The sequence below is a fragment of the Peromyscus maniculatus genome, chromosome X, assembly GCF_049852395.1.
Source record: "Peromyscus maniculatus bairdii isolate BWxNUB_F1_BW_parent chromosome X, HU_Pman_BW_mat_3.1, whole genome shotgun sequence".
NCBI classification, from domain to species: Eukaryota; Metazoa; Chordata; class Mammalia; order Rodentia; family Cricetidae; genus Peromyscus; species Peromyscus maniculatus.
The window spans coordinates 14,214,031-14,358,209 of NC_134875.1; the positions used below are offsets into that span (position 1 = coordinate 14,214,031).

Genomic DNA, 144,179 nt, shown 5'->3' on the forward strand with positions numbered 1-144,179 from the left:
GAAAGATCAGGAATACAAGGAACATTTCTAAACATAATAAAAGCAATTTATAGCAAACAGCAAACATCAAATTAAATGGAGAGAAACTCAAAGCAATTCTGCTAAAATCAGGAACGAGGCAAGGCTGTCCACTCTCCCCATATCTATTCAATATAGTACTAGGAGTTCTAGCTAGAGCAATAAGACAACAAAAGGAGATCAAAAGGATACAAATTGGCAAGGAAGAAGTCAAACTTTCACTACTTGCAGATGATATGATAGTATACATAAGTGACCCCAAAAACTCTACCAGGGAACTCCTTCAGCTGATAAACTCCTTCAGTAAAGTGGCAGGATACAAGATCAACTCAAAAAAATCAGTAGCCCTCCTATACACAAATGATAAAAGGGCTGAGAAAGAAGTCAGAGAAACATCACCCTTTACAATAGTCACAAATAATATAAAATACCTTGGGATAACACTAACTAAACAAGTGAAGGACCTTTTTGATAAGAACTTTAAATCTCTAAAGAAAGAAATTGAAGAAGATATCAGAAAATGGAAGGATCTCCCATGCTCATGGATAGGTAGGATTAACATAGTAAAAATGGCAATCTTACCAAAAGCAATATACAAATTCAATGCAATCCCCATCAAAATCCCAACACAATTCTTCACAGACTTGGAAAGAAAAATACTCAACTTCATATGGAAAAACAAAAGACCCAGGATAGCTAAAAGAATCCTATATGATAAAGCAACCTTTGGAGGCATCACCATCCCTGACCTCAAACTCTACTATAGAGCTATAGTAATAAAAACAGCTTGGTACTGGTATAAAAACCGACATACGGACCAATGGAATCGAATTGAAGACCCTGACATTAATCCATGCACATATGAACACCTGGTTTTTGACAAAGGAGCCAAAACTATACAATGGAAAAAAAGAAAGTATCTTCAACAAATGGTGCTGGCATAACTGGATGTCAATATGTAAAAGATTACAAATAGATCCATATCTGTCACCATGCACAAAACTCAAGTCCAAGTGGATCAAAGACCTGAACATAAATCCAGCTACACTAAACTTAATAGAAAAGAAAGTAGGAAGCACTCTTGAATGCATTGGCACCGGAGACCATTTCCTAAATAAAACACCAACACCACAGACCCTGAGCACAACAATTAATAAATGGGACCTCTCAAAATTGAGAAGCTTTTGCAGGGCAAAAGACACAGTCAAAAAGACAGCCAGCAGAATGGGAAAAGATCTTCACCAACCCCACATCTGACAGAGGATTGATCTCCACAGTATATAAAGAACTCAAGAAACTAGACATCAAAATACTGAACAGTCCAATTAAAAAATAGGCTAAAGAACTAAACAGAGAATTCACAAAACAAGAATCACAAATGGCTGAAAGACATTTAAAGAAATGCTCAACATCCTTAATCATCAGAGAAATGCAAATCAAAACGACTCTGAGATACCACCTTACACCTGTCAGAATGACTATGATCCAAAACACCAATGACAGTCAATGTTGGAAAGGATGTGGAGCAAAGGGAACACTACTCCACTGTTGGTGGGAATCTAAACTTGTACAACCACTGTGGAAATCAGTATGGCGGTTTCTCAGAAAATTAGGAATCAAACTACCTCAAGACCCAGCCATCCCACTCTTGGGCATATACCCAAGGAATGCTGATTCATACCATAAAGTTACATGCTCAGCTATGTTCATAGCAGCACTATTTGTAATAGCCAGAACCTGGAAACAACCTAGACGCCTATCAACGGAAGAATGAATGAAAAAAATGTGGTACATATACCCAATGGAGTACTACTCAGCAGAGAAAAACAATGAAAGCATGAAATTTGCAGGCAAATGGATGGAACTAGAAAAAAATCATCCTGAGTGAGGTAACCCAAACCCAGAAAGACAGTCATGGTATGTACTCACTCATAAGTGGATTCTAGATATAAAATAAAGAACAATCAGACCACAACCCATAGAACCATGGAGGCTATATATATAGCATGGAGGTCCCTAGGATGACTGTGGCTTATAATAAATTTCGGTTTTACTCAATTATTGAAAAAAAAATAGCCAAATGAATGGAAACACATGAACTATGAACCAAAGGCTGAGGGGCCCCCAGCTGGATCAGGCACTCTGAATAGGTGAGACAGTTGATTGGCTTGATCAGTTTGGGAGGCAACTAGGCAGTGGGACCAAGTCCTGTGCTCATTGCATGAGTTGGCTGTTTGAAACCTGGAGCTTATGCAGGGACACTTGGCTCAGTCTGGGAGGAAGGGAATGGACCTGCCTGGACTGAGTCTACCAGGTTGATCGCAGTCCTTGGGGGAGGATTTGCCCTGGAGGAGGTGGGATTGGGGGTAAGGGGAGGGGTGGGAGGGGGGAGAATAGGGGAACCCGTGGCTGATATGTAGAACTGAATGGAATTGTAAAATAAATAAATAAAAATCTAGGTTTGTGAGAAATATGCATTTTTAGATTATCTAAAGCAATAATATTTTTAGGTGAATATTAAAAATTGACATGGGTGAACTACATAGCTTTCCTTCATAGACAGTTGTGAGAAAATGATGAAATGTCATTCAGATATTTATAGCAGGAATCTTAAAAGTTCTTATTAATAAAATCAAACCCGAGGCAAGTTATTGGGGTCCATGCTGGTAGATCAGAGAGACAGAACAAGCCACAGCTATCTCACCTCGCCGATTCCTCAGCTGGTCTTGTCTCCTCAGACTGGAGGCCTCTGAGTCCTCATCCGGAATGGGTCTCAGCTGAATTACTGCTCCAAAGCCTGAATGCTTAATCAGCCACATGCTTAACCAGCCAAATGCCTCTAGTTTCTGGTCCTCACGCCTTATATATCTTTCTGTTTTCTACCACCACTCCCTGGGATTAAAGGCGTGTCACCATGCTTGGCTATTTCCAATGTGGCCTTGAACTCACAGAGATCCAGAGGGATTTCTATCTCTGAAATGCTAGGATTAAAGGTGTGAGTGCCACCATTTTCTAGCCTTTGTATCTAGTGGCTGTCTGTTCTCTGATCCCAGATTAATTTATTAGAGTACACAATATTTTGGGGAACACAATACCACCACAGATATTCTTAAAAATTCTTAAACTTTTTTCAAATTCTGAAACTCTTTATATTTGGTAAATGGTATTATATACATTATATACACATTAATATATAATATATTACATTGGAAAATATAGATAATATATTATATTGGAAAATATAGGTAATTACTAGTCAGTTGGTTATTAATACATCAGCACCAGCTCCTGGTTTAATGGGCCAGGAAACCAAACTGAGATATCATTGAAAGAACTTGACTGAAAGAATAGAAAGGCTCAGGAGTGGTTTTTGTTAATTATACAGGCAAGAAATAAACTCAAAACAGTGTTGATGTCTTTATTATCATAAGTGGAGGAAGAAATTTGAGTAACTAAATGATTGACTAAAATTAGGTGCGTAGATATTAGTTAAGCATGGTTTTATTTTTATTTTAAATCTCCCCACAAAAGGACCTGTTTAATTTATCTATTACTCCTCATGTTTAAATGTTCCTTCTGTAAAATTAATCTCTTAAATAATTTTGATATACATCTTATTATTTAATACTTAATATTATTAACTATATAAAGGAAAAAAACTGTGTGGAAGATAGCTGAGATACAAAATTTCCTTTTGAACACACAAACGGGAATATCAAGAGGATTTCCTTAACATTAATAGGATATCACTTCTGCTTTTTATCTTATTATGCTGATGGAATAAATTGCAGATGGGGAAGGTAAAATGAACAATTTGACTTGGAAGAACTCATCAATAAATGTCCAGTTGTCATATCAGAAAATCCATAGGGACAAGAATAAGAGCAGGATATGCAACATGCCCTGTCTTACATCACTCTTTCTCAACAACACACTACTTTATATTTTTCTTAGTAAGATGAAAAGGAAGGTTCAACAAAAATCTGTGCACAGATATTTATAGTTTCTTTTATCTGTAATTGTCAATACTTAACAAAGGATCCAAGATGTTCTTCAGTAGATGAATGATAAACAATCCATGACACATTCATGCAATGGAGTATTATTCAGAGCTAAAAAGAAATAAGCTATCCAAGAATAGAAAAGGAACATTGCTAAAAGCCTGTTGCTAAGTTTCAAAAGTCAGTTTGAAAAGTTACAAATAACTATGTGGCATTCCCAAAAGTGCAAGGATGTGCAAATAACAAGTCTCACTGACTGACATATATATCTAGGCAAGTGTGGATCACTTAGGAGAAATGAGGAGGATTAGTGAACAGGAAGAATACATTTTGACAGTAATGAAATTATTCTGCATGATACCTTAATTGTGTATCCATGTCTCAATTGAAATCCACAGAAAACATTACCTTGAGAATGTATTGATATGGTTTTATGAATTGAAATAAGTATATCACAGTAAACCAAGCTATCAGAAAGAACCTTTTCCACATCTTTTCCAACAAGCTGTACTTACATACTAAATTTCTTCAAATGGAAGTCAATAATGTTATTATAGACACCACTCCTAGAAATCAAGTATGAGAAGTGGAGAACCTGGCAGCAAAAGTAGATACCACAGTTAATTAATCTTTCATTTTATTGGGCATTATAAATTTAATTCAATAGTTATATGCTTTTCAATTGGCTTTTAAAATTATAAATTTATAAACTCAAGTTCCATTTGCCTTTGGGATACCATCTTACAAGGACTCCAATTTGCAGTAAGGCTTGTTAAGGAAGGGAATGGCTCAATTGCCTTTAGCCTACTGAGCCATGGGTGGGTTAGGACTTCTGTTGGTCTTTTCTATGTCGAATACACAGATTGCAAGCCCAGCGCCACTTTGAGATCTTTGGCAGCAGTTAACTCTGCAGCTCACACACAATTGAGCCTGTATGATAATGAGTATTCAGAGATGGGTAATGTCTGGGGGGCGCTCACCAACTTAAGACAGAGTGCTGTGTGCCCTGGGCAGGCGTCTCCATGACAGGTAAAGTGACCTGCCGACTTCCCATGCAACCTAAGTCAGAAGCTCATTTTATTAGTAAAAGGGGGACCTGTAGGGCCCTGTCCCCCGTTTTGGATAACTGTTGCCTTGCTTGCTGACCTTGACCTTGATATCCTCTCTATGCTAATTCCCTCCCAGGTTTCATCCTCCAGAATGCTTAAGGGAAGTTCCTTGTCTATGTATCCTGCATAATGGGCGTTAACATGTTAGATGCAAGATTGTAAAACATCTGTAGCAAACTTCTGCCCTCTGGGGTTCTCCCTGTAAGTCGCTATAAGCCTGTATTCAAGACCTCCTCCTCCCTCCATCAATAAACCGCATTCATTTGGCATTGAAAAAAAAAAAAAACAGGGCTGGGAGATGGCTCAATGGTTAAGAGCACTGACTGCTCTTCCAGAGTTCCTGAGTTCAATTCCCAGTACCCACATGGTGGCTCACAACCATCTGTAATGAGATCTGGCACCCTCCTCTGTGTACGTAATAAATAAATAAAATCTATTTTTTTTTAAAAAAGAAAGAGATCTAAGATAAGACAATGCAAAAGTGAGAAGTGTTGAAGTGCTCATGTGTTAAAATTCTTATACTCAGTATAATATGTACAAAAGAAGGATTTTTTTAATGGTGATTCAGTCATGAAGGCTCTTATCTTAATAATAGTCCATTCACAAATTCATAGCCTAATTAGTTTAGGGGAAAGAACTTTCTTTTTATTTTTTGGGGAAGAACTTCCTTAAGACAACTCTACCTCTTGGCTGCCTGGCTGCCACTAGGTAAGTAGCTTTTCTTTACTACAAGCTCTGCCATCAATCTCTATCTGGCCACAGTCTTTAACTAATGGAGATAACTAACTATAGGTCATATCTCTAAAAATATGAAGCAAAATAATTTCTTTCTCATTTAAATCAAGTTTTCCAGATATTTTTGTTACAATAACTGAAAACTGGCTAATGAAAATAGTGAATAATAATAGGATAGTGGAAAATGATTGATATAAGTGTACTAGAAATTAAAGAGATCTTTTCAGAATTCATGATGGAGCCGTGAGCCAAAGGGGCTGTCTCATTTAAAGCAGTATAATGAAAAGACAGACCTATTCTGGTTTTTTATTCTGTTTTTTTTTTTTTTATCTGAACAGCTGGTTTTTATACTGTTGTAAATTTTACAAATTTACATGATACCTGTTGTCATTCAAATGAGATGTCTGCCACAAGTATCAGGCATTTGAAGACATGTAGGGTCTTTTGGAAGGGTTGGAATATGTAGCCTTTTCAGAGGAGTGGGTTTAAGATTTTTAATGATGTCCCACATACCTAACTTCCTGCCACCACCATTAACAGTGTACTCTTTGCTTCCTCTTTGTGGATCTGGATCTCAGTGGCTGCTTCAGCGACATGCCTGGCTACTTACTGCCACACTCACTGTCATGATGGTGATAAATTTCTATCCCTCTGGAACTGTGAACCCCAAATAAACCCTTCCTTATCTAAGTTCCTTTGGTCATGGTGCTTATTCACAGCAATAGAAAAGTAACTGAAACAGTGCCATATGACTATAAAATATCAGAACGTGTTATTTGATTTCCAATTCTTGGGTTATTCCTATGGTAAGAATACTTTCCTGAATAGGACAAAGTGCAAAATGACAATGTGAAACCCTTCCCTCTCCAAAATTATTACCAATTACGTGATGGTTGCAACAGAGTTGAATTAAGTTCAGGGCTCCTCTAAATAACACCAGTCATAAATACAGGAAGTCAGTAGTATTGTCCCTTCTTTCTTAACCATTTATAAATGTTTAGCTCTGAAAACCAATATTTTTATTTAAAACAGGTTGATTATAAATGTGATCTCTTTCTAAAAAAGAAAAGGGATATGATATAGATATATAGGAGGATATGGAGATGATAAGATAAAAGGGTAGATTAATGAACCTACTTTTAAAGAACAACTTGTTTAAAATGTTTTACATTGGTATAGATTTTAGTTTATGTTTAAAATGTTTTACATTGGCATAAATTTTAGTTTATTGATACAAACTTGAAGTTAATTTTGTTATACTGTATATATATATATATATATATACATATGTATACAATATGTATATATATTTCTATTCTTGTTTGAGGTATTATCTTTATGTAACTCATTTAAAATTGTAATGGATAATTTAAAAATAGATTAATAATTAGTCATCTATGATAATCATATCTGTAGCCATGTTAGTTAAGTCTTCTAGGTATACATAGATATATTTCAGATAGATAGGTAATCTTCAAACACTTCATAGACTTAGAGAATATGGCATTTAAATAACTTAAAATTCTGTTGACATGAGACACAATTGCTCCTGGCTTCACCAATTGATCCCGAGAGAATGTTGGGCTTCTAAGACATTTCCATTTGGAAGTTTGTCTTTTTGGCACAAAATGGCCTACTGGGCAAAGAACTGCTCTTGCCTTGATGGCTGACAGTACAAATATAATGCTGTCCTTTCTGGACAAGCAGGAAACAAGGAAAGCGACCACTGTACTCTGCCAAGACAGGGTAAGATGGTCTCTCAGAATTCCTGCTTCTAAAATGGTCTGTCAGATACTCTAGGCCTGTAGCCAATTTAAATGAACCAACAACGCTGAGAAACATTAGGTGACTGTCCAGGCTGCCAGCTGTCTTGGTCTACTTTTGCAAGATTCCCGAAAGTTGCTTGCATCCATCTACCATTTCTCAGGTACCATTATGTTCCTTCTCAGGTCTTTAATGTGGTTGAAAACTAGATAGTTGTAATTTCCTCAGTTATGATAAAAGATAAGTTAGATATAAAACCTTAAACTCACAAATACAAGATAGATAGGACATCTTCTTTAATATTGTAACTATAATTCTTGCTCGGTAATTGTTTTGTTATATGTAATTTTACCATGTTAAAGTTAAAACCTTCCTTTTTAAAAAAAGAAAAAAAAGGGGAAGTTCTGTGGATATTGGTCTATATAAATAAAACACTGATGGCCAGTGACCAGGCAGGAAGTAGGTTGCCAGGCAGGAAGTAGGTGGGACAAGGAGAGAGGAGAATTCTGGGAAGCTGAAGGCTGAGGGGAGACACTGCAGCCACCGCCAGGAGAAGCAGCATGTAAAGACTCTGGTAAGCCACCAGCCACGTGGCAAGGTATAGATTTATAAAAATGGGTTAATTTAAGATAAAAGAACAGTTAGCAAGAAGCCTGCCATGGCCATACAGTTTATAAGTGATATAAGCGTCTGTGATTATTTTATAAGTGGATTGTGGGACGGCAGGGCTTGGGGAACCTGGAGTGAAGCCCTCCAGCAACACATGTAGGGTCTTTTGGAAGGGTTGGGATATCTAGCCTTTTCAGAGGAGTGGGTTTAAGATTTTTAATGATGTCCCACATACCTAACCTCCTGCCACCACCATTAACAGTGTACTCTTTGCTTCCTCTTTGTGGATCTGGATCTCAGTGGCTGCTTCAGCGACATGCCTGGCTACTTACTGCCACACTCACTGTCATGATGGTGATAAATTTCTATCCCTCTGGAACTGTGAACCCCAAATAAACCCTTCCTTATCTAAGTTCCTTTGGTCATGGTGCTTATTCACAGCAATAGAAAAGTAACTGAAACAGTGCCATATGACTATAAAATATCAGAACGTGTTATTTGATTTCCAATTCTTGGGTTATTCCTATGGTAAGAATACTTTCCTGAATAGGACAAAGTGCAAAATGAAAATGTGAAACCCTTCTCTCTCCAAAAGTATTACCAATTATGTGATGGTTGCAACAGAGTTGAATTAAGTTCAGGGCTCCTCTAAATAACACCAGTCATAAATACAGGAAGTCAGTAGTATTGTCCCTTCTTCCTTAACCATTTATAAATGTTTAGCTCTGCCTTTACCATTTAGCAGCCTTCAGACCTTGTCACAATGAGAGAGGACTCAAAGTACAATTAATCTGGATTTCAAATATTCTTTCCCCACATATTGAGAATGAAAGAGAATATTTTAAGCATGCAGTTGAAATATATTGCTGAATGTATAGAATTGCCGTATATTATTAACTCTACATCATTAGGTCCAAAATTGTAATTACTAAATTTAATTTTTAAGAAAACAGGTCAAGATGTGTTGAGTGGCTCTCATTTGTAATCAAATAATTCAGACAACTGAGGCAGAAGGATTTTTGTGTGTTTAATGTCATCCTGGAATATGTAAAAAAAACAGCCCATCTTGGCTCCACATGGTATAAGACTAGTCAAAAACCGAAAATCAGAAAGAAAATAAATTAAAATGAATACTAACTTTTGTATATGAAGATATTTATTTATTTATAATTATACAAATTTGGCAACAATCCAAAATTGTTCTATATTTAAATAGCATGAGAACTGATTTGATTCACATTAACTACAAGCAAAAAGATACAAAACTAAATTTTGGAAAAATATAAAAGGTAAATATTATGATCTATACAAAGAAAATAGACAAACATGATAACTCTGTATGTCCCCAAATGGTAAATTATACTCCCCTTCCCAGAATGTTTATATGTTACTATATATAGAAAGAGATTTAACACATGAGTATGGCATTATTTTCTCTATATGTCTATTTTTATTTTCTCTAAGCAAGCACCTCAGTGTTTTGTAACTCATAGCTTTAAGATTTCTTTAAGGGCTCAGTGTCAAAGTAATTTCTAGTTATTGATGTTTCTTGTTAAAGACATCAAAACATACTGAAAATCTCTGACCAGGTTTACCTAAGGGGAGTCAGTGAGAAAAGAAAGAAAAGAATTTTAGAAGTATATATTGTTCAAGAATTTTATAATGTTTATGTATTCAATTATCACCAGAAACACTGTGATCAGAATATATTGCATGAAAATATTATTTTCAATAATAATTATAAAACCAAATGAAATACATCTGCATTAGTGTTTGAAAAGAAGAAGAGGATCAAAGGAAAAGTGTTTGGGTTCACATTGCTTGTCAGCTCCTGTTTCTTCTTACAAGGGAGGATAATAGTAGGGCATGAGTATTATAAAAGTATGTTAAGTGAGTACGTGAAAAGTTACAATGAAATCCATTATCTTGTATAATTAATATATGCTAATAGAAAGACATATAATGAGAGACAGACATCCACAGTAACCTCAACTTTTGAACTAGGGTTAGGTCCCTTAACCAACCAAGATCAAGATCATATTACAGAAATCAAAGTACAAGAACTCAAAAATTGTTGATGTTCATGAATATCTGTGCACATAACAGCTCAAATTTGGAAGAGATTCTAGTAATATCACTGACTTCCAGATGACAAAAGTAAGTCACAGACTAGGTATGGTGATATTTTAATTGTACTGAAATGTGATTTAATTTGTATGTTAATAAATAAAGTTGCCTGGGGGTCAGAGCTAATAGCAAGCCATAGCAGAAGCTGGGTGGTGGTGGTGCACGCCTTTAATCCCAGCTCTTGGGAGGCAGAGCTAAGCGGATCTCTGTGTGTTCAAGGATACAGCCAGCATGGAGACACATGCCTTTAATCTCAGTACCAACCATAGAAGACCTGGAAGTCTGTACAGACAGGCAGTGACGAGGAGGTCATGTGGTTGGGTTTACAATCAATGAGAAGGCAGAATAGAAAGTCTATAAAAAAGACAAACAGACAGGAAGTAGGTCTCTTGCTGAGAAGGACAGAAGCGACAGTGAAGGGTAAGGTTTTTAGCTCTTAGCTATTGCTCTGACCTCTTGGGCTTTCATCTTTGCATTGACTCTGTGTTTCTTATTTAATAAGACGGTTACACCTACAACTAGGCGTTTTTTCATAGCTACAGAACGATTTTTTTCTCTTATAATATATCCTTGATTATAGTTTCTCCTCCCTCCGTTGCTCCCAGTTCCTCCTTACCTCCCCTCTCCCCCAGGTTCACTCCCTTTCTATCTCTCATTAGATAAGAACAAGCATCTAAGAGATAACATTCAAACATGACAAAATAAAAAATAAGATGAAGAAAACGCTATCACATTGAAGTTGGACAAGGTAACACAACAGGGAAGAAACAAGAGTCCCAAGAGCAGGCACAAGAATGAGAAAAACACTCATTCTCACATTCAGGAGTCCAATAAAATACTAAGCTAATAGACATACTGAGTTCAAAAAGGAACTGATGCAGACCCATGTAGACCCTGTATTTGCTGCCTCAGTCTCTTTAGCCTTGCTTAGTTGATTCAGAGGGCCTTGTTCTCTTAGTCTCTCCCCCAATCCATCGGCCTTTTAGGATCTTTCCACCTCCTCTTCAACAGCATTTACTGAACTCTGAGGGGAGGGGTTTGATGTAAACCTCGAATTTAGACTCTCTTCACATAATATTTAGCTGTGGTTCTCTGCATCTGTTCTCATCTGCTCTGAGAGGAAAGCTTCTCTGATGATGGCTGGATAAATCATTAATCTATGAATATAGTAAATATCATTATAAATCATTTTGTTGATTTTTTAGATGAATTGGTGATAATTTTTAATCTTGGAGCCTGCCCCAGTGATAGACTTCCTCTAGCAAGGGTGCACAACCTAAATCATCAACTGGAGACTACGTGTTCAAATGCCCAAGAATATGGGGGATATTTCTCATTCAAACAATACTACTACCCAATCTGGAATAATTTTAAAATCTCAAAAACATACACATTTCTACATTCAACTAATCCTTTTTGATGTGAACCAGTCCATTTTCTATCTCAATGTCCCTTTTTCTATGTATTTATTTAAATGTACAAATGCAGTATGAGTCTTTTCTATCTGGCTTAGCATATTTCTTTCAAGCTTAATCCATGATGTAGAATGTCACAGCATTTCTTGTTATGACTAAGTAAAGCATATCTGTGTGTCTATATTTTAGTTTATGGATATTTTGGTAGTTTCATGTTTCAGAAATTATGAATACTGTAATGAGAATTTGTGACCATGTTACTGTGAGTACATGTGTTTTTAAATGTCTTGTATATATACCTGAGATCTAAGTTACTAACACGTGGTAATTATGTGTTGAGTAAATGAGTAATTGGAAAACGTTATTTCTGAAGCAATTTTTTGTACATCCTTGTCAACACCTATTATTATGCTATTTTCTACTTTTCTTTAATCCAACAGTATGGGAAATTTCCATTTCATTTTATGCTTGATTATAATTTTTTATGTCTGTTCCTACAATTAGTACAACTTATGAAAACTGAATTATTGATTTTTTTGGTCGACATTTAGCAGTTATTTGTACATAGAGAGGAGCCTTCTCATATAAATGATTCACATGTGTTTTCTTTATATTTGGTTATTGTTTTACATTTCACTATAATGTTCATTGAAACAAAAAATATTTATATGAAATGAAACTTTAAAATTGTTTACTCTCTAATAGTAAGGGGGAAAATTCCAAAAAGCCATTGCCTAATCCAAAGCCAAGATGACTTATAGTTATTTCCTTTGAATTTGTAGGTGTATATGTGTTTGTGTGCATGTGTATGTGCTCAAATACACACATTCACAAGTATGAGCATATGTACATATGTTTTTGCTTATGTAGTTGACCTTGTATGTATAGAGACCATAGGAACATTTTGGGTGTTGTTCATCAGGAGCAGTACAACTTTGTAAAATTTTAAGGTTTTTTTGTGTGTTTATACAGGTGCCTATGGAGACCAGAAGATCCAGGGCCTCTCAGTGGCCTGGAATTCAACCAGTAAGCTAAGTTGGCTTGTCAATGAACCTCAGGTATTTGTTATTCTCTGCCTCCCTAGAGCTGAGTTACAATTTCCCATCACTATGCCTGGATCAAACTCAGATCTTCATGTTTGTATGGTAGTCATTTTTGCTACAGCATTATCTTATGAGTTCCCAGATTTTCTTATGAAATGTTTATAAGTTTGCTCTTTGATCCACTTTCACTTTCACTGAATTTTTGTACATACTATAAAATATGTTTACATTTATATCCATTGCTTATAGCACTATTTGATGCAAAGACTAGACTTTCTCTACTCAATAGTCTTGACATCCTTGTTAAAAATGTGACTGGTCACAAAATAATGGTTATTTCTTTAGTCACAGATACATAGCTGAGGTTACTGGTTATTTTAGTTTCTGAAAAGAGAATCATTTGATTTTTCTTATAGATCAAAATTATCTTGTTCCCGCAAAGCCAAATCCATGTAAATATAAATATTAGGATTAGCTTTCCAATTTCTAACTACTGCTAAAGATTGCATTGGATTTTTAGACCAATATACAAGTATTAATTACCTTAAAAACAATTTTAATTATCCTGTACCATATATTTCAATATTTATGACATTTTTTGTTCTTTTGGTTTTTCTTTTTTTTTTTTTTTTTAATTTCTTGACTTTATTCATTCACTAGAAAGATGCTGTTCTCATATTGATACATATGCAGAGAGAACAGAAAGAGGCAAGAAGTACACAGAGAACTTCTGGCAATTGAGGAAACCTGGGAGTGGGAGAGGTGGCCCTCCCCAGGGAAAATCACACCAATTGGTTGTCCAGTGCCGAACGGTTTCTCTATGTAACAGCCCTGGTTGTCCTGGAACTCACTCTGTAGATGAAGCTGGATTCCAACTCACAAGAGATCTACTTTCCTTTGCCTCTCGATTGCTGGGATTAAAGGCATGCACCACAATGTCCAATTTTGTAGGTTTTCATTAATAATTTATATATATATATATATAATATAAAACTCAATCTTGATATTATATTAACTAATTATGATTTTATTGTTTTGTTCATAAAATTATTTTCTTAATTTTGTCTCTCATTTGCTCTTAGTTTGTAGATCACAATTTCATCATTGAATTTTCATTCCATATTGTTTGCTCTTTCACCAATGGATTTTGTTATCCATTTTGCTGATGTTTTCTGTTATGTTACTGACTTTCCTCTTCAAGCTCAGCATTGCATTTATCTACTTGTAGTCTCTGAAATTACTGCTCATTTTTACACCTGAACTTTTGAAATCTTTATCCACATTTTTTTTATATTTTACTTTTGGACTCAGTAGTTGAGGAGCTAGGGTTGTCATTTCATTTTTTTTTCAGGTTTGTTTGTTTGTTTGTTTGATTTTGTCTTTTTGAAGGAGACATGTTGCCTATTTTTTAACACCTGTTGTACTTCCTTGATATACTTTGATCATCTATTTCATCAGATATCTCTCCCTGCTTTATCTGTAGCTCCTCCTTTTGAGCAGATAATTCTTGAGAGCTTCATCTCCAATAGCAACAACATCAAACTGTACAAGATGTATAAAGACACTCAAAATTGAATTAAAGCCTATATCACCAATGATCCTAAACCAGCAAAGGAGAAAGTTTTTCTTTTCACAGAAATCTATGCAACTTTTCCTAAACCAAAATAGGTTATCAATTTCACATACAAATTTTTTACATCTAATGAGACCACAATAAATTACAACCAAAAGTTAATAATAAGGAAAATTAAAGAAGTTATGTAAGTACTTGGAGAATTAAAAAATATACTGAGGAAATTAGAGAAGAAATTTTAAAGTCTCCTTGGGATAAATCTCAAAAACAATGAATGTGAAAAATTCAGAAGACAGAGAAAAGGTAAACATGAAAGAAGCAAGTTTACATAAATGAAATAAAGAGAGGACAGGTAGAGAAGGATGTTAGAGAGGGAAGTAAAATGAGAAAGAAATTACAAAAGACAAAAAAAGAACATGAAAGATTAAATAAGTGCATTTGGGGTAATAGGAAGCATTATTTTTTAAGAACAACAAAATAATATGAAAATTATTGTAGAGAGAAAAATGGGAAAACATGGAAGACATAAGCCAAAAAGAATAGTAAAGAAAGGAAAAAAAGATTGTTAGATAATGACTAAAGGTAAAAACAGAATTAGACAAATGTTTCAAAGAAGATAAGGAGCAAAACATGCTTGTAAAAATAGTAAAATATAAAAATATTGCTAAGTTAGGAAGGATACCAGGAGGTGCCTCCCAATTGTGTTAGGACATTGAAAAGAAGCCATAGCAATGAAATCTGTATAGGTGGAAAATCTATCCTTATAATTCCATGATCTTCTGATGCTGGATGTGTGTGTGTTGAGTATGAGTCAAAAGTTTTAGAGTTTTCAGGCTTAAAAGCAGTGAATGACTATTAGGCTGATCTCAAGATTAATGAAATCAAACTCCAGTATCACTCTTAGTTGAGATCTGCTTTCAACAACCAAGAACATGGCTCCTTTCCCTGAGCACACTGTTTCTGGATTGAGTCTATGTGGCATTTTATGGGTTTTCCAGTGTCTGTTCCCACAGCTGCTTCCCTGGGCTGTCTCTCACCCTAGAGCTATTTACAAGTCATCTACTAATCTTCTAGCTGTTCCTCCTGGAGGCTCCAGTGTGGCTCAGTTTCCAAGGATAAGTTATCACTTAAGATAGCGTGCTGTCCAAGTTACAGAGCTTGTTACAATGAAATTTCTCTCCACTGCTGGTCAACTCTCTCATCAAAACCTCCATCTGCTTTTGAGTCTTGAAAGGCTATGAGCTTCTCTTGAAGGCAGGAATGAGTGCAAGATCCTTATCTTCCAGACCACCTGACTCATCTTTTTGAGGAATCTGGAGCTGTGTTCTGCTTGGTTTTCATGAGTCACCACTGTTTTTCTACACAATTTTCAGATATCCTGTCAATAGCTTTGTGGATTTCTGAGGCTTTCCTCTCCTTATTTGTTTAGAATATGTCTTTTTTTTTTCATATTCTGACTCTTCTGTTTTACTGGGTCACATGGAGGCAGCTAGTAGTACATCATATTTCCCAATTAAATCACTTAGCTATTACACATTATTTTATATAATGTTAATACATTATTTTGAGATGCTAAAATAAATAAGTCCTAGAATAAATTTCCCTTATACTGGGTCACTCGTTATTTATGCTAAAGTTTGATAGTATTTTTTAGAGGCCTCAAACAAGACAAATGACTGATTGCAATAAACAATTACAAGTAAAAATGTATGGACTAAGAGATACACTGTGTGACTCACTGTGTAACACTACAGCTTCCACAATGAGATTTTTTTTATTTGTTTTGTTGTTGATAATGATAATGTTTTAATTTTTGTTTTTGTTTTGGTTTGGTTTTGGGTTTTACTTTAAAATTTTGTTTTTTGAAGGGGATGCAATGGCAGTGGGCAGGAGCAAAGGGACAGCAAGATGAATGAGATCAGCATATATGATGTGACATTCACAAAGAATCAATTAAAAAAATTTTAAAAAGATTTTTTTGTTTTAATTTTGAGGGATTAGTTGGTAGTATACACATGCTGCCACCACTTAAATGCATGAATTCCTCAACTTCTCTAGAACTATTTCCCTGCATTGTTTAAGTTAGATACCTACTTAAAATCCTGTGCTTTCTTTGGTTATTTTCTCCACATTTACTCAGTAAATATTTAATCAAAGAAAGAACAGAAGAGTGAATGAATGCATATAATTGCAGATGGTCACATGTGCTGAATCAAAATGGAGAACATGAGCTCTCCCAGGGTCTTCCACCTCCTTGGTAGAAAATCAAAATGGTGCCAATGATCTGTTCATTCAGCATTTCAATGGGGAGCAAGGGAATGGTGTCATTTTACATGTTTCCTCCTCACACCTAAACATTTTCTCAATATGAAGAGGTTTCCAAAAGTGTGATCCATGGAGTTCCCTCCCTGTCTTTCAAGTCTCATATTTCTTTTACTATAAAAAGGATCTATTCTGGCTGCATATGTTTTCAATCTACGCTGAAGAAGATAACTATACCTTGTTCCAATAACTCAGATAATATCTGGTGGCAACATAGAACAACTGTGACAAACTTAGAGGAATTACCTACCAAGGTGATAAAACCTAGAAATTAAAAGGGCTAAGTCTAAGAAGGGACATCATATCGATGATGTTCCCAGATGTGCTTCCCTCAGCACTTCATCTTTACATATTTCCATTTCAATTTTTCATCCTTAAGCTGAACACTTTTATTCACTGAACTTGGATTTATTTCTTGCCTGTTTAAATCACAGGCCACATGGCCCTCACCCTATTAACAGAGTCATCTCCATCATGGAGGAAAAATACATACCATCTGGTGAGCATTAAGCACATTTGAGAAACCACAGACACTCATCAGAGTGGACAAAGGAGGTGGCTCACTTAGAACTGTGCAGAAGACACAGCTGACTCTCCCTGACTCAGAGGTGTTGTGCCACAGCACAGGTTATCTAGAACTTCTCTGGCCCTCTCCTTATACCTGCATGCTCAGATCATGCTGAATCTTAGAGTTGGACTGGAAATTCAAGGATACACTAAGCCTAGTCAGGTAAGGTATCATATATCACAACCACAGTCCTTACCAAGATTCCATACCTCCTCTCCTCTGGACCCTACTTCAGGCTATACTGAACTCTCATATCACACCTGAATAGCAGCTATGATAGGGCTCTGGATTGGTTTTACATTTTCTCCTAAGGACTTCAGCAATTTTTCACTTATGGATATTTCCGTAGCCTTTCATGCCATGTCTGTTTATACACTGACTATAAATTTTCTGAGATCCATGGTTCTCCTGTTTGGTAAGAAGCTTCTGTTGGTGCATTGAATTTTTAAATAACATCCAGGGGAACCCCCAAAATTTTGATGTTATTGCATAAATCTAACCATCTTTGTATGAAGATTAATTTTCTGATTGTTTGAATGATGAAATGTTTCTGGGGGCTGGGAATTTTAAGACTAGCAAATTTGACATTTATCAAAGCTGTTGTTTACTTCCAAGGACACAGCTATGAAATTTTCTGGTTACAAGGGCAAGATAACCCTACTAGTAATGTGAAAAGCAATCACAAATTTTTATCCTCATTATGCTTTGAATATTTGGCCTGCATCTTTTTGTCAACTGAGACATTTTGGAACAGCAAGAAATGAAACAAGAAACCAAAGACATGCCTTGGGCTAGGAGATAGGGAACAAAGTGTACTATAGATAAACTCTTGTCCAAGCCTGGCCACATACCAGGTGCCTGTTCTTTGGATAATTACAAAGAACCAGAAGCCTTTATTTGCTCTCTCAGAAGCAGGTTTGGGAAATGTAGCAGCAGAGTAAAAATGCATTGACTGGAAAACACCTGGTGTCCTGCACAAATATATTGGTTATTTAATGAATGAAAGTTAGTTTGAAAATCAATTTGAGTATAGACCCTGCCATCTTATGCCCTGGGTTTTGTTGTTGTCATTAACCATTGTATGTCACGAAATGCAACTCAGGGAGGGAAAGAATACCAAATCAGAAAAAAAAAATGCTTTACAACTGAAACCCATTTACTCCCTTATAGACAGTATATTATTTGGGGGCTAAGTTGGTGTGCTTAGCTAAAAAAAAAATCAGAAACTCCCAGTTAAGTAAAAAGCTAGCTCTTCATATGGTTGGACACTTTGCTCACTCTTGATGCAGGGGGAGGGGCTTGAACCTGCCTCAGCTGAATGTGCCAGGCTCTGCTGACTCCCCATGGGAGACCTTGCATTGGAGGAGGTGGGAATGGGGGGTGGGTTGGGGGGAATGCTGGGGGGTGGGAGGAAGGAGGACAAGGGAATCTGTGGTTGGTCTGTAAAATGAATAGGAAAATCTCTTAATAAAAAAAATGAAAAAAAAGCTAGCTCTTTCTTTTTTTCTCTCCTGACTGTTCATTCTCTGTATATACTTTGTACAGTAACTTCACTGCCACCAGATCCTTGACTGTGTTTGAATTAGTACAAATGGTATTCACAAACACCCACTTTAATGCGTTGTAAGAGAGAGGGCTCTGACTCCCAGGGCAGGGGGAAAAATGATGCACTGATAATTTGTAGGCAGACTGAAAGGATGCACCTCTTTCTTCCTAGGAAATCCCTGGACCTTTAAGCATAGAATACTTAATTTTGATTTACCAACCCTGTGGCCTGTGATGCCTTTCATGGCTTAATATAAAATATATCCCAAAACATTTAATTTCCCCAGTTCCCCAATTTCACTGGCTCTGAACCTTTGCACTTGGCTTCTGATAACTGGAAACCCTTCTCCTTATCTGTTCCTTCTTTCTACTTGTTCTTTACATCTTGACACACATCTCACCACGTTCCCTATATGATAGATGTTCACAGAATCTACCATTCCCTCTGGAGGGAAGTGTCTTATTTTTCCATGCACCTAACCCCAATATCATATTATTTACCAAAACAGAAAAATTTCACTCATATTTGGTGAATGAGTCAGTGAGCATTCTTTATTAGATTTATTAATATGTCTTGTTTTCTTACATGAGCCTAGTAAATAAATGTACACTGCATTTTAATTTTACAGAACAAACTAAAACGTTTAAGCCAATTCAAAAGTTAACTACATTACATAATTTTCCACTATATTTTTGAAAAAAAACTATAAGAAGTATTAACAGTTTCATAGATTCTAAAGCAAATAAACCTTTGCTTACAAAGAATAACATTTAAAATTAACCCAAAATTAAACAGCTAAGCAAATCCCCAATTAACATAGTGATTCTTTAACCTTTTCTATTGAGCCTAACTTTGATTTTTCTCTTACTTAAAATTTTGGCTGCTCCTTTCAAAATTAGAGTGAACCCATGTAGAAACAGGTCCCTCACAGGAAGTAAAACAAACAAACAAACAAACTGATAATCAACGCTCTAAAAACCAAGTGGTTGGACTTCCATCTGCAGAATCATTTATGGCCCAGGCCCTCTCTTCCTCATCTCTCAAAGCCTCTTCATACCAGATTGAGAAATCGGTTGGGTCACACCCATTCATCTTTGCCAAGAACTCCAAAACTTTCATCTTCGTAGTTTCAGCATAGGCTCTTGAACCCCACAGGAACTCAAAGCATGGAGGCTGGCTATCAGGCACCTGCCGATACTCCAGGTAATTTTGCTGCACTAGATCTACGGTGAGGAACTCCCTGGGATCTCCACAAATAAAATGCACCTCCCCATCATATACTCCTACCAGCTTCAAAAATTCCCAGATTCTTTCTTCAGAAGCACAGTTCCCTTCTATGAATATTACACCCAGAATAACTATGAGGAAAGCATTTCTAGGCAGTCTATCATTGTCATTTAGCATGTCCTCATAGGTGAGGTTCAGTGAATTGACAAAGACATAAGCACTGCTTAGAAGATCACTTTCCTTTATATCAATGCCAAAGGTCATCTCCAAGCATTTAGAAGCTTCAATGAAGATGACAGCAAAATGATCCTCATAATCTTTTGTGACAACCTCATAAATTTCTGATAATGTGATGGGTTCCTTCATTCTATACTTGTAAATGAAAAGAAACACTAAATCAGTAGCCTTTTCTTGTATCACAATATTCAGCAAAGCTTCAGGGTCTTCTGGAGACTGAATGGCACCTGAACTCTCTTCCTGGTGGCTGGTTGCTTCATCTAAATTCTCCCCTAAAGTAGGTGAGGGGAAGAAACTTTGAGCATTCTGAAAAATGCTCAGCATCCCAGCAGCATAATCCTCATTTCCCCCTAGGTTGCTCTGAAACAGAGAAAAGAAGGAAGAGGAGGAGGAGGAAGAGGAGGAGGAGGAGGAGGAGGAGGAGGAGGAGGAGGGGGAAGAGGAGGGGGAGGAGGAAGGAGAGAAGAAAGGGGAAGAGGAGGAAGGAGAAGGAGGGGTAAAAGTAGGAAAAGAGACATTAGAAGATGAAAAAAAGATGGAAGCTAAGTCTGCTTCTTCCTCTCCCTTCTCATTTTCTTCATCATTCACTTCATCACCACACTCTTCCTTTTCATCTTCTTTCCCTTTTTCTTCCTCTTCTTCTTTCTTCTCTTTGTTATCTTCCTTGTTTTTCTGCTTATTGTTATCTTCTTCCTCTTCTTTTACCTCCTCTTCTTCTCTCTCCTCCTTCTCAGGTGTGGGAACCAGTGGGAACTCATCCATTTCAGTTGGGTTCTGGAAGTTTACACCTTCTTCCAGGCTGAGGCGTGGGTGCTTTCCGTAGCGAGACATTATTTTGCTTTCTGGAGACAGAAGACAGAAATGTAAACAGGAGTGAGGCAAGAAAACAAACAGAGTGGGCAGTATCAAAAGGAAATATCTGCTCTTAAGGCTATAACAAAAGCCAACTTACAGGTCTTCTCCAGGTGATATGGTACAGCCTCGGAGTTCTGTAGCCTTTGTATTTGGCTTGTCCTTTAGGAACCTATAGAAGAAAGTGATAAAGGTACTTAGGGTTCAGCCAGATGGCAGAGTCTGACTTCAGAAAGTACACTAGAGTATGTGGGATCAATTGCCTTGGGGTCCCTGTGTTCTACAGTATAATGTTTGTGCATGTTCAAGTGTGTATCTAACTTGGACTCTTGACACTTGCTGGGTCTCTTTCATTCTATGATTTTGAAAACATATAACTAACTCTAGGGTACTCATATAGTTCCTGGAAGTTTTGTAATAGGAAACTAGGTGGCATCCATGGTTAAGAATAAAAGTAGAACAGTGGGTTCTCCTGGCTGTTGGGGCTGAACTCTGAATAGTTGTGGAGTGAAAGCCCCCCTTTGTGCTTACCTTTTTCCTAGAAAGAAATGAATTATACCCATCTGGTAGATTGAGATCAAATTCACAGGACAAGACTTAACATCCCTAACACAGTGAAGCAGAAGTGATGGAGCACCATTTTGAACCATGTCAAGCTAACTGAATGACAAGGTAGTGCCAGCCAAACTACAGGGATCACAACTCCCCTAGGTTAGAGGTTCTTTCATTCCTTTTTTCCTTTTTATTTATATATTTATTTATTTATTTATCTATTTAATTTCACATACTGACTGCAGTTTCCCCTCTCTCTTCTCCTTCCATTTCCTTCCCTCAACTCCCCTCTGCTCCCCCCAATCCACTCCTCTTCTTTTTCTGTTCAGAAAGGAGCAGGCCTCCCATGGATATCAACAAAGCATGGCACATCAAGTTGCTGTAAGATCTTTCATTCTTTATAATGATAACTTTCAGAGCTCTCCCTCTGTTGCTCCTGGTCTGCCCCCTCAGAACAAGCACTCAATTATCTGAGCATAGAGATAAGGTATGAACCTTATATGATCATGTACATAGCTCCTCCAAGAGAGGGCAACAGGATATAGTCGAGCTTAGCATACCTTTTGTCCCTAAAAGGAAAAGGACTGTGTCCTCATTCCTCATTCAGGACTATTACCTGCTTTCCACACAGATTTTCTCTCTGCTGATCTGCTATTCCTCTTTCCCAGATGGCCTTCTCTTCTAATGAAGATGCTTATGTCCTGAGAATACAGAGAACAGTGAGGAGGTGAAATACTGACGAAGCTTTGCCCTAAGAATTATAAGTCTTCTCTACCACCACAGAATTAAAGGAAGACATCCCTAACTAGCCAGGTAGTTGTCTTGAGATGCTTCAGGTAATTCAGAACTATTACAGATTCTTGAGTTCCATGTTGGGACTCTGAAGTTAATGGGGCTCTTTTAGGGGGTGCTGGACTACACTCTATAGGGGAGGCTGTAAAGGAATTCACTTTCCCTTCTGTCTGATTGTCTGTGATGGGGGCTCCAGACAGAGAGGGGGTATGCTTTGTCAATGATTTCAATTTGGGAGGCCTTTTGTGAAGAGGCTGGACTGTGATTAGCAGCAGAGGTTTGTAAAATATCAATGAGAGGACTGTGTTAGACTCTCCCCAGTCCTCCATCATTGGATATTTTCCAAGGCAAAGAATCCTTCCCAGCTTTTTGGAGTACATTCCCCTTCTCATAGAACAGATATTCCTTGCAATCTGCACACAGAATTATGGTTAAAAAGTGCTCTTGCTGATACCTCCTCTCAGCATCCTGGTAAGGCTGCCTGAGGAAGCAGGACTAACACTACTGATTTCTAAAGGGAAAGGGAAAGTCTCACTCCTCCTCCCAAGGGATCCTCCTATTCTTTCAGAATTTTCACAGGCCTCCTTCAGTTTATTTTTTCCTTAATGATCAATAAGCAAGTACTTTAGTGTGCAGGGCTGTTTCCCTACTATTTCTGTGGGAGGAGGAAAAGCTCTGACTCTTCCCTCATATTTATGTCTCTCAAGACTAGAACTCCTAAGCATGGTGATTGGTATCTAATACCATTGAAAAGACTCAGCATAGAATAAGGGAAATGTCCCATTGATCGGCCTGCCTAGAGTCACACAGGGAGAGGAGCTGAGGAAAATAGTGGCAGAGGTCTATTTCTGTGGAGGACAGGCAGACTCTTCATCTTTCCCCAGAGTCCTCCCAGTCCTCCCTAGAGATCTGCCCCTGATTTTTCTCCATGCAGGAATTAAAGTGAGAAACCCAAGTCAATATCAGATGTTAAATTGTTACCTCTCTGATTCCCTGAATATTTCACCAGGGTAGCAAAACACTTTGTATTGTGACATGGTCTAGAGCAGTGGTTCTCAACATGTGGGTTGAATGACCCTTTCACAGGAGTTGCATATCAGATATCCCCCATATCAGATATTCACATTATGATTCATAACAGTAGCAAAATGAAGTAGCAATGAAAATAATGCTATGGTTGTGGGTCACCACAACAGGAAGAACTGTATTGAAGGGCTGCAGCATTAGAAAGGTTGAGAACCACTGGCCTAGAGCTTAATTAATTAAGAAATTTCCTGGACAAGCAGCACTGAGCTTCCATCTCAATTTCTATCGTGTAGGAGATAGCAAAAAGGCTGCTCTCTCAAGTTCCTCCTTTTCAAGGTTCAGATTCTTACACATAATGACCAGAGTCCTAACTCTTCCACAAAAGCCTCACCTCTGTCATATTGCAAGATAAACTCTAGACACAGTAGACTCCTCATAGTGCCTGATGCTTCCCTGAGATGAATGTTGTTTGAGAAAGTGGAAAAAGCTCTCTCTCTATGTGGGAAAGGGGTAGGCCCCAAATCCTTGCATTACTCCCTTCATGTTTACTGAAGCTAGGACTGCTCCCCTGCCAGGCAGTCCAGCCACCTGACAAAAAGCCTCATCTCTCTTGAACTCTCAGCACAGAAAAGAGAAACAAACATGAACCCATTTTCCGTGGGTCTTCTTAGAGGTCCTACATCAAAAATGAGACTACTTATGCCTCTTTCTGTGGGAAGAAAAGCTCACATTATCCTTTAGAATCTCTCTACTCAATGAGCTGAGTTTAGCTCCCTCCCTAAAAGCCTCTCTACTAGGGAAGGATTCATAAGCCCCTATTATTTGTGCTGCAGACCATTTCTCCCAATCTCTGATCACTGTCCTTCCAAGGCACTCTATTTACATTCCTCCAGACTTGAACTTATGCCCTGCTGACCCAGTTCTGCCCACTCTCAGTGTCTTACTGCTTTCAGTATCCCAGATGAAAGCTGGAAACAATATACTACTTCACATTTCTAGAACATTTCCGAGATGAATACTGGACAGACCCCTATATGTGTGGGTCCAATCATCTCTCAACGTTTTATTTCACTCTCAGAGCTCTCTCCTCAATATTTCCTGAGTTCGGAACCTGTGCTCCACTAAACCCAGTGCCCTCTCACAAAAGGCCTTACCTGCCTTGGACTTCGGACACGGAGCTCCAGGTAGCACACACCAAGCTGGAAAAGACTGGACGCCTCTGGGGCAACAGTCTGAGGAAAGGGAATTGGCCACACCTCTTTTTGTACGGAAAAAGAAAGCCCCCACTAGCCTCTGAGGCTCCTCCCACTCAAGGCTGACACTGCTCTTGAAAAACCAGTTTCAGGCTCATCTCAAAAACCTCAAGTCCCATAGTCCTGATATTGGGCTCCTGGAAACAATGTTTAGACTTGCAACCTTGCCTGGAGGTTCCCAGAGCCACAATCTGGTCAAACAGGACCAAAGCCCAATTATTTCTGTAGGGGTGGGAAGGCTCCCAACTGTCCTTCAGGTTTCTCTCCTCCAGATTAGAACTTCTGAGTCTTGGACTGTTCCAAAGGCCTCAGATCCCACAGACTCCTGATACTGAATTTATGGAAACAATGTTTAGAGCTGCAGCCTTGCCTAGTAATTCCCAGGACACAGCCTAGTTAAGGAGCACAGTCACATAACTATTTCTATAGAGGTCAGGGAGACTTCCTTCCATTTTTTTCCTTTTGGACCCTAACCCTTAAGGCTAGGATTCACCCAAGATAAGTGTGCTCCACTACATCCTCCAAACAATTCACTGCCCACAGTCAATCAGATATAAGCTAGAAATAGCATAGTTCTTATGCCTTCTGGATGTTTCCTCATAAGAATTCTGGGAAAGGTGAAGCCCAAACCCCTATATGTGTGAGGGAGTAGGAGATTTCTAAAGGCTCATCAGGATCTTCCATTCATTCTTCAGGGGATCTCTTCTCAATATTTCCCAATCCTGGGACCACTTCCTTTGCTGTCCTGAATCCAGCCCACTCCATAAAATATTTATCTTCCTTGGATTCCCCACATGGAATTCAGGGAAACAAATTATTTTATCCAAAATTTGGCATGCAACCCCTAGACTTTAGGGAAGCTGCTTGAAAATATGGGTTTTGAGGCCATAATTTTTATGGGGAAAGGGAAAACTGACAATCCTTAACTCCTGTTGTCTTGCCTTGCTGTTTACCAAGGTTGGAACTGTATAATCCAAAAGCCTCAATCCCTGGAGACTATCAATACAGAATCCAAGAAACAGCACACTGCTTATCCAGCCCATAGTGTGCCAGAGATGTTCGCTAGGGTAGACAGGGTCAGCTCCATTCTTTTTTGGAAGGGGGTGCTTCTTAATCCCTCCCTTGGTGCCCTGATAGTCCCCCTTCACTTGAATGTTTGTCTTGTCTCAGAACCCTTCCCAGCAGTCCTAAGTCCAAACCACCCATAAATCCTCACCTCTTGTGGACTCTGGCCATGACACTTCTGGAAAAAATGATTTTGACCCATGACCTAAAGCAGAGCACACTGAGGTGCAAAAGAAGGTGTTCCCACTATTTCTGTCGGGAAAAGGAGGTTCCATTCCTAAATCCGTTCTTTACACTGATGGATATGTATCATCAGGGAGTGGAGCCCCCTACAAAAAAAGCTGCAAATCCCTTGTATTCCAGAAATAAAACATGAGGAAAATATTTAGAAGTGTGATGTAACCTGGAGCCCCCACCCTCAGGAGAATGTACCCTGACAAGTGGGCTTGGCATCCTGTATTGTCTGTGGGTGAAGGAAATGTTCATATTCTTCCCTCAAGTTCCACCTCCTCAGGACTCAAACTCCAGCTCCCTCTCCAAAGTCTCAATTCCCTTGACCTATCAGGATAGAACCCAGTGAATCATACATTGTTTTTCTTTCTTTCATCCAGGCAGGGATGGCTTCCTGGGAGGACACAGGCAGAATAATTCTATCTGGGGGAGCAAAGAACACAACAAATTCTGCCAGGCCTCCTTTAAGGTAAATCCCTCAGGATGATGCTTGGGAGGCAAAGACTTCAATAGGAATTAACTGCAGAAAACTGCAGCAGGACCTGGTAATTGTGTCTTCTGAAGAAACACACCTTTGTGGTTAAACATTCCTGAAGTGAAGCTTAGGTTGTTGCTGCTTTATCAGAACCTAAGAAACCAGAACATTTCCCCACACATATAAAGTAACATTCTTAAAAAGGCCCTAACTTCATTATACTATTTAAGTTATGGATTCAGCCCTTTCTTACTTTTCTAGAGAATTAGGAAAGAAACTCCCTAAAAAGGTGACCTTGTCCAGCATTGTTTGTAAGAGAAAATTGTTGGTCACCTTATCCTAGGAATGTGCCACACACACCCTGAATACTTATAAAACTTTTTTTTTAAGAATTCCTTGCATAGACTCATCAGTGCAGCTCTTCACTTTGGGGCAGCCCAGTCCATTCTGTATTTGGAGTGTTTGCTTTGTTTACTTTTGTTAAATAAACTTCTTTTTAAACTATCTTTATTTCTTGAGTCACTGGATTCACTCCTTCAAGAAGACAAGAACTAAGAGATCTCCATAAAACCCACAAGATTTCCCCAGGCTAGAAATTCTCCCCTAGCAATCTGAGTACAGAACCCTCTTCAGAGAAGTTTCGCTTCCATGATCTCCAGACATGAAAGTCTGGGAAACAAAGTAGTGTGAGTCATGGTCAGGAATGAAGATTTGGTGAGGAATGGAGATTCCATCAGAAACTTTCTTTGTGTGTGGGACCAACACCCTCATCTTACTGTAGGGAAAGGCTCCTACTCATTCATCATAGTTTGCTAGAATTCTTCACTTGCTAACCCAAGTCCAGCCCCACATCCAAAAGCCTCATGTCCCTTCAGTTTCTAACACAAAACTATGAAAAACATCATCTTTTCATCTTCTCTGTCAAATACTTTATAACAAACCTTCAACACTCCTCTTTCTCCACTACTGAATACACATGCTCTCAGACTTGTTTTCTTCATTCCCAGATAGATGCCTTCTGTAAGAGGTCTAATCTTTTTTTTTTTTTTCTATGCCTATTGCCCTTTGTGCTCCAGGAATATTTGACCAGCCACTGTAACAAACTTTCCTTCTTTGTTAAAAAACGTATATTGAACTAAAGAGATAGCTCAGCAATTACGAACACAGGCTACTCTTCCAGAGGGACTCAGAGTGAATTCCCTGAAAGTACAAGGCAGTTCATAAGTGTCTGTAACTCCAGTCCCAGGGCATCCAAATCCCCCTTCTGATCTCCATGGGTATGAGGCACATACGCAGTCCATATATGTACATACTTGTAAGCAAAACACCCATACATACAAAAATAAAGTAAAATTAGAAATAAAAAGAAAAAAATGCCTATCCAGCCAGCAACATCCCCCATATCCTCTCCTTTCCTTCTCCAGATGCTTTCCAAAACTAGCCAAGCAGAATTAGACTGTGAAGTTAGATCTTATCAAATGAGGAACAGCCGAGTCCCCTCTTGTGTTAGGGATATAAGAGGGAGGCCGCATCTGCTGGATGCGCTTGCTCAACCATTTCTGTAAGAATTTGTCATCCTTATTATGACCAGAAGTAAAGTTGTCTTATCCAGACACAAAATTCATATTGGGGATTTCCTTCCTTGCAACCCTAAAACTACTTCTAACAACACTTAGGGAAATGAATTGTTTAACATGTTTCCCTAATTGTACCTGGGCTGGAAGATCCCAGGCCATCTCCTTGAACAGGCAGGTCTTCTTGGGCCCTATTCCTATGAGTGAGAGAACAGGGTCTATCTCCTCCCTCCCTGTCCTCATCTGCCCCTCTGAAAAAGCCTTACCTTGGGTTTCAGGCATTGATTGCAGGATAAAAATGGTTAAAGCAAGGGGAACTGCCTGAGCAGGTGGAACTGGTTTACCCCTATATGTACTTCTCTGATCCCTCCCAGCACTTTCTTAAAGACTGCTTCTCAATGGCTATCTAGGCAGGGTAACCTCTGACCCAAATCAAGTTAACTTTCAAACAGCCTAACATCTTTCAGATTCCCCACACAAAATCAGACAAGGAAATGGCTTTATCCCAAACCTCCTATACTAGACCCAATCTAGCCCAGTCACATCCTGAAAAATGCAATTTCCCTCAGACTCCAGACATAGAACTTGGTAGCTGAGTTTAGGTTAAAAAAAAAAAAATTGCCAAGATTTGTGGAGCAGCTATTTTGGCAAATGGTATGGGAATGACACTATTTCTGTGAGGAAATTTCATGCTCCCACTCCTCTATCAGTATCTTCCCACCCCTCTGATATGAAAAAGCTTCACTTCCCTCAAACTTCCAAACTGGAACCCTGGAAACAGCCCCTTCCTCGATTTGTCTGGAGACGTTCTGGGCTATTTGTTTCCCAAGAGAACATGAGCCCCTTCTGTACCTTGGAGAAGGCCAAAGCTTCTAATCTTCTTTCAGAGTCCTCTCAGTTTCATACGCTCCTCTTCTTGATATTTCTAAGGCTAAGATTCATCTCCCTGCTGTCAAAATTTCAGCCCAGTCCCTTAAAGATTACTTCATCTCCCCTAGGCTTCCTATGTGGCACAGGAAATTGAAGCTCAGGGGGTTAAAGCTCTAAGAAGGGAGGATTAGTAGCTCCATTTCTCCGGGAGAGGGGAGATTGCTCAGTCCTCACTCAAGGTCCTTCCTTTAATATTTCACAAACTTGGGAATCTTTTACTGCTGAGCAGAGTCCAGTGCTGTCACAAAGCCTTACATCCCCCAGACTCCAGACACTGAACTCCGGAAAGATTACAACCCTTATCATGTTTGTTGGCTCTGGGAAAAACTGCACTGACCCAGAGAGCTCAGTACTCTCTACATCAGTGATGAGAGAGGCTTCTAGTCCAAATTTGGAACACTCTGTTCATGATTGGCCAGGGCTAGATAACCTCCTTCACCTCTGTGAACCATAAACCTCACACTTTCCAAATGGAATTCTGAAAACATTGTAGGTAGGGACTTTGAGCCTTCTTGATGGCAACCAGAGCCCAGTGGGACTGTCATGTCATGTCTGAAAGGAGATCCCTCTCTTCTTTTGGTTCCTTATTTGATATTTGGCTAGTCTAAAATTCCACCCTTAGCTGAGCTAAATTTGACCTTATCATACGAAAATCTATATCCCTTGGACTCCAATAACAGAAGTCAGAATATACCAAAACCAGGAACCCTGCTTTCCACCTTCCAAAGAGAATTGCTGAGGAAAAACATTGGTAAGGATATGTGGAGTGAAAAAGCTTGGTCCTAGCTTAGAATTTTCTCCTTCTTTCAGGCACTGACTGGGCTCTTTTGGCATGAGTTCTTTGGGCTCAGAAAACACTCTGCATTGTAAAAAGAGCAAATTAGAAGTGAGAGAATGAACTTTGATCCCTCTGTTTCTGGGAGCTAACCACAGATGACAGCTAATTGAGTGTGGCTGAGATTGTAGGCATGCAGTCTATTCTCCACAGGATGGTGATAGTTATATATAAACCTCCTAAGACTTAGAACCCCTCTGTTTTCTTTTTATTTATTTTTTATTTCTCCTGTGATTGTTCTATCCCTCAGGCAAAGGTACTCTTGATTTTAGGACATTCCTTGCTCTTCTTTTGTATTGCCAGCATGTATCATAGGGAAACATAATATGGAGTTTCCCAGAGTAACTGTCAGGGAAATAAGAGCTGCCAATCCCATTTTTCTCAGGTGGGGAAAAGCATATACTCCTGTGACAGGTTTCTCAGTCAAGAATGGAATGCCTCCTCCAGATGAGCAGAGTTGAGCTTCCCCCAAGCCTTTACCTCCTTTACTGTCCATGAATAAACCCAGTAACCTACATATCACTCACCTGCCCAGAGCCTATTGTGGATGTCAGTCTGTAAATAGGAATACTAGGGCAAGAAGGATTCTTTCCTTCAGAGTCTTCCTAGTGATAAGCTCAGACTCCTGTGCCTACTGGACACCAGCTCCCTAAGCCTTCCATGATGCAGCCCTAGAAATCACACACCAATAAGCCTGCCTAGAATATTCCAGGGAGGAGATCTGCGAAAGGTAGAAACAAAGCTCTAAATGCAAGGAAGATAAAGGCTTCCAAATCTTCCTATTGTTCCCACTATCATCCCTCAAGATTCCCCACTCCCTTAGTATTTGCCAAGGTTGGACGTCCTCCAGAACTACCTGAAGTCTAAACCATATTCTGAAACAGCTTACTTCCCTGGAACTCTGGATATGGAATTAATAGAACCAAGTATTTCAATACAAGACCTGGCCAGGAGCCTCCAGGGGTGACTTTCTGGGCAAGTAAGACTGACCCCTCCCCTAAACATTCCTAAAGATAAGACTGCTCCATTCCTCCCACAGTTAATCTCTGCCTTAGATCCTTACCCCTGATGGCTTAAGTCTATTCCCCTCACAAAGAATCAACTAAAGAGAGAGGGGTGAAAGGAAGGAGGGAAGGAAGGAAGGGAGGGAGGGAGGGAGGGAGGGAGGAAGGGAGGAAGACAGGAAGGAAGCAAGGAAGCAGGGAGGGAAGCAAGGAAGTAAAGGAGGAAGAGAAAGAGAGAGAGAGAGAGAGAGAGAGAGAGAGAGAGAGAGAGAGAGAGAGAAGGAAGGAAGGAAGGAAGGAAGGAAGGAAGGAAGGAAGGAAGGAAGGAAGGAAGGAAGGAAGGAAGAAAGACTCTCACCTCCCTTGGGCCACCAGACTAAATCCAAGAAACTACACAGGGCTCAAAACATGATTTTAGGAAGAAATGGTTAAGGAATTTAGGTGTAGTACCCTCCTCTATCTGTTGAGAGAAAGGACCACAGTTATCAGCTAGTGTCCTTTCATTCTTCATTCAAAGTCCCCCCCCCCCATCATACACACTGCCCCCTGGATATTTCCCAAGACTATGACAGCCAGCAAAAAAAAAAAAAAGCCTTACCATCTTCAGGCTGTGACAATGACACTGGAAAGCCAGTACAAGTCTTGAATGTCACTTCCCACTCACTGGATAATAGTCTGAAAAGCTGGGACTCCAGTAAGCCCTGTTCCTATGGTGAAATGTAAGGCTCATTCTCCTTCCTCATGGTCTCCCTGTTAGTACTGAAAAGGCAGAAATTCCAGAATTTACTTGCTGACTGGCCTCTTGCCTCACTCACAGAAAGCCTCATGATCATCCTGAGACTGACACAATGGCCTTAGACCGACAGTAAAAGCCAAGATCATCACTGACCCCCTCTACCCAGGGCTCCAATCACCCCCCAACTGGCTTAACAGTCTAGGCAACCCTCCAGCACTAGCTATTTCTGCAGAAAGGTGGAAGGGCCTTTCTCCATTCTCAGGATCCCCTGACAGCCTCTCCTCAATCCCAAGTCAGTATTAGACAAGGCAGAACATTCAGAACTGATATATAACTCCACTCACAAAAAGCACCACGACCCTCACTCTTGCGCTTTCAACCTAACCAGCTGTGCCAATGACAAATGTCGCCGAAGTCACTGTATCCCAGGTTCCCTGACCATTGGAAAGATTGCCTACCCTTTCTGTGATGAAAGAAAAGTCTCTCCTCCCTCCACTGGGCCACACCCTTTGACAGTTCAAAGTCACAACCCCTGCCTCCCAAACTAGGTTCTAGGCCCTTCACAAAAACCCCACTTTTCTGAAGTAGGGCATGGGGCTAAAGAAAAACTGCAAGCTATAAACAGTGCTGGAGGTTCCAGACCAGAAAAATGGTGAGTGCCAAGCTCTAGGGCACCCTATTCGTTTTGGGAAGGACTTGCGCATTCTTCCCTTGGTGATTGGTTAGGCCTAGGACTACGCCTTCTGCTGTGTGAAGCCACACCCCTAAGAATCCCCAGATGGAGTTCTGGAACAAGGACAATCGAGTAGCACTCTGACTTCTGTGGAGCAAGTTGAGTCCTTTGTCTATATGAGAAGAAATAGGGTCATATGATAACTCTCCATAGGCACTGAAGGTTCTTCTAAATCTATCCTTGTTGTACTACCTTTTTTTTTTTTTTTTTTTTTTTTTTTTTTTTTTTTTTGGTTTTTCGAGACAGGGTTTCTCTGTGTAGCTTTGCGCCTTTCCTGGAACTCACTTGGTAGCCCAGGCTGGCCTCGAACTCACAGAGATCCGCCTGCCTCTGCCTCCCAAGTGCTGGGATTAAAGGCGTGCGCCACCACCGCCCGGCTTGTTGTACTACCTTTGTATTCTAACCAGACATGGGTCAGCTTTCTGAACTGAGCCTGGGACCCTGAAAATAAGATCATTGACAGAGCCCAGGGGGAAGTTACGAACAATTATATTTTTCATATGGAGCTCAGCCTGCTCAAAACAAAGTAAGCAGAATTCTGTAGCTATCCATCTCTTTCATGATATTTACTTGCTACTCCTACCCCTCTCAAGGACTAAGTTCCTTCTCTTCCTGTGAACTGTGAATTCCTTAAGCTAGGGATTCCATCTCCATGACATACGTAATAAGTGAACAAATGAGTCTATTTTTGGAAAACTCTGTGGTGACAGTTTTATTTAGTTTTGTTTTCTTTAAACATCATTTTTAATCCTGGCTTTATGTGGACTACCTCAGTTTAGTTACTTCTGATTTTTCATCCTGACATAAACGCGTACTTTTCTAGTGTACTCCAAATGGAGAAGCAATACATATAGTCACCCTTGCCTTGAGTGTACCAAGGCTGAGGAAAGGGTGAGGGAGAACTAAGGTTTTCTCTGTTTGGTCTAGGGTAGCCTCTCATAATTCCTTTAATGCCTTCAACTTGATGATTAATGCATCTCAGTATTCCACTCACTGTTGACCAGAGGATATATGCCTTGTCACCTTATGACTTACAAAATGGAAGTCACAAAACAAAATTCCCCAGTCTTTGCTTTTGCTGACAAGAGTAGTTTGGGTTCAATCGTGTGCAATACTTTTGGCTTTGAATTACTAGCCCCATTGAAGTCCTGGCAACTGTTATTCGTCTTCTGCATCTATCTTTTGAAGTTTTACAACACATGAAATGAACAAGATAACATTGTACTATTCTGTAAAGTGGCTATATGTTTTTATTAAATCATCAATGAAAAAGAGTACTTTTATCATGCATGTGCTATTACATTAAATATTTTTTAGTCTTATGCTTTCCAATTAGTGTGCCATAGAATTCAATCGTGGGTTTTTTGTTTGTTTGTTTGCTTGCTTGCTTGCTTGCTTGCTTGCTTGCTTGCATTTAGCTACTGCCAAGTGATATTGAGCATCTTTTACTGTGTTTTTGAGTCTTCTATGGTAATGTAAATTTTTTAAAGGAGCTTTAATATTTTTAATTAATATTTTACCCTTTATAGCATTGTCATGTTAATCTAAAAAACTGATCAGAAAATAGAGTTCCCATCAGTGGGCCAAATGACATATGCCTATAATCTAAGTACCTGGGAGACTGAAACAGAAGGATAATGATATTGATGCCAGCCTGTGCTACATAGTGTACTCTAGATGAACTTGGATATATAATGAAAACTTTTTTCAGAAAATGTATAAAGAAAATATAGTTTCCATATATCAATTCCTCTCCTCACAGTATCCTTGATTATTTTATCTGGAAATTTGGTACCCATGTTTAAACCAAAGAGAAAATGTTAAAACTTTTCTTTGAATTTGACTTCTCAATGTAGTGAGAGTGTTCTCTTTGTATTACGGATTCTGTAGATATTAACAGCTGATGCCATATATTAGCTTTCCACATTATACAGTATAATTTATTAAATCCCATTTGACTTGCCTTTATTCATCCTTACCTTCTTTTTAACTCTTAGAAACTACTCATTTTTGTACTATAACCATATTTTCCTGTGTCAGTACACCACAGACTTGAAATAACAATGTATATAGAATTTTTATCATTTGAAACCTCTTCTTATAAGAGAAAGCATTAAACATTTGTCTTTTGGGATTTGAGTTAACTCAGGATGATTGTTTCTAGCTCCATCCATTTACCCACAAAGTTAATAATTTCATTTTTTGGCAACTGAATAGTATTCCTTTATATAAATGTACCACATTTTTGTTATGCATTCATCAGTTGATACATATCTAGGCTGTTCCTATTATGACTAGAGCAGCAATGAACATGGATGAACAAGTGTCCATTTAGTAGAATGAAGCATCTGTGAGTATATGACCAATAGTGGTATAGCTGAATCTGGTAGATCTAGCTTCGGCTATTTGAGGAGACTCCATACTGATTTCTATATGGACCATACCAGTTTGCACTTCCACCAGCAATGAATACATTTCCTATATCCTTATCAACATCTGTGGCTATTTGTTTTATTGATCTTGGCCATTTTTACTTGGTAAAATGAAATCTCAGTGTGGTTTTAATCTGCATTTTCCTCATGGCTAAGGATGTTAAACATTTTAAAAGTGTTTCTTGCCTATTGTGTTCCATCTTTTAAGAATTCTCTGTTTACTTCTGTGCTCCATTTTTGATGAGGTCACTTGTTCTTGTTTTTTGTTTTGTTTTCTTTTGTTTTTAAAGATTTTAGTTCTCTATTAATTATATATATATATATATATATATATATATATATATATATATATATCCTTTATTAAGTGTACAACCGGTAATGGTTTTTTAACCATTTGTAGGCTACTACATTGTTCAAATGATAGTGTCCTTGACTGTGAAGAAACTATTTAGCTTCTTGAAGTCAGTCTTAGTTAATTTCATATTGCTATGAAGAGACACGAAGACAACTTACATTAGAAAGGTTTTATTTGGGGTTTACAATTCCAGGAGGTCAAAGTCCATAACCATCATGGCAGGAAGCATGGCAGCAAACAGGTAAGCATAGTGCTTGAGCAATAGTTGAGAGCTTACACCTTTATCCATGAGTAGGAGCCAGAGAGAGCTAGGTGAGAATGGTGTGGATTTTGAAATCTCAAAGCCAATGCCCAGTGACACACCTACTACAACAAAGCCACACCTCCTAATCCTTCCAAACTTCCACCAACTTGGAATGAAGTATTCAAATATAAGAGCCTTTGGTGACCATTCTCATTCAAACCACCACAAGATTCTATTTATTAATTGTTGGACTATGCTGTTAGCATCTTAAGAAAGACCTTTCCTGTGCAAATGAGTTTGAGCCTATTCCCAACTTCCTTTTCTGTCAAACTGAGAGTATTTGATCTTACATTGAGGCCCTTAATTAATTTGGAATTAAGCTTTGTCAAGAATGATAAAGCTTTATTTGCATTCTTCTACATGCAGATATCTGGTTTGATCAGCATTATTTATAAACTCTGGCTTTTCTCTCATGTGCATTTTGTCTTCTTTGGAAAAACATAAAGGTGTCTGTGCCTGGATCTTCAATTCATTTCCAATGTCCAGTGTGCCTTTTTTGGTTTGGTTTGGTTTTGACCACAACTTGCAGTTAGTTTATTTCATTATTACTCCTATATAATCTTGTCACCCTTTTATTTCTTTGATGCATATTCAGGACACTGTAACATTTAACACATAAGTTATTTAAAATGAAAAATCCTAAATATATGCATATCTATGTATATGTATTATATATACAGATATTTGTGTGTATGTGTATATGCATATATACATATATATGTAATATATATACATACATATGATATATATATATATATATATATATATATATATATATATATATATATCAGTAGAGTCACACTTACAAATTAACAATGGCCAGGTTTGAAGGTACACCCCTGGAGGAGCAGCCTGAGACTGTTACAAGTTTGAGGCCAGCTTGGGCTACAGAGACAGGAGGTTATCTTTAAGAAAGAATTCCTCCCCCAAGTCTGCTTCTATTCACACATCCATCTGTCCTTCAATATTTGTTTACTTGAGTTATTTGAATTGGGATCCAAACAAGGTCCACACAATGTGACAGAGCCCTTTGAATTTCCTTTACTTCTAGGTTTCTTTTGTATCTCCATTTCTTTTCATGAGGCCTGTTCTTTCTAATTCTTTCAAATAAGCTTCTTTTTATAACTCGGGATAGACAATGTGTCTGTTTTCATGTCAAGGGCATGCTGTTTTTGTTAGCATAGTTCTTTAACACAACATGAAATCTGGGAAGGGGATAATTTCAGAAGTTTCTTTCATATTATTCAGAATTATTTTTAGCAATCTTGACTTTTCTTGTATTTCCATATGAAATTGAAGATTGTGTTTTCAATTTCTTTGAAGATTGTGTTGCAGTGTAGATGAGGATTGCACCGCATGTGTAAATTGCTTTTGTTAGGATAGCTATTTTCACAATATCAATCCTACTGATTCATGAGCATGGACGATCTTTCCATCTAGTATCTTCTTCAATTTCTTTCTTCAATGACTTAGAGTTGTTATTGCACAATTCTTTCACTTGCTTGGTTAGAGTTTTCCCAAAATATTTTTAAGGCTGTTGTGAAAAGTACTGTTTTATAATACCTAATGTGAAGGCAATATTTATTGCATGATTTCTTCTTAAGTCTATTTGTTGTTTATATATAGGAAGGCTAATGATTTGGGGGTGTTAGTTTTGTACCCTGATGCTTTGCTGGAAGTGTTTATCAACTGTCAAAGATTTCTAGTAGAGCCTTTAGGAAATATATATATATATATATATATATATATATATATATATATATGTGTGTGTGTGTGTGTGTGTGTGATTATACATATAATCATATCATTTGTGAATAAAGATATTTTGACTTCTCCCTTTCCTATTGTTATCCCCTTGATCCCCTTCAATTGTCTTATTTCTCTAGATAATACTTCAAGTGCTGTAGTGAGTAGGTATGGAAATAGTGGAGATACTTGCCTTGTTCCTGATTTTAGTGGAAACCCTTTGAGTTTCTCTCCATTTAGGTTGATGGTGTTTGTTGGCTTGCTGTAAACTGCTGTTATTATATTGAGGTATATCTCTTATATCCATAAATTCTCCAGCATATATTTGTTCTGTTATTTTTTTAAGTTTTTAAATATATAATTTATTTTTTTTATGTTCATTGGTGTTTTGCCTGCATGTATGTCTATCCTAGAACTGTAGTTACAGACAGGTGTAACTATACCTGCCATGTAGGTGCCGAGAATTCAGTCTAGATTCTCTGGAAGCTCAGCCAGTGCTCTTAACCACAAAGCCATTTCTCTAGCCCCTCTCAGGATATTTATCATGAAGGGATGTTATATTTTTTTCAAAGACCTTTTCTGCATCTCATGGAATGACAAAGTATTTTTTATCTATCAGTCTGTTTATGTAGCAGCTTACATTTATTGATTTACATATGAAGAAAATCACCCCTTGGATGTACTCAATTTATTCACATTGTATATTTTTTGATGTGTTCTTGAATTCAGTTTTCAAGAATTTTATTGAAAATTTGTGCACCTGTGTTCACAAAAGATATTGGTCTACAATTTTATTTTTCTTGTTCTGTCTTTTTTGTGGTCTCTCTTATATGGAAGCTAATATTTAACCCTTCAATGTGTGTGTTTCATTCCAAGGAAGCAAAGGTTCTGGTAACTAGTAAGAGACTAGGGAAGGTGTCTTCCAAGGAGGAGGAAATAGGATATAGTGTTATAAGAGGTAAAGAGGTAACCAGAATAAGAGAATTAGATGAGGAGTGACTCTGGAGGGCAGGGTAGAGGGACAATGTGGGGAAAGCCAACTAACACTAAAGGCCTTGGGGAAAACCATATGGAATCCTACCACTGTAGAAGTTTCCTAAAATACATACATCTACAAAGGGAAACTAAATGATGTCACCATACAATGTGGCAGAAAGTACCCTAACTGGACATCTTATGCCACCAAGTAAAACCTTCAGTGTCAGGAACAGTTTGCATCTTGTTGTGTCAATGGCCAAAGGAATTCCATAGAACTAACAGCCCCCAATATCACAGCCTATTGCCACAACTCTTGATCATTCTTCACCACCTTATGGTAAGGCTGTGCTGCTGAAGACACCACTGACATGTCATTGAATATGAATAAATAGAGCAAGTTCCTAACCAGAACCTTCATCCTTACTCCAGCACTACAAGGTAATCTTCATGCTACTGGAGCAGAAAAAGTAATCATCAATATTACCCAGCTACACATCCTGCAACCTACAAATGTGACCTGCTTGCATGGTATTCTGGTAAAATAGTGGCACAAATGTTATGTAAATAACCAACCACTTTTTTAATTTAACTTAAGGTATACTCTATGGAAGGAACCAGTACCTGACACTGATAGAGTAGCCAAAAATTGGAGACTAGATACATCATAGACCTAGGGAAACCCTAATACTATTGTTCTCTTAAAGTAATATATCAATAAAATGACTCTTAATTAGATAATGCTATACCCATAGATCAGTGCATCACTCAATACCCAACAGAGAAGCTGTTTCTTGCATCAGATCATAATTCAAAGAAACTCACAACTGTACAATAGGTAAGTGGGAGAATTTGAAGCACAGAGTCCTAAATGGAATATCTTTATCAACCTCCTCACATCAAGGCTCAGGAATTTATGAAGAAGAGAATTTGGAAAGATTGTAAGAGCCAGAGGTAGGTGTTTGGTTCTAAGGAAATGCTGTGCTGTAGATATAACAGAACTGGTACACGTATGAACTCGCTGAGACTGTGACAGCATGCACACAACCAGCACAGGTTCAAAGTAAACATAAGCCTTACATGGAGAGTGGCGGGTAAACACAAAATTCCAACCTACTAGGAAAGGGAAAATCCATTTTTGAGAAGGAAATTTCATTGTGCATCAATCAAACCCCAGGGTATGTCCCATGCCCAGTAGAACTTTGTCAAAGCAAAATGGACTACAATTTTTGGAGGGTAGTTTAGTTTTGTCTTATTTTGTTTTTTCCTTTTTAAAATTTTTTATTTATTTATTTTTTGGTCTGAGAGAGAGAGACAGAAACAAACACACACACACACACACACACACACACACACACACACACACACACACGGAGAGAGACAGACAAACAGACAGGCAGATAGAGACAAACAGAGAGAGAACATGAATTTCAGTGAATAGGAAGGTGAGGAGGGCTGGGAAGGATTTGAGGGAGGAAAAAAAATATGAACAAAATATATCATATGGAAAATAAGTTTAGATAAAAAGAAAAATTAATTTTTTTCTTTCTAATTTTCAAAAACAGATAAAATAGAGAAGTGTTTATTTTCTACTGTATCCTCATTATTAATATTCTGCAACAAGACTTTGATAAGACTAACAGGATAGCATGTCAACTGATTTTATCTTTAGTCCCCAAATTATCTTAGGCATAGCAAAATCCTCACAGAAGAGTGCTAACTAGCTATGCCAGCTTTGAAAAATCAAGTTCAGTGTCATCACTAAAGTAGAAAAGCATCATCTCACAAGGAGTATGTACTTTGACAGAAGAGTAGAGTCACGGCCCTTCCTAAATCAGCCAGTTGGTGGATAAAGTATCACTCTTGTCAGTCTCCCTACAATGTCATGTGGAGAAATTGTCTCCAGGCATGGGATGGAAGGTTCACTTCCTGCCTTAACAGAGAAATATGATCCTCACCAGGTTCAGCCAGGCACAGAATGGGAGATCAAATTTAAAATTCTCTTTCTCATTTTTCCTTTTATTTTAAAGATATAATTACATCATTTCTCCCTTCCCTCTCCACCCTCTAAACCCTCCCATATATCCTTCTTTGCTCTCTTTCAAATTCATGGCCTCTTTTATATTAATTATTATGTATGTGATCATGTGCATACAAATATATTCCTAAATATAAGCTGCTCAGTCTGTATAATGTTACCTGCATACACGTTCCAATACTTTTTGACAAAACCAAGAAGTGAGAGGAGAGGGTCCTTCCACGTGGCCTGTTTGAATTTGGTTAGTGTAGGACAAGTGATGCAAAAGGTTTTATTTCTACTGCTAGACTAATGAATTCTTTTATCTATCTTCTTATATGTTAGTTCTGTGTTGGTCTTATCTCCTTTTCCCAAAAGCAATTAAAAATACAAAAATAATAAGCTATGCAGTGGTGGTGCACACCTTTAATCCCAGCACTCTGGAGGCAGAGATAGGCAGATCTCTGTGAGTTCAAAGTGAGCCTAGTCTATAGAGAGAGTTCTAGAATAGCCAAGGCTACACAAAGAAACACTGTCTCAAAAAAGAAAAACAAAACTCTGTGTGTGTGTGTGTGTGTGTGTGTGTGTGTGTGTGTGTGTGTGTGTGTGTGTGTAAGAAAAACTAACCAACAAAAAAACAAAAAACAAACCAGGGAAATCACTCATATTTTTTCTAAAGTTCCAAAATCTCTGGCCAGTATACTTTTCTCAATGCATCTTCTCTTCTAAACTTTCTTTAAAACAAGAAAGCACTTAGAATTAATAAAAGATAACCAGACTACAATCCTCAGCTCTAGAGAAGCTGGGAAACAAAGAGGACCCTAAGAGGGACACGTGGATCTCCCTGGGAAGAGGAAGTAAATTAGATGTCTTGGGTAAACTGGAGGCAGATTGGGGGGAGGAAATGGGGGAATGGAAACATGAGGATCGTCGAGTTGGGGGTGGGACAGAGTGGGAGATATCTTGAGAGAGGGGACCATTAAGGGGTTGGAGATAAACTTGGTGCCAGTGAAACTCCCAGGAAACCACAAAAATGACTCCAGCTAAGACCCCTAGCAATAGTAGAAGGGGTGCCTGAACTGGGCAGCTATTGTAATCAGATTGGTGAACACCCTAATTGTCATCATAGAGCCTACATCCAGTAACTGATGGAAGCAGATACAGAGATCCATAGCCAAGCACTGAGCAAGCTACAGGAGTACAGTTGAAGAGAGGATAGAGAGAATATATGAGCAAGAGGGCATCAAGATCATGACAGGAAAACCCACAGAGACAGCTGACCTGAGCTTGTGGGAGATCATGGACTCTGGATGGACAGCTATAGAGCCGGCATGGGACTGACTTAGGCCCTCTGCATCTGGGTGACAGTTGTGTAGCTTGGTCTTTTGTGGGGCCCCTAGCAGTGGGACCAGGACCTATCCCTGATACATGAGCTGGCTCCTTGGAACCTGTCCCCTATGGTCGGATGCCTTGTTCAGCCTTGATGAAGGGGGAGGAGCTTGGTCTTGAGGCAACTTGATATGCCATGCTTTGTGGATTCCCAAAGGGGACCTTACCCCATCTGAATGGAGAGGGAGGATGAGTGGATGGGGGGTGTAGGTAGAAGGGAGGTAGGGGGGAAGAACAGAAGGATATGGGGGAGGGGAAAATGTGGTTGGTATATAAAATAAAATAAAGAAAAAAGAATTGATAAGCATTTTTAAAAGAGGAAGGATACAAAATTATGTGAAAATTAGTAGCCATTCTATATGTCAATAACAAACACACCTGGAAAGAAATTAGGGAAACCACCACATTAAAAATTATTTCCAAAATATATTAGAATAAATTTAAACAAGGAAGCAAAAGAGCTCTACAATGAAAGTATTAAAATGCTGAAGAAATGAATTGAAGAAGATACTAAAGTATGAAAAGGCCTTCCATGTACATGGATTGGAAGAATGGGTATTGTGAAGATGGTGTCCTATAGGTGGTATCTATAGATGTGATCTATAGATGTAATGCAATCTTCATCAAAACTCTAGTAACTTTCTTCACAGAGCTAGAAAAAAAGAAATAATCTTAGAATTCATATGGAAGGCCAAATCAATTTAGAGCAAAAAGAACTATGCTGGTGGCCTCTGCCTGCATGATATGCACAGCTATAAAAAATGTAAGGTGGGATATAGTTGAATCAATAGTTAAGAGAACTTGTGGCTTATACAAAGAACTAAGGTTCAGATTCCAGCACTGACATGTTGAAGGAGTTTTCTTCTGTTTACATATCCTGATCACAGTCTATCATGAAGGGAAATCGTGACAGAAACATAAAACAGGAAGTGTAGCAGAAATCATGAAGGAGGAATGCTTACTGGTTTATTCTCCATGGTTTGTTCAGCCTGCTTCTTAATCTAGAACCACCTACCCATGGATGGCACTACCCACAGTAGGTTGGGCCCTTCTACATCAATCATTATTCAAGAAAATATCCAACAGGCTTGCCTACAGGCCAATCTCATGGAGGTATGTTTGTTCAGTTGAAGTTTCCTCTCCTTAGATGACCCTAGTTTGTGGCAGGCTGACAAAAAACTAACAAGGAAAACATGAGAAAGAATTGAAATATAAAACAATACATGTTTTTAAGGAGCTTGAGTGGCACACTTATGTGGATTTGTATTTCAAAATGATCTTCACAAACAACACGTATGATAATGTAAGTTACTGGACAAGTAATAACTGAATTGGGAAAATTAGAAACCAACTAACAATACAAGGAAGTGTGATAAGACTGAAAAAATGACAGTTGAATATGACCACAGATAATGAAAATACATAAAGTATATTTTAAATTATTTTTAATAAACATTTGTAAAATATAAGACAGATTATTGGGAATAAATGAGATTTTAGACACTGTCACCATATGATGAGGCCACCCATAGAAAATAGTAGTTTCATTTCTATTAGAAGTGAAACAAAATCTGCTTTCCCATGACTTTCATTTATAATTCTATTTGCACCACAGCAAACAATTGGTCTCTGAATTAGTATAAACTAAAGTTTTCAACCTGAGATAGTACTGAGCCTGTTTCTACTGAACAAAACTGGGCAATTTTCAACAATAGTATTTTATTGCCATTTTTACTGTTTTCACTTCTAATGAACCACCCAGGCTAATATTTTACCTCCAAGGTAAAAGAGCTAATTGAACAAAATGTAACTATCACTCAGCATATATAATTAATACACTTGTTAGAATTAATCAATTCACATTAATAGTGCTCTCATGATAGTAACAATGTGCATGCCTTCATTAACCAATTATTTATTTTTTGAAATGTGCATATTTAAAAACAATGTCTTTAGCAAAGACTGATGAAACCCCTAACTACCCTTTTAAGTTGTATATTAAAAAAAGAATGAGACATTTATCTAGTTAGGAAAGTATTAAAATGAAGACCATAAAACTGGAAACAGTGGCAGAGTTGAGCTCTTCTGGGTTGTTTGCATTGTAAGAGGGACTTAAAGGACAGTGGAGCAAAGAGCATTGTAGGCTGGAGGAGGAGGGTTAGAAGCAGAGATCAGCAAGCACAAAACCCTAAGAAAAAGAGTCTGGCATATTAAAAGAGCTTGATATATTCAAAGAAGTGTTTGTGACCATAGCAGAAGAGAGAGGATCAGAGTCTAATATTCAGGACTTAAGTTGTAAAAGGCAAGCAGGGGCTGCTCTCAGAGTAGAAACAGTCCATATAGTACTCTACAGATGAAAGAAAGTTACCAAAACTCCAGAGAAAGAAAATGCACTAGAAAAAATTTGTATTACAAAAGGCTATGTATGCCAAAGACAGGATTGATAAATTTGTTACAAATTTTTCCACATTAAATCATGTATCACATTCATGAATTCCTAAAAATATTTTTTGAAATGGTTTGAAGATGGATACATTTTGTAGAAACATATGCTAAATCAAATGCCCAGGTTTTTGGATATTTGTCTTTGTATCTGGAAAAGGAATGAAGAAATTAATTAAAATGACATTTTTCTATACTAGATAAATTTCAGAAGTAATTTACATTGTAAAGGCAAAACTATATTCAAATCACAACAAAACCTCTCCTACTGATCCCCAATCTCAGCTCAGAGGAATGTAATTATACTGGTTAGTTTTTTGTGTTTTTTTTTTTTAACTTGCCCCAAACTAGGACCATTTGGAAAGACAGAACCACAACTGAGAAAATACTCCCATGAGATCAGCCTGACGTAAGTCTATGGGGCATTTTCTTAATAAATAATTGATGTGGCCAGCCTAGGCTATTGAGTGTTGTACTACTCATTGGTAGGTGGTCTTGGGTACATAACAATGCAAATAGAGAAAAGCCATAGAAGCAAACCAGTAAGCATTGTTCCTTCCTGGCCTGTGCTGCAATTCCTGCTTCCAGGTTCCTGCCTTGAGTTCTTGACCTGACTTCCCTAAACAATGGACTAAGATACGGAAGTGTAAGAAAAGTAAACCCTTTCATCCTCGAGTTGCTTTTGGTCATGGCTTATATGACAGTAATATAAAGTGAACTAGGACAATATTCTGTCTTACAGCAACCTTCAGAACTCAGAATGTGTGTGCACTCCTCTATTATTTTATAAAACTTTCCTGAAGTTTCCAGGATCCTTTCTCCCACTCTGTTCTCTCACATAGTACCCAAAATTGTGCCTTGTGATTTAGTTCTGCTTTGCCTATTTACTATTCTTCAGTAAATGTTTGATGGAGAAACAAGGAAGTAAAAGTATGAATCACTCAATCAAAACAGTGGATAGTCATATTCAAGGATTTGAAATGTAGAACATGTCCTTTGCCTGTCCTATCTATCTACATGGAAGAACACTAATGTATATAATTATTCATGTAACTTCAAAATTCCCATGGGAAAATATCATGGCTAACATTAAAATGGACATCTTGTCTTTAGGTACAAACACCATCTTCAAGGAAGTAGTGTTCGCAACCACAATATACCATGCTTCAATTTTGAATCCATCAGTCTCCATTAATTTCACAGAGAAGTATGACATCTTCATCATCCTGCAAAAGTTTGCGTACTGGTACTAACCCGTACCCCAAATAGAATCTAGTGTAAATGGAGGCCCACCATTACAGCATTATGTTATCCACTCCTTCATGTGTTGATACCTTAAAATCCAAAAGAAGCATCTGAGTTGGGTATACCCATATAAATCTATTTATTTGTTTTAGAAATGACCATCACTTCCTTTATTTGCAATGTCATTTTAATACCATGGCCCAAGAAATCCCCACTTCTGTTTAACACTACTTGGCTTCTTCATACTGCCTTCACTGCTCCCTGTCTGCCTGCCTCAACTGAAGTCATCTGATATTCACCCTGGACACTAACATAATTCCAGTCTATGGAGGAATTCCACCAAAGAAGGAAAACAAACACCCTTCAATAGGCATCAAGGATGTTTCAGACCTGGAACACAGGGCAAGGTACACTGGACCACTAGAGTGGTCAAAAGAAATGGATCAACCAAACGGATGCAGGAGACATTGTTGTATCCTTGTGAATGAACACAGGAGTGGCTTACTGCTCCAATCCGTTAGTAGACCTGATTAGACCACACTGAATGTCTGACTGTGATGACTCAGTATTCCCAGAGCCTGTTTACAAAGATCTGCTTTCCTAGCACTATCCTTCCCTGTATTCTCCACTTTTTTAATTTACGTTTGAATCCTTTCATACCCTATATTGAATTTGGTGTTCAGGGTTGAGGAGCAGCTGCCACTCAGCTCTCTCAGTTGCATTCCCATTTAGTCTTTTCATCATTTCTGTAAACTTACTTTCCTTTGGTTCTATACACTAGGAGATAATGTCCTGATTGAACATTCCCCCTAGCTCTTAAAAACCTTACCAAATCTTTAATTCTTCCAGTAGGGTGAAAATGTTTTATCAGTGTTTTAGTATCTTAAGTCATGTCCACAGGAGTCTCATTATTCTGGGGATCATGGCCTTAATCCTGCTCTCTATAGAAGGGGTTATTGATCTTTTCCTTAAGAAAATACAAAAAATATTTTAGAGTTAGAGTAGTGCAAGACTATGAAATTGGCAGGATTGGTGTCATGTTTGAGCTGCTCTCTGCTTCTAAGCCCCAAAGCTGTAAAATCATTCTCTAGGGAGGATAAATGGTGTTTGCTTCCATTCCAGAAAGCACAAAAGGACAAAAATTTCCCTTGAGTGCCAGGCCTTTTATAAAAGTGCTAATCTAGCTATGAGAGAAGGCCCTTCATAACAAACTCACTTTTCATTAAGCTTCCCTGTGAATTTTTGAAGGGAAAACAATCGTCAAACCAAAGCAAAGGTAATACAAAACTGAAGACAGCATAGTTTGGGAACTTTTACAAGGAATTGGAACACTCTAGGTCAAGGGAAGAACAAAGAATGCTGTAGCAAATAATATCACTAGAAGAGAGACATAACTTGCAGTACTGATTAGGTCACAACATTAGATTCCTGCTTTGGGAAGGAGTAAACAATGGAAAACAGCAATGGAAGGTTGCTTTGATTCAGAGAGAAGAGGTAATAGTAATGAACTTCCAGTATCTAGGGAAAGTGAGCAATGAAATTTCCTAAGAGATGGAGCATGACAATCCTCATACAATGAAGGCAAATCTCACATTGTGTTTTATTTTCATCTCTAATTCCTTCTGTTTCCAGTATGTGGACACGGTGTTCTTTTTTTACAAGCTAAGACATTTTGGAATAGTAGGAAATGAACTAAGAAACTGAAGGTGCCTCAAGCTAAGCAGAGCTGGACCAATATGTACTCTAGATAAATTCTTGTTGAGTACTGGCATGTACCAGCTACATGACCTTGGAGGTAATTTTCAAGCACTAGGGTCTTGAAATTGCTCTGCTGATAATCAGGTTTGAGAGATGTGGCATCACAGTGAAAATTCATTGACTGTGAATAAAACACCTGGTACACTACCCAAAGATATTGATAGTTTAGTGAATAGTGCGGTGAATAATCATTAGACCCTGAACCCTGTCATCCTCTCCCATGGGTTTTGATATTGTTGTCTATATCAAAATTTGAGAAAAGAGGCAGTTCAACATGGTAAAGAATATCAAAACAACCAAAGATTCAGCATTCCAATACAAGTCATGATATTGTCACTCTTAGTTGATATATTATTTTGGAGTTGAAGTTTAATTTCTAGGGGAAAATAACTCAGTGTTCTTAGAACTCAGTCAAATACCAACTTTGTCCTCCCTTCTAGGGGCTCATTTTCTGTGTGTACTTTTAAATTAACTCTACTACCACCAAATCTTTGACCTGGATTAGATTTAGATAAATAGCAATCAATGTGCAATAATAATGGAATGGGTTCTGTCTATTCCAGACCAGAAGAAGGAATGGCAGGGTGATAGTTTCTGGGTCGCAACCCAAGAAATTCCCATATTACTCCTCAGAAAAATCTTCCAGCTCTTGTGAGTACAAAATTACTGCATGCACTGAGTCTATTACTGCATGCATTGAGTCTATTACTGCATGCACTGAGTCTATTACTGCATGCATTGAGTCTAGCTGGGTAAGAACAGAACAGCAAACCACCCTACACACAGGGACCAGGTGTAGAACCCTCTTTAGTTTACCCTGAATTCCAAGAGAACTGCTCAGAGCAATTTTCATTCAAGGGTTTTCTTTCTCCTACAAGACTCATTGTGCGTATGTTCCCTGAAACTTTCCATGACTTAATATAAAACTGGTCCAAAAGGAGTTAGAGTTTCCCAAGTCCCCAATCAAATTGCACTGACTCTAGGCTTTTGCTCCTGATGGGTAGCTCTTTTTTCTTGTTTTCATTTACTCTTATGTTTTCCTTGTTTTCATATGACTTATAAGACATTTCACCCTGTTCTTGATACAGTAGCTCTCCCTAGATTCTATAATTCTCTGAGCAGGGGTGTGTCTAACTTATCCATGTGTCCTGTGTCAATAAAGTAGTATCTTCCAAAGATAAAATATTCAACTAATATTTGGTAAATGAATGAGTCAGTGAGCAGAAACTTTGCTAAGATTTTCCTGTTTTGTGTTTAATAAGCTATACAAATATAGAAGCACAGCATTCAATTTTACAGAATAGAACAGAATATCAGTCTAAAAATAAAACACCGCATAGTTTTTTCTCTGTAATTTTTAAAAACATAATAAACAGCAAGAAATGTATGATCAAGGTCATTCAGAACTTAGATTGCAAAGCTAGTAAATCATTTACTACAAGAAATAAGATTTGGTAGTCTATCCCAAATGAAAAATAACAACCCCCCCAAATAGCATATATAGCAATATTGTGCTCAACTATTTTCGACTCAAGCTAACATTCACCTTCCATTACTTAGAATTTTGACTGCTCTCTTCAAACTCAGAGTGAATGCATCCAAAAACGAATCTATTACTCTGTGTATAAGCTGGAAATGCATGCTCTGCAGTCAATGTGACTGGACTTCTATTTGGACAGATACTTCTGGCACAGGCCCTCTCTTCCTCATCTCTTAAAGCCTCTTCATACAAAAATAAAAAAGAAAGTGGGTCACGTTCATTGATCCTTGCCAAAAATTCCAGAACTTTCATCTTGGTTGTTTCAGCATGGGCTCTTGGACCCCACAAGAACTCAAAGCATGGAGGATAACTATTAGGTACCTGCTGGTATGTCAAATAATTTTGTTGCACCAAATCTCTGGTCAGAAATGCCCTGGGCTCTCCATAGATGGGGTGTTCCTCCCCATCATATACTCCCATTGTATTCAGGAATTCCCAGACACTTCCTTCAGAAGCACAATTCCCTTCTATGAATATCAAGCCCAGAATAACTATCAGGAAGCCATTTCTAGGCATTCTTTGCTCTCCAGTCAGCTTTTCTTCATAGGTAAGGTTCAGTGAATTGACAAGGGTATAGGAGTTTCTTATGGCATAGTCTTCCTTTATGTCAATGCCAAAAAGCATGTACAGGCACTTAGAAGCATCCATAAAGATCATGTGGAATTGTTTCTTATATTCTTTGCTGACAATCTCTAACATTTCTACTTTTGTGATAGATTCTTTCACTTGATACTTGAAGATCATAGCATAGACCAAATCAGTCATCTTTTCCTTTAGTTGGCTATTCAACAAAGATTGAGAATCTTTTGAAGACTGAATAATGCCTAGACTCTCCTCTTCCTCCATGTAGTTGATTTCTTCACCTAAATTTCTTTGAAATGTGGCTTCAAAGGAGCTCTGAGCTTTCTGAGGAGTCACTATTCCTAAAACACACCTCTCTTCTTCAGTGTCCTGAAACAGAAGAGAGCTGGAGAATGGGGTGGAGAAGGTAGGACTCAAAGTAGGCAAAGAGACATTTAAAAAGGAAAAAGGTATGGAAGGTGTGTGATAATATTCTCTTGTTTCCTCTTTACTTTCCTCTTCCTCCTCCTCTTCTTCTCCATCTTCTTCATACTCTTCCCACTCTTCCATTTCTTCCTCCTCCCTTTCATTCTCTCTCTCTTCCTCATTATCTTCTTCTCCTGCCTCTTCATTTTCTTCATCTTCTATCTCTTCTTCTCCTTCCTCTTCTCCTTCTTCTTCTTCCTCTTCCTCTGCATCCTCCTCCTCTCTCTCTTCCTCTTTTTCAGGTATGGGAACTAATACAAACGTGAAGTCCTCCATTTCATTTGGATCCTCGAAGTCACCCTCCAGACGGAGACATATATACTTTTGATAGTGACTCATGCTGATTCTTACAGGAGCCAGTGGGAAGAAGTATGAACTGTTGTGTGAGTGATGAGCTGCCACAGGCCTGAAAGGAAAAGAAATAGTGTGGTGATATTTTATTTGTGCTGAAATGTGGTGATATTTTATTTGTATGTTTATAAATGAAGTTTTCCTGGAGATCAGAGGAAATAGCAAGCCATTATAAGTAAACACACAAGTCAGGCAGTGGTAGCACGCACCCTTAATCCAATCACTTGGCAGGCAGTATCTCTGTGTGTTCAAGGCCATACTAGGGAGTAGAGCCAAGAGTGGTGACACAAGCCATTAATCCCAGTACAAACCATGGAGACCTAGAAGTCTGTACAGACAGGCAGTGACAAGGAAGTGAGGTAGCTGAGCTAAGAGCCAAGGAGAGGGCAGAACGGCAAGGCAATAAAGGCTTAGGTAGACAGGAAGTAACATACTTGAAAGCTGCAGCATGGTGAGGTAAGGTTAGCTGGTGGTTATTCCTATTTCCCTGATCTCTAAAGCTTTCACCCCTATATTTGGCTCCATGTTTTTTATTTAATAAGACCGTATAAAAATTCATCTACATTTGGTGCCCAATGTGGGGCTCGAACCCATGATTCTGAGATTAAGAGTCTCATGCTCTACCAACTGAGTTGGGCGCCAGAGGTAAGATGAATCTTAAAAGGACTTATTAATAAAAACAAATGTGGGAGCCAGGTATTGGGGTGAACACTGAAAGATCAGAGAAACAGAATAAGACACACCTCAGCTGATCTTGTTTCCTGAAACAGGAAGCCTCTGTGTCCTCATCCAAATGGATCTCAGTTGAACTACTGCTAAAAGCCTAAAAGCTTAACAAAACTAGTTCCTGGTCCTCACACCTTATATACCTTTCTTCTTCCTCCCATCATTTCCTGAGATTAAAGGTGTGTGTCACCATGCCTGGCAGTTTCCAGTGTGACCTTGAACTCAAAGAGATCCAGAAGGATCTCTGCCTCCCAGGTGATAGGATTAAAGGTGTGTATGTGCCACCATTTTCTGGCCTCTATGTCTGTCTAGTGGCTGTTCTGTTCTCTGACCCCAGATAAGTTTATTAGGGTACACAGTATATTGGGGAACACAATATCACCACAAAAATAGTAAATGGACTCAGCTAAAATTCTCAACCGTTGTGGCTCTGAAAAGAAAAGCCAACTTACAGATCTTCTTGTTAGGATATATCCCAGAGCTTTACTTCTCAGCTTTCTTTCTAGAGAAGTACACAAGTTGCTGACAAGTTGCTGACCCTCAGTGGGGTATGTGGAATGGTTTGCATTAGGGTCCCTTCTACTGTAGTTGGTTTGTGACCTTGAGGGCTAGTCAGCATTTGTACCTCATCTTGACTCCTGACACTTCCATAGAATCTTCTGCTCTGCTATCTGAGAGCTCGTGACTGACATCAATACAGTAACCACGGTTCCTGATGGCTCTGTAAGAGGAATTGAGAGGCAGCTTGTGCTGAGGGATGTTAGCACAGATTTGAGTACCTCAGACCTGACAGGTAGAGCCAGGTTCTGGGATTGCTATAGTCTGTGTGGGCAGTCCTTTTTTATGACCACCTTTCTATTAGCATGATCTGGATTCAATGCATCTGATGGGCTGAGGCCAAATTCTTTGGCGAATACCCCACATTCCTAAGATAAAAAAAGATCAAGATGTGATGGAATACCATCTTTAAACACATCTGCTCTGCAACTCCTGGGTATTGGGAAATATTGGCATAACTTTGTAAGGAATGCAGCTCTCCTCGGTGAAAGGTATCCTCACTGTTCACATTAATGCCTAGCAGACCTGAGACTCAGTTCTTTTAGTGGGAAGACTGAAGGTACAGGCTGAGAAATTAGGGATTCTCTTATTCTTCACTAGTAATACTAATCTTTACTGTATACAGAGTCTTAGTCATTCCCTGTTAACTAGGTATTGTCTCATGAGAAAAGAAATTGAACTTCTTGAGTCAACTCCCTACCCTTAGAGGAAGTGGGCATGAGGATGCCAGGGTTCTCTAGAGCCACAGAGTTTATGGAATGGGTGTGTGTGTGTGTGTGTGTGTGTGTGTGTATGTGTGTGTGTTGGCATGGCTTATAAGCTGCATTCCAACAATGGTTAGCTGTGAATGAAAAGTCCAAGAATCTAGTAGTTGTTCAGACCCATGAGGCTGGGTGTCTCTGCTGGTCTTCTATATATGCTGGAATCCCAGAGAAGTAGGCTCCAATGCGAGTGAAGCGATGGATGTGGTGACAAGGTGAGGGCAAGCAGGCCAGAAAAAAAAAGAATGAATGATCTTCCTTCTTCCATGTCCTTATATAGGCTTCCAGCAAAAGGTATGGCCCATATTAAAGGTGCACTTTCCAACCTCAAGATCTGGATTATAGGCGTGTGTTTTCCTGTGTCATGATCTGGATCACAACTGTGCCCTCCATTTCTGGATTGTAGTTCATTCCAGATATAGTCAACTTGACAATCAAGAATAGCCATCATAATCCACCTCTTGTCAACTTGATGCACAATCATATCTCCTTATGTCATGAGTAATTTCCAAATGAAAACAATACCAACTAATCATAATATAACTATCCCACATACAATCACAAATGCATTATATATATTTAACCAGGTCATAGTTATGCCTAACATGATGTAACTATCCCCCATACAACCACAAGTGCATTATAAATTTAGAATACATGGCAATGTCCCTTGGGGGACATCCTTCTAGTATCTCAAACTTACATATAATAACCATTGATATTCTCTTAATTGACATTATAGCATATGATAAGGAAATTGAAAGAAAACAAAAATATCTGTACAAATACATTCTTAACAAAATACAACAGAAGCACTCATGTTACTTATAATCCTCATTTTTGCAACTGGTCATGTGGCCTTAGATGCTCTACTACCCATTCTGTATCTCCTTCACCCTTTGCAAGCACTTCAGAAGGCCCTGGCTCGTTTCCTGGAGGAGTGACCTATACCTTCATTCCTAATGAGTCTGTGTCCTTTGTCATCCTGTCTGGATAAAGCTGTTGTAGTTTCCCATTAACTTTAATCAGAGGGCACAGTAGCACCCTAAAGGATCTCCTGAAACACCTAAAGGATCTCCTGCACTCCAGACATAATCCTTCTTAATTCCATTGTAGAGAGACAATCTAATTCCCCATGGTAATCAGGAACTATCTCCCCTCTTCAAACTGTTATTCCTTTCCTAGCCTGTTGGTTTAAGGGCATTACAAGACCAAAGTGACCAGGAGGATGTATGGGTTTCCAGTTCAGTGGAATGTTTTTTTTTTGTTGTTGTTGTTGTTGTTGTTGTTTTTTTTTTTTTTTGTGGCTGCTGGCAGGATCATTCCTCAATCTGGAAACAAAACTTCTAGGAGAGTGGAACTTGGAGTTGTGTGAACAGGAAGCAAAAACTTTCCCAGTGGGTCACTAGGGGTGATAGTGAATGAAACTATTCCCCTTTACCCCTTGATTCCTGGACCCATAGATTCTGGCTATAGGAGAAACGGTACTATATTTTGGATGCTGATTCAGAACATATACTACCTTCTGGAGAACCTTGTCCCAGCCCTGCATGCTGTTGCCACCTAATTGGTACTGTAACTGCATTTTAAAAAGGCCATTCCATCTTTCTATCAGGCAGCTGCCTCAGGATGGTGGTAACATGGTAAGACAAGTGCATTCCATGATTGTGGGTTCACTGTTACATTTTTCTGGCTGTGAAGTGAGTTCCCTGGTCAGAGCAATACAGTGTGGAAAGCCATGTCAGTAGATAAGGCATTCTGTAAGTCCATGGGTGGTGATTTTGACAAAAGCATTATGTGCATGAAAAGCAAATCCATAATCAGAATAAGTATCTACTCCGGTAATGACTAAATGCTGCCCTTTCCACATAGGAAGTGGTCCGATGTAGTCAACCTACCACCAGGTGCTAGCTGGTCACCCCAGGGAATGGTTCATATCCTGTGGCTCAATGTTGATCTCCACTGTTGGCAAATCTGGCATTCAGCAACAGCTGTAGGTAGGTCAGCCTTGGTTGAGTGAAAGCCCATGCTGTTAAGCCCACACATAACCCCCATCTCTGCCACCAGGGGCATTTTGTTCATTGGTCCATTGGGCAATGACAGGAACATCTGGGAAAGGAAGCTGACTGTCCACAGAACAGGTCATCCTATCTACTTGATTATTGAACTCCTCCTCATCTAGTCATCTTTATGGTGAACATTTACATGGGACATGAGTATCTTCATATCCTTTGCCCATTTAGAGAGATCAATCCACATACTTCTTCCCCAGATCTCTTTCTCACCAATTTTCTAATCATGTTCTTTCCAAGTCTCTGACCATCCAGCAAATCCATTGGCTATAGCCCATGAGTCAGCAAACAATCACTGTCCCAGAAAGGGTTTGTAATGCTGCAGCTGTCCACTTTTGGGTGGTCTCTGCATAATGTGCAGAACAATCAGTAAATCAGACCCTACTCTTCTCTTCTTCAGTCAACTGATCATAGGGAACACCCCAAGAGGCTACAGGTAAATACTTGGCAGCTGATGGCACTATTAGCAATAGAAACTGTAGGCATTTAGGTAACTTCTTCATGTAGTTTGCTTGAGTCTTCAGAACCTGCTCAGGCCTGATTTCTAATATACCACTCCCATTTGACAGATAGCTGCTATGTATGTCCTACTTTATAACTCAGTGAGTCTGATAACACTCAGCTTATAATGGTTAGTTTAGATCTCATGGTAACTTGGTGGCCTGTTGTCAAGCATTCAGTTTCTACTAAGGCTCAATAGCAAGCCATGAACTGTCTTTCAAAGGGAGAATAGTTGTCTGCAGATGACGGTAGAGACCTGCTCTAAAATCCTAAAGGTCTCTTCTGTAATTCACCTATAGGAGCCTGCCAAAGGCTCTAAACAGTATCCCTATCTGCCACTGACACCTCAAGTACCACAAGTCTACTGGCTTGTATGGCCCAAGTGGTAGAGCAGATTGCACAGCAGCCTGAACCTGTTGCAGAGCCCTCTCTTGTTCCAGGATCCACATAAAGCTAGTAGCTTTCTGAGTCAGTGTGTTAGCTGGAGTAACACACCCAAGTGAGGAATGTGCTGTCTCCAGAATCCAAATAGGCTCACTAAATGTTGTACTTCTTTCTTAGAAATGAGAGGGAACAGGTGCAATAGCATCCTTCATCTTTGAAGAAATGTCTCTCCATGTCCCACATCATTGGACTCCTAAGAATTTCACTGAGGTAGAAAGACCTTGAATTTCAGTTGTATTTATATACTATCCTCTGATATGAATATGTGTTACCAATGAGTTGAAAGTGGTTGCTACCTCCTGCTCACTTGGTTCAATAGTGCACCAGTGTGATATTTTGTGAAAGAGACAGATGATCAAGATCCATTCAAGTTATGACACAGGCCAGGAGAGTTAATATTTCCCTCAGGCAAAACAGTGAATTATACTGCTGGCCTTGCCACCTGAAAACAAATGGCTTCTGGTGGTCCTTATGGACAGGTACCAAGAAAAAAGCATTTGCTAAACCAATAGCTGCATATTATATACCTGCAGATGTGTTAATTTCCTCAAGTTAGGACATTATATCTGGTACAGTAGCTGCATTTGGAGTCACTACCTGATTGAATTTTTCAATTGTCAACTATCATCCTCCATGATCCATCTGTCTTCTTCACTGGCTGATAGGAGAGTTAAAGGGAGATGTGGTGGAACCACCACCCTGCATCTTTCAAGTCCATGATGGTGTCATTAATTTCTGTAATTCCTCCAGGGACACAATACTGGTTTTGATTCACTATTTTCTTGTCAGAGGCCACTCTAAAGGCTTCCATTTAGCCTTTCCAAACGTAATAGCCCCCACTCAACAGGTCAGGGAACCAGTGTGAGAAGTCTGCCAACTTCTAAGTACATTTATCTCAATTATACATTCAGAAACTGGGAAAATGACCATAGGATGAAGATAGCGACCTATTAGACTTACTGTGAGTCAGATATCAGTCAAATCTCCATTAATCATCTGACCTCCTTAAGCTGCTTCTTTAACTGGAGAGCCACAATGTTTCTTGGGATCTCCCAGAATCAGTGTCAATTCAGAATCAGTATCCAACAGACCCTGGAAAGTCTGATTGTTTCCTTTCCCCCAATGTACAGTTATCCTTGTAAAAGGCCTCAGGTCCCTCTGGGGAAGAACTGGAGAAAGGCTAACTGTAAACTTTTAGATGTTTTATCAGGATCCTTCCTCAGGGGAAACTGGCCGCCCCTTCATTCAAGTGGTTCTGGGTCTGCAAACTGGCTCAAGTCTAGAAATTGATTCATGTGCCTAGATTGCCTTTTGCCACAATCCAATTATTTCATTTGTTTGAGAATTTTTTCTGCTTATACAAATTAAACAGAAATGTGGTAAGCTTCTTATCTATGTCACGCTTGGAAACACCATGATTGATAAGCCAGTACCAAAGGTCCGTAGAAGTCATTCTACTATAAAATTCACATTGCCTGTGCTGAACATTATGGGTTAGGCTATTATGAATATTATTTTGTCTACTTTGCCCACTATGACAGTTAGGATCACCTTGCCTCTGGTAATTCAGTGCTGCCACCTGTCCCCTGCTACCTTGGGGCCCAATTAAATGCATTGCAATGAATTCATCTCATTGAGAGCAGCATCTCCAACCCTAACCAGGGTTTGGCACAACAAAACTCTTCAAATGTGCTGGTGTTCCCTCTCACCATTTTGTGTCTTATAGGATTTGTGAAGGGCCTATGTTCTGGGCCTCCCCATTGTGGAGGGTTAGTTTTTCCACAGCATATCCACTCTAGCATTGCAATTTCCCTGAGCCTTAAAAATCCTCTTATCTACACTAAGCCAAGGGATATCAGGCATCTTCAACTCCTTTTCTGTAGGCCATATTTAAACGCTTCAGCCAACCATTCAAACAAACTTTTCACAACTATTATAACTGTGTAAGCTTCCATATTAAACATAGAATCTCAGAGGGCCCACATCAATAAATTCAGCCTGATCTAGTTTTATGTTCCTCCCACCATTAAACAACACCCTTAAAATCCATTCCCACACATATTCCCCAGATTTCTGCTTGAATGAATTAGCAAAATCATTAAGCTCCTTAGTAGTGTAGTGCACTTCCTCATGAACTACATTTTCTACCTCCCCTCTAGGAGCCTGCTTTGCCTTGAGTCTAGTTATAGGTATAGAGGCAACTATTAGTGGGCCTTGAGGGACGTCAGTTTTATCTTGCATGGCATTTCCTTCAGAAAAAGTCACTGCTAGTTTAGCAGACATTTCAAGGGATGGGGCCAAGTGTACTACTCCTTCAGGTGAGATAAAACCTTGGGAATCTGAAGGTTCAAATTCCTCAGCTTTAATATGGTCCTCCTACACATCTGCATCCCAGGTTATAGGATCCCATTGTTTACCAATTAATGGCCTTACTTTAACTACTGAAACCTACTGAGCCTGAAACCTGAATTTTTGTTATAATTCAGCCAACTGTATAATTAGGGCTTTGGTTTGATTTTCTGCAACTCAAGCTTTGTGGCTGCTGGAGAGAAGACTCTCTTCCAGGGCACACTTAGAAACCTTTAGACACTTTATTCAAATCTGGAGCCATTCAACTTTATCACCAAATTCATTGTTGTAAATTACCTTATTCTGAAGTTGCTAATTTTATCATGGAGCTCATTCCTATCCTTTATCAATTTCTCCAGAAATATTAAAAACAGCCAACCAGCAGCATCATTTTCCTTATTTTTTTCCCAAATTATCACAGGTTTCATATATAGAGTCACTAAATCCACTGCCATTCACTATTAGTGAACCAAGATATTCAAAGGCGTTTATCTCTTTAAGTTTGAAGTATAGTTTATACCATGGACTTTCAGTACTTTCCGAGCTCTCAGGAGACAGAGTTACTGCAGAGGCTTCAGTAGCTGAAGGCGCTGGATAATTAAAAAGCCTGTTCCAGATACTTAAAAGATTGATCCTTATGCCTCTGTTTCTCTAGAGCCACTCTGGTACCAAACTCTATGTTATTCAGGGTTCTCTAGAGTCACAGAACTTATGGAGTGTGTGTGTGTGTGTGTGTGTGTGTGTGTGTGTGTGTGTGTGTGTGTGTGTGTGTGTATGTGTGTAATTTATTGGGATGACTTACAAGCTGCAGTCCAACAATGGTTAGCTGTGAATGGAAAGTCCAAGAATCTAGTAGTTGCTCAGTCCTGTGAGGCTGGGTGTCTCAGCTGGTCTTCTGTATAGGCTGGAATCCTGAAGAAGGAGGCTCCAATGACAGTGAAGGAATGGATGTCTGACAAGGCAAGGGCAAGCAAGCAAAGAAAGAATGAATGACCCTTCCTTCTTCCATTGTCCTTATATAAGATTTCAGCAGAAGGTGTGGCCCAGATTAAAGGTGTGCCTTCCAGCCACAAGATCTGGATAAATGGTATGTGTCACCCCACTTCAAGATCTGGATCACAACTGTGCCCTCCATTTCTGGATTGCAGTTCATTTCAGACAACCAAGAACAGCCACTACAGACAATATCCATTTAGTCCTTTTGAGAGCTCATGGCTGTAGAGGGAGCTTGACCCATTTGGGTACCACACCTGTAACCTCCCAGGTCTCTCTGGTGATCTCAGAACAAGATCCTCCATTCCTTGACCTCCCTACAAATAATAGTTATACTTGACCAGCTGTGTTAGTCTCTCAGGATGTCCAATATGGCATCAATAGGTCTGGGACTTCTCTTTTCAAAACTGAGTCATGCTGAGGCTGGCTTGGGGATTCATATATCCAGCGTGGGAGAGTACGTTTAGTCAATGTTTAGGGTCCTCACCTTGATACTAGTAAGACCTGGTAATGCTTCCCCTGTCCACCTGGGATGGGGATACACACCTCATAAAAGGTTCATTTCCCTTTGATTTACAAAGTAGAATTTAAATACTATATTTGCACATTTGATCCCCAATGGCTGGTAATAATGCAAAGAATTCCAAAAGTTCCTCGAAATATTCACAAATCTCCTTCAAATCTCTCTTTAGTATTTCCCAATTTTAGAAATCATCTTGTGCCTGCCTACCCTGTAAATATCTCACCTTCCTTGGAGTCTTACTTGACTGAGGCTACATATAATGGTTAATGCTATTACCTTTCATGGACCTTCCCAGAACAACTGACTATGGAATCAGGACTGGCACCCCACTATTCTATGGGCAAGGGCAAGGATCAGTCTTTACTTTGGGCCCTGCCCTTCAAGGATGGACCTTTGTTTTGTTAAGCAAATAAATCCACCTCCCTTTGAAATAGTCTTAACTCCCTCTGGTTCCAAGATAGAGTCTTTGAAGCTGCCTATCACTCAGACTAACTACATTGTAACAAAGTGGCTGCTGCAGAAGACAGTGTAGCCCTCTCCACTCAAACCTGAATATCAGTGAGACAAAGAAAACTCCACTACTTTCCATCGTACACTTCAGAGTTCATCAAGAAAATCTTCTGAATATTTTTTTCCAGGCTGGTAAACATATACTACTGTTTGGAATGCAGTCAAATCCCCAAAAGATTCTCCTTACTCAGACTAAGGACACAGAGACAAATAGTTATAACTGGGATCTTAAAAGGGAGAGGGGAAAGTGATATTATTCTATTTCATTTAAAACCATGTTTTAGTGGTTTGAATGAGAATGCTTCCATGGGCTCATGTATGTGCATGCTTTGTCTACATTTCATAGAGTGGGCTTTTTATCTGTCTCTGCCTCCAACTGTGAATAAGGATATAAGTGCTCAGCTACTGACCCAGCACCATGTCTTCCTGCTCCCATGGTCCCTACCATGATGGTTGTAGACACACCCAGTAAAACTCCAAGCAATCTCCCAATACAGTGTTTTTTTTTTCATAAGTTGTTTTGGTCATGGTGTCTCCTCACAGCAATAGAGCAGTGACTAAGTCACGTTAAAGATAAAAAAAAATGTAAAAACTGTACCATATTCTAATTTTTAAAAAAGGAGCACAAAGAAGTCAACAATTCTAAGCCTGTCTTTTACTTTACCAAATATGATTTCTAATAATTGGCATAAAAGAGCAAAAGGCTCACAAACTCTCCCAAGTGTCTGCCTCGTCCTTCCTCGTGGACCTCCTCTTGATAAATCTCCAGTCTATGAATCCTCTCTAGGAAAGACCAATGCATCCCATTCTACAACATCTCAAAAATCTAGAATTCTTGACATTCAACTCTAGGACACAAAGAAAGCTCTGACTATGAATGGTACCTGCTGAGGAACTTACATCTATATGTCAATGATACACCCTATTTCCATGTGTGAATGATTAGACCTATTCACCTCCATGAGAATCTAAATCTTTAAGACCAAGATTCCTTTCCTCATGTAAGAAATCTAAAACATTTCCCCAAAGCCATAACTCCCTCAGCTTCCCAAAATGGAGAATAGGAAATCACACACTATTCAGACTGTATGCAGCCTCTCAAGGATGACTGCCAGAGAGGGCTGTACATGTGGCATATGTGTATGGTACAGGGGAAGTTCTCAAATCCTTTCAATCATCCTTCTTAGTCACTTCCTTCATGTCTCTCTATGATTCGAATTCTCCCCTAATGACCTGCATACAGCTCCCTCCTGGAAAACTTAACTATCACTGAAAACAGGCAATTATTTGCTTCATTAGAATAAATCTGCATTAATAATGTTCCCATAATGGTGATCACTTAATGTATATTCCATCAGTATAAATACCTTTATTTTTGAATAGTTTTTAGATGTATTTATTTTATTTTATGTGTATGAGTGTTTCACCTATTTATCTGTATGTATAACAAGTGTGCACCTATTACCCACAGATGTTGAAAGAGGACATCTAATTCCTTGTAATTGGAGTTATGGACATTTTTGAGGAACCATGTGGTAGATAGGACATGAACTTGGGTCATCTTCTAGAGCCATACATTTTCTTAATTGCTGAACCACTCACCGATCTCCAAACACATTTATTTTTGAAGATGTATGTGCTCAAAACATGCTATGTACTCAGTATGCATCAGTAAAAAGCACCTACTTATCCTTTTAAAGTAATATTATAATGAATAGTGCCATGACAGTTAGATTATTTTTAATGCTGTGATAAGATGAAAAGCACGAAGTGGGAGATAGTGACAGAATTGGGCAAAGATGTTGAGGCAAGCTTTTCTGAGTTAGTGACATTGCCGCAGACACTTAAGATCAGTGGAGGAAAGACCATTGTGGAACTGGAGAAAGATGTTCCAGGCACAGAAGAGCAACCACAATGCCTTGAGACAGGAAGAGCTTGATATATTCAAGGAACTGTAGGGTGTGTGTGTGTGTGTGTGTGTGTGTGTGTGTGTGTGTGTGTGTGTGTGTAAGACTAAAGCAAGAACGAATGGGTGCCAAGGATCCAGAAAAGAACCAGATCCACAGGAATCCCAGGTTACAAATGGAGTTCAGATTGTCTTCTGAGGAAGAGCAGAAATTACTCAGATTCCATAGAGGGGAAATGTACTTGGAGACATTTGTATTATATAAGGTTGTAGGTGCCAACATGAGACTGAGAATTCCTTATTATGGATTCATTTTGGCTCTTACATTATATACACTCAAGAGACAGTCTTTTTTCATAAACAAATTTGTCTCAGATTTGTTCAGATACTTCCAAAAGAAATTATATTAGGTGTCTCATACTTAGGAAGTGCAAAATGTGGTTGCTATTCATTTTCTTCACTGATTGCACTAGAGAAGCCATGCCCAGTTGTTCCAGGATATCTTCAAACTTACATGAGATGTGTATGTATGTTGCAGTTCACCTGCCATCATCCTGAATTCTTAATCAGAATATAGTTGTTTTTAAGTAATGTCTAAACTTCTACTTGGTTGCACAGGTCTAAAATCCCAGCTGCACAGGAAATAAAACCAGGAGATTACAAAGCCAAAGCCTAGTTTAGAGAGTGAGTCCAAGGCCAGCATAAGCATTGTAGTGAGATCCTGTTTCAACATAAATATAATAAGAGTCTGGAAGTATATCCTAGCATTTGACTAGCAAGGGCACTGGGTTTAATGTAGGATAGCCAAAAAAAATGAAAAATAATTGCTTTACTTTACTCCAATCTGTGATGTTGGATAAACATCCTCTTTTTTGATGTTCTCAGAAAACACTGCCTAATTACCACTATAAATGTTACTATGGGCTCATTTTCCTTGTATATAGAAATATTGTTGAGTTAGGCTCTTGAAATTCCAAGTGTTTTCTAGATTTCTAGCAAAAGGAAGCAGAGGTGGATTGATGAAAGGGGGAAATTTGTATGAAGAGTTTTAGCATACTAGGTACTCCAGTGGATAATTCTAAAGGCAATCTATGTTTTAAAAACAGATATGTTTAGCTCATACACTATTACCTGTGGGCGGTCCTTCAGTAATTGTCAAATTGTTTGTAGATGAACAGATCTAGTTCTGGAGCCCAATTTCCTTATAAATTCTAAGGTTTCAAAGCCTGGACTCTTCATAGCCACCCTCATTCTAATGAGTTCATTATTTCTTTGTCAAGGGTTTTTAATCTGTGCAACTTGGGCTGACTTGAACATACATTAAGGTTCTTAGGTGTTTGATTTGTACCATCTTTTTATTATTTTATATATTTTCCACACAATACAATACAATAATTCATCATAATATTTTATGTAGGGGCTACCATTATGTCCATTTGAAATGTGCTTATAACCTTTGAAGTTGTAATCACTATTCACTGAATAAATTGTTTGACTAAAGAGTCAGGCATTCTGAAAAGAGAGTCTTCTGAAACTTTCTAGTAGACTTCTGGGCCAAAATATTCAAGAATACAAGTTATGTCTCCTGAAGATTTTTCATAGTCACTGTCTTTATATTTGTAGTCTGTTGTCTTCACTAGGGTACTAACATAAAACATAATTTTATTTTAAAACTACTTCTAAGTAGTCTGCTATCTTCACTCTGGCACAGAAATAACACAAATTGTAACACAGTTTTATTTTAAAACTACTTCTACATTGGTGGTATTCATTTGATCCTGAATCAAAGTATGAAAAGTGCTCTATTCTTTCATCAAGTACACTAAAATTTCTCTCTGTGAAGAAAATATTTGATGCATTGGTGGGAACACAGAAATATTGTAGAAAGGGCTTATGAAATATGAGAGACTGTAGTCATGCTCAGGTTTCTTCAGGCAATTTACCTACCTTAAAATATGTTCCAATATCTAGTAGTATACTGAATATAGTTTTAGGGATCACTTTGTTCCTTTTAATATCTTGAGAACAACTAATAAAAGTGGATCCATCTTGCAATAAGCTCACAAGGTACATCTCTCAGAAAAAATCTGAACTAAAGGCTTACTAGACTCCTTGAGCTTCTCTAGGGTGGCATGATGAGTAATGTTCAGTACTGTTATTGGTGCACAGTATCTCAGGAGTTTGAAAGCTTTCAATTGATATTCCAGTAGCTGATGTGGTGTTTTGCCTGTCTTTTCTAGTTATAAACAGGACACTTGAGAAAAGGATAAGAGTTAAGTTTTCTCTTCCCAACATGTGGTGTTCAGAGGATAAATTAGCCACTTCCAGTTTATTTCTGTTCCAGCACATGGTTGATAAAATTAATATTGGACTTAAAAGCAGCAGTTTCATGTTCATTGCATGACATTAAAAATTTAATCTCCTTGAAATTTTCAGTTGCAGAATATATGAGTAATCAGGCATTTTATGACTTTTTTAAGAAAGAGAGATTTTTCAAGCTTTAATCAAACAAAATGTGTTGTTTATTTAATGTCACCTCACAAGTATTGGTGATATCCACCCTAATCAGAGTACCTTGCACATATGCTTAGTCTGACAAAACACTATTAAATGTCCAGTATGACTATTCTGAATTAAACCATTAAGCATAGATTTTTGTCAGATTCATTCCTCCTCCTGCAAAAAAAAACCAATACTTTCCTATCTCCCATCAGTGATGTTTGCTCATGTTTTACTGAAGATAGATTAATTTGACAGTATAGTTAATACCCTATTTTCTTTGTAAGTCATATTATGATTACATTATAACTGTGAAAGCTAAGAAAATCCATAGATATCTCTGAGTATAGCCACACTTTCTAAGTAATTTTCACCAATTAAACATGTAATTGATATAAGAAATTAATTGTAGCCGGGCGGTGGTGGCGCACGGCTTTAATCCCAGCACTCGGGAGGCAGAGCCAGGCGGATCTCTGTGAGTTCGAGGACAACCTGGGCTACCAAGTGAGTCCCAGGAAAGGCACAAAGCTACACAGAGAAACCCTGTCTCAACAAAAAGAAAGAAAGAAAGAAAGAAAGAAAGAAAGAAAGAAAGAAAGAAAGAAAGAAAGAAAGAAAGAAAGAAAGAAAGAAAGAAAGAAAGAAGGAAATTGTATATAGGAGGGCTACTGATTTTTTTGAGTTAATCTTGTATCCTGCCACATTACTGAAGGTGTTTATAAGCTATATGAGTTCCTTGGTCGAATTTTTGGGGTCACTCATGTATACTATCATGCCATCTGCAAATAGCGAAAGCTTGACTTCTTCCTTTCCAATTTGTACCCCCTTCATCTCCTTATGTTGTCTTAATGCTCTGGCTAGAATTTCAAGTACTATATAAATAAGTATGGGGAGAGCGGACAGCCTTGCCTGGTTCCTGATTTTAGTGGAATCGTTTTGAGTTTCTCTCTATTGAATTTGATGTTGGCTGTTGGCTTGTTGTAAATTGCCTTTATTATGTTGAGGTATGTTCCCTGTATTCCTGATCGCTCCAAGACCTTTATCATGAAGGGGTGTTGGATTTTGTAAAAAGCCTTTTCAGCATCTAGTGAGATGATCTTTTTTTTTCTTTCAGTTTGTTTATATGGTGAATTACATTGACGGACTTTCATAGGTTGAACCACCCTTGCATACCTGGGATGAAGCCTACTTGATCATGGTAGATAATTGTTTTGATGTGTTCTTGGAGTCTGTTTGCCAGTATTTTATTGAGTATTTTTGCATCAATGTTCATGAGGGAGATCAGTCTGTATTTCACTTTCTTTGTTGTTACATTTTGTTTGGTTTGGGAATCAGTGAAATTGTAGCCTCATAGAAGGAGTTTGGTAATGTTCCTTCTGTTTCTATTGTGTGGAACAATTTAAAAAGTATTGGTATTAACTGTTCTTTGAAGATCTGGTAGGATTCTGCACTGAAACCCTCTGGTCCTGGGCTTTTTGTGGTTGGGAGACTTTTAATGACTTCTTCTATTTCCTTAGGGGTAATTGGACTATTTAAATAGTTTAACTGGTCTTGATTTAACTTAGGTATGTGGTACATATCCAGAAAATTATCAATTTCTTTTAAATTTTCCAGTTTTGTGGAGTAGAGGTTTTTGAAGTATGACATGATAATTTTCTGGATTTCCTCAGTGTTAGTTGTTATGTCTCCCTTTTCATTTCTGATTTTGTTAATTTGAATGCTCTCTCTCTGCCTTTTGGTTAGTTTGGATAAAAGCTTGTCTATCTTGTTGATTTTCTCAAACAACCAACTCTTTGTTTTATTAATTTTTGTATTGTTCTCTTTGTTTCTATTCTATTGATTTGCTATAGCAGGAATCTTAAAAGTTCTTATTAATAAGAACAAACCTGAGGCCAGTTATTGGGGTGAAGCTGGAAGATCAGAGAAGCAGAACAAGCCACAGCTACCTCACCTCATCAGTTCCTCAGCTGGTCCTGTTTCCTCAGACTGGAAGCTTCTGAGTCCTCATCCAAATGGCTATCAGCTGAACTGCTTCGCAAAAGCCTGAAAGCTTAACCAGCTAAAAGCTTCTAGTTCCTGGTTTTCATGCCTTATATAACTTTCTTCTATCTGCCATCACTCCTTGGGATTAAAGGCTCACTTTCTGGGATTAAAGGCATGAGTCACCATGCCTGGCTGTTTCCAATGTGGCCTCGAACTCACAGAGATCCAGAGGGATTTCTGCCTCTGAAATGCTAGGATTAAAGGCATGTGCTACCACTGCCTATCCTCTATGTTTAATATTATGGCTGTTCTCTTCTCTGACCCCAGATAAGTTCATTAGCATGCACAATATTTTGGGGAACACAATACCATCACAATTTGGCCAAGGAATGCTCAATCATACCACAAGGGCACATGCTTAGCTATGTTCATATCAGCATTATTTGTAATAGCCAGAACCTGGAAACAACCTAGATGCCCTTTAACTGAAGAATGGATAAATAAAATGTGATACATATACATAATGGAGTACTACTCAGCAGAGAAAAACAATGACATCATGAGGTTTGCAGGCAAATGGATGGATCTAGAAAAAAAATCATCTTGAGTGAGGTAACCCAGACTCAGAAAGACAAACATGGTATGTACTCACTCATAGGTGGATACTAGATGTAAAACAAAGGATGACTAGACTGCTACTCACAACTCGAGGGAGGCTACCTAGAAAAGAGGACTCTAAGAAAGTCACAGGTATCACCCAACGACAGAGAAATGGATGAGATCTACATGAGCAAACTGGACGGGACAGGGGGTAATGAAGGACAAGGATGGAGGGAATGAGAGCTTAGGGGAGCAGGAGATCCCAGCTGGATCAATGACAGAGAGGGAGAACAAGGAAAAAGAGACCATGATGAATGGTAATAGGAAGAAGCAAAGTGCTAGAGAGGTCCCCAGAAATGCACAAAGATACCTCCACAATAGACTACTGACAATGGTCGAGAGAAAGCCCGAAATGACGTACTCTGGTGGTCAGATGGCCAAACACCCATAACTATTGTGGTAGAACTCTCATCCAATGACTGATGGAAGCGGATGCAGAGATCCACAGCCAGGCCCCAGGTGGAGCTCCAGGAGTCCAGTTGGCAACAAAGAGGAGGGATTGTATGAGCAAGAATTGTTGAGACCATGATTGGAAAAAGCACAGGGACAAATATCCAAACTAGTGGAAACACATGAACTATGAACCAATAGCTGAGGAGCCCCCAACTGGATCAGGCCCTCTGGATAAGTGAGACAGTTGATTAGCTTGAACTGTTTGGGAGGCCCCCAAACTAGTGGAAACACATGAACTATGAACCAATAGCTGAGGAGCCCCCAACTGGATCAGGCCCTCTGGATAAGTGAGACAGTTGATTAGCTTGAACTCTTTGGGAGGCCCCCAGGCAGTGGGACCTGGACCTGTCCTTAGTGCATGAGCTGGCTGTTTGGAACCTGGGGCCTATACAGGGACACTTTCCTCAGCCTGGGTGAAGGGAGGAGGGGACTGGACCTGCCTGGACTGAATCTTCCAGGCATAGCTGAATCCCCATGGGAGTCCTTGCCCTGGAGGAGATGGGAATCTTTGGTGGGCTGGGGGGGGATGGGGGAGCGGGAGGAGGGAGGACAGGGGAATCCATGGCTGATATGTCAAATTAAATTAAATTATAAAATAAAAAATAAATTAATTGATCAATTTTGAATGTATATTTATATTTGATCATCAGGATATACTAGATATAAAGAGTCTCGACTGAGAAGCTTTTGAATATCCCATAAGCATTACAAAATTATTTTGTTAATTGGGGTTGGGCACTCCATGTCTCAAATTCTTTGTCCCTTATTCTCTAATTATGACAATATACAAATATAGGAATACATATAAATTTATAAATACAACATGCTGAGCCATTTAGTATTGATCATATGTACATATGCTTAGGGCTGACTACTTGAGATTGGATAACCTGTCTAGGGGGCTCATCTCTAGGGAAGACTGATTGTTTCTCTCTCAGCAGTCATTAATTGCATGTAACTCTTCATAGGGGGGATTTGTGATAGTTCCCCCATCCATGCTGGCATGTCAAATGATATCATTGTGAAAGGTAGCCACATAGCCATAAGATTTCGTGGGCATAGCACCACTGTCATATCTATAAGGCACAACCTTGCAGCAGAAGTCCTAGTTCTCTGGCTTTTACGCTATCCACCAATACTCCCAACCCCAGTGTAGGGGTTATGTTGTAGATATCAATTGGAGCTGATCATCTCACAGTCAGCTGTTCCTTGTATTTTGACCAGTTGCAGATTTTTGTAATGGTCTCTGATACAAAGATAAGGCTCTGTGATGAAGGGTGCAAACTACACTTGTCTGTGGGTGTAAGGACACATATTTAGAAAGCAGTTAGAAACTATACTGGTCTAGGAAGATGGCAGCAGTAGGATCTCCTCTAGGGTCAATGAACATCAACTTTTGCATCTTGAAATGAAACAAAGAGTGTGTGTCTTGCCAAAGGACAAAAATTCACAGAACATAGAAACAGACAGTACTGACTAAGAAAAGGAAAATAAAAACTGTCTTAAGCCATAGATGTTTCACTCAATGGAGCTGGAGTCAATATTCATTTCACAGTGACACCTATCTTGTGACTTAGCAAAACTGTAGAAGAACTATCAAAGTTAGATTTCCTTAACACAAAATGTTTTTGTAATAGTGACATTGCTCGAAAATATATGAAAAGTCTAGTTGGAAGGAGAGAAAATATGTTGATAAATATCCCTTATGTGCACAAGAAGATATTTTCATAAGTTTTAACATAGTCTATTGCTTCATTTGCATACCATTCTCACTTGCCATAATCTGCATTTTGGTGTTACTGGAAAGAAATGAACTCTTTCCTGATTTAGACAATACAAGCTAAATGCATTTACCCCTCCACCTATGACCTCTCCAATCAACACATCACCAAAAACAGCTACTAAAGCTGTATGTATGAACTTTTCCTCTTCTTTTTTTTCTACACTTATATTGTGTTTCTTAATATTCTTATTTTTCAAAACAAAGGCCTACAAATCTTTATTTAAAAACAAGATTCTTAGAGGGAATATAACAGTTTTAAAAGGACAAAACAATTCTTCAGGAGCAGAGACCCACAGACATCTCCTAACATAGAAAATCACTAAATAAATGGTAAAATTAAAACATTACAAATACATGACTTCCAGAGTTACCCTGAGAACAAAATCAGTCATAATTATCATATGAAAACAATAATATAAATGAAAATTTTACATGAATATATATATTCCTCAAAAATATTAGAAAACAGTATAATAACTAGAAACAGGTGTTAGTTATGCTAACAATTTAAAGCTTGCTCAGCATTCTGTGATGTTTCATATGATTGTCAACTTGATTGAATCTCAGGTACACTAAAAGATACATAACTGATTCATTTATGAGGGTATTTCTAGGGAGAATTAACTGACAGGCAGAAGACCCTACCATAGAGTGATGAGCACCTTCCAGAAACCCAGACACAGATAAGCCTTGGGGGAGGAGTAAGTGCTTCTTCATGCCTGCCTGCCATCTCTTCCTGCTTGTAAGTGCATCTATTTTGTTGTTACAATAGCTACTGACAGCCTATAAGATTGGCACTTCTAAAACATCCAGCATTGTGGACTGTACAGGTACCAGGTTTTCATACTTCTTAGTGTACAGATAGGCATTATTGGACAAACCAGCCCAAATCAAACGAGCCAATCTAATAAGTCCCCTTCTGTGGCTGTGCTGTTCCTGAAGCAAATACTAAAATACCTATCAAGACATTATTGTAACACAAAAAATATAGTAATTGATATACATTTTTCCTATAAATGGAGAATCCTTTCATGGTGACAAAAACTACTAATAAAAAGTAACTTCGTGGGCAGTGGTGCACATGCCTTTAATCCCAGCACTCAGGAGGCAAAAACAGGCGAATCTCTGTGAGTTTGAGGCCAGCCTGGTCTACAAAGCGAGTTCCAAGACAGGCTCCAAAGCTACACAGAGAAACCCTATCTCGGAAAAAAAAAAAAAAAAAAGTAACTTCCTTAACAAAGAAATTTCTACAGTTAACATCATGCTCTGTGTTGAAAGATTGAAATATGTCTCCTTAAGTTCAAATCAAGGCCATTTCTATTCAAACTAATGCTTAAAGTTTGACTCAGTGTGATTATTGAAGAAAACTCATGAAAATACATCTGCATTAGAAAGACAGAAAACTATCCCTATTTGTAGACTGCTTTATAACATCACATATAGAAAATTCTTAAGAATGAACACAAAAAGAAATTTATTACATAAAACAAAAGTTTTCACATGAAATAAATGTCATGGCCATAATGAGTGTACCTGTACAAACTAAGACTGACAGTGCTCGAGCAAATGTCTCCAGTAAAATTAAAGTTTTTTGCTTATTACAATATAAGGCATATTACAGGCATACCACATAACCCTACAAGCCAAGCAGTTGTAGAAAGATCTAATCTCACTTAAAAGAAATGCTTAATAAACAGAAAGGGGAAACTAAAACCCCAAAGATAGATTGCATAATGCCTTATTAACCTTGAATTTTCTTAATACTAGTGAAAAAGGAATAACGGCTGTGGACAGACATTGAACTACAGAAAAAAACGACTGAGCTAAATCAGCCTGTATACTTCAAAGATGTGTTGACCTAAGAATGGAAACCAGGATATGTGCTACATTGGGGAAGGGGATTTGCTTTTATTTCCACAGGAGAAGAAAAGCTATGAATACCATCAAAATGAATAAAAATTTGATTCTAAGAGGAGAAAGCTCTTGATAAGGAGAAACAATGGCCCATCCACCAATGTGACAGACAGTTCCACAAGTTGTATGAAAAATTCACCAAACAAGTATCAGGGCAGGGTTTTGTTTTTGTCTTTACAGGAAAACAGAAATACCCATCTTCAAGTAATCAAAAGACCTTGGACATGTAGACATCTAAAGAAGACTGGAAAACTTTCAGAAAAAAATTACCAAGCAAAGAAAAATCTGACCTAATGGTACCTATTTTTTCTGCAGAGTAAAATCTCACTACCTAAACATCCATATCTCTTTACTTCTAAGAAAATTGTAGTCCCAATTCAATTATAATCAAAGCTGGCTTTGGAGTTGGAGCATGATTCTCTTCTTCTCTAAATCCAAGCATGTTGTTAAAAAATTCAGAGTCTCTGTCTCATTTTAGAAGAGCCACCTGGTGTGTGACATAAGAAAACCAAAAATCTAGGGACTATTGTCAAAATTCTTTTCTCCCATACTTGTTCTTGACTCTTTAGAACCCTTCTTTAGATATGGTGTTATCCTAAAAAATTGAAACTTTCTGTTTTGACATTAATAATGTTTAAGTTTTCCACAGTGAACAAAAAAAGAGGGGGCCCCACAATGATTCTACCTAGTTCATAATGATGCCACTCAGTCGATAAACACCACTCAAAGATCAGCTCTGGACTACAAACTGTTCAGGACAATTCCAAGGTGGCTAACTAAGATAATTCATCTTCTTACACCTCTAGCCAGAACTTTAGATAAGCTTTACCTATTACTCTGAGGCTGGCTACAGACAGTACAGCTATTCCTTATGAGAACTAAACACTGTTTTAGTTTTCTTACAGGATCCCACAGAGATACTGTCACCCTCTAGACAGCAGGAAGCAATTTTAAGAAAATGATGCTACCTCTCTCAAAAGGTTTTGTGTTCTCAGGGTTGTGGATAACTATCATCTGTTAGGGGTTGGTTATAATTTGAGATAGGGTTGGGGGTGGAACAATAAAGTTTAGACTCAGGATTCTCTTTTGAAAAAAAGGGAAAAAGATAGGATAAGATAATAAGGTAGATTATTGTACCTACTTGTAAACTTAATCAGTAACTATCAGCTTTAGATAATTTGCATTGGTATGGATTCTTGTATATTGATATAAATGTAAAATTATTTTTCTATTCCTGTTTAAGATAATTTGTATATTGATACAAATATAAAACTATATTTGTCATATTGTGCATACATTCCTACTCCTGTGTGAAACACTTTGTATATTGATACAAATGTAAAATTATATTTGTCACACTGTATGTACGTTCTAACTCTGTTTAGGATAGTTTGTATATTGATGCATATTAAGGATATTGTTGTCACATTGCACTAAACATTTCTACCTCTGATTAAGATATTTTTTGTATATTGTCACAACATTGAGGTCATTGTCCCTACACTATACATCTGTTTACAGATTGTTTATTTTTATAATGTGAAGCTTTAGTCTTTAAGTTATCTAGGTTGATAAGAATTACAAGTTAATAGTCAATCACCCATGCTTGTAATCATGTTAGTTAGGTTTTCTAGATGTACAGAAATACATGCCAGATGGATAGGTAATCTTCAAACATTTCATAGACCTAGATAATATTGCATTTAAATATTTTAATAACTTAGAATTCTGTTGATGTGAGACGTGATTGCTCCTGGCAACACTGATCTACTCCCAAGAGGATGTTGGACACCGAAGACACTCCATATGGAGTTTGTCTTCCTCTTAGTACAAAATGACCTATTGAGCAAAGAATGGCCCTTGCCTTGGCTGCTAACAGTAAGTGTGCTGTCCATTTCAGACAAGCAGGACACAAGGAAAAGTGACTGCTGAACCTGGACAAGACAGGGTAAGATGTTCTTTCAAAATATCCTGCTTCTGAAGATGGTCTGACAGATATTCTAGACTATAGCCAAAAGTAGATGCCTCAGGGTTGCAGAGAAAAGTGTCTGGCTACATATAGCACCCAAGCGTTCAGCAGGAATTCCACATAAAACCTGAGAAAGCTTAAAAAAGGGTTCCAGAACACATAGTCAGAGTAAAAAACAGCTTCCTAGTTCTCATGCCAGCCGTGGTAGAGAGACACCATGACATGTGAGCTTGAGGTACATCATGGTGGGTTCCTCCTACAGTACACAGAGGTGTCTCCAAGCTGCTCAGAATTCTGCATGGAGGCTTTAGCTTTTGCTCATACAGGCAAAAAAAGACTAAAAGATACACACTAAAAAGAGGTAAAGACAGAAAAACCTCTAAACAGGTGCCAATGTGCTTTTTACAATGTGTGTACGATTAAGAAAGAAATAAAAAGGGTATATGAACAGTTCTAGAAAAAAAGAAATAGTTTGAAAATAAAGTCTTGAAAGAAAGAAGTAAAGTAATATAAGAAAAATAATAAGCAATGTAGAGGTGGGAAATGCAGTTAGTCTGGATCTTGTATAGTGTTGTGTTGATTTTGACAAGCAAACAACAGCTGCTGAGAGACATGGGACTGAAAGAGGAACAGATGAAATACATAAGTCTAGACATTTTAAGAATGCCTTAACTTTAAAACAGAAGTAAAAAAAATATATATTTGTAAAATGGAACGTAAAATACACATTGCTTTGGAGAAGTGGTTTTGCTTCTGTTTCCACAGGAAACAAGAGACTGTGGATTCTTCCCAGGTTAATATGGATCAGGTGTGATCAAGTGAGACCTCCTGAATCTTGACAGGTGATATCTATAAACAAAGGTTATAGCTGGTCTTCCTCGGACATTATCTCAAAATATTCACAGGGATTCCTGGGGATGCCTTCACCACAGACAGAAGGAAGTAGTATGGAAAAAGCTATGCCCATATTCCCAAGAGTTGGGGAATGTGGGTGGTCTTTGGTTATTTGGTGGGTTATGGTATGGATGCTTGTAATAATTTAGGGAAATATAAGAATATAGGATAAAAAGACAACTATTCATCTCAGATATTTTACATTGACATGAATTTTGGTATAGTGATACAAATTTAAAGTTAATTTTGTTAATATATATTTGTGTGTGTGTGTTTCTATTCTTGTATATTGATACAAAATTAAGGTTATTTTTGTTACAATATATTGTATATATGTTTCTATTTTTGTTTAAGGTATTGTACCTATGCAGTTCATTTAAAATATAAGGTAAAGTTCTAATTTTTGAAAGCTATTGTTATAAACTATTTAGGATAATAAAAACAACATAGGTTACTAGTTACTCATCTATAACAATCAAATTTGTAGATATATTAGGTATGTTTCCCGGATCATATAGAGATATATTTTAGATAGATGGTCTTCAAATACTTCAGAGACCTATAGAATATGACATTTAAAATATTTTGTTAAGATAGTTTTCCATGAAAATGAAACACATCTGCTCCTGGAAGCACCAATTTACTTCAGAGATGATGGGCATCAAAGAAACTCCTTATGGAGTTTGCTTTCACTGTTTCAAGGTTAGCCACAGGGCAAGAAACTGTTTTTTCCTGGACTGCTTGATAGTATGTTATATAAACTGGACATTCAGGACCCATGGGAAAATGACCACGGAACCTTGCCAAAACAGGGCGAGTTGGTCCTTAAGGTTTCTGCTTCACAGAAGAAACTGCCAGACATTTTGCAGGACACAGAGAAAGCGACTGATGAACCTCACCAAAATAGGTAAGGTCCTTCAAATTTCCTGCTTCACTGAAAAGTATGCCAGATACTCTAGGCCTCTAAGCTGAAGATGGATGCCCCAATGTTACAGAGGGACTTTGGGTAACTGTCCAGGCAGCCAGATACAACTGTCTCTGTCATTTCTAAAATTTTGGAAGTTGCTTACAATGCACTTCCTGTTTACTTAGGTAGTATTATATCCTTCTGGGGTCTTTGATGGAGTTGAAGAACAGATCATTATAATTATAGTTTTCCTTAGTTATGATAAAAAGTAAATTAGATATAAAACTTTTCATTCACAAAGATAGGATAGATGATAGAATTTTTTTTTAATTTTGCCAAATACAAATAAACTACATATTATAACTGTAATTCTTGCTTGGTAATGCTTTGTCATTTATAATTTTACTATGTTTTTGATTAGACAAAAAAGGGGAAGTCCTGTGGATGGTCTTTATGTATTTGTGAATATGTGTTGCTACCATTGGTTAATAAAGAAACTGCTATGGCCTATGGCAAGGCAGAATAGAGCCAGGTAGGAAATCCAAGCAAAAATACAGGGAGAAGGAAGTCAGAGTGAGGGGAGATGCTGAGCACTTCCCTGGAAGCAAAATGTAATGGAACATAGGTAATGGCATGGACACGTGGCAAAACATAGATTAATAGAAATGGGTTAATGTAAAGATGAAACAACTAGCTGGCAAGAAGCCTGAGCCATAGACCAAACAGTTTATAATTAATATTAAGCCTCTGAGTGATTATTTTAGAAGCAACTGGAGGACTACAGGGCCATGGTGGGATAGAGAAAAGTGCCTGGTTTTAGTAGACTACATGATAAAATCACATATAGAAAATCCTGAAGAATGCACACAAAAAGCAAGTCACTATATAAATAAAAGATTTTACAAGGAATCAAGGATACAAACTCAACACACAAAAATCTGTTGTAGTTTCACATGCTAACAAAAATGCACAAACCAAAAATTACCTCCCAAATAAAATACAAAAGCAATTTAATTTACAACAACATCCAAATAATAACTTAAAGTGCTGCCCTCACATAAAGTCAAAAGCAAATGTGTACCTGTGATCTTGAAACAGAACTTCCCAAACCATGAAACAAAATAAGCCTTTAATCTTTATAACTGTCTCAGTTAGCTCGTTGTAGTGATGTGAAATTGAATAATGGAGGACAATTGAAGTGCTGAATGCCTTATGAGAATTTAGGCAGCCTAGCTGAATATTTATCAAGTGTTTTCTTGTGAAGAACCCATAAAAAGGTGTAAAAAAAATTGTGGTTCTTAAAGTACAGGAAGAATAATTATTGAGTATCATATATCACCATGAAGATTTTCAGATAGTTAGCAATGCACCTATTGCTCAACCTAATGAGTCAGTTTTCCTCTTTTAGGCCACTGAGTGGAAATTCATACTGAAGCATGACAGACAGCCACTGTAAATCGCTGAATCAATGAATACTTTATCAGTTGGGAAAAGTATGGAAAACACTAACAAGAAAGCAGCAAAAATTTAAAAATACATGACAAATTTCTGTTGATTAAACAGTGTAAATTTAAATTTCAAATGGAATAACTACCAAGAATCATCAAATAATAGGTAAAAATGGCCTTTCCTATTGTGTACTAAGAGTAACTTTTTCTCTACGTCTCAGCCTCAAATATATCCAGTATAATGTCTGGGGCATAATATATTTTCAAAATATAATGTCAGACATTGTCATAGATGTGCTACAATGATCAAATTTAATTTTTCCTAAATCCCTATTATTTACATATTATCATATATACTTTACTTAGAAGGGAATTGAATTTTTTTAAAAAAAATTAATCATGCCATTAGTTAATGGCAGAGATTGTATTAGATTATAATTACAGTTAGTAAAAAAGATTTTTAATTTAACACTTTTGTAATCTAGAGCTTTTATTTCATTAAAAAACATACAATAACAAAACTCAGTAGCTTTGACATAGGAATATTGTGGAACATAATGTGACAATTATAGCACATCAAAGTGTTTTTAAATTATTTTTATTTTAGGCATATGGATGCTTATCTGTATGTATACATGTGAACAACATTTGTATTTGATGCCCAAGATAGTTGGAAGAAGTGGGCATCAGATCTTGTGGAATTAGACAGTTGTGCATTGCAACCCTGAGTGCTTGGAACTGTCTCAGGATCTTCTGTGAGAGTAGCAAGTCCTCTTACCTACTGAGCTATCTCTCCAGCCCCATATCATTATCCTAACATGTTTTATGAAATTTCACATTTTGATTTTGCAGTTTTTTTAACATCATAAGACTATTCTCATTTATCAACATAAACACAGTTCTATACAATAAAACTATGTATGCAAATTTTGAATTCCAAAGAAATAACCTTTTCAGTTCCAGTCCAATTTAGTCTTTCATTAGTGTCTAAATCATATCATAAGTTTATTTGCAAAATATCCTTGGCATTCAGTGCAAAAGTTGGGATGATTGTGTTTTTTAAAGATTTTCTACATACCATTGCTTTCCATTATTCATAGTTTAATTATGAATAAGTATGAAAAGGTACCTCCAACTACTTCTGTGTGTTACTCAAAATGCTATTGCAGCAGAGCTTCCAGTGAAAATAAATAACACCAGAAAATACATATTATGACTTAGCATCCTTTAAAATGTAGCCACTTAAACAGATGACCAACTAATATTGATAAAGTAAGATTTGGAAAATGAAAATAATCCATTATTCAGGAGTGGGTGACTTCCAAACTTTCCTGGAAGGTTAAATATTATGTTAGAAAATGCTGATATTGATTTATGTTACTTCTAAATTGAAATTTTTAGTTCATTAAAATACCATACAATTACTTAAAGTAGAAAGAAAGAATGAAGAAATTATACAGAATGGTAACTAATAAAAAAGAAATTGAAAACATAATATGTTGGTTAAGAAAACTGGAGATGTACATAACTAAAATCACAATAGATGATAGGAGTCAAGAAAAATGTCAAAGAGATAGTAACATATGTTTTTCACAGTTTTTGAAGACACCAAACATCAAATAACAAAGACACCAAATCTTGAATGGAATGAATTAAGAGAAACATGCACCAAGACACATCACAGTGAAAAAGCAGAATGTGAAGCTTATACAAAGGATATTAAAGAGATACAGAGGAAATAATTCATGTGTAGAAATTAGATTGAAAGTTGGCTTTTCTACAAGTGAGCAAGAAAGTAGAATTGCCAACCTAAAATCCTATGCCCCAATGAAATACTTTTCTTGAGATAAGCTGAAATAACGACCTATTCTGTCAATAGAAACAAGAAATGATTGCCAAACAATTTTTTAAATACCCAACATACAGATTTGATATATTCATAAGATTAGACATTATAGTGTAGTAAAAACAAATGCTTAAATTTTAAAAACACACTGTAATGAAATGAAATCAGAAAAGGTATATAGGTTATGATTCAATCCAACTATTTTCTAAATTTCTAAATAGAAAATGGTGATGAGAAAGACATCTCAGGCCTATGATTGCAGCCATTTAATAGGCTGAGGAAGGAATGTCTATAGACTTCGTACGTTGGAGAATAGTCTGAACCAAATATACAGATGCCTTCAGAAAACACATAAAAAAGATTCAGATAAAACTAAGGAAGTTTTTTTCCCCAATATTAGCCAAGGATAGCTGATCATTATGTACAGAGCTGAACAATTTTGTATATAGATTCTACATTCCAGGTTGATAGCACATTTTCTACTGAGTATTAAATAGTCTGTAGCATTCCTGAATCCATATTTGTAATTAAGATCACCCTTCTGTGCATATTTGCTCTAATCATGAAACTTTTTATAACTGCTGTGTGTATAAAGCTGAGAAGCGCGTGATAGCTCTTATTCTAGTCAGCTTGTGAATTAAACTGAGACTCACCATCACCCATTTACACAATAAAGCCCATTCATGAACCAACTGCTATAAGACCAATAAATTTCAAGAACATAGATTTATTTATTTATTTATTCTCAAAATTATAAATGAAACAAAATGAGCAATAACATAATAATAATCTTCAGAACATGTATATTATTCAAACATGACTCTTAAGGTGAAATTAAAATGACTTATTAATCTAGAACAAGAGCAATCAAAGAAAAACTGAACCATTTTAGAAAGGTTTATGAAGTCTAAGAGCATAAACTGAGGGTTTCTATTCCCAGATCACCTAGTGATTCACTGTTTGAACTGGAAAAATGTCACTTTCATCTGTATAGAATAAGTTTCTATTTATACTTACAAAATGTGATGCTTTGAAAGAGAAATCTACATGCAAAATATATTTAAACACAAGGGGATTCTTAGAAGCCATGAATAAAAAAGAACACAGTTTTTCCTCAAAGAAAATGACAGTGCTGCCAACATAACTTCTAAAATTTCTATCATGACAACATGAGTCAGTGGAACAGCACTTTTGAAGTGTATTCAGCTTTGGATTTTGTGAGAGCATATGTAGAGTATGTGTGCATATGAATGCTTCAGAGAGGTCTTGCAACTGGAAAACAAATGAGTGCCAGTAGTGAACGGTGACTTATTGGACAGTTAAATTACAAATGCTAGGTATAGTTTAGAAGGTCGATCCATAGGAAGAGCAAATTCTAGCCCCTTTACTCACAGTTTTCATGTTCTAATGTGAACATAAAGAAAATAAATCTAATGCCCTAAACCTTTAGTAATGGCCATCAAGAAAACATGGTAGTATGTGTGAGTCTATCTTGAAATATTGTTCAGATGGTCAGAAAAGTCTTTTCTAAGAAAATGTGACTTGTTTTGAGATTTGAAAGACCTCACAAAGGAGATACTGAATTTGATAATTAAATCATCCTTAGAAATCTTGCAAAATGTAGCTGCAGATGAGCAATGACGACTGAAGTCAGAGAGCATTAGGTAAAGAATGATTAGTAATTCAGAAGAAACACAGAGGGACTGAATCCTAGAAGTTTAACTAGAGTAAAATGAAATAGAAAGGAAGAAGCTAGGAGGAAAACAGAAAATGATCATCCCACTATTCACTAAAATTTGGCTTGTAAAAGGCTGCTACTATGTCTTTTGTTAACATATTTATAAGCCATGGTTAATTTGCCACTAGAAAGACAGATGTTAAAGAAAAATAAGAACTAAATATCAAGGTTCATTCTCTAGTCTCTTAAATATAATAGTTTTTTAAAATGTGTTCATCTATTTTGTTATATATATATATATATATATATATATATATATATATATATATATATATAGAGAGAGAGAGAGAGAGAGAGAGAGAGAGAGAGAGAGAGAAGGTTTTTTGGTCATATCCATTATCCCTCCAGCTTTTCTCAGATACCCATCTTGTCCTCTCAATTTCAAGTATATGATTTTCTTCACTAGTCATTGACTATTTGTATCTGTTTTGCTTTTGTTATTTGGCTCTCATTAATGTGAAAAGTTCATTAAAGTGTTTTTACTCATTGATTCCCTTCGCAGGCAGACTTCTGCTTACATATTTTACTGAATGACAGCCAGGTCCAAATAGTTGAAGGAAAAAACATTTAATACGCCATTTCAACATGACGCTATGTTACCTGAACATTGTGGCATATTCCAGTAATCCCAGTATTTGGGAGCTAGAGGCAAAATGGGTAGAAGTTGAAGGCCAGCATTGATTGTATAAGCAGGTTGATATCTTCCTAGGCTACCTGACACTGTTTCAAATATTTCTCTGCATGATTTGTCGAGAGAATATTTTCTCTGTAATCTGGAAATATAAGAAAATAGTACCTGTGTGAAAAAAATGGGAGGGGGAGGCTTGAGGTAGGTGGGATGAGGGAAGAGGGAGATCTTTTATTGGTATGTAAAATTAATAATTTTTTTTCTTAAAAAACTTCTTAAAATGAAGATGTTATCATGATGCCAAGTTTATTAAATGTTCTTAAAGATAACTGGAAAAATTTCTATGTAGAACAAATTCCAAGTAGCATGTAACTATATTCTCATTTCACGTTTTTTGGAAAGAAAAAATTAAAAATCAAAATCCTATAACTGTAATTTTCTTCTGGAATCACTATTTATGGTGATAGACTTACAACAAACCATTTTCTTGAAAACCTAAATGAGATCTTTTAACCTGAGTATTACTTTTTAATTTATCATTTGTTGAATCACAAACTAAAAGCTAATTAGGAAAGACTGTTCTTTAGCTATTAGTTTCCTAACAGGTTAAAGATCATCTCCCTGTAGTGGTTTATGTTGCTAAAAATGAGTACTTTTGATACTGGGTATTTCTGTCTCTTAAACACCAATGATATTTTTGGCAAATTCATCTCAAATTTCCAAATTCCATACCAGTCATTTACTAGCTAGAGAATAGGTATCTCAACACAAATGCCTCGTTCTGAACAGGTAAACAAATACATGAAATTTTGAAAAACTAAAACTATTTTGTGTGTTATGACAGCTTAATATTGAGGTTTTTCTATCTTTATATGATTTGTGTTTGTGGAAGGATAATTACTTGGTGTGCAACATTGTCCTTTATCCTTTAGGATGCTTTGAATCATTCTGGATTCTACAGGAATGCCATGAAAATCCACTGTTATCTGTCCTTATGACAATCAATTGTGCAACCAAATATTGTTAAATATTCCCTAGATGGCAAATTATCCCATAGTTAAGAACTATTAGGTTAAAAGCAGGCATTAATGTTCTAGGGGAAATGGTTATAAATACATTGAGAAGCTAATATAGCCCTTGATATATTAAACATATCACATAAAGCATTCATAGTTACAAAGTAAAATACACAGAAGATGTAATGAAAAACCATTTGGTTTCCTTGGATAGTAGCCATGCTTAAATAGTCCCACAGACAAAAAAGAAACATGAATCCTACCTTATAATTAGAGAAAAGATTCATTAAATTCTTCTAAAATTGGAAATGTTTTATAGAGCATGTATTTGCAAGGCCACTATATAAAGCATGTGAATATAAAATTCCCTATTCTCATTGTAAGCATCAAATGAATGCTCTAGCATATCAGCACCAATCAGGAGTAGAGTAAACAATCTAGGGGTCATTAAACCATTCGAGGAGCTAGTCATCATGTTCTAGAAAGCTCAGAGAGGGGGTTATTAATAGAGCTGCCAGTTACTCTCAAAATGATTAACCTATTACTAATTGTCAAAGGCCAGTGAGTATGCATGGTCTTGGAAGATGAATAATAAATTCCAGGTGCATAGCACCTAGTGCTTCTTATGCATCCTACCCTGCAGAAATTTAATTAGCCTCACAACATAAGGGTTTACAGAGGGCTGCTTTAAAGAAGAAAACAGAGCTGTGATGATTCAGTGCAAACCATGCAGCCTACGAAAGGATTTATAATCACCTCATTTTCTGTCAGCTATTCCTGCCAGATAGTGACTGTGTCTAGCATCATCCCTTGTGACTATCAATATCCCCTCCAGATTTGCCATCTGTATGAGAAAAGCTGAAATCTGGAGCTCTGAAGCCACCAAACTTCAGCCAACTCTTCTATGCGTGCTGAGGACTTGTGTGGAGCTATTGAAATAAACGTTTCTAAAGTTGTGTGTTACCAGTTTCAAAAAACAAGGTCCCTATAAACCAGAGTCAGTATTTGAACTTTGTGCTAATGCACTTAAAATATTTGCACAGATACAATGGAATTCAAGTGTTAAGTCTGTGTAAATTACAAGCCTAGGTCTCTAGTGCTTTTCAAATGCAATAACATTTGGCCTTTGAAGTTTGTTTAGCAAATAGTGGCTGCTTCAAAGCTTAGGGGCATGCTGAAGTCTATGCATATTGTATAATTCAACTTAAGAAACCCGAATACTCTTCTATTGCTTTCACTGATGTTGCTCAAGTGTCCTTGTTCTGGGTTCCTACAACACTTTAAACACACTCTGCTGTGGGATGGTCTGTATGTCAAATGTGTTGCTCTGATTGGTCAATAAATAAAATACTGATTGGCCAGTGGCTAGGCAGGAAATATAGGCGGGACTAACAGAAAGGAGAAAAGAAAGAACAGGAAGGCTGAGTCAGAGACACTGCTAGACACCGCCAGGACAAGCAGTATGTATAGATGCTGGTAAGCCACGAGCCATGTGGCAAGGTATAGATTTATAGAAATTGGTTAATTTAAGATATAAGAACAGTTAGCAAGAAATCTGCCACGGCCATACAGTTTGTAAGCAATATAAGTCTCTGTGTTTACTTGGTTGGGTCTGAGTGGCTGTGGGATTGGCAGATGACAGCGATTTGTCCTGACTGTGGGCAAGGCAGGAAAACTCTAGCTACAACACTCTATAACAAAGCTTAATATCAAGAAGTATTGTCAATTATATGTCCACTTGCCTGTGGACCCTGTAGAGGCAGAAGTTCTGTCTTCATTTTGGTGCCTTGCATAGGGCTTGCTACCTAGTAGGACCTGCATAAGTCTTAGTTTAACTGACAAATCAAATTATGCTTTCATGTCTGGATCCTCTGGCACAAGAATTACTTTCCATTTTACACATACCAATTGATATATCAGTTCACCTACTCAGGGGAACAAGAAATGTAACGTTCACTATTTTCTACAATTTTACTTTTAAGTACCATTTGCGTAAGGTAGCAGAAGCCATTTCAGAAATATCTGCTACATCTCTGTGGCTTAAAGTCAAAGTTTCTGCGTTTGTTTGAGAATGGGACTTATTAATAATTTTTCTGGCATTCTTTGTGCCTATCAACATAGTGTCTCTCAACTACAATAAAGGTGATCTTTATACACATACTCATGGTTTTCTCTCTCTCTCTCTCTCTTTCTCTCAAAGGAACTCTTTTTGCTTCTTCTGAGGCACACTAAAATCATACACCACTCCCCACTATCTTAAGGTACTGAAAACGACCTCAGGCATTTAAAGCATTTTTTCTAGAATCTGACTGCTTCCAGAGTTCTACCAAGAAAATGAAGCATAGTGTTGGGCATTGCAACCCTCTTGTCCTACCTTTTTCCTACGTTCAGAAGCTTCTTTCTAGACTTGAGAACACAGAAGTTCTGCAGTTATCCATAAGGGATTGTCTTAAAGTTTCTAAACAAGTTCTGGGTGTTTTTCCTGATATGGAAAACACCTTCCTACTGACTCCTAATTTTGACTCTGATGTTCCTTCAGTAAAACCTAAGCATATTAGGCATAGAAAGGCCTGACTCAGTGAACAAAAGGCATGACTGATACAGATCTCTTCAAAGCCTTAAGCAACGCTTAGAGGTTTATGTCCCTATTTCTTGTTACAAAGCAAAGTCCTTCTCATTTCCTTACTAAAGCAATGTTGCAAGGCAAGGGCTTGGGTAAGAGCACATTCTGCAATCTGGAGATATTTATGGTTGTCTATGTGTGTGATGCTACTGGTTTTTACTGAATGGAGTATGGGGATGCCCTTAAACATCCTAATTTACACAGGACAGTCACTCCCTGTAACACAAATTTTAAAAGGCATTATTAATAAAAACAAACCCGGAGCCAGGTATTGGGGTGAAAGCTGAAATATCAGAGAGACAGAACAAGCCAAGGCTAATCTCACCTTGCCAACTTCTCAGATGATCCTGTTTCCTCAGACTGGAAGTCTCTGAGTTCTCATCCAGAATGAATCTCAGCTGAACTGCTGCTAAAAGCCTAAAAGCTTAACCAGGCTCTAGATCCTGGTCCTCATACCTTATATATCTTTCTACTTCCTGTCATCACTTCCTGGATTAAAGGTGCATGTCACCATGCCTGGCTGTTTCCAGTGTGGCTTTGAACTCACAGAGATCTAGATGAATCTCTGCCTTTGGAATGCTAGGATTCAAGGTGTGTGTGCCACCATTTTCCGGCCTGTATATCTAGTGGCTGTTCTGTTCTCTGACCCCAGATGAGTTTATTAGAGTGCACAATATTTTGGGGAACACAATATCACCACAACTCCCAAAACAAAGATTTGTCTGTATTCAAATGCATGAAGCAAGAAAAGTAAAGTATTGTACCTGATTCTTTAATAGGCATCCCAAATTATTTGGGATGTTTCCTGCTATAAAATTATCTAGGAAAATTAAGTTGTTTTTACTATTTATGAATAATCAAGTGAGAAGACCCAATTAATTCACAAGTTATCTGTGCCATATTTTGTCATTTAACATTTTATATTAATTTATTGCATGTGTGCATGTACATGTGTGTGCCCATGGGCACACCCACATGGAGGTCAGAAGACAATCTACAAATGTTGACTCTCCACATATGAAAGCCGAGGGAGGATTGAACTCAGGTCATTAGTCTTAGCTAGCAGTGAGCATTTTTATGCACTGAGCCATTTTGTCAGCCATTGTCTTACTTTGTTTTAAAAATCATATCAATTAGTTATCAAACTTAGCTCCATTTTGCAGAATTAAAAAAAAAGCATTCTCAGAAAAATTAGAAATTGGTCTAGATTGAAGCAACTTTAAATGTCACAGCAGAAAATTCCTACTTGACTCTATTGTTCCAGGAGTGCTACCATCTGAAACTGACAAAGAAAGTACTCTTATTTGTGCATCTTTTACCTTAAAAGATTGTCTTTTATTTGTTTAGTAATTGATTAGTTGATTGATTGAGTTATGGCCTCATTCTGTTGCCCAGGATGACTTGAAATGCACTGTGTTGTCCATACATGCCTTGAACTAGTGAACCTCCTGCCTCAGCCTTCCAATCTCAGCTGGGTTACAGGTAAGAGCCACCATGTTAAGCCTTCAAGCATTTTCTTTTGCTGGATATTTTTCTTTATCTAACGAACTGTCAAGAATAAAAGTTTAGTATTCAAAAAGAAATACTATATGGTTTTGTTGTTAGTGTCATGTTCCCCCCCAAAATTCTTTAATACAATGAGTAGGTTGTGAAACATTCTAGGAAAACAAGTGAAACTAGTATAGGTTTCTAGAATAGCTCACATTATGACTCATCAAAATTAATTGGAATATTTTATCAATTCTTAAACTCCAAAATTTTATCTCACTCAATATAATTTGAGCAATATGAACCAGTCATCATATAAGTTAGCAGTACTAGTTAGATACCACTCAAGTTTGGCTCAGAGAGAAAGCAGATTTGAAAATCAATGTATGGTTTTTGTCATTGTCTCATTCTAGATCTCACAATATATAGTACCAAGATACTATGATTGAGAGACCTGAAATTATGCACACTGCACTGTGAAGCCCAGAAACGCTCTTTGATGCAATCCAACAGCCCTTCATGATAAAAATTCTGGAGAATCTAGTCATATAGTAGATATATTTCTACATAAAAAGGGAAATTGACAAGCCCACAGTCAATATCATTCTAAATGGAGAGAAACTCAATGCATTTCCACTAAAATCAAAAACAAGAGAAGTATGTTCACTCTTTCCAAATTCCTATTCAATGCAGTACTTAAAAGTTTCTGTATAGAAATGAACACTATTAGTCAAGTGAGATGGAAGCCTGCATAAGGTGAAAAAATCTTTACTAGCTATTCTTTTGACTGTGAGTAAATTAAAAAACATGTGCTATTGGCCTTTTGTTTGTATATTATGGTTTCCAATTTTGTGTTTTGTGGGATTGTGTGTGTCTCTTGTGCTTTTTTGTATTTTTAGTTTTCACTGTTTCTATAAAGAAAGAAAGGGCATGGAGTTGAGTGGGTCTGGTGAGGTGGGGAGGATCTGGGAGATTTTGGGGGAGGGAAAACCATGATCTGGATATTTTGTATGAAAAGAAATTTATTTTCAATACACACACACACACACACACACACACACACACACACATAAACATTAAGGAAATAAAGAGTTTAATTAAAAAATGGAGCATGGGCCGGGCAGTGGTGGCGCACGACTTTAATCCCAGCACTCGGGAGGCAGAGCCAGGCAGATCTCTGTGAGTTTGAGGCCAGCCTGGGCTACAAAGCAAGTTCCAGGAAAGGCACAAAGCTACACAGAGAAACCCTGTCTCGAAAAACCAAAAAAAAAAAAAAAAATGGAGCATGAAACTAAACAAAGAGTTGTCAAAAGACAAAATAAATATGGCTGGGAAACTTTTTAATATTTAACATTCTTCATTTAATATTTAACATCATGGAATTGCAAATTAAAAGTACTTTAAGATTTCATGTTACTTTACCCAGAAATAGTAGGGTGAAAACCACTACCAACAACAACAAAACATACACACACACACACACACACACACACACACACACACACGCACACGCACGCACGCACGCACGCACACACAAACAAACAAACAAAAAGTAACAAGAAATGCTGGGTTAGTTGTGTACAATGCAGAAAATTTTTCCACTGCAAATCATCAGGCCTGCCGATGTTATCACTGTACCAGATACAAAGCAATATCAGCTCTGTGACTGACTGTTCACCTATCTACCTGACAGATTAGACTTGTTCTTTCTTTAAATAGGTAGACTGTCAGAGAGAAAAGGAAGTAGAAAGTGCAGAAAATGGAAGATGACCACCAAGAAGAGACTTGGAATCTCTAGAAAATACACTGAGGACTTAGAAAGCCGCTAACCCTACAAAGTGAGTGAGGGCATGAAAACATTCATTTCAGTAGAAAAGAAAGAGAAACTTTGGAAAAAGGAACAACAGTGTTCATTCCAAAGGGCTCTACCACCTACTGGACTATGTTCACCTCCTCATGAATGAGTGTAGCAGAGGAGACCGGAATCATGGTTTAAGATTAATTTTCAGAAAATATGCACTGTACATTCTAATGGATAATTTAGTTTTGTATATGTGTTCTGACAACCCTGGAGTCATTCCTCATGATATACCATCTTGATTTTTTGAGACAAGGTCTCTCACTGGCCTGTGGCTTGCCAAGTATGCTAGACTAGCTCCCTGGTACATACCACCATGTCCTGCTTTTTTATAAGTATTTTGGGGATCAAACTAGGATCCTGTACTTGCATGTCACAGGCTAAGCTATCTCTCTAACCCCAACCCCAGTAATAGGTCATCCTCCTGTCTCACATAAATAGTCACTTGCCTTACAGAAGGAGGGCACAGAGATCATATGTAACTTCCTAAACATTGTCATTCACCAGGGTGAGAACAAGGCTGATCTCCCATCCTAGGACCAATTTACGACACTGATTTTGCCTACTTCTTGAAGTCACTCCTGAAAAGATGCAAAGAAGCATAAAGCTTTTTTTCTACATTCTGTTCCATCTTAGAAACACAGAAACTTATTATTAGGCTTTGCCTTAGAAGGAACAGGTATACACCCTGAGAAACCATGTCTTGCTCTCTTCTAAGCTCTCACAAGCACATGCAGGACTGGAGTCCCTTGGCCCTAAAGCATCAGCCAAGCAAAATCCTGTACTCAATCACTGATTTATTGATATCTGCTGTTGAAGAGAAAGCATATGTTTGATTTCATTAAGAATGTATAAATCCTGAGTTGAGTATTTAATCATTCAATAACACTTATACATATTGACATAAAATGGAAACATATTTCATATTTTTTCACTGAAGTTACCCCTTTAATTTCCAAAAGAATATGTTTGTCAGTGCTAAAACAAATTATGTACCCAGAAATGGATAATGACTGTTCAAATGGCACAATTGCTCTTTATGGGGCTGAAAAAAACCTGAAACTAACTCTGAAGATCTGTGTAACAATAAAGAAATGCCAAGAAATATCTGACTCCCTGTCTTTCACAGATAGTAATAGACTTTGCCATTTATTTTCTTTAAATAAATTAGCTATTCTGAAAATTTATGGGTAATGAATACAGCTGTTTATCACTGTGCAAAATTATTCCAACTGACCAGAGTTCAAGGGTATCATACATTGGCATGTAGTGCTCTTATAGATAAAAGAAAAAGACATGTAACTTTCTAAACCAAAGAGCTTGGCCATATAATAGCTACATAAAAGAAAATACATAGCTGAATCGCATCTGTAATACTAGCTCTCTGGACAGCTTGAGGCAGCAGGATAATGAGTTCAAGGTCAGTCTGCCAACAGAATGAGATCTTCCTATTAAAAGGGCAAAGATAAATTCTTTGAATGAGTACCATTTATCCCATTATTTTCACAGATTAAGTAGGTTTTTTATTGTATTTAAACTACTTATGGCAAGTTTAGAAAGATCTACATTATAAATTAAGTTACACATGTCCACATCTCTTTGACTTGAGGCATTCCTTTCTGAATTAAAAAATAACTAGGACACATTGCCTGACAAATCATAATGTATTTGTAAAGCAGTAGGGAAAGAAATTCACTTGAGTCTTGGGGAATCTATGCTGTGTATTCATCATGCTATTGTGATTGAGAAAACTATTAAGCAGAGTATGAGGATTTTGGCAATTCATATAGATTTATGGCTTTCCCATAATTAGACTTCTGAAAAGATTTCCATCACAGTGGTGATGAAGATGAAAAGCCAAGCAAAAGGAACACTGAGTTAAATTAGATGGTTTAACTGGTTCCGAGGATGTGCTGTGCTAAAAGCCTACTTCCAGAAGTATGCTAATTTTTCTAAATTATGTTACCGAATATAGTCACAAGAGTTATTTTTAAGGGAAAGGAGCTATGTTGTTAGGCACCATGTACTTTGTTTTACAGATTTACTTCCCCATTTTCCAGGTAAGACTCTGAGTATATGTAAAATCTTGCTATATAACTGCAGAGATTTGGGATGTTGTAAAAAAAAAAAATGAACCAGATGTCTCATCAAATATCCAGATATAAGCTGGGCGGTGGTGGCACACTCCTTTAATCCCAGCACTTGGGAAGCAGATCCAGGAGGATCTCTGTGAGTTTGAGGCCAGCCTGGTCTACAGAGCGAGATCCAGGAAAGGCTCAAAGCTATGCAGAGAAACCTTGTCTCAAAAAAACAAAAAATAAAAATAAAATAAATCAATAGCAACAACAAAATCCAGATATCCTTAGTAACTGTGAGTACAAGTTACCTTTAGTATTGCAACCATTTTCACATTAAATCACCTTTTTAAGTGCTTCATATGTCCATATTCTCTTCACTCTTATCAGAACCATAATTAATTACATCTTGGTGTTCCTCTTCTCCATATACTTTAATCTATAAGCTCTGTACATATGACAATCTCTATTGTCTTCTCTGTAAAGATCTAGTATTTGGTATATGCTCTACCAAATTGTTGAAATCCAACAAGATGGATGAATGAATGAATAAATACAGTAGATCAAATGTCAAAATGATGTTCAAAGTGAAAGTAATTATGTAGACATTGAGCATTGCATTTTGTTACAAAAAAATGATTCAGCAAATTCTTGCAGGTTCAGTGTACCATCATCATTACTAGATCCTAAATTCCTAAGTAATTAAATGACACCACTGCTTTCCCTGTCTCTCAGATCTGAATATTTGTAGTCCTCTAGACTTTTCCCTTAAAGGCCAAATTGAGTAACTTGGCAAGACACATAAGTTCTACATACTCTTAAATAAAAATTTCTATAGTATATTGCCAATTAGGTTTTCAATATGCAGAAAAAAACAAACAATAATTGAAATAATGTCTTTAGTTTTCAAGTTCACATTATAAATATACCATCTTCTCAACATTATGCATTGTTATGTTTCTTATATGTCCAGTGTTAGATCTGACAGGAATTTCCAGTAGTAGATTAAATGTTAGATTTGTAAGAAATTACCAAATAAATTTTTTGCTATTTATCAATGTGAAAGCATCTGTTGCAGAAAACTCATTTTCAGAGTCACAGAATATATATAATATACTATTTAATCCCTCATTACAACTAAAACAAAAAGTCATGCATAATTAATTAGTAAATATTTGTTGACTAACTTCATTTGTATATTACTTAACAGTACTATTAGCTTTGTGCTTGTGCTTCATAGCTTAGCTCAATCAGGCCTTCAGAAGTTCCAAGCTTCGTATGTAACAAATTTTTCTTCATTATTCTGTTATTTTTGTTGTTTCAACATTTATCCTTAAATTTATGTTCTCAATTGTCAGCTATTTTTTTGTTATATCTTTTTCTTGGTGTTTTGAAGTTTTTTGTTTTGTTTTGTTTTGTTTTGTTTTTGAGTGCCAAAGGATCGGATTTTTATGAAAGCCTCCTGACTTGTGGTCTCCCAAAGACTGTATCGCTAGACCTCTTTTCCTAGCAGAAATTCCTTGACAGTTCCTCTTGTAAATGTTCTGAATTTTAGTATGTAAAATTCTATTCAGAATTTGAAGAGGAGGTTTATTTACATCACCTTTATTGGTTCAAAAATATTTATTCATCACTTACCTTGCCGTTTAGGAGTATTTGGATGGTTAAATAAACATTTAATTTAAATGACACAGAATAATCATTCACTACCTGGTGGCTTTTAACATCTTCATCACTGTCATCTTTATAGACATAGCCAGGAAACAGAAACCAGGGGTTAAGAAGATACCACAGTGGTAAAATGTGCATAGCACGTATAAGGACAAGGATTCTATTCCTAGCATCTGAGAGAGGGAGGGAAAAAGAAGGACACAGAGGAAATATATACTTGTGTGTGTGTGTGTGTGTGTGTGTGTGTGTGTGTGTGTGTGTGTGTGTGTGTGTGTAGTGGGCAGGAAGTGGCTGAAAAGAAGCAGAGTAAGGGAAGAGAACAAGTTGAGGAGATTTCTGCTTAGAGAAGCATCTGTTTACATGGACAGTTATGGCTATATTGCCACTACAAGCCACAACTAGATGGAATGGTTATCTTTAAAAACACATAAAGTGTTCCTATGTATTTAACTGAAATATTATCAACTTAGTCGGATCCATACATTAGTATTAGAAGCAATTGTTGACCTATATGTGTTATATGTTATATGTGATAACTAAGTTATATGTCATAACTATACCATAGTAAGTAATATCAAAAACTATCATTTGAATTACTCACAAAGTATCCATCAAAGCCCCCAGGAACTATAAATTTACTCTCACTCTTGCTAGCTTTGTAATAACGGTAACTGTCCTGATAACATATTCATAGAATTATTCAAGTTCATTCACGTCCACGTGTTTCCATGTATTTTACAAAATTATGGCACTATAAGCGTATCATTGTAATTGTTACTCCATGCCCTGGTGGCACATATTTGTCACTACAAATGTTACTCTTCAGGTGATTTAACAAAAACTAAGGATACATGAAAATGCCACATAGAATGTTACTATGTTTTATAAACTGAAAAGAAAATTATTTCACAACTGAATGAAAATAAAATAAAGCAAAGAGCACTTGGAACAGAGGTACGCCCCATGTGTATATAGTACTGCTCCTCAGAAGCCATAGGCTTATAAACAAGAACCCTGGTACCAAGTATAGGACATCTACCCATTAGTCATTGAACTGATTGGTCTCAGGAACCTCCAAAAGAATAGAGGCTGTTGCAGTTACCTTTGGTTTTTCCACCACAACTAGATAGTAAGATTCTATTGCTATAGACATCGTGTACTTGTGTTATAGGAAATAGAGAAGTCAGAACAGAACTGAGCCAGAAACTCCTGCCCTGCTCTCTCGGGTTCATGGCATTGGAGGGTGCTATGTGGGCACTAGGGGATTAAAATCGTCCACAATGTCACCAAGCTGTAGATCATGTGAGCTACAATACCAAAACAACAGACAAGATAAACCCACTGGTTCAATACTGACACAACTATTTTGGGGATGACCAGCAATTTTGTAATCATATTTGAGGCCCATTTAACAGGAGAGAATATGCACCTGCTACAATGAATCTGTTCAAAAGGCTATGACTGGAGAAGGTATAAGCTCATGTGGAAAACATAACAACCATTGCTTCCTTAAATGGACATGTCAGACTCTCTTCTAAATATTTGTGTTTATATACACAGGATAATATGGCTCACAGGCTGGGGTAGAAAAGCTCATCTACAGAGAGGGTGGTAGTTAATGCAAATTATCAGATCTTGTCAAAGGGCTAAGAATAAGTTACTTGATGCGTTCTCATCCTTCAACTATATCACTCTCCACCTTGTAAGGCATAGACAACAATACAAAGGAGCAGGCAGAAAGAATTTAAGAGCCCAAGAATGGAGAAGTGTAGCATGAAATGTTGTCGTCTAGATATGACAGTACTTTTACAACCATGAACGCACAGCGGCTTTGGATACATATGCAAGACTGGCCCTCTGACATTTCATCATGAATAGAGAAGGTGCTCATGAGGCCCCACCCCTTCCTGAGGAGCAAATTACTGTTAAGACTTGTCACTTTCTCTAAAAGGGAACTAGAGAGAAAGGAGGAGCTCAAAGGGGAAGGAAGGGGACATCTGAAAGTAACAAGTGTGGATATAATCACAATAGATTATAAATATGAATGAAAATAAAAATAAAGGAAAATATGCCATGAGACCTATTATTCTTTACAGTAAATATAAAAATTACTAAAAATAAAAATAATATAAAATCAAAGAAACTTCTCTTGTCATAGTCTCTGGGGAGTTTGATTTTTCTTTTGTCTGTGTGCTTGTGTGTGTGTGTGTGTGTGTGTGTGTGTGTAAGTGTGTATGTGTGTGTGCAAATGCTGATGCTTATGTCTGTGTTTGAGGGAGAGAACAAGAGAGTATACATGTGTTTGTAAGACAGAGGGAGAGGATGTGGAGAAAAGAAAAAGAAAAGAAAGAGAGAGGGCACTAGGGATGGTGTCTAAGATTCTGCAAATGCTGGGAAAAGTACACTATTACTGAGCTATTTTCAACCATGGTTTTATATTTTATTTTGAGACAACATCTTGCCAAGTTGTCCAGATATTCCTTGACCTCATCTTGATACCCATCTTTGCCAAGCTATTAATTTATGGTTGTCTTGCATCAGTTTTCCAAGTAGCTAGAATTACAACCTTGCACCACCAGGTAAAGTAGATTTTTACTTTTGATTATATTGTGTAGATGCTTAATAAGCAAACTAATTGAAACAATATAAAAATATCTGGAGACTACAGATATATATATATTAAAGATTTATTTCTGAATGTCATTTCAGAATTATATGAGAGCAACTGAATAATCACATACTTATCTCCCATTCAACAAAACACTTGAACAAAATCAGAGCATTAAAATAATAACATAATTTCTCATTCAGTGGGTTTTCAAGTTACTCCTTATAGATGTCTGGAAAAGAATGAACAGCAATAGGAAAATTTAGTTTGGAAAAGTATGAGGATGAAGATGAGAAGGCTGGGATGAGTGAGAAACTAATCAAATAAAGAGAAATTGACAAGGGAGGAGGTGAAGGTAGAGTAGATTATTAAGTTAGTAAAATTCAACTCTCTGTACTTACTAACCCATTAATCCCTATTTCTATATATATTCGAACTATCTAACCACCCAATACTAAATTTCCTGTTTATATGCAGGATAGCATACACATTATAGTGATGACCCCTCCTTAAAAAGAAAATCAAATGTTTATAAATAGTATACAGTGAAGAACTTGAAAAACTCATGAGAGACTTAGGATGCATCTCTAAAGTTGTGATAATTCATATAAGCTGTAGAGATCAATAGTGGATTTTGAAACTTGGCATTTGAGTTAAACCTTAAAGGATTAGATTTATACTGGGAGCTACTAAAGGGATATAGAGACTACTTCTAAGCAGAAAGTGTTATGAATCATTGGTACAGATACACACAAAGAGACTGTACTCAGCAAAGGGGATGATTAAAAATTTATAATGAGGCCTGGAAAGATTGCTAAATGATTGAGTTATTGTTCTTGTAGACAACCTCTGTTTGGTTCTCAATAGCAGCATGTGGTCTCACAACCATCCACCACTCCAGTTTTAAGTGCTCTGATGCCATCTACTGATCTCCACAGGCACCAGGTGCACATATATACATGTGCATATGTACATGCAGACAAAATATTCATACACATGAAATAAATAAATCCAAAACTTACAAAAAACTGTAATATAGCTGGACATGGGTGCTAGTGTTTTAAATTGCAATACATGGAAGGCTGAGGCAAGAGGACTGCTATGACTCAGAAGCCAGTCTAGGCTACAAAATGATAGTCTATCTCAAATGAAGTCAAGGTGGGTAAATCACTTTGGGAGAATTGCGGTAGTTTCCAAACACTAAAACCTTTCCTTTTTATTGAAAATTTTAGGGTAATTACAGTTGCTGCTCATTGGAGAGGGTCTATATGGTCAAATACAGATTGAAAAGACAAACTATGTCTGTTTTCTATTGTTACACAGCAAATTAACACAAAATTATTAGCTTAAAGCAGCACACATTTATCCCTCACAGTTTCCAAAGATGCCTTGGCTGAGTTCTCTGATCAAGGTTTCACTAAGATTGAGATCAGTATGTTCTCTGGTGCTGTGAGCCTTTCAAATTTATTCAGATTAAGGTAGAATTCAATGGTTTCAGAAATGAGATCTGCCTTTTCTTGCTGGTTGTCAAACAAGGCCACTCTCAGATCCTAGAAGACAACTAATTTCTTTATCCCAGCTTTAAATGTACAGTATAAACTTTGTGTTTATTTCACTTGTTGATTATCTGATTTCTTCCTTTTATGACCGGTAGATGCAGATTTAAATTCTCACCTAGTTGCGATAAACCTCACAGATATTTCCTATATCTCAAAGTTATCTAGCTAGATATTTCATTTTTAAATGCATTTACCACTCATATTTAAGGCATATCTATAAAGTTAAATGGTTACTACAATAAGACAAATTCACAAATGCATTGTCTGAGAGGTATCCTTTCCACCTGTCAATTATGCCTAGTAAGAAAGATCAGAGACTTTCATTACATCTAAAAATATTTCCATAAAACTACCGAGTTCATGTATGTTTATACACTAAGGGCCAGAAATCTTGGGAAGCATTTGAAAATTCTGCTTACTGTAGTACTCTTTGTATATTTATACACTAAGGGCTAGAAATCAAGGGAAGTATTTGAGAATTCTGCCTACTGTAGCACTCTTACATACACTTGATTTTGCCCAGTTAAATTGATCAATCCAGTTTGCACACACATATACATACACCCATACACCCATGCACACTAAAATATTCATATATTGCAAGTATTTCAGATATAGTCATAATAATAATAGAATGTAAGTAATTGTTCAGACTACAGTTTCTATTATGTTTAAATTAGGTATGAAGTATATTTTAAACATCTAGAATGAAGTTATTCATAATTTCCAGCCTTTTCAAATTAATCACACTGTGTTAAGCAACATCTTCTTTGAAAGACTGAAAATATAATATATGTAATGCAGACTAGAAGAAGATTTGTCTTGACTTGAAAATCAAATATCATATAATACAGGACAGCTAAGTTGCATGAGGTCATTCTTGAGCTTGTCAGACTTGAAAAAATGTGATGGTCCTCAATAATAAGTATAGATGAGTATCATAAAAATGGGTGATTGCACAAAAGCAATAACTAGAAGCACTTACAATTTATTTTTTCCAAAGCAATGCATAACCGTTTTCCATTCTGTATTTATGGCATCATTTGTATTCATATGTATGTTCTAAATAATTCTCATTTCTTAAAAATCAGTTCTATATATTTATTTTCTTCTGAGTAGAAAACTAAGTCAGAAGCATATGTAAAGAGGTAAACCAAATCTCTGTGCAGAAAAGAAAAGAAAATGAGTGGCAGCATATGTCCCTCAGGAAGTACACTCTTGTTTCGAAGACACTTTCTAGTCACCACTCATTCTTGATTTACTGATGAAAGATTGATTTAAAACATTCATTTCATTTACAACACTGACTGTATATGTAATTACCATCTAAACCACTTACCTGTGAGCAGCAAAAATAGCCACAATCATCAGTCTGTGTTTTTCTTTGCTATAGACCTTTGATTGTTGTGTCGTCTCCTTTCCTAGTCTACTGAGAACAGATCATGAACTCAATTCCTATTTAAGCTGGCCTGACCCTTATCTTTCACAATAATTGGAAGAAGTCATTTTCTTTCATTTCAATGAGTTTGATGATCAGCAAGAGAGCCTCAGGGCATCTGCCCCCTCTAACCTTCTGTTCAGGGTTTAATACATCAGTAACTGCATGCATTCAGGCAAACTAATCAGTGACAAGAATGTCCTGAGGAAATACTGGTCTTTTTTTCTTGAGATTTGAAGATCTGAGAAACATCATGATCCCGAGTAGGTGATTTTGATCAGAGGTGCATCATTTGACCATAAAACCCTGCCTGTGAGAAGGTGCCCACATGGCTAAGATCATTCGTCTTCTCTACAACCAGTCCCTGGGTCAGCTTCAAGGCAAGAAGGAACTTTAGAGACAGAATCTCCACCATTATTTGATCAAGTAGCTTATAATAAACTTATTTGTCTACCACCACGCAAAAAAAAATTGTTACAATGTCCTGAGGCAGGCAAATTGACATCAGTAATAAAAAGTAACAATTAGGTATGTGGTAGTAAGTTACATATGTTTTACATGTATTTACATACCATCAAATAAATTTCAATATCAATTTGAAAATTGTAGGTACTTATGCTGATATATAACTGTATCCTTAATAATAAAATAGTAAAAATGTGAAGTGATTATTTATACCCAATATAGCAATGTAATGGTACATTAAGCAGAAAGAAATATTTGTTCAGCTTAATGTTTTTAAAAATGCCTATAAATGCTTCTATGAATATTGATGCTGAGGTTCTGCATTCAGTGGTAAAAATCATTTTGTATTCTTTTAACTTTTTGCCATTCTTATACTAATGGGACCATAATCATTGTATATAAATCAAAACCACACACATACTCACAAAAAAATAATAAAACACCAAATTTGGGGTGTGGTGGTATTATGCTCTCCAAAATATTGTGCACCCTAATAAACTTATCTGGAGTCAAAGAACAGAACAGCCACTAGATACAGAGGTTAGAAAATGGTGGCACTCACACCTTTAATCCTAGCATTCCAGAGGCAGAAATCCCTCTGGATCTCTGTGAGTTCAAGGCCACATTGGAAACAGCCAGGCATGGTGACTCACGCCAATAATTCCAAGAAGTGAGCCTTTAATCCCAGGGAGTGATGGCAGATAGCAGAAAGGTATATAAGGCATGAAGACCAGGAACTAGAAGCATTTTGGCTGGTTAAGCTTTCAGGCTTTTGAGCAACAGTTCAGCTGAAATTCATTCTGGATGAGGACTCAAAGGCATCCAGTTTGAGGAAACAGGATCAGCTGAGGAACTGGAAAGGTGAGGTAGGTGTGGCTTGTTCTGCTTCTCTGATCTTCCAGCATTCACCCCAATAACTGGCCTCGGGTTTGATTTTATTAATAAGACCTTCTAAGATTCCTGCTACATCTGGCGCCCAACGTTCGCGGTACAAATTCATGAAAAAGCTGCTTGCCTGTGGCCTTGTGGGCCCCAGCTTAGGCCGTAGCTACACTCGGCTGGTTGTGGTGGCGCACACCAGTAGGATTTACTGAAGGAGGCAAAGGTAGGAGGATCCCGAGTTTGAGACCGACCTAGGAGGCTTGCTAAGGAGAAGTTTTGGCCTGAGACCTGGCCACAAACAGTGGCGTTGGAACCATGGAGGCAGCGGTTGCTGCTCCACGTTTCTGGCTCCTTCTCATCATGTTGATGACTGCAGCGATGCTGCTACCTTGGAAGAAAGGTCTACTGCTGCTTGTTCAGAGAAGAATTAATCAGGACCATTGTGTTACCAGAAAGCACCCGCAAAGGTCAATTTGGAAAAGTTTGGCAAGATAAATGGTGGGGAGAAATTGCTGTCAAGATTTTCTCTTCTAGGGAAGAATGTTCATGGTTCCAAGAGACAGACATTTATCAGAGTGTGATTGCTCCAAACCACAGAGGAGGCACACACACACACACACACACACACATACACACACACACACACACACACACACACACAATGTCTGTGGGAACCATGACCATGCCTAACAGTGACTTTGAAATCTTCAAAAAGATGGCAGGAGCCCACAATGACGATTCCACACGGACTATGATAAAGCCATTAAGCTGATTAACACCACAGAAAGATTGAGTTTGGACTACAAACTGTTTAGGACAATTTCAAGATGGCTAGCTGAGATGATCCAGATTCATAGACTACTTGAACAAGGACTTGAAACAAGCCCTGCACTTTCCCATTATGTATCGACTGGACAAATGATACAGGACTTGAAAATTAACCCAAAGTTTTTCTTTTCAGGATTCCCTAAAGAAGTCTTCGCCCCCAGAAAGCAGGAAGTAATTTTAAGAAAAAGACACCCACATTCCCAAGATGTAGTATGGGAGGTTTTTGGTTGTTTAATGAGTTTTGGATATTGCCATTGTTTATGATGGTTGGTTACAAGCTGTTAATTGTTAATAGTCAGGAAAAAAGCTGAACAAGGTGATTAGATTCAGAGTTTTTGTTTGAGAAAAAAAGAAAGAAAAAGAAAAAAGAGAATATAGACATGAGGTAGATCATCGAATCAACTCTGACCAAAAAAAAGATAGAGAAATAATAGGATAAATGGGTAAATCATTGAATCTACATTAAAAAGAAAAAATGGGAAGATATAAAAATGACAAAAGGTAGATGACTGAATCTATTACGAAAAGAAAAAATACTTTTAAAAAAGAACTACTTGTTTTAAATAGGATAAGTAATGAAAAATTTTTTGTCTGAGTTTATCAAATGTTACTGGACTGGACATTGTTAATATATATAATAGAGTTTTTTGTCTGAATCTGTCAAATGTTAATGGACTAGACATTATTAATGTAATCTTGACTGTGTATATTGTATATACTTATTGGATATAATTTTTCTTGTATTAGTTACAAGTTTTTTTTTAATTTTAGACAAAAAGGGGGAAATGTGGTGGTATTGTGTTCCCCCAAAATATTGTGCACCCTAATAAACTTATCTGGGGTCAGAGAAGAGAACATCCACAATATTAAACATAGAAGATAAGCAGTGGTAGCACATGCCTTTAATCCTAGCATTCCAGAGGCAGAAATCCCTCTGGATCTCTGAGTTCAAGGCCACATTGGAAAACAGCCAGGCATGGTGACTCATGCCTTTAATCCCAGAAAGTGAGCCTTTAGTCCCAGGGAGTGATGGCAGAAAGCAGAAAGATATATAAGGCCCAGAAACTAGAAGCATTTGGCTGGTTAAGCTTTCAGGCTTTTGAGCAGCAGTTCAGCTGAGATTCATTCTGGATGAGGGCTCAGAGGCATCCAGTCTGAGGAAACAGGACCAGCTGAGGAACTGGCAAGGTGAGGTAGCTGTGGCTTGTTCTGCTTCTCTGATCTTCCAGCATTCACCCTAATACCTGGCTTCAGGTTTGATTTTATTAATAAGATTCTTTAAGATTCATGCTACATTGGGGTTTGAAAATAATTCTCTAGGTTTAAGTTATTGAGAATATTCATTATTTAAAAACAAATAAGTCTTTGGATAAATCACTTAATCTGAGCCTCATATGAACATCTATCTTGTCTATTTGGCAGAAGGCAAGACTGAAAAACAACATGTACATAAAATTGCCTATAAGCATTTACAAGCTTCAAAGATGTATCATTGCCAAGAGACATACGTCAAATCTGTTTTTCTTAATTCAAAAATGCAATTGGCTATGATTCAATGATTAATGGAAATGAATATGCTGTGTTTAGCTACATTTGAATTGAGGAGTATGAGCCAGCCAACTGGGAACCACAGGCATGCAAAAATACATAGAAAAAGTTAAAGGAGCATATTTGACACAGTTAATCATCATTTCCCAGAAGTTAGAGAAGATATATGACTAAAAAAAGCTACATCTTAATTTTTTCTGATTTTAATGCTTTGTTATAACAATAGTTTTCTCATTCCCCTTCATTTACTTCATAAAAAAATTCATATTCATAGTTCAAGATTAACTGTTGCCTCAGGAACTTTAATATGTTAATGATGAATGGTCCTGCAGGTCACTTCACCAGTTCTATAAGAATTTCTGAAAATATTCACTTCTGAAGTAGATATAAAAATTATACACACAATTCCACCTCTTGAATTCTTCAGCATTAAATTTACATAGCAAAATACTGATTAAAGATAGAAAAGGAACATGATGTTGGGTGAGTAGGGAAATGGGGAAGATCTGGGAAGAATTGGAGGAGAGGAAGCATGATCAAAATGTATTATATGAAAAATATTTAATTACCAAAAGAAATAAAACTGTAAAAATATACTGATTTATGAAAAACATTTATAAGAGCATCTATTTTATTTCTAAGTTAGTGAAATTTGAGCTTGTATACTATTATATTTAATATAGATTTATCCATTGAATTTTTTAAATGTTTAGACACATTTTGAGGAAAAACAAATTTTATGTTATACAAAGTGCTTATTTGTTAGATATTTAATTCAATCTCAGCAGCTTATTCTACATTTTACAAATAAATTTGTTACAGCCCACAAAACTGACATTGAAAATTCAAATGAGGGTAATGATGCTCCCCTCACTTCATATTATACCACACAAGTAGCAGACAAGGAGATTACATTAAACATCCTGAACCAAGTCTGGTATGAATAAGTTATCTGTAAGTGTTTATGAATTATGAATCTATATTTAAAGCACTGTGATTATATGTTGTAAATAGAAACATTTCAAATGTATGCTTAATGATTTCTATAAAATGGGAAAACTATGTTAAATATTAATACTTTTTTATTTATCATCATTTACATATTTTACTCATTATCATCTTGTATTTTTAGAACACTGTAAAATTTATATTGTCCTGAATGTGCTGTGTCAGAAAAACATAGGCAAACACTTGGGCTTTACACAATTTCAAAATTTACTGAATAACAATCAGTTCACAAAGTACAGCAGTTTTAATGACAACAATTTGTCAGACACTCACACTTTCCTTAAAAAGCCTGACTGAGACAAACACAACTTATTTTATTTAAATTTTACTTACCAATATTAACTCCTTGAGCACACATCATGTGTGTGTGTGTGTGTGTGTGTGTGTGTGTGTGTGTGTGTGTGTGTGTGTGCCACAGAGGCCACAGAAGAGTTCTAGAGGTTTTGGGAGCATGAGAAGCAAAGACACCGATAGAAATGCATATCTGTGAAGTGAGACAACCTACCACATGGGGGCCTCTTAAGAGAAATAATTTTCTTGCTGGTCCTCAACTTACCCACTGAATAGTCAGATGACAGGTCTGTGGGACCATCACCATTGCAGCACTAGTTACATACATCTTTATGGTGTTCGGGTAAGAGAATTATACCTTTCCTTGGCTCAATGGGTCCAATTAGTTCTCAGATCTGGTTTATCTGACACGATTTTAATACATACAAATGACCCCATATGTCATTTCATCCTCATATATTTATACAGTGGCACTCTCTCCACTTCAAGGAATCAGTCATTTATTACCCTGTGCTTCATTGATGGTGCCAGATAGTGTCATCCATATGTCCACCCATGTTCTGAGTCATCTTCCATCCACAAAATCAAAAGCTCCTTGTAATATGGAAGCTGTGGTGGCAAGGCCCAATCTGAAACACCACTGTTTTTTATGGAGTAACTTAGGACAGAGTGATCTAAACATATATCATCAACTAATTATTGTTTTCTTTTCTTTATTTATTTATCCCTACCCATGCCAAGAACATTTGTCTGAGGTGCACCAGAAAATCTCCACAGTATTATTGGTACTGTCTGAGAAATACACACAGTCATCCTAACTGCTAATATGATGCTGAAGCATATTTAAATTGAAGGCGAATGCAGCCTCAAGTATATTTCTACATTTCACATTTACTTTGGTGGTCTTGCAGTGTCCTAAGCTATAAAATATAAAATCTGACTTATATAACAAAAACAAGCCACATATTTTTCAAGGATCTAAGTACTGCTTCAAGAGGTAGCAAGTTCTTCATTGCTATAAATATTTCAATAGACTATAAATAATATCACTTATGTAAATGATACATTTGTTATGCTATATAAGATTAATTTACATAAATGAAAAGTATCATAAATATTATGTAACTTATAAATGCATGTATTTACAGGCATGTGCTTATATATATACCCAGTTTTCCTCAGAACTTCTTACCTATAAATACAAGTAATGAGAGGGTAGCCATTCTATACATCAAAATATGGGTATGAAGTTTGATCCTGGCTAGGTAACCAAACCAAGATGAGGCTTTTGTGTGCAAATATGACTTGAAAGTTAAAGAATAAAGTTAGTCTCTCTTGAGGAAAGTCCTAGAAAATTCAAAAACTACAAACAGACATTTGGTCAATCATGTGGAGACAGAACAAAGCCTATAAACAAGGGAAAAGGAGATATAAAAGTTAACAAATCCTGGCAGTATTTGTGTCTGTTTTTCCTTTAAGCCTAGTTGGATTCCTGTTTTTGAGTCTCATGAAATTCCCCACTATCATGTGTTTCCCTAATTTCTTATTACTGTTTTATTTCTATGCCTTTTACTTGAAATTCGGTGATTAAATAAATATCAGTTACAATACAGAAAGTCTTTAGATGTAGAAGAAAAGCAGAAGTTAATTTCTATAAACTATGATTCTTTGGCTAGAAATTTGCCATACAGTATCTTTTTTACAAGCAAGTATTTAAGCGCTTATTTTAATTTGTCACACAAGAGCATTATTTTTTATAAATGAGAATGAATAATGAATTTTTAAAACTATCTATGATAAACATTGATTGATCAGCAGATGTGGGATATAGTGAACTGATGGGTGTCAGAGAGAATAGGATGGTTGGGTGCACACCTAAGTCTAGCACTATCAGTTATGTGAAAATGAATTGTAAAGTGACTTAGACGTAGCATCATGCAAGCTTAGATAACAAGACAAAACAATTTGTGGGGGCAAATTATTTTGAATTCAAAATCAACATATGAGTTAGGACTACAGATATCAAGCGAAACTTTTTTAAAGTAACATCTAGAGAATAGTTGGAAGTCTCAAAACTCAGAAGAGGAAATCAGAGAATGTGTGGTTAAGGTGTATGAGCAATGGTTCAAAACAAGTAGATCCACTCCAAGGAGCAGAGTCTTTATTGTCAATATTTGGATGATAGAAAAACTTTAGGAATCAAACAGAAAAGGGATGATGAACCAGGAGTCTGGAGACAGCAGTCTTCAGACCAGAAGAGGCAGATAGTTTTCCACTCAAAAAGACAATGATTGAGCAGAGGCATTAGTTCAGTGTCGCCCATGTTGTCAGTTGTGCCTGTTTTACATACATATAATATATACTGTACTTGCCTGAAAGTGATCTGCAATTGGCTGGGAAAATTAGTTTGATATGACCATATATATTTTTCTTTACCACTTTGGCCTTACATGGTGGCCCCCTGGAACTTATTGTACAGAATACATACAATATTGGCTAAAAATATTGGACAGAAGAATAAGTGTGAGCCTTCAATATCTGTCTATTTAAAAAAAAAGAAAAGCTAAAGATGCATCATGGATTGTACAGGAACTCCACAGCAATAAAGTGAACCAACTTGATGATTTTGCAGGTACTTTTCAAAGTTTTCAAGAGAGAGGCCTCTGAAGATTCATTTGTTCTACAAGCTTTCTCTTTAGGTATGTACATTTCTGACATATCTGTGAGAGGGAGATTCAGAGGGAAATAGACGGAGTTTGTTTTGGATTTCCAAACACTTTTTCAAATGCATGTGCCTTAGTTTTCATAAACACTTTAAATATGAAAAAAAACCCTCTTCCTACTTAAGGTACCTCTAGTTTACTCATATTCAGTGGATTTAAAATTGAAAAGCTTAATTAATATCCTTTCATCTCTAAAACTAGTCAAGAACCAAATGTTCTGCTGTTGTTTTATAGGTAACTAAATAAGATGAGATTTCTTTTCTCCATTTTTGGCTTCTAAATGAAAACAGGGCAAAAATATCAATCTACAGTAACAACAATACTTCAAACGAAAACAAAAGTAGTTCTATGAGTATGTACAGAAACACTTTGGGGAGACAAGAACTAAGGATCCATGTTTAGTGATTTTCCATATTGTTATGTTTATGTCAATGAAAAGTACTGCTTCTTGAGGAGATTATGCCTTTATTTTTTCAATTGGAGAGTTTTAAGACTACATGCAGAAAGAGAGTACTATATAGCTTATTGGTTAAAAGCATTGATTCAAAAACTAGATCCCAGCTGTGAGTCTGTTTCACCTCTATAAAGTGAGAAATGCCAGATGGTGTACATCGCAGATGGGATTGGATTGGAAAAGAAATCAGCCCAAGATGTGAAAGTCTGTTATGAAAATAGAAAAAGGATATAAAAGATGACGGGGGACAATAGGTTTAAAGCACTATGTCACAGAGCAGACTTTAGGGTTTGGTTAACTACCAGTGTGACTTTAAGAATGCCCAAATGGAATCAAAACCAGTAAGACAACTCTCTCCCATACTCCCTGCCCTCCTCCCTTCCTTCCTTCTCACCTTTTCTAATCTTTCTTCTTCCAAACAGAGTAAGCAACAAAGATTTCTAGCCCAAGGGGGGAAAAAACAGTAAATGGTTTCTTTTACTTATGATGTATGTGAATTGGGCTGAGGAGGTATCTCAGTGGGAAAGACATTACCTTGCAAGCATGAGAACCTGAGTTCAGATCTCTGACACCAAACAAAAGGATAACAGAGGCCACATACTAGTACAATCATAGAGATGGGGAAGCAAAGACAGGTTGATCTCTGGGACTCTGGCCATATTGTCTAGCCAATGCCAATCTGTGAGTTCCAGGTTTAGGAAGTGCCCATCTGAAAGAATAAAGTATGGACAAATGATTGGGAAGACTCTCAATCTCAACCTACAAACTATTGCCTCCAAACCATCATACAAAGGAATACACACCTGAGCACACACATAAACCACATGTGCACACAGTTAGTTTGTATTAATTTGCATGCTTAGGGAGGGGTTTACTTCTCTAATTGTAGAAGTCAGAGAACAAGTTGAAGAGGTCTGTTCTCACAATCTATCATGGAGGATCCAAGAACTAAATTCAGGTACTCAGGTTTGGTGGCATTGCTTTTGACTTCTGAGTTGTGTTGCTGACATCACAATAAAAATAAATAAATAAAAACAGACAAATGAACAGTAATATGAAGGACAATGCATACTGTCAAATCCAACTTACTCATGTGTTCAGCATTCCCTTATACAATAATTGCTTAGTAATGGTGATGATGGCAAACATGTAAAGACAAGCTTCCAGGGATTCTGAAACACAAAGATTAAGTGTTAATATAAGAATCATCAAAAGTAGGGAAGTAAACTACACAGGTGATTGTGATAATGGGAGGAGGAACATATTAACTAAATCTGGGCAATAGGAAACATGTTTAGATATATTTATTAAAATATTAGGTGAATATTTGAAGAATATAAATGCAGTTATTTCTAAGTCACAGGAATAAAGAGAATCTTCAAGAAAAATAGAAAACTAAGTAAAGGCTTTTAAAGAAAAAACTAAAACAAGTGTTGAGTACAATAATACAAATTAAATGTTTAATGTTCTACTTATTTGATAATTTTTATAGTTTTGAGTCTGTTTTGAATTTTTCCAACATACTGATCACTCTGAATAATGTAATTATCTTTTTTATATTCATTATACTTATCATAACAAAGTCCTGTTTTTTTTTTATTTCTCAAACTGAAAAATCTGTGATCAGCTGCCATCCACGGTTTTTACTCTCAGGAGCACTGTGTCTTCACATATACACAGGCGCATCATAAAAGTAAGAAATTGCAAATAAAATCTCTAAATGTACAGAAATTAGTAGATGACTGATAGAGATTACAAAAATTTGCATATTACAAATCCAATATGAATCAATAAAACCTGGAGTTAATATTTTAAAATAAATAAAATGCTGATGATCTTTGAGATAAGACTACTGAAATGTATTCTTTGTTTCATGCTTTCAACTAATAACAAAGTACATATATTATTTTATCCTAAAAACTAATTGTGGCATAGGAACAACATGGATACTTTAAAAAACAATTATATTAAATAAAAAATACTCAGCACAAAATCTACATATTAAAAGATGCCACTTGTGTGGCATTTCAGAAAGGTCAAACTCATAAAAAAAAAAAGGCGGACTAAATATAGCCCATTTGCTTGCTGCCAATAACTTGGTGTGGGAAGAGAGAAATAACTACAAAGGGACATGAAGGAACTTTTTGATATGATGGAAATGTCCTAAAAGTGTACTGTACATGCCTTATAACTCATAAAATGTAATATTCCAAATGGAGGAAATTTGCTGGATATAAATTAGTCCTCAGCAAAGCCAACTAATGCTTAGTTGCCCCACTGCAGCTTCCTTAGATGCAAAAGTATAACAGTAACACAGCTTCAAAAATTCTTCTCATTTAATTCTTTCTCCAAGTCTATGAAATCATTTTAGAACCTTCCAAGCAACCAACCAAACATAAAGACAAGAGAATAAACCCTGGCTTAGAGGAAAGGCATCGCTCCAGTTCAATGACTTTACATTTTTACATCAGCTTTAGCTTCTTTCTCATGTTGGCTTTTGATCATACCTAGCCAATGTCTCCTTAACACATTACCCATTCCATTTTCTTCTCTTGTTTGGGGAGTGACAAGTTTCCATTTTTTTTTTTTAACGTTTTTCTCTTTTATTGGAAATAGATTTTTTTTCTCACATAATATATCCTGACTACTGTTTCCCCTCCCTCTAATCCTTCCAGCTCTTCCTCACCTCTTTTCCCGTCTGGATCTATTATCTTTCTGTCTCTCATTAGAAAACAAACAGGCTTCTAGGGGATAATAATAAAATAAGACAAAATAATATAAGAAGATAGAAAAAAATACCACATTGGAATTGGACAAGACAAACCAACAGAAGGAAAAGAATCCAAGAGAAGGAACAAGAATTCAAGATTTACTCATTAAAACATTAAATTGGAAGCCATAATATATACCCACAGTACCTGGTGCAGACCTGTGTAGGCCTGGACCATGTTGAAAAGTTGAATTGGGCAGAGCCAGCAGCCAAGGCTTCTGCTTCATTCCTAGTCATTCTACAGTTTAAAGCAAGAGATTCACAATAAGTCAGATTCAGATTAAACAAATCTCTAAATGGTTACAATGTGCATAAAAATATGTGTAGGCTTAAAAGAGAAGAAAATAAATATAGACAGCTATATAAAGAAATAGAGCCGGGCGGTGGTGGCACACGCCTTTAATCCCAGCACTCGGGAGGCAGAGGCAGGCGGATTTCTGTGAGTTCGAGGCCAGCCTGGGCTACCAAGTGAGTTCTAGGAAAGGCGCAAAGCTACGCAGAAAAACCCTGTCTCGAAAAAACCAAAAAAAAAAAAAAAGAAATAGTTTTTAAAAATAAAATGTTTAAAGAGACAGTAAAGGTAATATAAAAAACAAGCCATGTAAAGATGAATATCACACAGAGAATATCGATTGTGTTGTCTTTGGGATTTTTAACTACAGAAAGACATTTGATTATAAAGGATGCTCAGTTAAACCACTATGTATATTTTAAAGGTACCTTGGCTTCAAAATTTGGATCTAAGGATATGTTGCTCTGGAAAGGAAGCTCTGCTTTTGTTTCCACAGGAAGCAAGAGGCTATGGATTTGTTCCAGATTAAGATACATCAGGTTTGACCAGCCAAGACCCCTTGAAAGGTCTCCGATGACACCATGGCCCAGATGATCCAACATCGAGAACAGTTTCAAGGCAACTGGCTCAGAAAATGCAGCCTCACAGACTATTTCAGTCAGGACTTGACCATAATTCTTAATTTTCTCAGGATCTCCATAAGAATACAGTGTCCTGGGAAGCTTTTAAAGAAATTCATAGAAAATGTAATTGTCATCAAATTATCTATACAACAATACATAATTACACATAAGAGATAACCTGTTTACATGTGACTTTTTAATTTATAAAAGGGCAGGGGAAGATAATGAGATGATTCTCATATTAGGAAGCAAATTAAAATCTCAAATTTGATTATCAAGTTTGCATTTTACAATTCATTTTCAACATATAAGGCAATATATTTCTGATTTCCTATATTTATCTTAATGATAAATTTCATGTTAGGCATTTAGGTTGAAAGTCTATATACAGATCTTGTTGGTTTTTTTCAATCATTTAACTCAATTTAAATGCTTGACTAAGAATATAATTAAGGAGTTTAAGAAAGCCAGGACCTTTAAAAAAAAGCTCATGGTGAATGCATCCATTTGTATTTCTTTATGCACAATTCACTGAACTTCAAGTGAAAATGTTGGTGATAAATATTCTTCAAATGCTTCCATTAAATAGATGATAACCATAGTAACACTGTATTGTTTGATTTTAATCTATATTTCTGGACTTGTTTATTAAAAGTTTGATACTAAAACTGTGGTTACAAATCAGAAATGATTACATGCTTTTTAATTCCTACTTATATAGAAATAAAAAAAGATGTTATGTACTTCCTAGTAAATTACATTTAGTGATACCTATTGCAAAAAATGTTTTTATAATAGCATTTTTATTGTAACATATTCTAATTTGGTACACCTATCTCCTCATGTGAGAACTTAGGAGCAGGAATCTCTTCTGAAAAGGCAAAATAGCGTGTATCCCTCATTTAAAAATCCATACCAAAAAAGATAGATAAAGTAAATTAGCATCTTTCCATATTCTAATTGCATGCCATTGAATTAGGGCTAGAAAATGGTCAATATTACAACATTCAAACCATGAATTTATTTCTGACATGAAAGTGACAGAAAAGTGTAGCAGTAACGTTATGAGCACTTGGCAATTACCTCACCTTTTTAAATTAATGATATGGAGTAAACAAGCGGGAAAGAGGCAAAAATAATAAGGGAGAGGGATTCAAGAAAGATGGAACAGAATATGTTTATGGGATGTACTCTTTTCAAAACAGGTTATAACGTGTAAATGCTACTAAAGCCCTCTATCAACTTCCAGATGAGATAATTAACATATGTGGGGAAGATTTTAAGAGAGGTGAAATATTTTTCCTCTTTATCTCTCATCCTGTTATGTACCTAAATCATTGTCAGGAGTAAAACCTAAGAATTCAAAAGGCAAGCATTTAATTTGCAGAAATATCAAATGAAGTTTCAAAGTCCTCAAAGAATTGGCTCTGTAAGAGCATTTTATAAGGTAAGATAAGATGTAGAACACATGGGAAGGACTACAAGAACTGGCAGTTCTAACAGAGAAAGGCACACAGTTCCCAGTTGCAAAATTATTCTCATTTTAAGAGAATGGAAACAACGCCACCTGATAGAGAATCATTGTTCTGAGGAGACAACCAATTACCTATAAACTATTTTTTTTTCTAAAAAAAATGCACCACATGTTGGCATTCACAAAGCTTTAATTTTTCAGTGCTTGAAGTTCTCATTTGTTCATAGGCAAAATCATTTAAAGAGTTTTCAACAAGGAGGCCTTGTCTCTCTTAGAGATTGGCTAGAGAATACAGAAAGTCTCTATTGAGGGTTGCAAAATGATGTATCTCTTCAAATGACAAGCGTTGCTTGAGGTATGGCATAATAGAAAGAAAAAATAATCATTTGGATTTTCAAGGCAATTTAACACTGACTTCTGGGGCTGTTCCTGTGAGCAGTGTCTTGAATATTGTCATTTTCATTAAACCTGTGCCAACTGAGAAGAATACATATAACAGATGCCATAACATTTAGGGTGAGGGCAAACAAAATGAGCAAGAGTTTCTATCTACTAGTGAACTCAAGATGTTTGGTTTCTCAGAATTTTTTATAAAACAATTACAATTGCACAGATTTTTTACATAAATTTAGAGCCTGAATTGAGACCATATTACATACTTAGGGTTTTTGTTTTTCTTAATGTTTTCTGTGTAGAAACACTCTACCTTGAGGCTACATTCCCACTTACATAGATCTCTGGAATTAGACATGATTGTTACAAACATACAATAAACAAACACATTAATAAGTCACAAGAATTTGTGCCTTGAGAGAATATCACTAAATTTTTTCCTCCTGAAAATTTTTTGATCCATATATACAGGTTTGGGGATATGTAACCATTACTATACTACCAAAAACAAACAAACAAACAAACAAAAATACTGGTCTGATATCTCAGAAGCTTGAGAAGTCAATAGTCCTTTATAATTCTGGAAGAAAATCTGCTTCCCATGTTTGAACTGCAAATTATTTGTTAAGAAATGATGGGGTTAGACTGTTGTCAAAACTAGCTATTGTCAAATATCGAGATATATGAAAACACTTGTTAGAAAAATAAGTATCTGTATTCCATCCTTCCACACAGATCCAGTCAGAATGGACTATGCTGCCAGGACATCTGAGATAGGTGTTCTCAGACTACCCTCTGATAAACATTATACATAATAAAATAATTCCTTGCTCAGAAGTTCCACAATTATAAGAGGAAATGTCAAAAAATAAGGACACCTTAAGAAGAGAAATAAAATTATGTGAATTTACTATGCTCTGTCAAAAATAGCAGGGGAGAAGCAAATTTATAATGTGCATTAATAACATTTATCAGAAAAATTAAATTTCAATGGCATGAATTGCATAACAGTGTCTTAATAAATTAAATTAGTTTTTATAACTGCAAAAGGCCAAAAATAAACTAATTGACTCAGATTGTCACAGAATTTACCTACGTCATGACACATCCTTAAAGATAATGTCCTTATTTAAATATGGAAGTACACTGCACATGTAGAGCTCACACATTCAAGGTATTTGATTTGATTGAGTAGAAGGAATTGTTTGCTTGTTCTCTTCACAAGATCCTCTGCAATTAGGGGGGTAAGTTCAAGAAGTTTGTGGATAGTGTTCGTGTTATGTAGCATGACCAAAAGGAAATAAAACCAAGTAAATCCATCTGAGATTTTAGATTCAATATCTTGAAACAGCTGGGTGATAATAACGACTTGGCCGATGACAATCTCGGTGGAAAATATTCCACTAATCTATTAAAATGATCAAGGTAAATTTTTATTGTCTACATATCTAAATGAAGGAGGACTTACATCATGTTGCACACTACGAACTTGAAAGGGATCAAAACAAATTGCATCTTTTACAGTTATGCATTTGTTATTTTCTTTACTGAGACTATCACTTTTCTATATTGTTATTTATTCTTCTCTCATATATTTCATCCTGACCACAGTTTCCCTTCCCCTCCCTCTTCTCTTCTCAGTTCCCCACAACTTCCCTCTTCACCTAATCCACACTTCTCCTTCTTTCCCTTCAGAAAGTTTCAGGTCTCCCAGGGATATCATCCAAACATAGCTTATGAAGTTAAAATAAAACTAGGCACAAGCCCTCATATTAAGACTGGAAGAGGCAAGCTAGTAGTCCCACAAGAACATCAAGCTACACAACCAATAACATACATGCAGGGAACCTATGTCAGACCTATACAGGCTCCCTGGTTGTGGGTTCAGTCTCTGTGAGCTCCTATGGGCCCTGCTTAGTTGATTCTGTGGTCAGTTGCCTTATGGACCCCTCTGGCTCCTACAATTCTTTCTCCTCCCTCTTCAGCAGGATTCTCTGAGTTCTACCTAATGTTTAGCTGTGGGGTTCTGCTTCTGCTCTCATCAGTTGCTGGATGAAACATCTCTGATGATGATTAGGCTAGGCTCTGGTCGAAAAGTATAGCAGAGTATCATTAGGAATTATTTCATTGTTTTTGTTTGTTTGTTCTGTCTGCCGTGTTTGGTTCTATCTTAGGTCTCTGGACTATACAGTCTCTGGTTCCTGGCCCTCCAGACAGTGCCATGTGTGGGATCCCTTTAATAGCATGGGTCTCAAGTTGGACCAGTTATGGATTGGCCACCCCCATATGTTTTGCACCAACTTTATCCCAGTATATTTTGTAGGCAGGACAAATTGTAGTTCAAAGGTTTTGTAGCTGGGTTGGTGTCCCAATCCCTCCACTGAAATTTTTTCCTGGTTACAGAAGATGGTGGGTTCAGGCTCCCTAATCCCCATGACTAGGAGTCTTCTCTAGAGTCACCCTCATGGATTCTTGGGAGTTTCCATTGCACGAGGTTTCTACCTTGACCCTGAAATGTGCCCCTTTCCAGACTCGCTCCCAGTCATCTCTCTCCTGAGCCCCTACCTGACCCTGTCCCCACCTACCCCGAGTCCATCTGAAAAAATCTATTCTATATCACCTTTCCAGTGAGATCCATGTATCCCCACCTTGAGTCCTTCTTGTTACTTAGGCTTCTGGGCATGTTGATTTTAGCATGATTATACTTTATTTAACAGCTAATGTCCAATGATAAGTGAGTACACACATAACATGTTTGTCTTTCTGGGCCTGAGTTACCTCTCTCAGGATGATTTTTTTCTAGTTCTACCCATTTGCCTACAAATATCATGATGGCATTGTTTTTAAGAGCTAATAGTCCATTGTATAAATGTACCACGTTTTCTTTATCTGTTGTTCAGTTGAGAAACATCTGCATTGTTTTCAGTTTCTGGCTATTATGAATAAAGCTGTTGTGAACATAGTTGAGCAAGTGTTCTTGTCATAGGATGGAGCATCCTTTGGGTATATGCACAAGAGTGATATAGCTGAGTCTTAAGGTAGATTGATTCCTAATTTTCTGAAAGACTACCATATTGATTTCCAAGGTGACTATACAAGTTCACACTCCAACCAGAAATGGAGGAATGTTCTTGCTCCACATCCTCACTAGCATGAGTTGTCAGTTGTGTTTTTTATCTTAACTATTCTGGAATCTGAGTCGTTTTGATTTGCATTTCCCCGATGGCTAAAAATGGTGAACATTCTTTAAAATGTTTCTAGGCCATTTGAGATTCCATTGTTGAGAATTATCTGTTCAGATCTGTACCTCATTTTTAATTGTATTATTTGGTTTATCGATGTCTAGTCTCTTGAGTTCTTTATATATTTTGGATAATAACCCTCTGCCAGATGTGAGATTAGTGGAAATGTTTCCCCATTCTGTAGGCTGTCCTTTTTGTCCTACTGACAATGTCCTTTGCCTTACAGAAAATTTTCAGTTTCATGAGGTCCCATTTATTAATTATCAATCTTAGTGTCTGCACTACTGGTGTTCTATTCAGAAAATTGTCTCTCGTGCCAATGTGTTCAAGGCTATTTCCCTACTTTCTCTTCTATCAGTTCCAATGTATCTGATTTTATGTTGAGATATTTGATCCACTTGGACTTGAGTTTTGTGTGGGTTGAGATTATATATATATATATATATATATATATATATATATATATATATATATATATATGCATTCTTCTACATGCTTACATACTCTTCTATTAAAATCTTTTCTCTCATGGAATCATCACATCTTTGAACAAGGAAGGTAGGACCTATCTAACTAATCTTCAGACTTCCATTGCCCAAAGTTTACTCTTAAAAGAAGCAACACAAACCTTTACAGGTCTCAGCTTATTTGTCTGTGAAAAAAAGATCCACTTTGAGTAGTTGTTGTTACAAGTGAGAATTCTTAAATGACACTATAGCTGTTTGCTCCTCTAGATTGTGAGCTCATTAAGGACAGCATTCACTCTGCATTCTTTGTCATGTTTCCAATGTATCTCTTGCAATCTAGATGGTTGTAAGTTATTCTGTTTACTTAACTGATGGCAATTTTTGAAGGAAATCAAGGAAGTAAAATAAATGAGTGATGGTTGAAGACATTCCAAGCAACCAAAGTAAAATTTTCCCCAGGATTTGTTGTGGTGGTGATAGTTGTTAAAAGCTATTATATTGAAATTTGGTTTCATATTTCATATTCAGCCACCTGGGATGAAAATTCTGTTCAGAGTTGGAACTATCATGATGAAGTCAGCATGCCCTCAGCAAAAAAAAAAATGAGGGAGAATGACTTTCCCTCAGGACTAAATGCTGAGGATGAGCTGCAATGCCAAGAAAAAATATGAGACTATTCTCAAAAGTTAACTGAAAAAGTCTAGAGTAAAGTGATTTAATTTTCCTTTGAATGCTCTTCAAACTCACTCTAGAGTGACATTTAGGCTGTACTGAGGTATTGTGATGCATGTTGTGAGACCTGCCGAGAAAATTCCTACAACCACTCTGCTTCTGGAGGGGTAAAAGTTAATTCAGCTGAGACCTATTTAACTGCCACACAGGTAAACATTTAGCAGTATGGCTCTGGCAAAGCACTTTAACTATAATACTCATTTTTCCCAAACTGAGAAAAGAACTATTTCGGTGCCCAGGGGTCTTCTTATGGTTGCTAAATAATAAATTATTCAAGTAATATTTTTATATATTGAAGTGTAATCTCACCCACGAATGATGCATTTAGTTGTCTTTGCCAAGTAATAGATAAAAATATTATGTAGAAACAAAGCCATAAAAGAAAATAATCCTACCCCTAACTCATAATTTTCCATTTATAGGATTTTCAGTTAGTAAAATAAAACATTGGCTAGCGTACCCTCTCCCTCCCTCCCTCCCTCCCTCCCTCCCTCCCTCGCTCCCTCCCTCCCTCCCTCCCTCCCTCCTTCCCTCCCTCCCTCTCTTTTGCTTTCCTTCGCTCCCTTTCTTCCCTTCTGTCCATCTGTCTTACCTTCTTCTAAGTACAAACACACACACACAAACACACACACACACACACACACACACACACACACAGAAAGAGAGAAACAGAGACAGACAGACAGACAGACAGAGAAGTTTAAGAAAAATGAAACAAAAAAGAAGTTTAGGGATGTTGGCTTACAGATTACCATTGAAACTGTCAGATTTAAAAACATTAAAAAATAAAATTTCAATCATCTAACACTTAAAATAAATTCATGAGCATATATTTTGAAAGTTATGCAAAAGTATTCCCTATCGGTGTTCAGGATTTGATGTTTTTCATGTGTATGTTGCAACATTTTCCATAATCTTGCTATTTTGCAAAAAGAGTTAAAGCAGAGATCAACTACAATTTATTGGTTCTCTAAATTATAAGGTGTAAATGCAAAAACATATTTATTAAGCAAACTGAACTAGGTCCACTTATTTTTATTCTATTTTACTCCAAGTACTGAATTCATTTTCCTCTTTTAACACTAAACAGAGCAAATAAATATATTTTAACTCAATTGTGGACCTAGCACATTGGTAGAGACTAGGAAAATCATTCCCTGAAGTTAGTCATTAGTAGAAAATAGCTTTGGAATAAATTCAACACAACTTCAATTTCATGAGTTTCATGTTCAATAATTAAGACTACTTCAATCTAAAAGACTGGGATAAAAATTAGGAAAAAAATATCAGAAGATCCAGTGATAAGAACCAGCCTGATGATATAGAGTATAATCTTGAAGGAATTCAAATAAGCATCCATCTCTGGCTAGAATATTACATCAAAATGTTAATTGTTGCTTTCATAGTCAACTCTTGATTGGTGGGTTTAGTGGATGAAGAAATAAATTTATATGCATATACTTAAACATTATTGATGACAATATTCTTTTTATCCAATGTACTATATGTAAATGTGCAATAAGTAACAGCATTTGAGATTATTATAAACCAATTCTGACTGGCCATCTGATAAAACACAAAGAACTTAGTTTATAATGAACCTAACAATTATCTGCAACTGTATTAGGAAATAGAAGCAGGATGATGGGGATTAGTGAGTCCATAAGTATACAGTTAATATATATCATCTATATGTATAAATATATAGTACATATATAGTTATGATAATAATTGGCTACTTGGTGTTTTTCGAAGATTATAATAGAATGTATAAAGTCAGTAGTGAGCAAAATGGACATATTTTGCCCTCATAGATTTTGCAATAGATCAGAGAAAATAGATATTAAGCCTTACAGAAGAGAATGTCAAAAAACATAGATGCTTTCAAGAGGGAGGATTTATAAATATCACCTATACTTTTAATTTTGTAGCTATCAGTACAATATGCTGTTCTTTATAGAAAATCCTACTCAGTCCTCAAGCATATATAGAGTATGCAAGATTACATTCCTGCAGCTGAGATAGATCCTCATTGAACAATAATAAGAATTAATCTCTTTTATAGATGCACATATTTACAATGTCAGTGCTGATTAGACTATCACACACTGTCAACACAATTATGGTAGCCCAAACATAGATAAGAATTATGTCACCTTTTGTTTAACCAATGTTTTATTGAGCCAATTACAAAATAGCTGAGCATGTGACCAAACTGGACACCTGTAATTCTCTATAACTTATCCTTCAAATCTATAAACAAATCTCAAATATAATAATAATAATAATAATAATAATAATAATAATAATAATAATAATAATACAAACAACCCATATTCTATTGGTATAATTTCATGAATGAGATAGTTATATTGCATAGTCAATCCAAGGCAACAGAAAAACTATGATTTAAGAAGCTTCCTCATCACTAGAAAAGTGGCTAGTCTAACTGATACATAAAAGGCACTCATGGAATTTCAGATTTCATATTGAAAACTAGGTGAGAGAGCACAGGCAAGTTATATATTGTGTATACTTTGAAAAGGCATTGTGGATATTAGGTAAAATCAAAAACATTAAAAATCTATTTCACCTAAAAAAAAAAAAAAGAAGCTTCCTCAGTATTAGGTTTCTATATGACCACTCAAATGGCCCTTAGTGTTAGTTGTCCTTCCCTGCATTCCTTCCCTTCCCCTCCACTTCTGTACCCCTCCTCTTCCCTTCCCCTCCCCATTTGATTCTCCTGCTCCAGCTTTCCTCCTGTCTCTCTGTAACTGTATATTCTATTACTTCTACTGACCCAGTATCCTCCTGTCTATAATTATACTTTCTGTCTCCCCTTCCTTGGGATATCCTCCTCTCTCACCTAGTTCTTCATTCTATACATAACCTATGTGGTTATATGGATTGTATAATGTCTATCAAAGACTTAAAAGCTAATATTCGCATATAAGAGAATACATACAATATGTGTCTATATGAAATAAATCTAAATGGAATCACCAAATAGCATGAGACAATGCACCAACTAGACATATTTTACCACCAAGTTAAAACTCCAGTGCAAGAAAAGGGTTAGATCTAGTTGAGTCATTGGCCATAAGGGCATGACAGAAACCTCCAAACATCTCAGGCTATTTTCAAGGCTCTTAGTTGTTTTCCACAAACTGATTGCAAAGCTCTATTGCTGATGACAACACTTACATATCTGACTGACACAGGGAAGTCTAACTAGTACCTAACTAAAGCTTTTATCCCTACTGACTAGTGTTCCTGAGAGTGGAAAGTGCTCTGCACACTATCACAGGAGAAAGGCAGCTACAATTCCAGCTACAAATCTTGCAATCTACAATGGAGACTTCCCTGGATGATACACTGCTGCAATCATAGCACAAACACTGTGAGAGTAATCAGCCAATATCTGACTGAATATAAGGTCCACTCCTTGGCATGGTACCCATACCAACACTGTTCAGGTAGCCAAGAACCTGAGACTAGAAAGGCCAAATGCCTAGGGCCAAACCAAATACTACTGTTCTGTTAAATCACCATAGCAGTAAAATGACTCCTAATGATATACTTTATAACCATATATCAGTGTCTTGCTTAATTTTATCAGACAAGTTTCTTCTTGAGTAGATGGGAATTAATAAAGAGACCCACTACTGGACAATGTGCAGAGTGAGAAACTTCAAAGGGTAATGCCGTCCTAAAACGTATGTCTTCATAAAACCACTCCCCTCATGGCTCAGTGAAGAGGAAGCAGAAAGATTGTAAGAGCCAGAGGGAATGGATTACACCAAGGAAACTGTCTTCTGGACACAACAGAATTGATACACATATGTACACAGAGACTTTGGCAGCATGCACAGGGCTACATAACTTAAAGCCAGACGGGGTCCCAGCACTGAGCAGGGGAAGTAGACGTGGGCTTCCAACCAAGAAGCTATCTCTAATAGATGTTTATTTGCAAAGAAAAAAAAATAGTTTTCTCCAGTGGAGTCTCACTGGGTATATTAACCACACTTAAAAGTAGGCCCTTTGCCCATAAGTAGATGATCAACATAAAATGAACTAAATGGTATTTATTTTTCAAGATTTTTTTCTGACTCATATTGCTTTGTGTGGGTACTTTTTTTTGTCCTAATGCTCTTTTATGTTATGGTTTCTAATTTTGTGATTGTATGGGTTTTGTGTGTGCATGTATGTGTTTCTTGTGCTTTCTCTTTGTTTTTTAATTTTTTTATTCTTTTTGTTGTTGTTGCCTGTTTGTTCCGAAAGAGAGAAAAAAAGAGTGTGGATGTGGAAAAGGTGAGGAGGCTCTCAGAGAAGTTGGGGGAGGGGAAAGCATGATCAGAACATATGGTATAAAAAATTTTATTTTCTTTGGGGGGCATTAATATAGATTTGTAGGTTTTATTTTATTTTTTTTATTGAAAATAGATTCTTCTCTCATACAATACATCTCCACCACAGTTCCCCCTCCCTCCACTCTTGCCAGCCACTTCTCTCACCTCCTCTCTCCCCAGATACACTCCACTTTGTTTCCTCTTCAGAAAAGAGCAGGCCTCCAAGAGACGGCAGCCAAACAGGACAAAACAACATACATTAAGACAAGGCAAAAACCCTCATATGGAGGCTGGACAAGGCAACCCAATAGGAGGAATAGAGTCCCAAGAGCAGGCAAAAGAATCAGAGATACACCTACTCCCACTGTTCGGAGTCCCACAAAAGCACCAAGCTAACAACTATAACATATACATGTATGCAAAGGACCTGGTGCAGACCCATGCATGTCTGGTGCTTACTGCTTAGTCTCGGTGAGCCCTTTAAGCCCTGCTTAGCTGATTCAGTGGGGCACATTCTTCTGGTGTCCTCCATCCCCTGGGACTCCTACAATCTTCCTCCCCCTCTTCTGCGGGGTTCCAAGAGCTCTAAGAGGAGGGATCTAATGGAGACCTCCAATTTAGACAATTTCTCTGGCACAATTTCTGACACAATTTCAAGGCACTGATCTATGAGTATAGCACAATACTTTTGCTGATTTTTTTCCAGTCATATTTGGTTCTACCCTAGGTCCCTGAGCTATCCAATCTCGGTTCTTGGACATCCAGACATTATAGGGCATGGGCTCCCTCTTGTGGCATGGGCTTCAAGTTAAACCAGACATTGGTTGGCCACACCCACAAGTTTTGCACCATCATTGTCCCAGCACATCTTGAAGGCAGGATAGATGGTAGGTGCAGGGTTTTGTGGCTGGGTTGGTGTCCAGGATCTTCCTTTGGTAGTCTGCATAGTACCTTCCTATGCCAAAGAGACTAGACCATAGGGGTGAAGGCTCCATGCAGGCACTAGCTCAACCTCTCTATGTTCAATGAGCTGCTGCGTGGATGTTGTCCTCAGCAATGGGGCCTGCTGTGAGTTTTCAGAGAGCCCCTTCTGTCTTAGCATCAGCCTGTGTTGTTTAGCTATCTCCAAGGTACTCTCTCAGCCAACAACTCAACTCAATATAACCTAATTGCTCCACTGGAAACCTTTCCTGGCTACAAAAGATGGCCAGTTTAGACTCCATATCATTTATTATTTATTTATTTAATATCATTTATTACTAGGAGTCCTCACTAGGATCACTTCATAGATTCCACTATACTAGGTTTCCACAGCACTGCCCAAATGCTCCCCCAATTCCAGCTTTTTACAGCTTCTCCCTCCATCCCTCACCCCTATTACTGCTCCCATCCCCATCTGACCCCAGTTCACCCGGCAAAGTCTATTCTATTTCCCCTTCCCAGGGAGATTTGTGTGCACGCCCCCCCCCCCCCCCAGAGCCCTCTTCTTTACCTACCCTCTCTGGGTCTGTGGACTGTAGCTTGATTATCATTAACTGAACAGCAAATATGCACTTATAAATGAGTACATACCATGTTTGTCTTTATTGGTTTGGGTTACCTCACTCAGGATGATATTTTCTAGTTGCATCCATTTGCCTGAAGATTTCACGATGTCATTGTTTTTAAAAACTGAATAATACTCCATTGTGTAAATGTACCACATTTTTTTAATCCATTCTTCAGTTAAAGGACATCTATGTTGTCTCCAAGTTCTGGCTATGACTAATTAAGCTACAATGAAAATAGTTGAAAAAGTGTCCCTGTGGTAGAAATATATATATATATATATATATATATATATATATATATATATATATATATATATAAGATTTGTTTCTGAGTAAGTCTTGTACTTATGTTTTATCAAATTCATGAGACTGCATTTAAATACATAATCTAGAAACTTTCCCTTACAAGTAGTTATGACTCACCAAATGTTCATGGCTACATGTTTGTTAGAGATAGTATTTACAAGAAAATAATAAAACAATGGTTTCTTAGTTCTACTTTTGGGTCTATAGAGCAAATACTAGTTTAAATGTACTTTCTTACTATTATAGAACAAAAAAGTAGTCTGGTACATCTCAACAACATTATCACCTTCTTATTAAAAAAGTTTATGTCTCAAACAATACTGCAGTTAGACAAACTAAAAAAATTCTCCAATATTGATATTGATAATATCTACTATCCATAAAACAAAAGACAAAACAAACAAGAGATTCATATAACAAAAGATAAGCAAACTGCATGCATAATTCCAACTCAATAGAGAATTCTGCTTTCATTTGGAGTAGATTAAGCTTTTAACATAATAGTAATAGGCAGTTTGAGATGATTCTTACACACACATGAATAAATAGATACATGCATATTCTTTTTTATTTTTATCTTTTCTGAGAACAATGATAATTACTGGTATAAGAAGAATCTTAAATGATCTTATTAATAGAAAAAACTCAGAGCCAGATATTGGGGTGAAATCTGAAAGATCAGAGAAGCAGAACAAGCCACAGTCAACCTTACCAACTCCTCTGCCGATTTTGTTTCCTTGGACTGAATGCCTCTGAGTCTCACCTGGAAGGTATCTCAGCTGAACTACTTAAAAGCCTAAAAGCTTAAAAGCCTCTAGTTCCTGGTCCTCATGCCTTATATACCTTTCTGCTTCCTGCCATCACTTTCTGGGATTAAAGTCATGTGTCACCATGCCTGGCTCTGTTCCCAATGTGGCCTTGAACTCACAGAGATCTACCTCCCGAATGCTAGGATTAAAGGCCTGTGCTACCATTGCCTGACTTTTATGTTTAATATAGTAGCTGTTCAGTTCTCTGACCCCAGATAAAACACAATATATCACCACATACTGCAGGAAATTTAGAAACTAAAATTTAAAAATAAAAAAAAATAATCTGGGCATGATGGTCCACAACTTTAATTCTAGAATTTAGGAGGCAGAGGTAAGTAGATCTCTATGAGTTCTAAGTCATCCTGGTCTACATAGCAAATTCCTGGGTTATATAGAGAGACATTTTCAAAAAAAGAAAAGAAAAGAAACATAACAAAAATTTTAAATCATGTAAGCATAGGACTGGAGAGATGGCTCAGTAGTTAAGAATACTTGCTGATCTTCCACCAACATCCACATCAAGTAGAACACAACTTCCTGTAACTTCAGCTACACTCCAGGGGAACTGTTAGGGAACTAACAACTTCTGGTTTCCATAGGAACCCACACACATATGGCATGCACACACACATAAATAAAAAACTACAAATATGGCTTCAAAAACATGCATCATTCAAATATATTTGTTGCTGCTGAGTTTTCACTGCATTTCTTCCAAGAAAACTATGTATTTATCATTTCTCATGTGTTTTACATTGTCTTTATCAACTATTCCATCATTATAGTATAATTTAGTTAATAATTTTAATAGTAAGAAGTATTATGATTTTGCCATGTTAGCCTTTTATACATTTTTTCAATTTGATAAGTTGAAACTATAGATCAATGATCTAAGGTTTATTCGTTATTAGTGAGAATGAACATTTTAAACAAATTTTGGACACTTTCCACTTGTAAATTAGTAATTTAAGCCTTTTTGTTATTAAAGGCAATATAATCTCTCTTCAAAAACAACATTGTAACAAAATCAATGGAAGTATGCTAAGGAAAAACATTCATAATGTATTTGATGAATAAAATATACGATGGTATTACCATAGTCTGTTGACTTTGATTAGTTAGAAATGTCCACTTCTGCAGGGGTCTTGAGGAACAAATGTGACTTTAACTAACTCTGCCTCAGAGGAATGATAATATAAATGCACCAAAGGATGCAAGGAAGGCTGTCATATTCAGATCCCATAAACAGGAAAAAAAATCAGCCACTAAAATTGAAATGATTCAAAAAATTCAAGAAATCATAAAATAAAAAACTAGACTTTTTTTTTCAGACCAATGATGATTCAACCTGTGCCCTTTCATGTTCTTATTAACAGCTGAACATCTCTAAACCTTCTATGAAGGATTTATGAATTACAATGTGATCTTTATATTAGTGACTCATAAGATTATTTCTAACAGCACAAGATTGACATTTCAGAAAGGAACAAAACAAAACCCTCATTTGGCAAAAAGAAACCAAGGAAACTACTACCCTTAAAAATAAAGAAATTATCGCTCACATAAACCCTCCTTTTTCTCACCAATTAGACTCCCAGTGCTCCACCTGGGGCCTAGCCATGGATGTCTGCATCCAGATTCTCAGTCCTTGGATGGGGCTTATGGCACAACTATCAGGGTGTTTGGCCATCCCATCACCAGAGTAGGCCAGTCCCGGCTGTCTCCCGACCACTGCCAGCAGTCCTTCGTGGGGGCATCTTCGTGGATTTCTGTGGGCCTCTCCAGCTTTTTGTCTCCTCCTTTTCTCATGTGGTCTTCATTCACCATGGTCTCCTATTCCTTGTTCTCCCTCTCTTTTCCCGATCCAGCTAGGACCAAGGTTGGATAAAGAGCGGGGACAGATGACCAAATGAATGGAAACACATGAACTATGAACCAAAGGCTGAGGGGCCCCCAGCTGGATCAGACCCTCTGAATGGGTGAGGCAGTCAATTGGCTTGATCTGTTTGGGAGGCATCTAGGCAGTAGTACCAGGTCCTGGGCTCGTTGCATGAGTTGGCTGTTTGAAGCCTGGGACTTATGCAGGGACGCTTGGCTCAATCTGGGAGGAGGGGACTGGACCTGCCTGGACTGGGTCGGGTCGATCCCAGTCCTCGGAGGAGACCTTGATCTGGAGGTGGTGGGAATGGGGGTATGCTGGGGGGAAGGGGAGGGGAGCGGGAGGGGAGAGAACGAGGGAATCTGTGGCTATTATGTGGAACTGAATAGTATTGTAAATAAAAAAATAAATAAATAAATAAAAAACAAAAAAAATAAAAGAAATAAAGAAATTAAAATCTCAAGCTATTGAATAAGAGCCCACCATCATACACAATTAATTAGTAGCAAAGAAGAGGATGAACTCCTGCTCCCATCTTTCTCAAAATTTTATTCATTTTTTTTCCTCAACATTGTTGTTCAACATTTTGCATTATTCTGGCATTGCTAAGCTCTTTGGTAGTATCCTGTTTGGTTTAAAAGTAATGTTCAGATATGTTTTCCTGTTATCACCAATCTATAAAGACCACTACTTGTTCTTAATACACATTAATACTTAAAGAAGAAAGGTGTTTTCATTTGAATACTTCTTAGAGGAGCTGAGACGATAGTATTATCTTTTCAAACACAGTAATTCAAAGGGAAGTGTGCTACATGTGGTGGTGGTTTGAATGAGAATGGTTCACATAGAAGAGGAAGAAAGACACATATCACATTCTAACGTAGCCATATCATTATTTAAACAGCTTCCTGTGCCTGAATTGAATGTGAACATTCATTCTTTTCCTGTCCTTGCACTACCTTTTACAACTCATTCATCAAGGCCTACCCTATGTCTACACTATATGCTATCCTTTTTTCCCCAATATCCACTAAAAATTGAAAGTGATAGTTCTTTCCTTTCAACAAATATAGCATTTTGTGAATTTATATTATATTTCAGACTTATAAAAGTTGTTTTACTTTCTTAACTGACTATAAAATGCTGGGCATCTGTTTTGGCATAAATAAATACCTAATATTAAAGGAAATAATGGGCGTGTGTGTGTGTGTGTGTGTGTGTGTGTGTGTGTGTGTGGTGTGTGTGTGTATCATATCATACAATCAATATGAATATATTAAATAGAGAGAGAATTTGTAGCACAGCATTCCAGAAATTGACTTTGGCTTAAAGACCTTTGAATTCTATAAATGCACTGAAAGCAACATATTCTACTCTTCTAATTGGAACTTTCTGCCTGTTTGAATATATAGAGCAGCATAAGTTATGTAGGCAACAGCAATAGACTCATAGAATACTACACACTTGTACTGAAATGGCATTTGGGACATACCACATTATTTTCAAGAATTTAATATGTTGAGCCTTTCTGGAATTATCTCAGAATCTTCCACATACCTAGACTTAAAATGGGTATCCAATATAGATAGATAGATAGATAGATATAGGTAGGTAGGTAGATAGATAGACAGACAGACAGACAGACAGACAGACAGACAGACAGATAGATAGATAGATAGATAGATAGGTGTTTGGTGATATGTATGACAAGACTGAATATGAGACAACTGATAACATTCTATATGCTAAAATGAATATTGAACACAATTAAATGTGTCTCTGGTAACAAAAAATGTTGAAGTGTATTCATGCACTATGCCATTAAATTCCAGCAGCCACATATAGCAATTCAAAAGCATTAGTTATCAAGAATAAATATAATTCAAAGAGAGAACTCAATTTGAAGTTAAGTAAAATTTGAATATAAAAGTTAATTAGAGAGAGCCCTCACTGCCTAAAAATGGCATAATTTGAGCTATGTTGATTTTGATGGATCAAAATGAAAAAATGCATAAATTCTTGATGATTAAACCTCATTAGGTAACATCAAAAGTTCCTAACACATTAAAACATTGATCTGAAAGCATAAAAAATGAGAGGAAAATTTTAAGCATTTACACTCTAATCCCATATAAACTATATTCTAAGGTAATCAGATAAAATTAGTGACGTAAAATCTTTATAACTGTCTCAAAGTTTAATAATTTAGTAAGAGCTATAGAAGACATCTACTATCTCTAATGGCACAATATACAATTCTAAAATAATCAATAGGAAAACATTTGGAGGAACATTGATTATAAGCATAATAGTAGAAGAATCAGATAGATAGCACTTGAGTCCACAATAATGGTTTACATTATTGAAAGTAAGATGATCTATAATTAGACACTATGTGCCTCTAGATGGGATGCAATAAGGAGTGCACCTTATCACTCACAAATTTTTGCTAAGACTTGAACAAAAATACAAGTAAGCCTCTAACACCACCTACAAGCATATTATAAATGCAAATAACAGAGATACAAGGGATTCAGTATGTTAAATAATGTCATGAGAATGACATCTGTCAAATCTATAATGTGGGATGGACTCTAGGACAAATGATCTGGTTGTTCTCTCAATGAATTGCATGATTTGAGTTATGATCAGTGAAAAACACAGTAAAAGAAACAAGAAACATGATAGTCAAGTGTAATGACTAGATCTTGTTTAGGTTTTAACTAATATAAGTGAAGTTTTTGTTTGTGTTTTAAGTATATTTGAGAGAATCCATGAAACTTAGGCATATATGGTATCAATCTTAAAGTATTTAATTTTACAAGATTAATTAGGTATAGTTGTTAGGTGTAATGATGGCATGGCAATTAAACAAAACTATTACATTGTTTTGTTTTTGTTTTGTTTTTTTTTTTTACTTTTATTCTTCTGTCATACATTACATCCTAATAACAGTTTCCCCTCCTCCCACTTCTTTCAGTCCCTCCCCCCACCTTCTCTCTCCCCAACATCAACTCCTCCGTTTCCCTTTAGGAAAAAAAAGAGCTGTTTTCCCAGGGATAGCAACTGAATACTGCCTAACAAGTTACAGTAAGAGTAGGCACAAATTCTCCTATCAAGGCTGAGCAAGGCAACCCAGTAGGAGGAAAAGAGTCCGAAAAGCAGGCAAAAGAGTCAGAGATACCCTCCCCCACTTCCACTGTTGGAAGTCTCACAAGAACACCAGAGGACCTAGCTCAGCCTCCTAAGGGATGTGTGTTTGTCGCTTCAGTCTCTGTAATCCCCTATGAGGCATGGTTAGTTGATTCTATGGGCTGTTTTCTCTCAGTGTTCCCTACCCCTCTGGCTCCTATGGTCTTCCCCTCACCTTCTGCAGGGCTCCTCTGGCTCCACCTAGTGTTTGGCTGTGAGTCTGCATCTGCTCCCATCAGTTGCAGGATGATGCCCCTCTGATGACTTTTTGTCTAGGTACTGATCTATGAGTATAGCAAAATATCATTAGGAATCCTTTCATTGAGTTTTCTTGCCAGTCGTATTTTGTTCAGAATTGCTAAGATGAAAAACACAAGAGACATCTCATGCTGGCAAGGATATGGAGAAAAGGGAACACTCCTCCATTGCTGGTGGGAGTGCAAACTTGTACAGCCACTTTGGCAATCAATATGGGAATTGATCTACCTCAAACTCCAGTTGTACCACTCCTGGGCATACACCCAAAGGCAGCTCTGTCCTATCACAAGGACACTTACTTGCTCAACCATGTTCATTGCAGCTTTATTCATAATAGCCAGAAACTGGAAACAACTAGATGTCCCTTAACTGAAGAATGGATAAAGAAAATACGATACATTTACACAATGCAGTATTATTCAGCTGTTAAAAAATGGTGAAATTTACAGATAAATAGATGGAATTAGAAAATAGCGACCTGAGTGAGGTAACCCAGATCCAGAAAGACAAACATGATATGTATTCACTTATGAGTGGGTATTAGCGGTAAAGTAAAAGATAATTACTCTACAATCCACAGACCCAGAGAAGCTAAGTAACAAGGAGGTCTGGGGGGGGGGGGGAATGCATGGATCTCCCTGGGAAGTGGAAATAGCATTTTTGGGGGGTGGACTGCAGGTAGGTGGAGATGGGAACAGAAGGGACAAGGCAGGGGTTGGAGGGACAGAGAAAGTAAGTACTGGGAGATATGACTGGAATTTGGGGTATTTTGGATGATGTAAAAACCTAGTGCAGTAGAAGCTCCCTGGAATCTTTGAGGGTGACCCTAGCAAAATCTACTAGTAATGGGGGAATATGGAGCCTGAACCGGCTATCTTCTATAACTAGGCAGTTGTACTGAGACATAAACGTAGCCACAAAACCTTTAACCCACAATCTGTCCTGCCTTCATGGTGGAGCAGAACTTGTGAGAGTGGCCAACCAATGACTGGCCCATATTGAGGCCCAAACCAGGAAAAGGAGATCAAGCCTTGCACAGCCTAGATAGCCAGGAACTAGAGGCAGAAGAGCCCAGAGACACTGGACAAACATTTTTATCAGATATACTTATGCACTTAAGTATTTTCTAGAAAAATAACGTAAGAGTCTGTTCTGAGCTACACGTTAAAAATAATCGGTATAACTATAAGTGTCCAGATTCTTAAGTAGTAGTAGATATTCAAAATAAATGATGTTTACATAGTAACTATAATATATTATTATTTTATTTTGTTTTGCTTTCCCTTTTATTGAAAATAAATTCCTCTACTCCTTCTAGTTCCTCCTTATACCCCCTCTCATACAGATCCACTCCCTTTCTGTCTCTCATTAGAAAATAATGGGCTTCTATGAGAAAACAACAAAACATATTAAAATAAAATATAACAAGATAAAACAAAAGCCATCACATTGAATTTGGACAAGGCCAACCTACAGAAGGAAAAGAACCCACAAGAAGTCGTAAGAGTCAGAGAATATTGGAATATTGCTATAGTGAAGTTATTAGATATGAATAGTGGAGTGGATATCAGTGTGCCTAGAATAGTTTGGTAATAGAGTCCTAGAGATGCTAATGAGCAGTAAATAAAAATATTTCCTTTTTAACTTTCTCTTCCATGACATACAGCATTTTCTAGCATAGTATTGATCACTCTAGATAATACTCAACCACTAATATGCCAGTTCACAATTATTGAATGCTGTGCTCCATTTGCCCCTATAAATGGAATCTTTGTCTTTTTATTTCTTGTTTTATTTTCTCAGAAATCTGTGTTGCTTGATCTCCCTTTACCAAAAGAAGATATTGACGAGATATGTGAAAGTGCAGAGACTAAAGTTGCAGTTATTTTGCATACCTGATTTATTTGTTGCAAATTGACCCAGGAGGTTTCTCAGTAAACAGCTTCCCTATTGAAAACTCGACTACAGATAGATTTTCCGCTGAGTTCCCCAAACACTGCCTTCCCTTATCTCAGCAGGCACAGGACTAGCAACATTGTTTCCAATCTTGCAAGCCCAAAGATACTTTCACATCATTTACTGGATTTTATTTCTCACCACATGATCTGCTTGATGAACACTTTAAATGAAGATATAGGATCCAGAATTTGGTCCTGCATGATACCCTGCTTAAAGTCTATGATCTTGCCCACATTTTTGTAAATAAGCTGGTCATCAAAATATCTTCAATTATTCCTTTTCAATATGCCATCTGTTTCTTGCTATGATGCCTAACTAATACAAATTATAAGCTTCAGTAAAGTTTTGAAATTCTCATGCTCCTTTTTCCTTTTGATTCTTAAAATACAAGGCTGTCCTACAACTAGTAGATGTAAGATAATATTGGTTAAAGGAAAAAGCATGGTAGATTAAAAGGCATAATTAAAAATAACATTAAATGTGAGAAATGAAGTAAAGAAATTATAATAGGCTTTTTTTTCCTTCTTAGGGGATAGCGCGAATGCAGTCCCCCACTACCACAAATTATGCAGTCGAGTTTCCCTGGGAAATCCACCTTCGTGATCATGGTATCTCCCCTGCCAGGTAAGTATATAATAGGCTTTTTAAAAAGTTCCACTCATTTAACTGCAGACACCAGTGTGTTGATATATTGTGCACCCCAATAAACTTATCTGGAGGTCAGAGAACAGAACAGCCACTATATTAAACATAGAGGTTAGGCAGTTATAGTATACACCTTAAATTCTAGCATTCTGGAGGCAGAGATCCATCGGAATCTCCGTGAGTTCAAGGCCACACTGTAAACAGAGCCAGACATGGTGGCGCACACCTTTAATCCCAGCACTTGTGATCTCTTGTCTTGCTTGGGAAAGACACATGGCTTTAATCCCAGGAAGTGATGGCAGGAAGCAGAAAGGTATATAAGGCGTGAAAACCAGGAAGTAGAGGCTTTTAAGTTTTTAGGTTTTTAGCAACAGTTCAGCTGAGATCCATTTGGGTGAGGACACAGAGGCTTCCAGTCTGAGGAAACAGGATCGGCTGAGAAGTTGGTAAGGTGAGGTTAGCTGTGGCCTGTTATGTTTCTCTGATCTTCCAGCATTCACCCCAATACCTGGCTCCGGGTTTGTTTTTATTAATTAATAAGACCTTTTAAGTGTTACCCACCAGTGAAGTAAAAGTGCATCATTGCAGGGGTGAGGGGAGATAGAGAGGGGAGTAGCAGGGTACAAATGATCTAAGGGAAAAATAGGGAAATTGGTGAGAAGCACTCATGGTATAGATAAAGGTACAGTACCATAAAGTACTATACAAGCTTCCAAAGGAGGAAAACAACCAATAGCCCTACCCAGTTAATATGTTTAAAAAACACAATAATGAGCAGCATGGCATCATAACCCTAAGGGTGCAGTAACAGCATGTGATAAGTAGCATCTCTCTTATTGGACTTAAGATCTGCTCACCAAGAGGGAAACCATGACTGGTGCTAGAAACCTAGCCAATCACCCAGGGCTAATGAAGTTGTGTATCCTGCAGGAGAACCTACAAACTCAACCTTACTAAACCAGCAGAATCCTTAACTACATTCTAATTATTTGTTCCTATACCTACAGATAAGTGTAGTCTTCACCCCCTCTGTCTTAGTTAGGGTTTCTATTACTTTAAAGAGATACCATGACCCCAACAACTCTTATAAATGAAAACATGTAATCAGGGTGACTAGCTTACAGGTCAGAGTTTCAGTCTATTATCATCATGGTGGGACATGTTAGTGTGCAGACAGACATGGTGCTAGAAAAGTGTCTGAGAGGCCTATATCTTGCAGGCAATAGGAAGTGGTCTGAGTGTCACATTGAGCAAAGCTTAAGCAAAAGAAACCTGAAAAACCCTGCCCCCACAGTAACATACTTCCTTCAACAAGGCCCCACCTACTTCAACAATGCCATACCTCCTAATAGTGCCACTCCCGTTGGGGGCCATTTTCTTTCAAACCACCACATCCCACTCCCTGGTTCCCAGAGGATTTTTGCCATAACATAATGCAAAAATGCATTCAGTTCAACTTCAAAAATCCCCATAGTCTATCACAAGCTCAATAATGTTTCAAAGTCCAAAGTCTCTTCTGAGATTCATGCAATCTCTTAACTATAATCCCCTATAAAATCAAAATCAAAAGCATATCACATATTTCCAACATATAATGGTACAGGATATGCATTACCATTCTAAAATGTATGGAAGGGATCATAGTGAGGAAATACTAGACCAAAATAAGACCAAAAACCAGCTGGGCAAACTCTGCATCTCCGTGTCTGATGTCAACACGTTCTCCAATTCTCCAGCTCTGTTCAGGTTTGTTGATTGCAACCCACATCTTTCTCTTTGGCTGGTTAGATTTACTGTTAGCAGCTCTCCTCAGCAGGTATCCCACAACTCTGTCATCTCCAACATCTTCATGTCACCAATGCAATCCAGGCTTCAACTTCACAGCTTCACACAATGGCCTCTCTAGGTTTCCATTCAGGAACACTGCTGACACACACCTGACCTCAGCAGGTTTTATTAGTTGTGGGGGCAAATTCCATAGCCCCTTCCTTCTATCCTTAATTCCAGAACCATGTGGCTGAAGCTGCCAAGCTGTGCTGCCTGCTGGAGTTGTAATATGACCCCCTTGTTTAATTACATCTTCACCAATGTTCTGTTTTCCATAGTTTTCTTCACTGCCTAAGCTTGAATTTGCTCTATAGACCAGGCTGGCCTCAAACTTAGAGATCTGCCAGCCTCTGCTTCCTGAGTGCTGGGATTAAAGCCATGTACTACCACACTCCACTCTAAGCTTTCCTTTAATTTAATTCCTTTTCACAAGTTGGGAACTTAGCTGTCTGGGATCTTGCCCTGAGGTCACCACTCCCTTTATTACATTCTTTTTTTTCTTGTCAATGAGTGAATCATTTTATTTCTCGGTGCTGAGGAAATAGGAAAGATAGCCAGTTATCTGTGGGCAATTTAGCTCCAGTTTGAAGGTATAGGAAGGAGTGGATTGCCTATATTTAAAGAATATGATTTTCATTTTCTCCAGACACAGGAAGAAATGAATGTAGAAGCCTATTTCTAGCTGTCTTCCCCCAGGCCAAGTCACACTCCTTCACAAATATCCACAGGGCGCTTATCCAAATTCTTAGAGATGGAGGGGTTTGGATATTGTTTTTTTTTTTAAGTAAATTTATTTTACAACATCATTTACTTCAACATAATAGCCACAGATTCCCCTGTTCTCCCCCTCTCGCTCCCCTCCCCCTCCCCCCCACCCCACCCCCCATTCCCATCTCCTCCAGATCAAGGTCTCCCCCGAGGACTGGGATCGACCTGGTAGACTCAGTCCAGCCAGGTCCAGTCCCCCCCTCCCAGACCGAGCCAAGCGTCCCTGCATAGGTCCCAGGATTCAAACAGCCAACTCATGCAACTAGCCCAGGACCCGGCACCAACCCACAGCTGCTTCCCAAACAGATCAAGCCAAATGACTGTCTCACCCGTGCAGGGGGCCTGATCCAGTTGGGGGCCCCTCAGCCTTTGGTTCATAGATCCTGTGCTTCCATTCATTTGGTTATTTGTCCCTGTGCTTTATCCAACCTTGGCTTCAACAATTCTCGCTCATATAAACCCTCTTCTTTCTCACTAATTAGACTCCCAGTGCTCCACCAGGGGCCCAGCCGTGGATGTCTGCATCCAGATTCCTCAGACCTTCCTTGGATGGGGTTTATGGCACAACTAACAGGCTGTCTGGCCATCCCATCACCAGAGTAGGTCAGTTCCTGCCGTCTCTCGACCATTGCCAGCAGTCTTTTGTGGGGGTATCTTTGTGGATCTCTGTGGGCCTCCCTAGCTCTCTGCTTCCTCCCCTTCTCATGTGGTCTTCATTTACCATGGTCTCCTATTCCTTGTTCTCCCTCTCTTTTCTTGATCCAGCTAGGATCTCCCACTCTCTTTCCCTCGACTCTCGCCCTTCATTGCTCACACTCATGTCCAGGCTGTTCATGTAGATCTCATCCATTTCTCTGTGTCTTTCTTGGTGTCCCGTTTTCCAGGTAGCCTCACTGGTGATGTGAGTAGCAGTCCAGTCATCCTTGTTCCACATCTAGCATCTTCCTATGAGTGAGTACATATCATATTTGTCTTTCTGAGTCTGGGTTACCTCACTCAGGATGATTTTTTCTAGATCCATCCATTTGTCTGCAAACCTCATAATGTCATTGTTTTTCTCTGCTGAGTAGTATTCCATTGTGTATATGTGCCACAATTTATTTATCCATTCTTCAGTTGAAGGGCATCTAGGTTGCTTCCAGGTTTTGGCTATTACAAACAATGCTGATATGAACATAGCTGAGCAAGTGCTCTTGTGGTATGATTGAGCATTCTTGGGTATATGCCCAAAAGTGGTATAGCTGGATCTTGGGGGAGATTGATTCCCAATTTTTTAAGAAAACACCATATTGATTTCCAAAGTGGTTGTACAAGCTTGCATTCCCACCAGCAGTGGAGGAGAGTTCCCCTAGTTCCACAACCTCTCCAGCATAAAGTGTCTTCAGTGTTTTTGATCTTAGCCACTCTGAGAGGCATAAGGTGGTATCTCAGAGTTGTTTTGATTTGCATTTCCCTGATGATTAGGGATGTTGAGCAATTCCTTAAATGTCTTTCAGCCATTTGGGTTTCCTCTGTTGAGAATTCTCTGTTTAGTTCTAAAGCCCATTTCTCAATTGGACTGTTGGTCATTTTGATGTCTAATTTCTTGAGTTCCTTATATATTCTGGATATCAGTCCTCTGTCACCTGTGGGGTTGGTGAAGATCTTTTCCCATTCTGTAGGCTGTCGCTTTGCCTCGTTGACCGTATCCTTTGCTCTACAAAAGCTTCTCAGTTTCAAGAGGTCCCATTGATTGATTGTTTCTCTCAGTGTCTGCGCTACTGGTGTTATATTTAGGAAGTGATCTCCTATGCCAATGTGTTCAAGACTACTTCCTACTTTCTCTTCTAGCAGGTTCAGAGTAGCAGGATTTATGTTGATGTCTTTGTTCCACTTGGACTTAAGTTTTGTGCACGGAGACAGATATGGATCTATTTGCAGCCTTCTACATAATCCATTTATCCCCTTGAACACAGAACTTAGGTCCATTTTACTTCCTGGTGCCCCATTTCTCAATATGTACATTTTGTATTTTTATTTACTCAGATTGTTCCTTTTCATTATAAATCTTCATTAGAGTTAACACTAAAAATGACACAACAGAGTCTATACTAGGCTGTTTTAAGCTTTTCCTCTGCCAACAGAATTAATCTAAAACTTTTCACTTTAGTTTCAGCCAGATTTTTCTCTGACAGGGACAAAAGCAGCCACTTTCTTCACCAAAATATCCGAAGACTGGTCTCTAGGCTCCATACTAATATTCTTTTTCCTCTGAACCCTCTTGATGCCCACAGTTCAAATCATTCTCAGCACCATTGTCTTCCATGTTCCTACTAGTATGGCCCATTAAGCAGTTCTTAAAGTATTCCATTACTTTCCTAACTTAAACTACAGAAGTCCAAATTCCTCCAAACAAAAACATGGTCAGGTATATCAAAGCAATACCCCACTCCTGGTACCAACTTCTATCTTAGTTAGGGTTTCTATTACTATGAATACATACCATGACCACAGCAACTCTTATAAATAAAAACTTTTAATTGGGGTGGCTCTCTTACAGGTCAGAGTTTCGGTCCATTATCATCATGGTGGGACATGTCAGTGTGCAGACAGACATGGTGCTAGAAAAGTAGAGGAGAGTCCCACATCTTGCAGGCAACAGGAAGTGATCTGAGTATCACACTGAGCAAAGCTTGAATAAAAGAGACCTCAAAATCCACCCCTACAGTGACACACTTCCTCCAATAAGGCCACATCTACTTCAACAGGCCACAGCTCCTAATAGTACTACTCCCTTTTGTGGGCCATTTTCTTTCAAACCACCACACTCATCAAGGAAACTTCTCCTTACAACAGATGGAAACCATTACTTAAAACACAACCAATCAAAATTCAGAGTTATAATTTTGCTCACTCTGAAAAGGTACATTTATAGAACAACTCCCACACCTAAGACTTAGGGATCATTATGGAACAAGAGGGAAAGATTATAAGAACCAGAGGATTTGGAAATTTGCTGTGAAATTGTGTCTCCTAGAAATGTTAGAAGCTACACCCATAAAGCCTCACCAAATTAACTGCCTAAGCATGACCTGACCGAAACAAGGACAACACCAATGGCTTTTGCTAACATGGAATGAAGAAGGCTCATGATTCCTCAACCCTACACAAAGAACAATAGGCCACTAAGGAATGCTGAGAGTGAGAGAAAGAATCTTTTCCAGAGAATAATACACCAACTGGTTACCCAGTATTAAACAGTCAATCCTAAAAAACATAAATACAAGTAATATTATCTAGAATGTCCAGGTTATATTTAGGAATATATGTATGCACATATACACGTTTGTAAAAATAATTAATGAAAAAGGCTTTGGATTTGAAAAAGAACAAGGAAGAGACTACATGGTAGAATTTGCAGAGAGGAAAGGGAAGGGAGAAATGATAAAAATCATATTATAATCTCAAAAGTGAAAACGTTATTTTAAAACAGATTTAGAGAATACATATCCAATTGTTCAAATACAACAAAATAAAACTCTCTTGAGGAAAAAAATTCTATTCATTAGCCAGCTGGATAATTAAAATAAACAATTAGATATAAAATCTCATGAAGTAAAAAAAATAGATACGAGAATTGGAAACAGAGGCAAATTAGAAATCTTAGTAAAACAATATTGACTACTTATAATAAATGAATAAACACAATACAATTAAATTTCATAAATTAAAATTTTTCCTTTAATTCATGTGGAGCAATCAATATATAATTATGGAATTAACAAAATAACAGAAAAGTGTGAAATTCTTTTACAAAAATAATAAATTTTAATTAAAGCATAATTTCACTCTTCATAAAGATAAAAATAAACTTAACTGTCAAAATACTTCCACAGTTCCTTTCTAAAATAAGCCACCATGCCCAAGCACAGATTCTGGCTATTGTGGTCCAGGGGCCCAACCTATACCAAGTAAAGGCCTTTAACTTTCCTTGTTTAAACTCATATATGTTGCCCCAAAACTCTCTACACCAGATCCATAAAAGAAAATGGCACCTTAATCCTAATAAGACCTACCCCTGTCCTGAACATTACAAATATCTCCACTAAAAGAAGAAAGGTGACTTGTACAAAAAAGAAAAGAAAAAGAAGATGGACAGCCAGACAACCATCAATAGACAAAACATAAGCATAAATGCAGAGTAAGAAAGGTAGAAAAGCACCGTGTAGCAAGCACTTACTTTCTTGTGCTGAACACTGTGCTGAATGCTCATTTAATCCTCAATACCTTACTTAATAGGCATCATTCTTAAGCAGTGTTCAAAGGAGCTCACATTGTCAAAGTCTTTTATTTCTGAGCTCATACTTTGTATGTGATGAATGTTGTGCTTGAATCCATCTCTCTGTTATTTAATTAGTTATATTGATTAAATCTCATCTGAAGAAATGCTTGTAACAATAGACAATATCTTTTTAGATTCTGGTACCTTGTCTGGAATGCTAATGACTGTATCTGGATTTAGCTAACCATTATTCCACTTTCTGTTTACCAGGAAGCCAGGGAACAGAACTGATCATCAGAATGCTGTTAGTTGTTCATAATAACTTAAAAACTAGAAAACCAGCAAAGAAGTTGCATAAATTTAGCTATGTTAGAGAACATCTCAAACAATTATCTTTTTTTTTTAGATTTATTTATTTATTATATATACAGAAGAAGGGTGCCAGATCTCATTACAGATGGTTGTGAGCCACCATGTGGTTGCTGGGAATTGAACTCAGGACCTCTGGAAGAGCAGTCAGTGCTCTTAACCTCTGAGCTATCTCTCCAGCCCCAACAATTGTATTTTACAATATGGAATCTATTTAGCAAAATAGGCAGACTCTCTACAAATGACTCCTGTTTCATCTAGATCAGGGAATCAGGTTAACTTTCTGCTCCTCTATGTCAAATCCTATTTGTGGATTCTCAGATGAGAATGCTTTACACTCTGAAATGATTGAAAACTCAAAAGATGAACAGTATTTTTGTAGCATGTTGAAAATTACATGAAATTCAGATATTGGTACCCATAAATAAAGGTGTGCCAGACCATGGTGACATTAATACATTTCCATATTGCCTGTGGAGGCTTCTGTGCTATTTATCAGCACAGTTGGGTAGTTGAGGAAATGATGATATGTGTTTTCCCACAACATCTTTACAGAACAACACAGCTAGCATCTGGTCCACACAGAGCATCAAGGGGAGAAGTGGCAGATAATGTTAGACTCTGCACTGACAGCTTTCCTAGATAGTTTAGCACTGCAATGTATAAGAAGATACATAAGACATTTGTAAACATTTTTCCATGGAATAACTTGCTTTTATTTTCTTTTCCTACTGATTATCTATTCTTACTCCTCCTCACCCTTGATTTGCTCATTATCCCCTAAAATGTATATATAACCAGAGAAAAGAATGAGTGAATAAATAACTGGATACTATATTACTGATGACATTTGATTTGTGGCAAATCTCTAATCAGTCTTAGGTACAAAGTTTTAGCAGGTAGATTAATGAAGATATTGTAAGAACACTATGCCTCTTCAAAGTATTTTGACAGTCATTTGTCAGTTATGCTATTTATAAAACATTTGATTTTTTTAATATATCAATGCACAAAGAAAAAAAGCCTCATGAGATGCCATAGTACATGAGGAGTGCTAAAGCAATATTCACCATGGAAAGCACTCACCAAAGCATTATCTGAAGGTCACTAGAATCAAAGAAAATAGTAATCCAAACAACATGCTCCATTTATTCTTTAGGAAGAACTATGAAGAATGATACAAATACAGATGAGGTATGAGGAATTTATTGAGATCATTAGATAACAGGAAAATGGGAAATGATGCTTAACTTAGAGCTTTCACTTATCTATTGCCCACAGGTCGTAGGAATCCTATGATAATCTATATTAGTCTCACATTCAAGTACTGTGAACTTCTGAGAGATTTTTTTTATTATAGATAATAATTGACATTCTAGCATACAGAGGAAAGTTCTGCTACAGTTATGGAGACTCTGTTTTTCCTTTCAGCTTTGAAATTAATAAACTGTATAATCTATTACAGATCAGTTCCCCTGGTGTCCACTTCCCTTATCTGGAAAGTATAGAGGAATTTACAAATGACTCAAAGTTCCCTCTCTTTAAGTTCTTAGATGTGGTGGTTCCCAGGTTTTCCTCTGCAAGTACCTTCTGAGATTAGATAGTAAATAGCATCTTAAAATTTACATAAAAAGGAACAATAAGCACAATGGAAACCAGAATGAATATGTATTATTACAAGAAACATTTCTATAGTATATAAAGGAAAATACTTAGTTTGATTGGGGTGGTGCGGACAGATACCATTTAAAAAGTACATATAAATAATTTTAAGTGGAGAAAAATTTTTATCTGTAGATAGCATGTGTTAATGTATTCCTTATACAAAGCCAAGAAAACATGAACATTTGAAGTAAAGATACACTCAAGTCATGACACACAAGAAGGAATTTTTTAAAAATATGGTTGTTAATGCATAATCTCTAACAACTGGCAAAATGGCTAGTGTATAAACCAGCTATTTGACCTTTGACAGGTTATCTATTCTTTTCTAATCTTGTGTTTCTCATTTCAAAAATATAAACTACTAAGAATTACTATTATGAATAAATTACATATCTGTAATGTATTTAAATGAATTAATGGAACATTGTGGGGAAATACCACAAATTAACTCAGTATCATTAGAATTATTACTTAGAGTAAGATTGAAAGGAATCATTCAGAGCTGATGCAATGGCTCATGGGTAAGCCCACACATGTTTTTACAAACACAGGTACTGCACAAGATCTATGACTTCTGCTAAATTCCAGGAACCCATGGTAGAAAGAGGACTGATCCCCAAACACATGCTGTAGCACAAGCATCTACATTCTCACACACACACATACACACATATAAACACAAATATATAAATAATAATGAGCTGGGAAGATGATGGCTTGGAGGTTGAGTTAATGCTGTTCTTGCTGAGAACCTGGGTTTAGTTCTGAGCACAGGGTGGCTTTGGTTACAGCTCCAAGTCATCCAATGCCCTCATCTGGCGGCTATGAGTACTGTAAACACTTGGTGACCATAAATGCAAGCAGGCAAAACACTCATAGCATAAAAAATAAATACATATTTTAAAATAAAGCATTTGAGAGTAAAATATAATTGGCTCCAGATGCAAAGAAAGTGTTTCATATACAATAAAGAATTATTGCCAGGTGGTGGTGGCGCACACCTTTAATCCCAGCACTCGGGAGGCAGAGTCAGGCGGATCTCTGTGAGTTCAAGGCCAGCCTGGGCTACCAAGTGAGTTCCAGGAAAGGTGCAAAGCTACACAGGGAAACCCTGTCTCAAAAAAACAAAAAAAAAAGAATTATTGATTATTTTAAAATAATGAAGCAAGGGAAATAATGAAAAAAGAAAAAGTAAAACACATAGTGTCACTGAAGAAATGCTTAGCTGAGTTAAAAAAATAAGTCTATTCTTAGAGTCAACCAGTCTAAACATATCTGCAATAAGAAACTCGATTTCGATTTAAATATTAATAGAATACCTTGCAGTCATGATTCAAGCTGCATTTCTTTGTTTCTCAATTACAATCTGACTTCTGGACCATTACAGTAAAATTTCATTCTTTGTATATCCGTGGTGGTTTTGTGTGTGTGTGTGTGTGTGTGTGTGTGTGTGTGTGTGTGTGTGTGTGTGTGTGGTCAGCCCTGAAAATATATATACAAAATTAAACAGGATGAGCAGGCTTCATTTATATATTTCAGAATACATGCATGCAAGAATGAACAAAAACTGAGGCCACACATTTAAACGTGAGAAAGGAGTGATATATGTGAAGGTTAGGAGAGAGGAAGGGGAAGGGGGAAATGATGTAAATGTATTATAGTCTCAAAAAATTAAGGAAATATTTTTAAATTATTCAATGATATCAGCAAACAAAGAAATTCAGTATGTCTATTGAAAGGCATATTCCAGCTATGGAATAGTTTCAAGTCACATCTAAACCAAATAACAAAGTAATTATAATATCACGTAAAACGCTAAGAAATCGAATCAGGCAATATAAATATTTATCAAAATAGAATGGAAATGAAAAGCATTAATGAGAACAAAGGTCAACATATCACTTTGATAAAGAAACAAAACATCAAGAAGAGGATTATCATGGGCTAGTGTGGACCAAATGTCAGAGATCTGAAATATCCTTTACAAAAACAGAGAGAATTAAAGAAAAATAATTATAGTGTACTGTCTTTTCTGCTTTTAATTCCTATTATATTTGCCATTTTAGGTAAAATCTAGAAGTCATTTAACTTCTTTGTGGTATTTTGGCACGAGGATATATTTAGACAAATAGATGTAAGGGAAATTGTCACAATACAATGGGTAGGGTGACTGATAGGTAAGCTGGAGAAACGCATCTGTGGGACATGCATGGAGTTCCAGGTCTGGCTCCACATGGTGCCAGTCAGTGCAGTAGGAATGATGATTACTAGGAGGGTGGGCAAAATAGGTCCTGCATCAAGGTTTATAAATTGATTTTGAAACTGAAATATTGAAATATGCTAACAAAAGTACTGAAAACTGGAAGATAAAGCAAAATGGAACAATTTGATCTTCTATTTTTTTTGCAGTCTTATTAATCTGCTCAATATGGAATTTTGCAATATTCTACAAATATTGCATTAAATATTTGAATCTTATATCCAGAGCAAGTACCTCACCTCTCCTAATAGTGTCAACAGCCTTTGATTTGTTTATTCCATATTTGGACAGTGAATTTAACAAGAAAATATGAAATAAGAAAGAAAATTTTCTTCTAAAAATAAATCTTAATTATAGTGTTATATGAGTAAAGGAGTCAAAAATAAAACAATCACATGAAAAAGATGGGGAAATTAAAGTTATGTTTTATTATAGCTAGTGAGATAGCTCAGGGTATAAAAGCACTTGATGTATAAGCCCAACTACCTGAGTTCAATCTGCAGAGCCAACATAAAGTTTGAAACTGACTCCATAAAATTGTCTTTGGACTTCAACATATGTGACCACACCTTTAAAATTCATACATACAAAATAATAAGATAAAAATTTTAAAGATATTTTCAAATTGGACCGATATATATTCATAATCAAAGAAAAATCCTTGAAGGTATTTAGAACATGGGGCTGTAAAAGCTGGAGGTTTATGGGGATGAGTGTATGAAATCTACCTAGAGAACGTTTTAAATAAAACATTTAAAGAAACTTGAGGTTTATATTATTCTCAAGGCAGGGACATGGTATTCACACATTTAAATATCTGTGCAGAAGTTTCTGTAGCTAGCCTGTAATTAGATATCTGGGAACTATTATTTAGTGTAAGGTTCAATCAGACTTTAGAGAGACTTGTATGTATGAGAAGTTATAACAACTCTTACCTTATAAATGAGAAAACAAAATCCCAGAGTGATCCAGTATAGTCCTAGAAGGCAAAAACAAAACCAAAATCCAAGTCTGTCTGTGTGCTCTCTACTAGTCCTGCCTGGATTTTTCTTAAAATGAAGTTAGTCTCTAGAGAGAAAATACAACAGAGTTTTTAAATTCCCATTTTTGTAAACTGGACATCAGAGACACAGGCACACCAATATTCATTTAAATCTACATTCCCATTTGAGAAACAATGCACAACATGGCCCAGTTTTCTAGGAGAATTTCAATGGAAATCATTTCTTTTCAAAATGTATATATTGAATAGCATTTGATAGCACACAGCTTTCTTTAAAACTTTGATAATGGAAACGTTTTTAAATGATTAGAATGATCTCTTGATTCACATGCTAAAAATGAAAATGCAGGATGCTTTCCAGAACATCTGCAAAACAGTGAACACACAAATGGAATACTTAAAATGGCTCTTCCAATATTGGTAAATGTATCCACCATATGTTAACATTCTGTCTGCTATCTCCATTCATTCCAGCTGACCCTACATGACGCCTACGAACTTTTCTTTGCCACATCTGCTGACAAACTAGGTAGACACACTCTATTGGATGAAGGGCAAAGGATTATTCATAATGAGAAAATATTCTCAGACATGCAAGGTCACACTTAAAACTATGAGAGAAATTGTTCAATTAAAAAATAACTCTTGGAGAAAATGATAACTGACTTGCACTGGGTATGGGAAGCATGGGTTCAATTTGTCATCATCAAGGGGACTTTTATGAACTACAACTCTTGCACTGTATATATTATGGGAGCAGCTAGACATTGATACAAAGGAGCAAGATACTGTATATTTTCCCTGATAAGATGAAATTACTATGTATTACTGAATGCTAAGAAATGAGTGTCTATGGTGGCATTTTATTTGTATTGAAATGTGATTTTAATTGTATAGTAATAAATAAAGTTGCCCGGGGGTCAGAGCTATTAGAGCCATAGCAAGAGCATGGCGGTGGTGGTGGTGCACGCCTTTAATCCCAGTGCTCGGTAGACAGAACTAGGTAGATCCCTGTGTGTTCAGGGATACAGCCAGCATTGGAGACATACGCCTTTAAGACCTGGAGGGCTGTACTTACAGGCAGTGACGAGGCAGCCATGTGTTTGGGTTTACAACCAATGAGAAGGCAGAACAGAAAGACTATTTAAAGACAGACAAACAGTAAGTAGCTCTCTTTCAGAGAAGTAGGAGCACTGCAGCAGGAAGGGTAAGGTTTTAGCTCTGAGCTCTGACCTCTTGGCTTTCTCTTTTACATTGGTTCTGTGTTTCTTATTTAATAAGACGGTTGGTTACATCTACAAGTGTCCATTCATTCATTGGTTCAGAAAATATTTATTGTCTGTTCACTGTTAGGTAATACAACAAAAAAGGAAAAAAAAAAAACATGAGTATAGCCATGAACAAACAGACAAATGTGTTGCCCTCATGTTCATTCGGCTACTAATGTGTCTCATCATAAGTAACTAGAGTACAGTGATATTGACTTTTACTGGATACAAGTATACTTATACAACTCCAAAATCACATTATGCTAGCTAGTTGCAAGTTCTATGAAAATGACCTTTAATTTTGGGAAATTCAAACCTCAAAATCTATGATTTCAAGCAGGTCAGTCTCCATTATTTAGTCATGTTTGTAATGAACTCTATTTCATGCCTCATCTCTAAATTAAATTAGACTGTGCTTATTTACAGCAGAGGAATGATTCTGAACAATCCTGAAATGCTATTTTGTTTCATATATTCTTATATCAATGTAGTTTGGAAAGATTTTATTTTGAAATTTCATAACTTTTTGATAATGAGTTATTGTGACAACCAACAAAATAATGTATAGAAAACACATTGCACAAATACTACTACCTATAAATTATTCTTAACTGTTAACTATTTAGTATGGGCTATCAAGTTTACCTCTAAACAAGGTTAAGAAATGACACTTAGTACTAGTGAATTTAGGAAAATGACAAGAATATCTGCCAAAAGTGAGTTGGTTAAGTAATAATTTATGTAAGAAAATAAATACTATGTTTCAAAATGATGTGAGAAGGAAAATATTTAATAAAATGTAATAAAACACTTTATTCTTTTTCTGTCCAAATGAATGTGAAATATTCACATAAAATCAGAGTAAACCTAAAATACTGAAAAACACTAATATTCAACATTTGGAAAATATTTATATATTAATATATATTAGTTTACCCTACATATTTAGTTTACATAAAGTTAGGTCACTGGGGATAAAAATGCTCTTCACAAAAGTTATAAATTAACAAAAACCCCAGTACCAGGCATAGGAAACATCCCTTCAAGCTGTTGGTCAGTGTCATTTCAGAGACTCTCAAAACAACATAGACTACAGAGACTCTCAAAACAACATAGACTACAGAGACTCTCAAAACAACATAGACTACTGCCATTTCCCTGAGTTACCTCCTAGAATTTGAAGACCCTATTGTTCAAAACACTACATCCTTTCATCACAGGAGTTGGAAAAATCAAGACAGGATGCACCTGCAAGCCTGCTC

At 37.1% G+C, this 144,179-nt stretch overlaps 2 protein-coding genes and 1 pseudogene across 4 annotated transcripts; all 3 read right to left on the reverse strand.

Annotated features, from left to right (window-relative positions):
• Window positions 1–19,354: 19,354 nt before the first annotated feature.
• Window positions 19,355–96,358, reverse strand: LOC102922836 (melanoma-associated antigen 10). 3 transcript variants are annotated; one of them, XM_076561493.1, is made up of 5 exons: window positions 96,256–96,358; window positions 58,167–58,316; window positions 22,315–22,399; window positions 21,247–21,318; window positions 19,355–21,136 (listed from the first exon to the last, which is right to left on the reverse strand). In XM_076561493.1, exon 5 carries the CDS (start codon window positions 21,123–21,125, stop codon window positions 19,794–19,796), a length of 1,332 nt encoding a protein of 443 aa, XP_076417608.1. In that variant the 5' UTR covers window positions 21,126–21,136; window positions 21,247–21,318; window positions 22,315–22,399; window positions 58,167–58,316; window positions 96,256–96,358; the 3' UTR covers window positions 19,355–19,793. The 3 variants fall into 3 exon arrangements, with proteins under 3 accessions (XP_076417608.1, XP_076417609.1, XP_015842900.2); XM_076561494.1 differs by lacking the exon at window positions 58,167–58,316 and having other exon boundaries at window positions 96,256–96,341; XM_015987414.3 differs by lacking the exons at window positions 58,167–58,316; window positions 96,256–96,358 and adding an exon at window positions 24,671–26,468.
• Window positions 44,887–96,337, reverse strand: LOC102923468 (melanoma-associated antigen B4-like). The gene is made up of 2 exons (XM_076561492.1): window positions 96,256–96,337; window positions 44,887–50,008 (listed from the first exon to the last, which is right to left on the reverse strand). The coding sequence occupies exons 1-2, from the start codon at window positions 96,282–96,284 to the stop codon at window positions 48,568–48,570; spliced, it is 1,470 nt and encodes a 489-aa protein (XP_076417607.1). The 5' UTR covers window positions 96,285–96,337; the 3' UTR covers window positions 44,887–48,567.
• A 33,019-nt stretch (window positions 96,359–129,377) lies between the features above and the next one.
• LOC121825965 (U1 spliceosomal RNA) lies at window positions 129,378–129,483 on the reverse strand (annotated as a pseudogene).
• Between the last annotated feature and the right edge of the window lie 14,696 nt (window positions 129,484–144,179).

Coding starts and splice junctions, on each gene's coding strand:
- LOC102922836 (XM_076561493.1), bottom strand. CDS start 21,125: ATGTCTCGCTACGGAAAGCACCCACGCCTCAGCCTGGAAGAAGGTGTA.
- LOC102923468 (XM_076561492.1), bottom strand. CDS start 96,284: ATGATTGTGGCTATTTTTGCTGCTCACAG. Junction 50,009..96,255: donor GCTATTTTTGCTGCTCACAG/GTAAGTGGTTTA, acceptor TTTTCCTTTCAG/GCCTGTGGCAGCTCATCACT.